This window comes from Xyrauchen texanus, chromosome 24 (genome assembly GCF_025860055.1).
Source record: "Xyrauchen texanus isolate HMW12.3.18 chromosome 24, RBS_HiC_50CHRs, whole genome shotgun sequence".
Classification (NCBI taxonomy): Eukaryota; Metazoa; Chordata; class Actinopteri; order Cypriniformes; family Catostomidae; genus Xyrauchen; species Xyrauchen texanus.
Window position 1 is genome coordinate 18,281,297 of NC_068299.1, and position 144,179 is coordinate 18,425,475.

The window sequence follows — 144,179 nt, forward strand, 5'->3', positions numbered from 1 at the left end:
GAAAAAGATCAGTAATAAAAAACTTGCCTACAAAAGAAAGAAATACACATCTAAGAGGATAAAGTTACAAGATAGAGTGTGCACTTTCTTCAATATAGATGATGTCAGTCGTTTGACTACAGGCAAACGTCAAACAATTACAAGAATGAAACAGAGGAAGCAGAAGCACCTCTTAAATTATCAGGTCAGAAATCTACACAATCTCTAGAGTCCAAGTACCCTCATTTCCTACTCCTTGTTCTTGCGTCCATTCTGGGTGGTAACTCCAACCAATGCAGACAGGGAGACATGCTTATGTAAAGTTCATGAGAACATGGAATTCCTTGTTGTGAAGCTACATCTTCTTAATATGGTTGGGACCACCAGCTTGGAGAGCATCGTGGAGTCAACATGCTGCAGCATTGACTCAAAAGAATGCATGTATGGAGAATGCAGTGACTGCAAAAGAAAGGAGTTTCAAGTAAACCCTAACTATGACCCTGAGGCCAGGGTTTCATACACACAGTGGACAGCTAAAATGGGAGAGAGGAGGAAGAAAACAAAAGATGACACAGCAGAGAAAGTGCCTGTTATGGCCACAGTCAATTGGTTTCCTTTAAGAGGCATCTTTTTTGTATGAGAAACCAGTTCAGGCACTGTCGTGAACTGAAGAATGAAATTAAATGTGTGTCTGATTCATGTGGATTTATCTGAAAATGATGCATGCAAATATGCATCAGAGATTCAGTCAGTACATTGTGCCTCCCCACAACAGCAGGCAACATTACACACAGGTGTATTTCACATGAGTGTGGCAGAGGACCACATGGGTTTCTGCTTAATTTCATACTCCAAGGAAAAAGGTCTTGCTGCTATATGGGCTCACCTCTCCCCAATCCTTGATCATCTCAAAACATTCCATCCCTCAGTATCAGTCATTCGCTTTTTTAGCGATGGCCCGTGTACTCAATATCGGCAAAAGGGGAATTTTTTCCTATTCAGCACTGAACTGCACCGGCGTGGCTTCATGGCTGGAACATTGAATTTGTTTTAGGCCAGTCATGGCAAGGGTGCTCCAGATGGAGTTAGTGGATTGCTCAAACGTACTGCTGATGGATTCGTGAATTGTGGGAGAGATATCCCTAATGCTCAGAAGTTGTTTCATGACTTATTGGATGCAGAGACATCAGTGAAGCTCTTCTACATTGAGGAAGACACAATCAACAATGCAATTAAGGAAATGCCAAAAGTACTTCCTGTTGTGTCCTTAACAATGCAGATGCATCACATAATAACGGTCTCACCTGGCCAGCTGATTTATCGTGATGTGAGCTGCTTCTGCTCCACAAAGCAAAAATTGGTGTGCCAGTGCCACCATACAAAAACCTTCAATTTTGCAGTTGAGCCTCTTGGAGCAAGTGAAGAGCAAGAGGTGGAAATCCATTGGGCGTGTCAAGATGTTGTTGGACATTGGTGCGTCCCGAAATATGATAATGACATATATCCTGGAACCATCCTCGAAATCAACGAAACGCGTGCAAATGTCAAGTGTATGCATAACATAGGAAGAAACCATTTCTTCTGGCCAACACGAGATGATGTGTTGTGGTATCCTCATGAGGATATTATAAGATTAATTCTATCCCCAACCAAGGTTGCATCACGACATGTTGAAATACAATAGGAAATATGGGCCAGTATTTCACCAGAATGAGCACATGAATTTTCAGTACAGGCATTCAGATCATACAAGATTCTATTTCTATGCCATTTTTGTGAAGACAGGGCTTTTTGATGTTTGAATGATAGTTATATTAGAATGTTTGCTCCTAATTATATTATTGCATTGATGGAATTATAATTTTTTTTGTTACCCTTACTATATTTGGCCATGGTTGTGCAGGGTGGTTCAGGGTCAGTCCCCATAGTCAATTATGTTACTTTTATCAATTCTGTTACTTAAAGGGTTAACTCTGTTTATGAACTATTTTCACAAAAAAATTATTCAATTGTTGTTTAAAATCTCATAAACTTTACTGATGTAATTTTGAGTCTTTATAATGTTTAAAAAAACATTTTTTTTTACTGGATATTGTATATAATACATTTTTAGATGAAAAATATTTGCTCCAAGTGGACGGTCTGTGAAGACATAGGTATTTTTTATTTTTTTTTCATTTTTAATGTATGCATAGATTAAATATTATCTCAGTTTCAAGTGTTGGAACGTAAGGACGGTTTGTCTAATGGAACAAGAAGGATTTTTCCTGTTATGTTTTATTGTTATTTCTACACATCGCCTAATTTGTCTGTAACAGAGTTGACAAACGATACTATAAATAAATCTGTTTTTTCGTTAAAAGTAAAAAAAGGAAGTAACTTGTGTTTGGCAAGCACTGAATTATTAAAATTGAATATGTTTTCAACAAGATACTGGAAATATTTTTTTTATGAACAGTTTTTTTCCTTACCTTTTTGAAATGCCTAATATACCCGCAATTATAGAATCACCCATATGTGTGTGTTTGTGTGTGTGTGTGTGTTATGATAGGACATATTTGCTTCCTTTTATGGTGTTTTAGCAGACATTATGTTTAGAGCAGCACAGTGGAATTAAATAGCTCTGGTTATGTGACTATTCGCACCACTTATCCGACGAAAAAAAAAGTCTGCACTGTCATTTATAATTGACAACTCTATGTAAAGTAAGTCAACAACTCCTTTTAGACCCCTTTCACGCGTTCGGTGGGATTAATTGGGCTAATGACAATGTAGATTACATGCAGGGTTCCAGCATCTTCTGCTGTTCTACAGTGGCTAGTGAACTATCCCTACACTACTGACAGTACATTGGAGACTGTGCAGCAGGGTTACCATTAGCTGGAAATGTTAGACAAATTAAACAATAATTTGCACTGCGCTGCCACAGAGGACTTTCTCGACAGTTTGCGAGTTCAAAAGCAGCCTGCATTTTCCCATCTTGCAGGCCATTTTAAAATTCTTCTTTAAGCACATCGGTTGATTAACAGGTGAGTAGATCCCGAAATTCATGCACAAACTCAATGGGAGAGTTAATTCATGATAACATGTAAACAAAAAAACATAAAAGTAAGGCTTGCACCCGTTTGGGGTGATTCAATCAGAAGTGGACAAGCGAGACACATCAGTAACCCAGATGTTCCCTGTCTGTCACTCACTCAACATTGTGTCGATGTAGTGACACTAGGGGTTCCTATAGGAAACGCAGAAGGCGCTGAACCGTATTACGAGGTATGGAAGAGCAGACATGGACAAGGTGCTGCGTGCCTCACAGCAATCACTCGACCACATTGTGACCTTCCAGTAGGTAAGTTTAGGTAAGGTGTCTCGGAAACTACATCCTACCCGAGGGAGGTTAACATGTGGAGAATACCTCACGTGGACTTAACAATGGGGAAGTTCACATATGGAATGATACCACTGGGAAGACCTTATCTATGAAGAGGGTACACAGTAACAGTGGCCAAAGCAGACTGAGGCTCTGATGAGGGGAAACACAGGATTGCATCACACGGATTTACCCAGAGGGGAATCACCACGTATGGAGCACTGAGCCCAAGTACTCGGGCTCACCTGAAAAGGGGCATACCACGAGTACTGGTCCTGGTGCCGTAACTGCTCCGCCGAGTTCATACCCGAACAGTGCTCAAGAATTAAAAAGGCATCCAGGGTTCACCGGATACGGGGAACTGTTGTGGACAATAGTCGCACATTATAACCTTTGAAAAAGTGGAAAGGCGCAATGCAAGCTGTACACCCAACCAGCCACCCGGCCTACCTGCTGTTAATGTGTAATACTCAGGTCAAAACCGGCTCTATGCGTAGGTTTTAAAACCTCGCGAAGGTATTGGGTGTAGCACAACCTGCAGCTCTCATATGTCTACTAGAGAGGCCCCCCTTGCCAGTAACCAGGAGGATGCAACACCTCTAGTGGAGTGCGCCCAGACACCCAAGGGGCACGGCAAGTCCTTTGAGAAAAATGACATCCACAATCCAATGGGCCAGCCTCTGATTGGAGACAGCTTTCCCTTTCTGCTGCCTTCCAAAACAGACAAAGAGCTGCTCCGAGCTTCTAAAGCTCTGTGTGAGCTTTAGAAGCCCTGCGCATGAACTGGACACAGCAACGACAAGGCCAGATCTTCCTCGGAAGGGAGTGCTTGCAGGTTTACAATCTGGACCCGAAAGGGAGTGGTGGGAACTTTGAACATGTTACCGGGCCATGGTCGTGTGAGAGTGGCCCGAATTCCAGGCATTCACTGGTGACAGAGTGCCTGCAGGTCTTGATGAAAGTGAGCGCCACCAGGAGGGCCGTCTTCAGAGACAAAGTGCTGAGCTCAGCCTGCTCCAGGGAATTGAAGGGGGCTCTCTGTAGGGTAGGTAGGACAACAGAGAGATCCCAAGAGTGAATCAGGTCCATTCAACCTCCTCGTGCCTTTGAGGAACCTGTTGATCAGGTCGCACTTTCGTGAGAGTCTCCCGTCCAGTGTTTCGTGGTATGCTGCTATGGCAGCCACGTACACTTTCAGGGTAGAGGGAGACAGCCGGCTCTCAAGGAAAGACAGCACAGACTGTATATTATTCATGTGCAGTTTATTTATTTTTTTTGCAGTTTGTCCAATACTGACAATTTTTGCCACAGTTTCACTGTCAATTTCTTGCATTCATATGGTCAATGTCAATTTCCTGAACACCAAAAGCCATGCATTTTGTAAACCCTATTTACTACAATGTTTTACAAATAAAACCTATTATTAGTATTATCAAACACATTGGCCTGCTGTTGCGCTGCACTTAGACAAAAGAACAGTTGGCACATCGTAAAGTTGAACGAGGTTTAAAATCTGTTTGCTGAATTTGTGAATGTGACAGAAAGCATAAACATAACTTCAGCCTAACTAGTCATTACAAATCATGTAAAACTACATTGAATCTTGTGTTTTTATGAAACGGGCTATAATTTATTATCCTGTGTACTGTATTTCCACATAAATTCATTTCCGCAGATTGTGCTCACGGAGATGGTGCTTAAGGTTTGAAGTGTTTCGCGCCTGAGCTGATCATTTTTGCAGAAAAACTTACAGACTGGGTAGCCATCAACATTAATGGTGCTTCGTGCTTCTTTTACATAGCCAAGTAATCCCAGACAGTGGAAACAAAGGTTCAGGCTGTCCCAGACATATCTGTATATGTTGCGCTCGTGCTGGACTTCTGATGTGCTCGTGATGCGCAGTGCTCACGAAACCTGCATGTACCTTTAAAATTGTGTGACAGTCAAATACAACATGAGGAATGTGCAATTTAAAGATTTATTTTATCTAGCCAAGTTTATATGATGATGTGTAAATGTCGCAGATTCTGTCTTAATTAAACTGATTAGGATTTTATTAAAGTTCTGAAAAAATCTGTCTTTATCTTCATGCAATAATGTCAATGTGAAGATTTCAACGGTATAATAACCATCCATTTTAAAACCGAGGTATGTAGTGATTCCTTGAAACAGTTATATCCCTACTGCCTACATGGCAGGAATATTGCGATGTTTATTTTTTTAATTAAGTAGATGCTGAGGCATTTTGACTCTCTAGTCGGTCCCCGCTTTACATTAGCTGCACAATGCACATCGTGTGTGTTCCGCACATCTGATCGGCCAGGTGTTTCGACCACACCATTTACACAATAACAGCGGGAGATGGGGATTAGAATCAGATGACAAGGTGAAATGTGTTTTATTGATAACAATTAATGTATTTATTATGTAAATACATATACATTCTATTTTCGGTGAAATAAGTCAGTAAGTAAATTGTTGTACTTGATCCCATTACATGTCAACCACAGACCTTTGCATGGGCCCCCCTGGGCCTTGGGCCATCTGTACCCTTTGACCCCCCTGATGGCGGGCCTGTTGGGGCTCTCAAGATCGAATCCCTAGCTTCACCACATCAACACAACGTTGAGTGAGTGACAGACAGGGAACTCCGAACAACATGAGTTGTGGAACATTAGATGTGATCTAGGACATTTTTTAAAGCTTTATACAGTGCATGTCATCAAAGAGATGGTAAGTCTATCCCTCACAGCCTCATTTTTATTCACTGAAAAATCAAAGATGACACTACTGTGAATAAGGTTTGAATGTTGAGTGTTTGAATATTGAGTCTTTCTATGTCAGATTTCCACTTCCAGTCTGTGAGGTTTAGAGCTGTACTGTGAAATCCGCTGTCCCTGCCTCCCCTCCACACCCTGCTGCTAGAACATTATTAGCTGTGTTACACGTGCAGCCACCATCATGCAGATATGGAAATGTGTCCAGCCAGTCTATCTGTGGAAATAAATAAAGAAGTGAGACTAGGGAAATTGCACTTCACCTCTGTGTATAGGAGATCTGCATGTGTGAAGCTGCTGGAATTGCTTTGTGGGGAGCCTCCCTGGGGGCTGTTGGCCTTCCTCTCCACGCTGTAGCGGGTAAAGGCTATAATTTACACTTTTAGGATTCCATTAATCTCGTTGTTCAACAGATCCTGACACATGGGACAGTGCTTCTTTGCAGATTAGCTTCTCAAGATGTGGACCTATTAACCTGAACACCTCTAGACTGAGACTGAAGATCAAGAACATTGTTTCCTAATAACAAAACAAAAAACAACAAAAACACAAACATGTTGTTGAGGTAAATTTAGTTTTTAAGTGTGCTTATGAATTATTCTGGTTGATGCAGATGAGTCCTTATGATGACTTTCAGTCTGGTTTATTTTTTATTATTTTGGCTTAAACTTTTCCTACGTACCATCACACATATGTGACAGTTTATATCTGGGTACTGCAGAGTAGCATCAAATATGTGTTTTTGCAACAGCCAGTTATGTTACAAGTTGTTAGATTCAAATAGTTTTTTGCCCCACACAGGCTACGCTGGTCAGGTGTCTGTAATTTATATTCGCTCAAACAGTTGAACATACAGTCTTTTAAACCACAGAATAAGTTTATTTTATATACATACATCCAACTCCACCAAAGTACCACAACATAAAGTTTACTGCTCTTATATGCACATTCAATACATCAAAAACAATCTTCCTCTGGTACGTGCTGCCACTTGTTTACATTAGTAGCTGTTGTCATTTGTTAAACAAACAGCTACAAAAATACATTCAAATTAATAAATAAATACTCTACACTTCAACCGGTAATTGTATTACCTTCCCTGAGATTAGTTTTCCACTTAGTTAAATTAGTCATGTTTTTTTTTTTTTTGGCCAAAACAGTCATAATTTAGTAATATATAATAATTTTCTACCCTGTCTCTGGCCCTCTGTCTGAAAGCCCTGTTTTAAGCTCCCTTTAAGACTTCAACGTAAATGCAAACTGTTATGATTGGCTAACATCATGTAGCCCTCTCCAATTCAGCCATATTCGAAACTCAGTAGGAAGAAATTGAACAAACTCCACAACATTATAAAATTTTATTTCAGGATTTACACATAACGTACACCCAATACATTGCATTTGATTACATTAAACACAGTGGCACATTAACTATAAAATAGTCATGACATTTGAACTATTCATGAATGAGACAACTTACGTTTTTTTTATGCGGTCCAATAGAGTTTTTAACTGCCCCCAGAATAAATAAATAAATAAATAAATATTGAATAGAAAATAAAGTATATATAGAATACACAATAAGACAATATATATTGTCACGAACGCCGGTGAAGATCCCTGGATTGGCCACCGGAGGTCGTCCTCTCCCAAGTATTGAACTACCACCTGGAACTCCATTTCCCATAACCCCCATACTGACTCTCATTACCTGTTCACCTGTTTCATATCCTGCCAGCTATTTAAGTCTCACACTCACTCTCTGTCATCGCAAAGTCTTGTTTTGTCCCGGCTACATTACTGAGCGTTTACCATTACCTGTATTGATTACCTGTTTGACTCTGCTTTGGATATTACTGTTTACGTCTCTTTGCTGCCTGCCTACTGTTGTGTTTGCCTGGATTACTGACATTGGTTTTTGCTGCCTGTCTCACTACGTTTCTGCTCTGCCTCTGATATTACTGTTTGCCTGGATTACTCGACCTACGCCTGTCTGTACTTGACTTTGCTGTATTTAATAAACCGCACATGGATCCCACTCAACTCTGTCCCTGTTACATATATATATATATATATATATATATATATATATATATATATATATCAGCAATATATACATTTCTATTATATATATCAACAATACACACACTACTAGTCAAAAGTTTTGAAACACTCATTCTTTATTATAATTTATTTTCACATTTTAGAATAACAGTAAAGTCATCAAAACTATTAATTATTTTGTGACTAAACAAAATCCAAAATAAATAGAAACTGTGTTATTTTTTAGCATCTTTAAAGTAGTCACCCTTTGCCTAGAATTTGCAGACATGTACTCGTGTCATTTTCTCAACCAACGTCTTTAGGTATCGCCCTGGGATGCTTTTTAAACAGTATTGAAGGAGTTCCCATCTATGTTGGGCACTTATCGGCTGTTCCCTTTACAAAAAGCTTCACTATGATACTGCGCTGCTAAGCGCTACGGGGAACAACCCTAATTGTCACCGAGCTGAAATAGTGTGTGTAACACCTCAATGAACATTGACCGGAATTTATAGCCTCGGCTGATGTAATCATTAGATGCACCTGTGGCCAGGCTATAAATGGATACGTCACCAGGTGTCATCAGAAACTCTTTTTTCAGAGCGATTCTGTTTGTGTGTGCTTTACAAACCCTGTCAAAACTTTCTTTCCTCTGTTAGGAGTTAGAATTGGTTAGACAGTGTGCAGTGAATATTTTCCTCTTTTCTCTTCTGTTTAGAAAATATTATATATATATATATTTAAAAAAAAAAGAAAAGGAAAAAAAAGAGGGAATGACTGAAAGCCGCAAACACTGCATACGTTTTTGCTGTTTGTTTGGGGGTAAGAGCACGCTGCTCTCGCATTGCAGCAGGGCGGGTGAGAGCACTGCGATTTGCTTTAACAGGCAAAGTGCTTCGTGCTCGCCTCGCTTGCTTCCGGGACTCAGCACTCACGGAAAAAAAAAAGATTGTTCGTGGGGCTCTTGTATGGATTTGGCTGAGACGGGTTGATCACTTTCTCTCACTCTCTCCCCAAACCCAGCTGGTCCTTCACAAGATCTCGAAGCGTGTTCCGACGCTTCTTCGGATCATGAGGAGGATCGCGATTCTCTTCCCGCCTCCGAGCTTTCCATCTGTGATAAAAAAATGTACGGAGGAATTGCTCGATGTTGTTACTCATGCGGTTGCCAGATTGGACTGGCCAAGAAGCCCTCTCTCCCCTCAAAGCCTTGTAGGACAACCTCCACTTTAGTGGGAAGGGCTTATCAAGCAGCAGGTCAGGCTGGTACTGCTCTGCACACTATGCTGTTTTACAGGCGTAACAGGCTGACCTCCTGGACGACCTGAGTGTGGGTTCTGCGCTTGAAGATTGACTGAAGAGAGGCTCAAAAGCAAAGTGTGGCGAGTCATGCTCCTCCTCCCAGGGATTAGGGACAGTCTCGCTGCCCTCGCCAGCCCCCGAAGCAAGACCTCAGGACTATAAATTCTAGTAAGAGAAAACCCTGACGGTCTTGCGCCTAGATTAGGGGGTAGCTCCCCTTGGGACGGGGCGCGTGCTTCACTTCACCCCTCCCGGTACCCCCTCGAAGCCCCTCCATTCCCGCCACCTCTTGGGGTTTCGGGTTGCAGAGGCTTCCATCAAAATTGGGTGTTTTCGCTGTTCCTGCATTTTATTCAGGACGCGAAAACACTCGACAACTCAACAGGAAGTGTTAAAATATAATACCCATCTCAGAGATCCTGGCAGCGTGGAAACTTCTGCCAGATATATACTTTTCTGTGGGTCTTATAAGGGCGTCAGGATTTAATTCACTCGCCGCTTTTCCGTGTTTAAACGGCGTGTTCTCACTACCGTAAACTGAATCTCCTGGTTAAAGGGGCCATGGTATGTGTTCCCCTTCCAGAGAGAGAGTTAGGTTATTACACTAAATACTTCCCGTTTCCCATGGAGGGTGAGGGGTGGCGTCTGGCTTAGATCTTAAAGCTTGAACAACCCGTGGGTGTTCAAGTCCAAGATGATGCCTGTCAAGACGGTCGTGTCTCAAGCCCTACAACTCGTTTGGCTGGTCACCATCGATCTTATGACGCACTTCTATACTTCATTTAGAAGTTCTGCCACAACATGGAAAGTTCCTGAGGTTTGCTTCTGGGGGCAAAGTCTTCCAGGGTCAGGTTCTTTCACTCAGCCTAGCCCTTTGTACCTGCACATTCACAATGCATGATGTAGCGCTGGCTCCTTGCGACTCCGGGGCATCTGCATTCTGAATTACGTAGATGACTGGCTGATCCTAGTGCAGTTCCAGGAACTGGCAGTTCAGCACAGGGACATCGTCTTAGCTCATCTGTTTCTCTGGGGTTGAGGCTCAACGCCAAGAAAAGCATCCTCTCTCCCACTCAGAACACTGTCTATCGGGGCATCATATGGAGTTCAATCACAATGCGGGCACAACTGTCTCCCGCTAGGATTGAGTCCATTCAGATCACCCTGAGAAAAGTCAGGCCAGGTCAAGGTTGCACTGTTATCAGTATCAACGATTTCCAGGTCTCAGGGCGACCGCGTCCACGGTGATCCCTCTGGACCTTCTGCTAATGAGACCGTTTTTGTTGTGGCCAAAAGCCAGAGGATTTCTTCCAAGGGCCTAAACCCCTAGACTAAAAAGGGTTATGCGCCTCAGGCTTCGTTCCCTTTCTATGTGGTTCAGACCCCGGTTTTCTGCCTTGGGTCCCACTCTAGGTGCGTCTTGTTGTCGCAGGCTGCTAACAACAGACGCCTCCCTGACGGGCGGGGTAGCGGCCTTAAGTGGTCGTCCAGCTTAAGGGGATAGGAGGGTCGTCAGCTCGGTTGTCATAGTCACTGTCTCGGGTTGATGGCTGTATTTCTGGCCCTGAAATACCTCCTCCTGAGGCTGCCATGTCTTGGTGCGGGTGGACAATACAGCGGTAGCCTCTTACATAAATCATCAAGGAGACCCACGTTCTTGTCAGCTGTATTTCTGACACGTCGGGTTCTCCTTAGGGCCCAGGGCAAGCTCCTGTCACTCAGGTCAGTTATATCCCTGGATGCCCGTATATGGGAGCAGATTTACGGTCAAGACAGAAAATACCAACGGGGGATTTAAGATCTCCACCCTAAGGTAGCAGTTGCCCAGAGTTCGCCAGCAAGGGTTTTTGAACTCTTACTGATAGCACCGCGCTGGCCGAACAGGGCTTGGTTCTCGGAGCTAATCACTTCCCTCGACGGCTCGCCTTGGGCGATTCCGAACAGGAAGGATCTATCTCAGGCACAGGGCAATATTTCATCCCTGCCCCAAATTGTGGAATCTTTAATGTTTGGCCCCTAAGGGTACCAACTGAGGGACACAGGGCTCTCTCCTGAGGTTATCGAGACCTTTTTAAATGCCGGGCTTTTTCCACTTGGAACAAGTTTGGGTGAGATCTTAGGGCGGAAGAGGACCTCTTCGCCTCTATGAATAGAGCAATATCTCCTCTACTTCTCCCTGAAATCACCCAGCCCCCTTGGGTCTGGACGTTAAGACACATACATGTCCCAGAATGTGTCTGTATGCGTTTCTTTCCCCGGTTTCTCTGCTCCCGGGAGTCTTGGCAATGTTCACCAGCAAGGGTCTTGCCTCCTATTAATGGTGCTGCGCTGGCTGAACAGGAAATTTTTCTCTGAGTTAATTCCTCTCCTCGACGGCTCGCCTTGGGCGATTCCGAACAGGGAGGACCTTCTCATCCTTGGCCCGAATTGTGAAACCTTTCATGTCTGGCCCCTAAGGGTACTAAATGAGGTTCACAGGGTTTTCTCTTGAGGTTATCGAGACCATTTCAAGTGCTAGGGCTCCCTCCACTTGGAACTGATCTGGGTAGATTTTACAGGGGAGAAGAGGACCTCTTCGCCTCTGTTGATAGCGCAATGTCTCCTCTACTTCTCCCCGAGTCGCCCAGCATCCCCCCCCCTTGGGAGGGGCTGATCGTAGTAACGCATTCATAGCACAAATGCACCTGCATGCGTTTCCTTCTACTAAAGTTCTTATTACAGAACCAGCTAACTGCCAGTTTGCTTCAGTTCTGGATTTTCTGTAGAAAGAACTGTCAGCGGGCACTTGCCTCGCCACTGCCAGGTTCTATGTGGCCACTGCGGTTTGCCACGGCTTGGTGGGCGGGGTGCCCTCAAAGAGGCATCCTCATTATTGCCCGGGCCTACGAGGCGCGCGATTAAGCTTCGCCAGTAGGTTTTAGGGAACACTCTAACAGAGGACTCTCCTCCTCTAAAACCTTGGCTAGAGGTCTCCCTCTGCAGCAAGTTTGTGATGCGGCAGGTTGTCCTCTCCGCACACATTCATTAGATTTTTATAGTTTGGATGTTCTGCCACTCCGGGCTCTTATGCCCTTGAGTTGACATCTCAGCCCATGCCTAAACAAGTTTGTGATGCGGCAGGTTGTCCTCTCCGCACTCATTCATTGGACTTTTCTAGTTTGGATGTTCTGCACTCCGGGCTCTTATGCCCTTGAGTTGACATCTCAGCTCATGCCTGAACAAGTTTGTGATGCGGCAGGCTGGTCCTCCCCGCTCACATTCATCAGTTTTTATGACAAGTTTGTGTTGCGATAGGGTTCTCTTCGCACACATTCATCGAACTTTATGGGTTAGATGCTTTGCTACTCTGGGCTCTTATGCCCTTGAGCCGACATCTCAGCCCATGCCTAAACAAGTTTGTGATGCGGCAGGCTGGTCCTCTCTGCACACATTCATCAAAATGTAACGGTTTAGATGTTTATGCTACTCCGGGCTCTTATGCCCTTGAGTCGACATCTCAAGCTCATGTCTGAGACCTCTCGTGTTTTTGTGAGTACACTGCACAACCGTAGGGGTCCGGACAGCCCCAAATGCGGCGGCGTACATACTGTACATACATACTTACATGCATACATACACACATTCATACATACACACACACACACAGACACACACATACATACATACACACATTCATACATACATACATACATACACATACACATACACAGTGCGAATATACAAATCTGTTTAAACAGTGCAAGGGAATGTAATGGCAGAAGAGGTTGGATAAATATAAAAAGACTAGACTGTAAATTGCACATAATTATTGCTCAATGGGGTAGTTTTTAAGCTTGAATAAGATAAAGTATTTTTTCGACATTAAAAAAAACGATATCTACATAAACATACAGTATACTCTACATATACATATACACACACATATCACCTTTCACATAAAAATACCATTCAGAGAAATGTTATTAAACATAATTTGAGCAATAACAATAAAGATATGTAAGGTTCACTTTTATATCATTACTTGGCCTGCAGTGAGCAAGTTTACCATGATGATTGTTAAAACAGGTGACATTTTTCTTCAGAGTTAAACTTAACACACCCATGGCCCCATCCACTACGTTCAGCGAATCATACTAATCAGTTAACCAAGCAGATGTTTAATTGCACCTATAGAATTAGTGAAGGTGCAGCTGCTAAAGCCAGCCTGTTAAAAGGGAAATAAAAACATCCTGTAATGACCTGCCACCGATGGAAATGGAACTGTTTACTCAGGGTGCACAGCTCCTCCATATGGCAAATGGCGGGAAGAAATGAACAGGTGAGGAAAGAGCGGGAGCCGGAGGTGAGGATAATGGACTTCAGTAGTCACTAGCCTCCACTGTGCTCTCTCTCTCTCTTGGAGATAGTTGTGTTCCCTGAAGCTGTCAACACTGAAAGCACAGTTGTTGGAATAAAGGGAAACACAAAACAATATCCATTTGATCTGCAGATGCAAAACATCTGGCTTGGAATTATTCATATCAGTGAATCTTAGACAAGAAACCTTGTGCTGCAGTTCAAGCATTTCCTTCTCCTTTCTGTCTTTTTTGTGTCTTCTTGTTACGTTTTTTTTTTTTATGTATTTGTTTTAGTCGAGCTATACCCACTAGAAAGTTGTCATCATTTACTCATCATCATGTTGATTCATACCCATGTGATTTGCGATATTCCTTGGAACACAAAATTATGTTTGGCTGAATGTTTGCCTCAGTCACCATTCACTTCCATTGCATCCTTTTCCCATGCAATAAAAGTGAACGGTGACTAGGTCTAACACTCTGCCTAAAATTTCACATTTAGTGTTCCACAGAAGAAATTAAGTCGTGTAGGTTTGAAACAATGTGAGTGAGAGTACATGATGACAGAATTTTCATTTTTGGGTAACTATCCCTTTAACAAACATTTTCTTAAATTTTTATATACACTTTTTCAGTGTTTCCAAAAATCCAAAGATATTTTATAAAATATAATAATATAGATAATATAAAAATATATTATTATTACTTATTTTTTTAACAGCTTTTAGTTTTATGTTGGTTTGATTGGTTGAGATATTTGATGAAAATAGACAAATAGATTATTGTTCCCCTGATGTTGTGTATTCCTGGGACGCCAAACGTACCTCTGAACCTGAGAAAAGGCCAATGTCAAGTTGGCAGACAGATTTGCATGCCCCGCCCCGGACATACGGGTATAAAGAGAAGCGGAGCAGCGAGTGTCAGTCATAATTTTTCTTCGGAGCCAAACGGTTGTGCAACAACAAAGCTGAGTTCACCACTGTTCCACTCACCTCTGTTGGCAAGAAGCACTGCTGTTGGATCTACGGCGCGTTTCCAGCTGACACTCTCTCTCTCTGCACGCCCACGCCCCTGGGCGCTTCGACATCGCTTTCATTGCCTGAAAGAGTGTTTCTCCTCCTAAAAAGAGTTTATTTCCTCTAAAAGAGTTTGAGTTCCCACTCATAAAAGAGCAATACACAGAAGGTGTTGAACGTCCTTTTCAAGACGTGTATTTCCGCCTCTGTGTAGTTCCTGGATGTGGTTGATTTCTCTCCACTTCTGACGGTCATAAAAGCTGCCTCGCGGGCCTGGACTGCGATCACATGCAGGCAGCGTTTTATGAATGGTTCATGTTCTCAGTGCGAGAACATAGCCATGGCAACATTGCGGTCGCGGCTTTCTTTTCTCACAAGAGAAAGCCACTTCAGACGCCCACCGCATCGTTCCTTTTCCCACGGGATTGAGGACGACCCGGCTGGCGATGAAGGTGATTTGGTGATGACAACGGGCTCGGTTTCATCGGGTAAATCTCCACAAACCACCACCCCCTGCAAGCTTGCTTGCTTCTGTCCGAGCTCGGGATTAGTGCGGCTCGCCTCGCTGCCAGCCGGCATTCTCCCTTGAGCCCCTGGAATTGGATGACGACATCGCCGCTGCATCAGAGAGCGTCACAGCGGCATCTGATGCTGATGACTCGTCTGGGCTGTCACCTTCGGGTCTGCTCGCCCAGTCTGAGGCTGATGCGCAGATGTCCGCTGTGCTTTTGCCTCCCCCCTCACGACTATTCGATCGGTTCCTCGGGTCAGGGCACGCTCATAGCCACCCCCCACCGGTTCCTTTCTTCCCGGAAGTGCATGACGAGCTGACGCGGTCGTGAATGGCTCCTATTACTGCCCTGAACCGACCCCTCCGCTCTCATTACCCTGGATGGCAGGGTGGCCCACGGGTACACGGAGGTCCCCCAGGTGGACTGAGCGGTTGCAATCCACTTGTGTTCCGAGAACGCCGCCACCTGGCGGGACCACTTGGTACTCTACTCCAGAGCCTGTAGAATGACGTTGTCACTGACCTCGAAAGTCTACAGCGCCACTGGACAGGCTGCCTCTGCCCTGCATGCCATGGCTCTCCTGCAATTTCACCAAGCCAAGGCACTCATAGATCTGCACCTGGGTAGGATCGCTCTCAGAGCCACAAAGGTCACAGCGCAGGCACTTGGGTGGGTGATGGCCACCCTTGTGGTCCAGGAGCATCACCTCTGGCTGAACATGGTCGAGATGCACGACGTTGATAAGGCACGCTTTCTCAACGCCCCCATCTCCCAGCTTGGCCTCTTCGGCGACACCGTCGACGATTTGCCCAGCAGTTCTCGGCGGTGAAGAAGCAGATGGCACATCTTGCCGTGGTGCCCCCAAACCAGCGCGCCCCGTACCCCGACTACTCGCCGAGGGTGTCCCCCTGCAGCTAAACAAAAGGTAGCTCCGCCTAAAACCGGGCCCAGCTCTCAGCCCCAGCGTCGAGTCGCAGGTGGCGTACGCCCCCCATCAACAGGGTGCTCTTTTGAATGATGGTTTATCACCCGTGGTGGTTGATACTAGTCTAAATGCTAGAGCTCCATCAACAAGGAAGCTTTATAAATTTAAGTGGCATATTTTTGCTTCTTCTTGTACAGCACAAGGTCAAGAGCCAATTCTCTGCCCTGTTGTTACAGGGTTGGAATTTTTGCAAGACCGTTTTGGGGCAACACTTAAAGTGTATGTTGCCGCTGAAGCGTCTGAGCACACGCTTATTAATGGAGTCTCTATCAGTAGACATTCTCTTGCCTCATGTTTTATGCGTGATGTACACAGCCTTAGACCTGTGCATCCTGCCCGCATTCCCTTATGGGATTTTTCATTTGTTTTAGAAGCGCTCTTGGGAGCTCCATTTGAGCTCTTGGCAACAGTTACTGATACATTTCTGACTCTTAAAATCACCCTGCTGGTGGCATTGGCATCGTTTATCAGGGTTGGTGATTTTCATGCTCTTTCGATCAAACCTTTATGTAACCACTGGTGGTGGTTGAGTCCCCTGTTCACTATGTAAAGCTCTTTGAGTGTAGTGTCAGAAAAGCGCTATATAAATGTAACGTTCATTTGTTCATTCATTCATTCAATCCTTTATGTATGCATTTTGCACCAGGGTATTCAAGGGTGGTGTTAAGAACTCTTCTGGGCTTTTTGACCAAGGTCATGTCTACATCCTTTCGGTTGCAGAATATACATATTCAGTCTTCCTCTCCCATTTGAGTCAGAGGAGCATGAAAGATTACATATGCTTTGCTCAGTTAGAGCACTGCGAGTTTATTTTGACAGCACTAGCCAGTGGCATAAGTCGGAGCATTTGTTTATGTGCCACAACAAGGGTGTTTCGGTGTCCAATGAGACTGTCCCATTGGCTTGTCGATGCAATTTCGCTGCTGTATGCTTACCACATGGGCATTGACAGTTGGTAGCATCTGTTCGCATGGCATGAATGTATATCGTTACCAATGTGATTTCGCAGCTCGAGTGATCTCTATAGGGAACGCCTCGGTTACGTTAAGCGAAACCCTGGTTCCCTGAGTGGGAACAAGACACTGTGTAAGCTTGCCATACTCTCTAGTGGCTGCATAGGCTTGCGTCTTACTGAAGAAAATATACCGTGATTGCGCAAATTAAGCTTCTTTATGGAGCTCGTGACATAGGTCCTTGGGGGCGTCGCTGAAGAACCATCAACCAATACATTAGCGTGATTGTATAAGGGCTTCAGACCACATGACACAGGACATGTCCACAATGTGATTACACAGCATCTCATTCCCTCTCAGGGAACCTTTTTTTATCATACACAAACCCCTGGTTGGGAATCACTACTTTGTAATATGCAATGCTGTAGCAAAATGTAAGAACTCATTTTTGTCTCTGTTCTTGTTACCTCTCTCTATTGTACACTTACAATATACATACGCTCCAATTTAAGTGACTCCCTCATATTTCTCCATTGAGGAATGTTTGCTGGAGCCTGACAGTGCTTACAGTCACTGTAGTTCATTTTACAAGAGGGAGGCAGAGGCAGACCATAGAAATATCTCATTAAATAAATTCAGGTTAGTTCTGAACACAGTGTGTGCAGGACATGCACACACTCCCACCTGCTTATGGGATGCTGTGTGTGTGTGTGTGTGCATCCACTTCAGATCAGACACAAGACCCCTTCAGGAAGGAAGATGCCACCTTGTGGTTGCAGAGATCCACAGAGCTCTCTCTCTCTCTCTCTCTCTCTCACACAGCACACACACACACACACACACACACACACACACACACACACACACACACACACACACACACAAACTCTTTTATTCCATGTCTGTCTTTTCTAAACAACCCTCTGTATATACTGAAATCACATGGTCACCAGCGAGATTGTGTTTTTAATAAGTGGATTACACTATGTTAAACACAATTTGGTTTCCTGAAACACATGCTCTGTATGTTTCAATAAAGCAATCAAAAGTGTTTAACAATTTTGTATTGCTCCGTGTGTAATTTAAGGCACGGTTATATGGCAGAAACTAAATTAAAACTTTTGCTTCTGCAATGATGTTGATGCAGTCCATCTGGCTTCTTGCTTGAGTTCTTGATTTTATTTGAAAAGTTAGGGGCTGTTCATACTGAACACCGCTGTTTGCAGTATTTTTCATTTCTTCTGCTGTTTAAACAAGCTCTATGCAAAGGACTTTGATCTCTGTGCCAAGTCTTACTGTTTTTTCAGCGTCTGGAGCAGGAATGCCACAGTTTAATTTTCCATATAAAGAAAAAACAACAACCTTCAAACAAACAAATAAATAAATAAACATATCCCGAGACACCTATGTTGTGTTCAGTTTGTTGGATTGTGTCAAGCCTTAGATGAAAAGATGCATTCAGTGTAAATGGTCCCTTATTTTATTTTTTTATTTTTTTCCTGTAGTTCAACTGGTAAAGTGTGGCCTTCCCAAGGTCATGGGTTTGATTCCCAGAAAACACACTTACTGATAGCATGTATCCCTCAAATGTACTGTAAGTCACTTTTTCTAAAAGCATCTGCCAAATGCATTATGTAAATATCAATAATTCACAAAACTAACTCACACTCCACCAATGCCAGTGCAATGTTTTACCATTGTGAATGTGTGTTTGTTTGGCTATTGGGAAGAATACAGGTATTACATAGGTTCATCCTCTCTTGGCAGCTTGAATACCAACTCTGCCGCATTCACCTTTGTTTAGGTTTCATCTTAGCATTCATGCTAATAGAATAAGCACACATTAGCATGGCTTTATGTAATATTGAGTGTTTCTTTGAAGTGACAGCTTGTTAGGTAGCTCTCATGTGACCCACATTGTGTATTTATTCATGAACTTAGTGGCTGAAAACAAAGCCATTATGAACTTTTTCTCATGTACATTATTCTTTATACAGTATACACACACACACATAAATTCATAAGAACGTTTGTCTTAAGATTTATATATGTTATTATATATGTTAAGTTATTTATATATGTTCCTTTAGTGTGTCAACAGGAAATATACATTTTAATCTCCCAAACATTAATTTGCAAATAGAATGGAATAAAAGAACAGGGAGCACTGCAACAGATGGCATAGCCCCACAAAGCCCTCCAATGAACATTGTGTCAGCCTGAGATTACATTAAGAGAGAGAAGCAACTGAGACAGCTTAAATAGATAGATGAACTGTAGTGAATTCTCCAAGAAGCTTGGAACATCCTATCTGCCAACAAACAAGAAAGATTGTGTCCTGGTGTAAGTAGGAGAATTGGTGCTGTTTTTGAAGGCAAAAGTGTTCACACCAAATATTGCTTTAGCTCTTATGTTTACTGGACTTTAAGGGACGTAAATTGATTAATGAAAACTATTTATGTCATTATTGTTTTAAGAAAATCTCACTTTAAATGCTTTTCACAAGTGTCACAATTGTGATAAACTTTCAAAGTGATTATTTATATTCAAGATTTATAGTATAGGGTATCAGTGTATAAATATTGTTTGCCATTTGTGGCAAAATTTGCAAATTGCAATAATCTGTTTATATCAAATATTAGATTTAGGTCAAAGATTCATATAAGCTTGAATAATAAATATGAAAACACGATTATATATATTAAATTATTTTATTATACTTTTATATAATATAAATTTAACCTCTGTTATAAAATACTGAAAATAAGTTTTAATACAAATAAGGTTGAACTTGTAACATTACTAGATGCTTAAGGTATCATATAAAAGCAATTAGCAATGTTTTCAGACAGCATTTATGAATCTTTGTTAATGTGTGTTTGAAATAAAATGTTTTTATATATTTTTTTATAGAGTAATTTATAATGCTTTAACTAATGTTAACATACACAAATTGTAATTTAAAAAAATGTACTTGTATATGTTGAAATTACAATAACCAAGATTAATAAGTGCTGAAATTATTGCTGATTGTTAGTTCATACTAACTGATGTAGTTAACTAATATTAATGAATACAACAGTATTTTAAAGTACAGCATGAAATCTAATAAAATTTATTTTAAAATATTAGGGTAACATTTATTTTACAGTGTCCATGTTACAGATAGTACATGTTACTTTTATAAACCACTGTTTTAATATTAAGAACAATATGCAATTAAATAATAATAATAATAATAATAATAATAATGATAATAATAATAATAATAATAATAATAAAGATAAGTAATGCACATCTAGTTCTTTGCATCCCTTGGTGCTACATTTTATTCACCTTATTTCTCCTTTTTTCTATTTCATTTTCTTTATACATCTGTACAAATGTTGAATAACAATAAAGAGATCTTTGATTACTCAGTAATTGCCTATTTAAACAAACATTAACAATATTTATTTTTATGGACATCATTTGAAAACATGGAAGTAGTTTGTTGATATCTCGGTTTCAGTTACATATGTGCTTTTATAAAGACTCAATTGTTCCATCATCCCTTTACAGACATAATGAAAAAGATAGGAGTTGGGTTAAAATGCCAAGCGATGTAATAAAAGTGATATATTAAAAAACATATGTCCTGTAATTTAAACCAATTAAACCCCTGCCACAATTGCCCTGACTGGAGCAATAAACATTTACCCATAAATATTAATTTTGTGTGGCCTGACTGACATTGTAAAAGCTTTATGTGTCTGCTTCTTCATCCCACTACCTTTCACTAGTTTTTCATCTTCCAAAGAAAGCAAGTGTGTAGTTACTACGTGCAATATAGCCTCATTTATACACACGGCTTTGCAAATAAAAATAGAAATTATTTAACTGACTTAAATACAACATATTTGCATATGGAAGTTGTCTGAACAATGTATTAAATTAGGCAACCTTTAGACAAAGAGGAGTGGCTTTCCTTTTTTGAAAAACAACAAGAAAGCTGAAACATCTACAACACACATATCTTTAGTTATCAAGTTATCCTATTTTAAAAGTTGCAGGTTGTGAGTTTGGGTTTCAGTAAACAGATGCATAATCTTTTTGATCATTTTGGTTGCTGTTGACTCTGATGTCTGGTTGCTATACCAGTTTGTCTTGAAAATTTAAGTTGTATGATTGTCTTAAATGTGTTTCTTAACCAGAGTTCATCGAATCTAACCAACCAAGTAACCTCTGATATTCAGAATGCAAAGTGATGATAAGGAGAGGGAGAGAGAAAGAAGGGGAGGGGCCAAACTGAAGCAGGTTTCCTGTAGTTGCTAACTTATACATCAAGAAAAAAGGAGACCTAATTAATTAAGAACAGTATTAGATGTAATAGGATATTACAATATAAATTGCTACATTCTGGAACCAATTTAATCCAATTACTGGAAACCCCTCATGAATCCAGTACCTCAAAAATCACTCTGTAATGGTCTCAGGGGATAGGGTTTTCAGACAGTTTAGGGGAAAAAAAGAGAAAGAAAAGATCTCATTCCCTTTAAAGCCAATGATAATTTGCTAATTGACATTTTGGGTCATCTTGACCTGAATTTCTCTGTCTGTGCACCGTTACTCTTGCTCAGTCAAGAATGTAAATTGTTTTTAGTGGACAATAGACAATATCAGGTGGTCATACTGTACCACGGTATACTATTTTCTGTTCTAACTTTTTTTTTTTCATCTTTCAGTTTGAGTCAAGACTTTTAATAATTTTAATTCCTTGCATTTAATTTTAAATCTGCAAGCTAAATTAAATTTTTTTGAACAACAATAAACATCAAACATGCATTATTGTGAAAGATCCACTTCATCATTTTTTGTTTGGTGCTCTAACAAAGTGTTCCACTTTAGTCTGTCTTATTGGTTTGATTGTCTGTCTTATAATGGTACCATATATGCTCACAATCATGTTTCATCTGTTTGAGGGATGGGAGAGTCATTCAACATGCACACATTGATCTAAATAACTGGAACATGTCTCTTAATCAGTGTGTATCTTTAAGTCAGTTGCACCAATAATTAAGGGCTAATTTTATTACATGATAATGTTTTGTTAATTACAACCATTTTGCAGTAGCCCTCCTAGTTACGGTTTGTATATGAAGTACATAAGGACATTAATAGCTATTGGTTTGTGAAGTTATGGAGTGCAGAATACAGTCATATCTTGTAGATGATGATGGTGAGGTCACGTGACAAAGTTTTGGGACTGGCTGTGAGAAGCAATAAAAGATTGGTAAGGAAACTGGTGCTCAAAATTCAACAGTTTTTCTGCCAATATCAAGGTCAAGTGGGAAAAATTCCTTTCAGCAATAAAACATAACAAAATTGACATTAAGACAAGTGCTTGTAGGTCAAGGACACATAGTCTTGTTGTGTCTTTGACCTGCTGAGGTAAAATTCTTAAAAGTATTATATTTATTTTTATTTTTAAGTATGAAATCTATATATATAAAAATGTATGAAGAGACGATGGTGAAGTGATGAACCCAAGTGCAGTTTATTTCCAAACGTGAACCCAAACTAAAACGTGAACAAAACATAACCATGAATGACTTGACTGTAGACATAAACAAAACATGACTTGACTTAAACTTGGCTTGACTTGGAACAAAACAACAAAGTTACATTCACAATACCTGAAACTAGACAATGACAAACAGAAGGGCTTAAATACAAGGACATGGGTAACAAGTAAACAAGACAACCAATCACAAGACTCAACTATAAACAAGATAACAAGACAAAACTATAAACAAGATAAGACTAAATTAACTATAACCAATGAAAAGACAAGACTAATAGCAAAGTAATCAAACCAATGAACCAATGAAAACAAGACACATGAACAGGGGAAACACATGACAAGATCACATGAGGGAACAGGAAATCACATGATAGTGACAGGAACTAAACTTGAAAATAATAGACATGAAAAAACATGAACCAACAGAATAAACATGACATTTCACTCATTCATTTCACATCTATGTGTCTTTGAATTGTAGTGTTTATGTACAGTATATGCATACATGTTTGAGTGTAGGAACTCTATATATTTTGAGACTATAAACTTTGTCAAACGCATATGGTTGATGTGAATGAATATTCTGTAAGGCAGGTATTCATGTGTATTCATGTTCATGTTAATTTATTTTACATTTTTTTATTGTTTATCTTTTGTGTATTACATTTTTTGCATGAACATTTAAGAGCCAGATGTTGGGAGGTGATCTGATGAGAATGCTCACTCTCCAGGGGTTGGTTACCATACCTGTTAACATCTCTTCATCTCTCTCAAAAGGTTCAAATGCCTTTGATGAAACATTCTACAACTTTGTTTGTGTCTGTTTGTATGCATACAATAATTTTGTAATACTCAGGCATGTATGTAATTGCTTTAAATAAACTAACTTGGCTGTGTTGACACACTGGGATACATTTAAATATTTGTTAGATCTGTCTTCATGAGACCTATAGGATGTTTCTTCATTTTGAAACAAGTCATTTACATTTTTGCCAGAAACAAAAGTGAATGCCTTTTTGATAGTTTAAGTCTAAAGCATAGACTGATATGCTGGCCATACTGAATGCATTATTAAATGACAAAGCTAAAAACACGAGCATAATTAAGGAGCAAGCCATGATACAAAAGCATTACTCTAAAACAGTTTTTGCTTTTTGTCCTATGTTGCCCCCATACACCAGCTGGGCTTAAAGGAATATTTCACCCAAAACTTAAATAAATATCATAATTAATAAAAAATGAAATTACCCTCACGTTGTTCCAAACCCACAAGATTTAATTTTGTTTGTGGAACTCAAAGGATATGTTTAGCAGAATGTTAGCCTGTCATCATAGACTTTGCAACTTCCCCATATAATTAAATTGAATGGTGATTCAGTTTATTTTATGCACATGCTGTGTAACAAAACTTATCGTCATACAATGACTAGGCTGAAATATTCAAATGTACATATCAAGGGGCAAGGGGGTTTGGCATAGCACCTGAAGGTTAAATAGTAAAAAAAATTATGTTGTTTCACATTGTTCAAACTAATCCAAATAAAGAATGTCATTGGGGGTGTCAGCGTGCTTTTTTGAAATTATGCTAAACAGGCAGATCTCCATCAGATTTATAAATTTTTGTTAGTTTAGCCTCTTGGTTTATCTCCCTCCCCCTGCCTTTAGCTACAGCACATATCTCAGATTAGACTAATATTTAGAGAACAGGAGAGTGAGATGTCAGATCAAGGGCCAAATCGCATTGCAGAACTGTTCATACAGCTGCAAAGTAATAATGATAAAGAGTTAATCACATATTTCCTCTTGCTGTCCTCATGGGTGGGGATTTGTCCTTGTACTTTATCCTGTGTCTCATGTACCCCCTGGCTGTTCTGTCAGGTTTAGGGACCGTGGGACAGTGGTTAAGAGGGGGAGACATGTTTACCCTGGAAACAAATGGCTTCTCACTGTGCACTCAACCTCTTTACAGCAGAAGTGTGTTATTTCTGTGCTACTACCATCGCCAATTGGAATTGCAAAAACAAGGATTGTTTTCAAACAGGATTTTCGCACACTTTACGCATCTTCAATTGTTCAGACAGACAGATATTCCTGCCCAAAACTAACAGCATTAGTTGAGTCAATGTTGTTATGGTGGGCTGGTCAGGATGCTCAATCAAACAGAGCAATGTTTTGATAGCACCACAGAGCCTTTAAATTTATTGGGGAGTGTGGCAGGGTGGACGGCGGGGCCGGGTGGTGATTCTACACACCGGATCCCTTATCAGGCTAATCAAGCCTCCAAGAGGGATAAAGGCTGACTGCGGAAGAGAGAGAGATCATTTACGGGCATGTCCGTCATGTGTGTGTTTTTGTCTTTTGTTTAAGTGTATCATTAAAATATTATTTATTTCATCATTAATATATATATATTTATTATTCAAGGCGGTTCTCGCCTCCTCCTTTCCATTGAACTGCGTTACAGGGAGATCAACCTACAAATGTTGTCTCTGCATATTAAATGGGGTTAGACCTCTTAGATCTTCTTATCATGAACAGTTGGCTTTTTCAAGATCAAGATGCAAAACTAAAGGTGATAGAGCTTTTGTAGTAAAGACCCCACTATCATGAAACAGCCTGCCATGGGATATTAGATCTGCTGAATATTTGTCTGTTTTTAAGTCACATTTAAAAACTAATTTGTATAGACTTGCTTTTACTAATGTACTTTGTGATTTTAGTTTACCTTGTTTTTTATTGTGTTTTTGTGCTAAATTACTAAAAAGTTGCTATAAAAATAAAATAATAATTTTTATTATAAAGTATTTGTTAGGGTTACCTCGTCTTGTTCTCACTGTTTTGTCCCTTGGTTGTCATTTTTGTCACTTTTGTAACTCTGTAGTTTTCACTTTTGTCCCTTGTTTAGCTCCACAGTCTCCCTGTTTGCGTTCGTGTTCAACGTTCATTGTTTTCACCTGCCCTCGGTAATTTGTCACTGGTTTCTGTTTATCCCCTTGTTATCTTGTTTGAGTTCTGTTTGTTCATTGGTTCCTGTCTTCCCATGTCCGTGTATTTATACCCTGTCTGTTTGTTCAGTCGGTGTCTATCGTTGAATGTTGTTAGCCTGTTGTGTGTTCCCTGCCCGTTTTCCTCAGTCTTGTGTTTATTTCCCCATTGAGGGTTTTTCTTTGTGTTTGTTGATGGTCTAAGTTAATAAAAGTAAGTTTTGCATTTAGATCCACTCTCCTCGTCTGCCTCAATTCGTAACAGAACGATAGACCCGCCAAATATGGATCTAGCAGCTTTCTTTATGGAACTGGCCCAGGTGGATCTGACCTACCGCGAGTACTTTTTTTCCACTGTTGCCATCCACACCGGCTTTGACAACACATCCCTGAAGACCATCTACCGGCTCGGGCTACCAAGACACTGGCAGAGGGAATTGCCGGACCCCGGAGACCTCATGTGGAAGGAGTATGTGAGTCTAGTCTTGAAAGAACTCGCTGCCGGGGAACCACCTCTCTCGATCCCGGTTTCCGCTTCTGGGCTTTCCGTGCCTGCCACGGCCAACGAGCCAGCCTTGCCAGCCTCGTCAGTCCCAGAGCCAGCGTTGCCAGCTTCGTCCGCCCGGAGGAGGAGGAGAAGAGGAAAAGCTTCTGCTCCCCAGTCTCCGCCTGCCGCGGCCAGCGAGCCAGAGCCCACGCCTGCCGCGGCCAGCGAGCCGTTAGCCCCCGATGTCAGTGAGCCAGCGCCAGTAGCCTCAGCCATCAGCGAGCCAGCGCCAGTAGCCTCCGACGTCAGCGAGCCAGCGCCTGACGCCTCCGACGTCAGCGAGCCAGCGCCTGTCGCCTCGACTGCCCCTGAGCCAGCGCCTGTAGCCTCGACCGTCCCTGAGCCAGCGCCTGTGGTCTTGTCTGTCCGAGCTCCAGTAGCCATGACCGTCCAAGAGCCAGCGCCAGTAGCCATGACCATCCAAGAGCCAGCACCCCTCGAGCCTCCCAGAGCTCCGCCTTCCGAGCTTCCCAGAGCTCCGCCCTCCGAGCTTCCCAGAGCTCCACCTCTCGAGCCCCTCGAGCCGCCCAGGGCTCCGCCCCTCAAGCCTCTCGAGCCTTCCACGGCCCTTCTCCCCGAGCCTCCTATGGCTCTGCTCCCCGAGACTCCAGAGCTTTCTAGGGCTCCAGCTCTTGAACATCCTCTGGCTCCACCTCTCGAGCATCCTCCGGCTCCACCTCCAGAGCCTCCTACGGCTCCGCCTCCCGAGCCTCCTATGGCTCTGCTCCCAGAGACTCCAGAGCTTTCTAGGGCTCCACCTCTCAAGCTTTCTAGGGCTCCGCCTCCCGAGCCTCCTCCGGTTCCGCCTCCCGAGCCTCCTACGGCTCCGCCTCCCGAGCACTCTAGGACTCCGCACCTCAAGTCTCTCGAGCCTCCCAGGGCTTCGGCCCTCAAGCCTCTCGAGCCTTCCTGGGCTCCGCTTCCCGAGCCTCCTACGGCTCCGCCTCCAGAGCCTTCCAGGCCTCCGCCTCCAGGGCCTCCTATGGCGCCACCTCCATCGGCCCCGCCACCAGAGCTTTCCAGGTCTCCGCCTCTAGGGCCTCCTACCAGGCTCCCTGACCCTGTTCCTGACCTGTGGCCTCCTCCCAGGCCTCCTGACCCGGCCCCTGTCCTGTGGCCTCCTCCCAGGGCCCCTGACCCTGTTCCTGACCTGTGGCCTCCTCCCAGGCCTCCTGACCCGACCCCTGTCCTGTGGCCTCCTCCCAGGCCTCCTGACCCGGCCCCTGTCCTGTGGCCTCCTCCCAGGCCTCCTGACCCAGTCCCTGTCCTGTGGCCTCCTCCCAGGCCTCCTGACCCTGTTCCCGTCCTGTGGCCTCCTCCCGGGCCTCCTGAACCTGCCCCTGTCCAGTGGCCTCCTCCCAGGGCCCCTGACCCTGTTCCTGACCTGTGGCCTCCTCCCAGACCTCCTGACCCAGTCCCTGTCCTGTGGCCTCCTCCCAGGCCTCCAGACCCAGTCCCTGTCCTGTGGCCTCCTCCCAGATCTCCTGACCCAGTCCCTGTCCTGTGGCCTCCTCCCAGGCCTCCGGACCCTGTTCCTGACCTGTGGCCTCTTCCCAGGCCCCCCGACCCTGTTTCCATTCTGTGGCCTCCCCCCAGGCCTCCTGACTCTGTTCCAGTCCTGTGGCCTCCTCCCAGGCCTCTGGACCCTGTTCCTGCCCCCCGACCCTGTTTCCATCTCGTGGCCTCCCCCCAGGCCTCCTGACTCTGTTCCAGTCCTGTGGCCTCTTCCCAGGCCCCCTGACCCAGTCCCTGTCCCGTGGCCTCCTCCCAGGTCCCCCAGACCTATCCTTGCCCTGTGGCCAGCTCCCAGACCTCCTGAACCTGTCCTTGCCCTGTGGCCAGCTCCCAGGCCTCCTGAACCGGTCCCTGCCCTGTGGCCAGCTCCCAGGCCTCCTGAACCGGTCCCTGCCCTGTGGCCAGCTCCCAGGCCTCCTGAACCTACCCTTGCCCTGTGGCCAGCTCCCAGACCTCCTGAACCTGTCCTTGCCCTTTGTGCCCCCCAGGACTTCCTGTGTGCCCCCCCCTGGACTTCCTACCTGCCCTCTGTGCCCCCTTGGACCTCCTGCCTGCCCTCTGTGCCCCCTTGGACTTCCTGCCTGCCCTTTGTGCCCCCCAGTCAATGGACATTTTTTTTATTTTTTTTTTTTATGTGATGTTACTGTTGATCATCTGGAATCCGATCCTTGAGGGGGGGCTCTGTTAGGGTTATCTCGTCTTGTTCTCACTGTTTTGTCCCGTGGTTGTCATTTTTGTCACTTTTGTAACTCCGTAGTTTTCACTTTTGTCCCTTGTTTAGCTCCACAGTCTCCCTGTTTGCGTTCGTGTTCACCGTTCATTGTTTTCACCTGCCCTCGGTAATTTGTCACTGGTTTCTGTTTATCCCCTTGTTATCTTGTTTGAGTTCTGTTTGTTCATTGGTTCCTGTCTTCCCATGTCCGTGTATTTATACCCTGTCTGTTTGTTCAGTCGGTGTCTATCGTTGAATGTTGTTAGCCTGGTGTGTGTTCCCTGCCCGTTTTCCTCAGTCTTGTGTTTATTTCCCCCATTGAGGGTTTTCCTTTGTGTTTGTTGATGGTCTAAGTTAATAAAAGTAAGTTTTGCATTTAGATCCGCTCTCCTCGTCTGCCTCCATTCGTAACAGTATTAAATAAAAAATTATTATTATTAAAATGAATTTATTAAAAAATAAATAAACATGTCAGCTACAAGTTTAGGGTGCGTTATAGTCATAAGTTTAGTTCTTCAGGTATATCAAAGGCGTAAAAAAAAACAAAAAAATGTTTTATGGAGCAGGTCAACTCATGGGTGCTGATATATTAAGATTATATAACCAGCCAAACTCTACTCCCTTTATCTCAGTAACTCTCTTGTTGTCGCAGAACAAATTAAATATGACTGACTGCAAATAGGCTATTTCTATATATATATTCTTTGGTAACCAGACATTTTTGCTTTTCATGATGCTGCATCCATAGTCAGTACAATTGCAAGCACTTTAAAAGTATGTTACAGTCAGATTAAGGCAATATTTTGTCTTATACAAACCTCATGGAAACACGTTTTTTTTTTTTTTTCAGGCTCGTCCTCAGCTAACGTATTTGCTTCAATATTTAATTATGCACAGATGGACAGATGAATACTGTAGCGCAACTATGCAAAAACCTGCTATAGCTTGATAAAAACTGTAACTGAATGCCTCAAGGGTGGAATGTATCCGAAGTGAGAGGACAATAAGGGGGAGGCTGACATTTAAAAAGAAGACTCATCTTTGTGACATTGACTAGTTCCTTGATCTTCATGTCAATTATGTCAATTCAAGTCAATTATGCCTATTGTTTGTGACACCTGTTCAGCTTTAATGATGAATCTCTTAATCGTAACACTGCTATATTTAATGGTAATACTCTGTTTCTATGGCAGTTATTTATAGAATGTGTCAGAATGGTAATAGATGTAAAGAGTTGTTAATGTGTTGCTAATTAAATCTGGAAACAGGCAAGTCTGCAAATTGATATAATTCAAACCACTGTTGCTGCAGAGCGGATGGGTGTTTCAGAGTCGCAATTTAAAAAGTGTAGCAGGGTTCAGTGATTAGGTGTTGGACTAATTTGCTACAAAATAAGTCATTGGGTTTTCAGTGTCTTGGGCCAGTGTGAGCAGCAACGGCTGATTGCATTAGTGCTATAGAGAGCAGGGCTCATAAATATATTTATTAAGCTTAATATTTCAGAAGCAGTGCCAACAGATGTTATCTCCACAGACAATGAGTCATTAATCTCCTTAGAAGTGCTGAGTTTGTGTAGAGAGCAGTGATAACACACTGACGGACTGAGAAAGAGACTGATATGCTCTGGTGGGGAGCACAGCAAGTCCTCAAATTTTCATGAATTTATTGAACCACAAACTCAGAGATAATCAAAGATAATAATTTCTCAGATGGGGAGGCTCTGTGTGGGTTTGTAGTCGGTAGAAGCAATCAATAGGAAACACTTAAGGAAATGTTTTTTGGGGAAAACAGAAACAAAAAAGAAAAACTGAAAGACCAAAAGCACAGATGGCTATAATTGTGCTGAGTAAATCAGCTGAACTAAATAATGCTCTCTTCAGTCACATGATTTCTAAAGGATTCATAATGTATGAGAGGTGTGTTGGGTTTATTCTAAATTGTCCTTTCCATTTTTATTGGTTGCTCTTCTGTCTTGCAGGACATGTCTTTTATCAGAACCTATATGTACATTTATTACTTATTCTTTGAGCTTATTGTTAGTTTGGTGCTTTTTAGCCAAATATCGTCAGAACTGTTCATATCTTCATATATTATAACACTGTAAACCCTAATAAGTTTGCAGAACTTTTTACTTTAAAAACAGAGATTGTCTAAATATATTGATATCAATACTCTATAGGTGCATCTATAGGTGCATTGTTTGTTGCAACATCCCTGTTGGGTCCAATATAGTTGGCACTGCATACATTTTTTATTTAATTCTCTCTGCAAAGCCGGCTTCGAACTGTGTTTGTGTTTGTGAAAGAATCATCGGTAAAATAAAGCGAGCAATCAAACACGTTCTTACTGACGATATCCAGTACTTCATTAAAAATAAACATACGCCACTCTTTCTTAATGTTGGGATCCTTGCAAAGCAAATGCAAGAAATCTAGTTTCCTACAACCTAGCACTGCACAATGTCTTGACATCTTTGTGGCCATCATGACCCCTCCTGTTGCTCCAAAAATAATCTCACCTCTCTACTCAAACCGCAAGACTGGTGGATGGGCATAATCAGTGTTGACAATAAAGTATGCATTGATCTGGTTTATGTAGAGGCTGGCCTGTGCTGATGTAATACCTCACTATGACATATTAGTGAGGAGGAAGTAGAGAACAAGTCATTTTGGCACCTTGGTTTCAAAAAGCATGTTTTGAAATGTACACTATGTTTTTATAGTACAATGAACTCTTATATGTCAATATATCATGTTAAGTTTGATTTTCCAATTATGAGCCCTTTAACCCTCTGGGGTCAATCATGCTGGATTTTTTAATCATTACTAGTGGGACTGTTTCCAGACTTTTCAGCCAGGAGTATTGAAATTAGAAATATGTCCTAATAGACAAGTTTTAGTTACTTTTAAATGCTGTTCGGCTAAAGCAGGCATTTAAATTGTATGCTGTATGAAATAAATATGATATGTAATATGATATAAAAATAATATGAACGTTTAGATTATATTTTAATTAGTGTTGCTGCCTCATTATCATCAACAAAGCTTGTGCTTGCAAATATGTGTTCAGGTTAAATTAATAAAAATGCATTTTAAATATGCCCATATTAGAAAATCAGCATATTATAATGATTTCTGAAGGATCATGTGACACTGAAGACTGCAGTAATGATGCTGAAAATTCATCTTTGATCACAAATTGAATTTGACAACATATTCAAATAGAAAACTGTTCTTTTAAATTGTAAAAATAGTTCACAATATCACTGTTTTTACTGTGTTTTGGATCAGATAAATGCAGCTGATTGTGAACAGTGAATTTTTGCAATGGCATCTGTTACTGAAGCCTATTGATTTTGAATAATGCTGCAACCACACCACTAGGTTTCACCGTAAGTCCAAGATGACATGAGCAAAAAGTTATTCAAAATGAGTTAAAACAGTGCTGTACCCCAATATTAACTTTAGGGAATAGTGATAGATTACAGCATAGATTTTACCATGTATTAACACTTTGGAGAGTGTTTTCCCTTTAATAGCACTGTCCCGTTTAGAGCACATGTAATTATGCATACATGTGTTAAATAAAAAGTTTAATATATTACGCACAAGTAAAACATTCATGAAGAAAATTTGCAGGAAGCAGCATGTGTGTGCACATGTGACTGCCAGCTAAACGCAACTAAAGTGAATTCAAGTAGTCCTGAATCACTTTTGTGATACGTCATGTCAAATTTCTTTTAAAGAAAAAGACTGTCGCTGCGACGATTAATAAAGGACAAACAGCCTGTTTTATTTTTTCGTTCACCTAGAATTACACACAAATAACTAGACTGAATGTTATTTTTGTTTGTAAACATGTCAGTGAATGTGCACACATGTGCGAGTCTGTTTCTGTGAGCCACATTGAGACACAGGACTGAGCGCCATCTTATTGCTTCATTGAGCTTCTGTGGGAGAAATCCACTTGATTCTTCCCAGCAGGTCCCTCAGGCTAGACTCCTATATAGAACAGATGTTCCCTACAAAAGGCCATGAATGTTTAATCATTTTGTGTTATTGATGGGTTTTGTTTGTTAGTTTGTGTGTGTGTTTGTGTTTGTGTGTGAGTGTAATGCGAGTGTCGGTTATATGAAGGAGATAAACCTCCTCTAAATCCAACCCAAGCAGGACAGACTTGTAGAGGAAAGACATTATTAGATATCATGTCTCTGCCAGCCCTCCATATCCTCAGTGCATTTCATCACAGCACATCTCAGAGTGGTGCGGACACACACTCATGATCCTTTGTTTTTACGCTGATGCATCTTTGTTATCATCTAAAAATTATACTGCATGGATGCTGTGACTTGGAAGTAATCCTGGATTCTGGAACAGCCATTCACAAGCCAATCATAAATTCATATCACAGCTTACAAAACTGAAAACAACATAAACAATAAATAAATAAATCTGATCACACACACACACACACACACACACACACACACACACACACACACACATGTTGTGTTTCCATGTTTTATGGGGACTTTCCATAGACATAATGGTTTTTATACTGTACAAACTTTATATTCTAACCCCTAAACCTAACCCTACCCCTAAACCTAACCTTCACAGAAAACTTTCTGCATTTTTACATTTTCAAAAAACATAATTTAGTATAATTTATAAGCTGTTTTCCTCATGGGGACCGACAAAATGTCCCCACAAGGTCAAAAATTTCGGGTTTTACTATCCTTATGGGGACATTTGGTCCCCACAAAGTGATAAATACATGCTCACACATACACACACACACACACACACATGTAGGTACACTGCATGCCCAAGTATTAGACAAGTGAGTATTCTGATCTTATCATTATTTCCATGCATATGTTCCAAATCCAAACCATATTATCTTGAGTGCTTACAGGTGGTATGTATTTGTGTAAGGACGGAGGGTGTGGTGAAAGTGACTAACACCTTATATCAAGGTGTGCATAATTATTAGGCAGCTTCATTACCTCAGGTAAAATGGGCCAAAAAAGAGATGTAACTGACACTGAAAAAAAACATATTGTAAAATGCCTTTCAGATTGATGCAGCACTCTTGAAATAACTAAACTATTGAGGCGTGACCACAGGACAATCAAATGTTTTGTTACAAATAGTCAACTGGGGCGCAAAAAAACACATGGAGAAGAAAAGGCGCAAATAAACTGCAAAAGCCTTGAGAAGAATTAAACGTGAACTACCACATTCCAACAATGCTACCATATTGCAGAACTGCAACCTACCTGGAGTGTCCAGACGTACAAGTTGCCAAGTGCTCAGAGACATGGCCAAGGTCAAAAGGCTGAAACATGACCACCACTGAATTAGATTCACAAGTAGAAGCATCAAAATTGGGCAAAGAAATTCCTGACGACAGATTTTTCAAAGGTTTTATGGACAGATGAAATGAGAGTGACTCTTAATGGACCAGATGGATGGGCCCGTGGCTGGATCACTAATGGACACAGGGCACCTCTTCAAGTCAGGTGCCAGCAAGGTGGAGGAGGGGTACTGGTATGGGCTGCATTAAGGATGAGGTAGTTGGACCTTTTCGAGTTGAAGATGAACTGAAACTCAATTTTATTAAAAAAAATATATATATTTTTGTCATTTAGTTGCCTAATAATTGTGCACACTTATATATCCCCCTGAGAAAGACATACATACATACATATATACATGCATACACTGCATGCCCAGTTATTAGACAAATTGTATTCCCCAGGATTGATTTTATTGTTGAACAAACACAATGCTCTCAGTCAATCCAAAATGTTATTGAACCTGAAACCTGAATGTTTAACAAAGAAAATGTGAGTTTTAAGTTATACAGACATCTGATTTACAAATTACATTAAATGTGAAACCCCATTCAAAACTCAATCAATTTCTATTTAAATTTGTATTTATGATATACACTCACCTAAAGGATTATTAGGAACACCTGTTCAATTTCTCATTAATGCAATTATCTAATCAACCAATCACATGGCAGTTGCTTCAGGGTGTGGTCCTGGTCAAGACAATCTCCTGAACTCCAAACTGAATGTCAGAATGGGAAAGAAATGTGATTTAAGCCATTTTGAGCGTGGCATGGTTGTTGGTGCCAGACGGGCCGGTCTGAGTATTTCACAATCTGCTCAGTTACTGGGATTTTACGCACAACCATTTATAGGGTTTACAAAGAATGGTGTGAAAAGGGAAAAACATCCAGTATGCGGCAGTCCTGTGGGCGAAAATGCCTTGTTGATGCTAGAGGTCAGAGGAGAATGGGCCGACTGATTCAAGCTGATAGACGAGCAACTTTGCCTGAAATAACCACTTGTTACAACCAAGGTATGCAGCAAAGCATTTGTGAAGCCACAACACGCACAACCTTGAGGTGGATGGGCTACAACAGCAGAAGACCCCACCGGGTACATTTACATTTACATTTACATTTACATTTACATTTATGCATTTGACAGACGCTTTTATCCAAAGCGACTTACAGTGCAATTATTACAGGGACAATCCCCCCGGAGCAACCTGGAGTTAAGTGCCTTACTCAAGGACACAATGGTGGTGGCCATGGGGTTAGAACCAGTGACCATCTGATTAACAGCTCTGTGCTTTAGCCACTACACCACCACCACTCCATGTACCACTCATCTCCACTACAAATAGGAAAAAGAGGCTACAATTTGCAAGAGCTCACCAAAGTTGGACAGTTGGAGACTGGAAAAATGTTGCCTGGTCTGATGAGTCTCGATTTCTGTTGAGACATTCAGATGGTAGAGTCAGAATTTGGCATAAACAGAATGAGAACATGGATCCATCATGCCTTGTTACCACTGTGCAGGCTGGTGGTGGTGGTGTAATGGTGTGCGGGATGTTTTCTTGGCACACTATAGGCCCCTTAGTGCCAATTGGGCATCGTTTAAATGCCACGGCCTACCTGAGCATTGTTTCTGACCATGTCCATCCCTTTATGGCCACCATGTACCCATCCTCTGATGGCTACTTCCAGCAGGATAATGCACCATGTCACAAAGCTCGAATCATTTCAAATTGGTTTCTTGAACATGACAATGAGTTCATTGTACTAAAATGGCCCCCACAGTCACCAGATCTCAACCCAATAGAGCATCTTTGGGATGTGGTGGAACGGGAGCTTCGTGCCCTGGATGTGCATCCCACAAATCTCCATCAACTGCAAGATGCTATCCTATCAATATGGGCCAACATTTCTAAAGAATGCTTTCAGCACCTTGTTGAATCAATGCCATGTAGAATTAAGGCAGTTCTGAAGGCGAAAGGGGTCAAACACAGTATTAATATGGTGTTCCTAATAATCCTTTAGGTGAGTGTATATATATATATATATATATATATATATATATATATATATATATATATATATATATATATATATATATATATTATTATTATTATTATTATTATTATTATTATTATAACTTTTTTCCCAATAGGAATTCACTGAATCATAGGAAATGGGCTTTAAATACCAGAAAGATAACATTAAGCAGCCAGACCCAAAAGCAAGTTTGCTAAAACAATGCTTAAATAGTTGAATATTGATGAACATTTTTTTGGCTAATTTCCTGCTCCGCCTCGATTGAAAGTCTACTGTAAAAGAACATACATTAACTTAGTATTTTTGTTTCATGTTGTCTTTCTCGTAGACCATGAAAACATCTACTGAAGCTACTTGATAATATTACAGCACCATATTGCAGATGCAAATGCAAAGATTGAAAAGACACTAGGGATATTATCAGGGATTCTTTAATTTAACCAATTTATTGTCATCCCAATTGTTTTATTAGATTAGATTTGGTGTGATTTACCTTAAACCATATTTTAAGGATGTGTTGGTTTAGTATCTCCATAATGTCACTCCTGCTTCCACAGACATGAGGAAACCACTCCTAAACAATTGTAGTGGATGTTCTGTTCTGCTAAAATGAGGCACTGTTGTACAATTATCAGTGCTGAAGAAACCACCATGGTAGACTTCAGTGCAGCTCTCTGCTCATCAGGAACTACAGACCTGCCTAGTTTCTAAACTGAATTTTTATTAAAATAAAAAGAAGGTACGTTAGTATTTGAACTGACGGCTGTAGCTGATAATTAGCCTGCATGGAGTCAGCTTTGATTGGCGTTGTAATTAAATTGTCAATGGGCTCAAAACCTATTATCTTTGCCTCATGCCCCATGAAATTTGTTGGAAAAACTTTGCTGCCAGTCATTTGAGCGGCCATCTTGGGCTTGCAAATGAGGTTTTAAAGGAGGGAGATTGTTACTACTGCGAGGCTCACTTTACTGTGTCCCTCCACCCAATTTCATTGGTATTGATTAATGATATTAACAGGTATCTGTTCCAGCATGCTGTGTTATTGGGCATTGCTTTGGACTGCTGCTGGTAACGGGAGAGAGATGAGAAGAGAGAGAACAAGGTAGAGGAATAATGAGAAAGGAAAAGAAAAAGGAGGGAGAGCATCAAACCGCAGGCGACATTTCATTTGCATTAATGCATATGGAGAGTGCAGAATATACATCTTGTAGCAGTGGGTGTCGTTCACTTATAGTGCTTATCAAAGCAATTGTGAGAGTGGGAATTGAGTTGTATCTTAATATGCAGTTTTGTTGAATACTCAAGCATGCACACGCAAACACACAAAGACAGAGACAAACAATGTCACGTTGCAGCATTTTTAACTTGACCCATGAAGCTTGAAAATGCAACAACACAGATTTGCATTTCTTTTTTTTTTTCATGTTTGTCAGTGGCTGTGAGATTAAAAGGTGTGACAGCATTCCCATGTGCCTCACACATACAGAAATGTGCCCTTAAACAATAGGCTGTGGTGATGATGCCTTCCTCAGGTGTGCGTGGGTGTGTGATTGGCTCCCTGCACTGCGTTTTCTCACTTCACATGCAGATGGCACTGATATATATATTCACACCCATAAGCCCTCATGCTCAACCACCCCAGCCCCCAGGACCGCAGCAGTATCCGTGCATGTACAGTACCACCATCACATGGGAGACGTGCGTGGAGAACGACGCCCCACTGTGAAAATGATTATTTTCTGTAAAGTGGAGAAGGAGCTCAGCGAATTGGAATGTGTTGGGAAAGCAGAGGGGATGGCAGATCCCCCTCCATAGACTATGCTGCATTTAATCACTGCCGTTAAACATGCACACATGCATTTTTATAGAACATGTTAATTACACACACTTCAGCAGGATTCAACACATTTTTTTTTTTTTTAAAAGTCAACAAAAAGTATATTTAATTGCCCTACCTGACAGTTTCACTGACCCCTCCTCAAATATGTCAAATAGATTTTTTTAGCAACATTTTTTATATGCAGCAGTCAGATTATATATGCCAAAAATTCAAAGAAGACTATATATTCACATATAGCATACTTTTATAAAACACATCACTGATTTGTTTATCATTTTAACCCATTCTAAGAGATTCTCACATTTTCAACAAATTCAGTTCAATATCAATTTAATTCAGCAGACATTAAAATAATCACAATGAGGTATCAGAGTTTGAAAAAATTATAAACTATATTTAGTAAGTCACTCGGGATAGGGAAGTTTGGGGCCCCCTGCTGGAGCAGCTGCCCCCGCGACCCGACTTCGGAAAAGCGGTTGAAGATGGATGGATGGATGGATTTAGTAAGTCACATTATTACAAATGTTTAAATTTACAAACCAATAAACACAAAACAGCAAAAGTACAAATCAACAAATATAATACAGAATAGTGACAAGTGCCTGATAGGGCAAGTGGCGCTCCATCAACTGGCTCAAAAATCTCTCATACTGGCTCCGGCCCATCCTTATTGTTGAGCCCTTCTTCAGTGCTTTGGATAAAAGAGGGCTTGCATGGACTGTTTAAATGTAATTCTAAACAGTGTACAGTATGTGAGTTAACTTGATAATGCAATGTAAGCCTATACAGTGCATCAATGGCCTCTACCTGCTTTCATTAAGTTCATGTGCTTTATGAAACAAACGACACAGGTATGAAGGCTGGAATATATTTTGATGGATAATTTCCTAGCTACACACAAATGAGTTGATCATAATTGAGCGTATTGGGTTGTGTATTTGCATGCAAACATGGACACACTGTGATATGCTAGATGAGATGACATTTTTAAAACTGAGCACAGTACAAGGCAGGCTGTAACCTCTTATGCGAGCACTGTTGATCAGCCCATTCCAACTGTCATCTTATTTGCATGCGATGGACGCATCATTATTCACTACATTTGATGTCCACAAAACACATGAGAACTGTTTCCTTGAGCAAAATATTAAGGGCCCACCATAGCAGACATCATTTGTGTAGTCAAATTGTAAAATGTAAATTGATATATATGAAAATGGCCCATTAACTTTTTCATTAATGGTTCAAATGTATTTTGTGTGTCATCTGTGCTAGAGAGAGAGAGAGAGAGAGAGAGAGAGAGAGAGAGAGAGAGAGAGAGAGAGAGAGAGAGAGATCATGTTCATTTGAGAGGCGAACTGAGTGGCTCCACACACACACACAAACACACTTTCACTCACATATATTAATTTATTAATTTCTCTGCTTGCTGTGAAATCATGTGTCTGTCATAATGGTGTTACTATTTATAAAATCAAGTCAGCAAAATGTTTGGTAACTCTTTCTTTAAAGCATTGTATTACTGAAAAAAGCAATCTTAATGCTTTATAAAGATGTTCATAATGCCTTTATAATACTCATCTTAATCTGTTATATCTAGGGTTGAGAAGCAATAAAAATTTAAAACCATTTTTAAAACATACTGGTCCTGATTTGTATTAATGACATTTGGTTCCATTAACGGTTCTTGAACGTCTGCATTTTTTTCCGGCACAGTACTAAAATACAGTGACAGTGTTTCTTGCACTAGTATATGCTTCCTCAAAAGAACTAAGGCCATATCCACACTAACCTGTTTCATTTTTAAACGTCCACTTTCAGTTTCCGAACATTGTAATTTTCCAAAGTGTGCAGTTATAAAGACATTTTTTAAGTCTTAATTTTCGTGGATGAAAACGTGTTTCCAGTGTGGACAAGAATTAGTGCTTTTGTAAACAAATACTTATTAATATAGATGTGACCTAAGAGAAGCATTAACTGAATTGTCAAAGGTTCAACAAAAAATTAAAATTCTCTCATCATTTACTCACCCTTATGCCATCCCAGATATGTATGACTTTCTTTCTTCTGTAGAACTCAAATTAGGAAGAATATTTATATTCTTTTTCTATGTTCACACAGTCAGTGTTTGGGATTGACAACTGTATTTACTTATAGGTGTGAGTCTTGAAATGTCATGTTCATACAACAGTGTACAGTTGCAGTTTGAACAACACCCCGACTCGTCACATACGGACTTCGGGTAGTTTCGTCACATATTGACGCGCCGGGTATACCTTTGGCGTCATTTTTCGACGCGCAGGGCAGTCCCATAGACTTCTATGTATCTCCGCGAACCGGAGCGTGTAGCGTTGAAATGTCACGTCTCGGGTAAGCTCACGCCGCGAACGGGTCGAGAGTCGAGACCGCAATAAATAAAAATCAAAAGGAATACGCTACAATGGCCCTCCAACTGGTTTTTTATGTTTCAAAACCGGACACGTCGTAAAATGACGCCAAAGGTACACCCGGCACGTCAATAGGCGACGCCAAGGGGTCCTGCCCTAGCGTCCGTATGTGACGAGTTGGGGTGTGAGAATGTGTTGGTTTGAATGCTGTCTGTATGAACAAACAACCGAAGTCACAATGGTATTCTAACAGCTGTAACCATAGTGACGGTGACTAAAAGATGGTGAGGTCCATAAAACCGGCATGCTATATCACAATTGCTGCAGTGTTATTAAATAAATTAGTCCAATTGAGGCGTGAGTTCATCCATCAGATCATAATTAACCAGCAGCAGATTTGTATGCATTTTAACCGCATGCAGAGAGCAGCTTTTGTGTCACGTGGCTCGTGCCCCTTCTTAGGATGACAAGCAGCTTGTTTCTCCATCTCTGTGAGTTAACAAATCCCCACACGAAACACTAGACACACGTGTCTACAGTGCAGCATGTCTCTCACTGTACATGACGTAACTAAAAACTAGTTGTCCCTTACGGTTCCATTCACAAAGCACAGGTTTGCCGAGAGTGGGGTTGGGAGACCTTAAAATTTGCGGGTGTCAGTTCAGTTATAGAATTTGGTTGTCACACCCGTAAATAACCGTCCTGTGTGTGAACGTAACTGTATAAAGCACTCAAAACAGGTTTGACAACCATATTCTTCTGTTGTGTGAACGTGGCGTGTAGGTTCTCACAATGCCAGTGAATGGGTGCCAAAATTTTGACACTCCAAAAAGCACATAAAGACATCACAAAAGTAATCCAAATGACTCCAGTGTTTTAATCAATTTCTTTAGAAGTGAGATGATAAGTGTGGGTGAGAAACAGATCTATTTTTATGACCTTTATTACTAGAAATTCTTCACCCTGCACAGTAAGGGGCAATATGCATGAAGAATGTGAATCACCAAAAACACAAGAAGAAGAATGTGAAAGATAAGTGGAGATTGATCGAGCATGGATGAGAATATATGGTAAAAAGGACTTAGATTTTGATCAATTTCTCACTCACATCTATCACATTGCTTCTGAAGACATTGATTTAACCACTGGAGTGATGTGGATTGCTTTTATGATGTCTTTATGTTATTTTTGGAGCTTAAAAATGTTCCCACCCATTCACTGGCATTATATGGACCAAAAGAGCGAAATTCTTCTAAAAAAAATCTTAATTTCATTTCAGCAGATGAAAGGAAGTCATACACATCTGGGATGGCATAAGGGTAAGTACATGATGAGAGAATTTTTGGGTGAACTATTCAGCAGCAGGAATTATTAAATAGAATTGAAATCGGAACCAGAATTCTAAAATTCCTTTATATTCCAATCCTTAGTTATCATTTCTATATAATTTTATAAATAGTTGTAACCATGCTTATAATACAATATAAGACTTACCATAAATGATTACACCTTTAGAGAGTTTATTGCATTATAATATGACATTTGGCGTTGATAAAATAAATCAGTTTAAATGTACAGTACTGTGCAAAAATGTTTCACAAAATAATTTGTTTTAATTGTATTTATATTTATATCTGATACTTTAGTGTATCAATAGGACATATAAATGTTTGATTCCCAAACATTACTTTTGCAAATAGAAAATATTAGAATAGAAGAACAGGGACCCCTGCAACTAAACATCGTGTCAGTCTGAGATTACATTAAGAAACAGAATAAATAGAACTGTGGTGAATTCTCCAAGAAGCTTTGAACATCCTATCCGCCAACAACCAAGAAAAACTGTGTCCAGGTGTACCAAGGAGAATAGGTGCTGTTTTAAAGGCAAAGGTGGTCACACCGAATATTGTGTAGCAACCATTAACCATCTTGTCACTCAGAGGTGTTTGTAGGGATATCTGACGCGTGGCTCCAAAACAAACGCACTTCAGTCCAGTACTACATTTACATTCTTTATTGGGTTTCAGCTCGGCTGCTCAAACAGATTGCCATCACCAGTTAGCATGTCCTCTCTTGTTCTTGACACGGTCAAAAATTGTTTGCTTCCCTCATTCATTACACCTGGTGTCTCTTACTCATTGGCTACCTTTATACCAAATGAAACCCATACTCCACCCAGTGTTCACCAGTGAAACTACAATAGACATTAAGTGAGCATAATGTCTCTTACATATTGATTTAGCTTTTGTTATGTTTAATGGACTTTGTATGACATTAAGTGATAAATGAAAACTATGTATGTCATTATTTTTGAAGATATCCTCACTATGCAACATTTTTCACACGTGCCTAAAACTTTTTCACAGAACTATGATTACTTATTTATCAGGTTAATTATATAAGAAAAAAGCATCCGATTGATTTTTAAGATTTTTCTTAATATTGTTTATAAATGAATTATAATGCATTAAGAATAACTTTAAAATGCAATATATATACATGCTTCACCGTTTTTCTCTCACAGTATGTAAATACATCACTGATTGTATGTCCTGTACGTGTCTCTGCACAGTAAATTTGGCCAACTTCAACACGCGTTTCATTGGAGGTTTGAAACTTATCTCACTTCAGAAAGCCACTCCTAAACTGTGAATAATTAGACAGGGAAGGCTTTGTTATGGTGAGACATGTTCTCTTTGTTGGTTTTCTGTTCTTTGCATTCACCTTTGCTGCTGATAAGACACATTGTGGGCTTCACTGCAAATCTACCTGCTGTAATTGACTCTACCATGTGACCTAGTGTGGTGTACTAACACATCTTTGCATAGCTTTAGTTCTCCCAAACCTCTTACAAGCTTGCAACACATTTAACAAAAAGAGATGTCACATAAAGACCTTAGGTTTCCCACACTCCTGAGGGGGGGAACAGGTGCTACATGACTAGCATGGGAGCAAGCCCGGCAGCCGTGGACTTCTCTCTCACTATGTCGCTCACATAGGACATGAAGTGGCTGGGGCTATCTTAAGGCTATGAAATGCGTTGGGGAAGGCGGTCTTTCCCGGTCCTATTCTTTCAGGGGGAAAAGACCCTGCGGATGCCACATCTTGCCCAGTCTAGGGGGAGGTAACATGTGTAAAATACACCACGAGGGTTGTGAAGCCGTACCTGGGAAATGGCATGGTTTTAGGTCCAGCCTAATGAGGGGGGACTCTACAAGCACAGCGACCGTGTCAGCGGGGCTGCCCAAGGGAAATATGGGTCTGCCGACAGGGGGATCGTACCTTGGGAAATACATCACGGGGAGTTTGCCTGAAAAGGGAACTAAGCTCATGGAGCCTGACACCAGTAAAGAGCACCTGTGACGAATTGCTCCACTGAATTCGCAGGCCAGAAGGCGAGGGAGGAGAACATCCAGGGAGCGACACTTAGTGGCTAACCTGGGATAGAAGGCGTACAGGATCAACTTGGTGAAGGGCGCTGTGTGCAAGCGGAACACCCGGTCGGTTGTGCTGCATTACTGAGTTCTACCAGCTCGGACCTGACAAAACACGGGACGAGACCGACTCATCCCTGAGATTGTAAAATCTGGCAAATATATTGGGTGTTGCCCAGCCCACTGCTCTGCTGATGTCTGCTAAGGAGGTCAATGGGCCAGTGCCCACGAGGATGCCACATTTCTCGTAGAGTGTGCTCGAACCCACAAGGGGGCTAAAGCTAAAGGAATAGCATCAACGACCCAGTGAGCTAACCTCTGTTTGGAGATGGCGTTTCCACCCTTTCCACCGTCCGCCAAAGCAGACAAAGAGCTGCTCAGAACATCTAAAGCTCTGCATGCGGTCCAAATAGGTACGCAAAGCACGTCCTGGACACAGCAACGAAAGGGCTGGGTCTGCCTCCTCCCGGGGCAGTGCTTGCATGTTCACGACCTAGTCCCTGAAGGGGGTCATAGGAACCTTGGGCACGTAGCCCGGTCGCGGCCTCAGGATAACGTGAGAATGTGCCGGACCGAACTCCAGGCAGGTGTTGCTGTAAAAAAACACTTGCAAGTCCCCAACCCTCTTGATGGAGACTAACGCGATCAGGAGGGACGTCTTCAGCGAGACGGCCTTGAGCTCAACTGAATCAAGCAGCTCGAAGGGGGGTCTCTGAAGGCCTGAGAGGACCATTGAGAGATCCCAGTCGTCAAGGTAGTTGAGTATGCGGATGCCCACTTCCCTTAGCGGGGCAAGAGCTGCCCCTGCAATCTTCATGAAGACGTGAGGGGACAGGAACAGGCCGAAGGAGAGGACCTGTTCTGATAAGCCTGGCCGTCGAATGCGAACTGTAAGAATGGAGGCAGAATGTCGAGGCAGAATGGAGTCATTTAAGTACGCGTCCTTCAGGTCTACCAACGCGAACCAATCTAGTTGTTGAACGCAGGTAAGAATCTGTTTCTGCATGAGCATTTTGAATGGGAGTCTGTGTAAGGCCCAGTTGAGAACTCGCAGGTCCAAGATTGGTCGCAACCTGCCACTTTTTTTGGGTATGATGAAGTAGGGGCTGTAGAAACCCTTCTCCATCTTGGCTGAAGGGACGGGCTATATCGCATCCTTGAAGAGAAGGGTTGTGAACTTGTAAGGTGCTGGCTTTATCACCGTGCACGGAAGTGGATCGAACACCGCTAAAACGAGGCGGGAGCCAGTCGAACTGAATTGAGTAGCCGAGTCGGATGGTCCTGGCTGGAGGCGAGGGAACGTCGTCCTGGGAGCCAACACTGTAGAGTTATGGGGCCGGAGTGCCATGAGAATGCCGCACACCGGCTGGATGACCCAGTGAGTGAGAAAATCGCTCTTTTATTGAGAATGTGGGTACCGCAGCCCAAAGGCAGTGTGACAAATGAAAGTAATGAAAACAAGTATTCTCCTCCTGGCCCTGCACCAGGAGATGGAGTGGTCTTGGTACCAGCTCCGGAGCGAACATCTGACTGCCTGGGTCACCCGTCTCAGGAGCGCTTTGGAGCTTTCTTGGTCCTGGAGACGGGGGGCATACGATGCCTGCGAGGTGCTCGACGCTGGGGCTGAGAGCGAGGTCGATGGCAGAGTGCAGTTCCTGCAGCACGTTGGGGTCGGGACTACCCAGTTGCAGATCATTAAGTGCCTTGGCTTGATGGGCCTGCAGGAGAGCCATGGCATGCAGGGCTGAGGCGGCCTGTCCGGTGGTGCTGTAGGCTTTGGAGGTCAATGATGACGTCATCCTACAGGCTCTGGAGGGGAGTACCAGGCGGTCCCGCCAGGTAGTGGCGTTCTCAGGACATAAGTTGATCGCAACTGCCCTATACACCTGGGGGACTTCTATGTACCCGTGGACCGCCCCACCATCCTGGGTAGTGACAGCGGACGAGTAGAGGGGTCGGTTACAGGCAGTAAAAGGTGCCCTCCACGACCACGTCAGCTCATCAAGCACTTCCTGGAAGAACTGTACCGGGGGAGGGGGGGCATGGCTTTGAGCACTGCCCGGAGCTGAGGTACCAGTCGTCAAGCCACAAAGGCTGTGGGGAGGACAGAGGGTTCCAGTCCAAGCCCATGCTCATGGCAGCCTGGGCAAGCATGTCTGCCATCTGCGCGTCCACCTCAGACTTTGTGGGCTGGCCCGAAGGCGGTAGCCCAGTTGAGTCTTCCACATCAGACGCCTGGATGCTCTCCGATGCAGCGGTGATGTCATCATCCAAGTCCAGGGGCTCAAGGGAGTATGCCAGCTGGCTGTGTGGCGAGCCGCACTAAGCCCGAGCTCGGACGGAAGCGAGCGAGCATATCAGGGGACGGGTGGTTCTTGGGGATTTTCCCGACAAACCGTGCCCCTGAAAAGGACATTCAACGCTGCTGTGTATTTCTCTTTTGTGAGTGGAAAACTCAAACTCTTTTAGGAGGAGAACACTCTTTTAACAGTGAAAAGCGCTGTCGAAGTGCCCAGGTGCGTAGACTGTACAGCGTGCAGAGAGAGAGAACGCCAGCTGGAAACGCGCTGTAGATCCAACAGAATTGCTTCTCGCTAACAGAGATGAGTGAAACAGTGGTGAAATTCAGCTTGATGTTGCACAACCGTTTGGCCCCACTTCCCTTTATTTCCCTTTTACTCGTATGTCCGGGGCGGGGCACGCAAATTCTGTCTCCCAACTTGACATTGGCCTTTTCTCATGTTCAGAGGTATGTTTGGTGTCCCAGGAAGACCCCTTGTGTCACTTCATTCAACACAACGTCAAGTGAGTGACAGAAGGGGAACTGTAATATCTATGATGTCTTAGAGTCATCATTGTGTAGTTTGATGAAGTACGATTGTGAATTGTGTTTAAAATAAGTAATTTAATTATAATTGTATTTATAAACCCCAGTGAGTAAGCTGAAGGCGACTTTGGCGAGGTACACACAACTCCATAAGATGTTGGTTAATGGAGATAAATAACCTTGAGAGAAACCAGACTCACTATGGTGGCCAGTTCCCCTCTGGCTAACATCATGAATATAATGCCAGTATTACTTGTACTAGTGCAAGTCATGGTTTAAAATTATTAAACTAAGTAAGTGTTAAGGGTCAGTGTTTAAACAAAGATTTTGTATTAACTGTAAGATTAATGAATAATGTCTTTGAAGTCCATCCTGGATTAACTGCAGAAGTTCACATAGATACAATTGCCCTTGTTAGTTGGCTGATGAAAGTTTTTGTTGGCAATTAATTGATAGTCTATGTATTCCATTTCAAGAGTTTAGTCCATCATTAGACTGACGTGATGCAGGCAGAAATCAGTTAGGTGATTTGCAGTTCATGCTGTCCAGTAATTTTGGTGAGGTCTATCCTAAGTCCAAGGTTCAGGCAATGGCATATGAAGTCCCATGACTTATTGTTGGAGTTGGCATCAGTTCATCCTCTGAAGTCCATCGTAATAGACTGAAGTGATGTTTGGCTGGCACCGGCTGCTAATAGTCATCCTCAAACAGCTACACATAGCAGTGGAGTCCAACACAAAGCAGGAATGGAGCTGGATCCAACTGGTTCTGGGGACCTCAGGATAGGAGTCATGAGGTTGAGACAGGGAAACAAATTAAATAATATTATCATAGATGCCATTCAATTTATTGCAGAGTTATAGAGTTTCTGGTTCCAGCAGACCTAAATATAGCTGCCTAATTGTGAGTTGAAGGATAAATTAGGTGTATGCCTGGCTAAATAGATGAGTCTTTAGTCAAGAATTTAAACTGAGTGAGTGTGTCTGCATCTCGAACAGTGTTAGGGAGACGTCCATAGTTTAGGAGCCAAATATGGAAAGGTTAACAAGCCAGATATTTGCGATCGTAATGAAAGTGATTGAATAAAGTGTGGTAGAAGGTCACTTAAGACCATTCATCAAAGCTTTTTACATAGATAACAAAATTTTTTAATTAATATGAAATTTAACAGGTAACCAATGTTACGATGATAAAATCGGGCTAATATAATCATATTTCTTGGTTCTCGTCAGCAATCTGACTGCTGCATTTTTAACCAATTGAAGTTTATTTATTGATCTTGCTGGACATCCTCCCAGTAATGCATTACAATAATCTAGACTTGACATCATGAACACATGAATTAGTTTGTCGGCATAAGCAACAGAGAGGATATGTTATAATTTAGCAATATTTCTGAGGTTGAAGAATGCTGTTCTACAAACATTGGTAATTTGATTTTCAAAGGACAGATTGGTATACAATATAACACCTATGTTCTTCGCTGTTGAAGATGATGAAACAGTACATCCATCAAGAGTCATATTATATTTTTGCTGCTTATTTTTAGTGGTTTTTGGTCAAACAATTAGTACCTAATTATTAGTTTTGACGGAATTGAGTAGAAGGAAATTTCTGGCCATACAATCTTAGATTTAATTGAGAATTGTGAAATCTCATCAGGTTTGAAGAAATATAAAGTTGGGTATTGTCGACATAACAGTGCAAACTTATTCCATGATTTCTGATAATATCTCCCAGGGGAAGCATATACAATGAGAAAAGCAGAGGCCCTATTCTACACACCCGGTCCCTTATCAGGCTAATCAAGCCTCCGAGAGGGATAAAGGCCGACTGCGGAGGATGGTGCGGGAGAGAGAGATAGTTTATGGACATGTACGTCATGTGTGTGTGTTTTTCTCTTGTTTAAGTTAATCATTAAAATATTATTTATGTCGTCAAGCCGGTTTTCACCTCCTCCTTTCCATTGAACTGCTTTACACCCTAAAAACTGATCCCTGTGGCACTCCATACTTTACTTTTTTTAGTACATTTTTTATTCATTACCACCTCGGGCATTATTTTTTAACAATTCAATGGTCCGTCGTCAGTTATTCCTTACATAAATGAAAGGAGAGATACTTCAATTTTATATAGAGACCCTTCAGTAATTTGGACTCAATTGATATTGTCTTTGAAAGTCTCTCGTCACCTGTTGTGTTAACCATAAGTAGGCTTGATGACACACTGAAGCGATACAGCATGTTGACAGTGATGGTAAGTTGCTTGCTAGAAATATAGAAGCTATTAGTTTAACTAAATTTCTCAGTAGTGAGTTAGTAGTTTGGCTAGGTTTCGAATCAAGTAGTAAAGCCTTTTTATTGACTGGGTAGTGGGGTAACATTTTACATCAAGCCACGTGTCCAGTATTTACTATCTGTTGTTTTAAATAAGAAATATAGATATCTGATTCACAAACTAATTGGACACAAGGAAACTCCTATCACTAATACCAAATCACATCAAGTACTGAAAAACAAATTCTTTGAATTACCTCAAAGCACCAAATAAATGCAATGCTATATGAATACTGTAATAATGGTTGCACTTTATTTTATAGTACGTATACTTTCAGTATACTCTCAGTGTTCTTACCCAAGAAAGTACAGAGTAATATTAGCTAACCAGGGTTGGACTGTAATGGAAGACATGTAACAATGTTACATATTCAATACAAAATAAAGTAACTGGATTCAGTTTAAAAATACTGTATTAAAAATACAGTTAATTTATAACATTCTGTTTAACAATCGTGGATTAAAATCAAAGAATCATGGATTGTGTTTTGGGGATACTATAAAAATGTACTGTGGTCACCAAAAGGTCTGATGGTAGGCTCTAAAGAATAGAAATGCATCAATACAGTCTGTAGCGTTATTTCAACAAATATAATATTTGTAATGATACATTGTTTCCTGCTATTGTTGCTGTGTAAATACATTTATGCAGAAATTGCATCTGTGTAAAGGGGGAGTAAGCATTTGGTGAGTCATGTACACATCAGAAACGTACAGAAATGTTCAGAAATAGCAGTTATTAAGGACAGTAAAATTTGCATGAATTGGTAAAATATTGTAGAAAGTAGTCTACTACTATTAAAGTAGTAATCACAGCAGTGCTGATTTAGGGTCATATAGCACAATTGCGAGTGTGATATTGCTTATATACAACAGTTCAACGAACAAGTACATTTTTAAAAATAAGGAAAACTGAGTAGTCATAAAAACGCATTTGTGCATGGAACTAATTTCTTACATGACAAATTGGAATCTACCGTTGCTGGTTCAAACAAAATAATGAGTCCAAGCCTCCGTTAGTATATCAAAAATGTCACTTCAGAAATAGTATCACAGCTTGTGCTGTTTCGAACAAGTTATTGGATAAACAAGATGGATGTGTGTGTTTGTGTGTGTGTGTGTGTGTGTGTGTGTGTGTGTGTGTGTGTGTGTGTGTGTGTGAGAGTGAGAGACAGAGAGAGAGAGAGACGGAGCATGTGCGATCACCTGTTGCCACACCCAAGCAGCGATGCTGTCAGCTTTCTGAAGGTCAGCATTCTCTGTGGAAAAATAGCATCCAAGCAGGGGTAATTTTCCCTATTTCGCAGTAGCCGGTGTGCAAGAGTCGATCATTATAGAAACCGCATGTCCTCCGCCATTTTAAACAGCACCCATTGTGTCATTAATCAGTCTGTTGTGTCTCTCAGCTGTGATGAGCCGTAATGCAGAAGTTGTTCATTTAAAGCCGTTTAAAGCTATTTCCTAGCTTTAGAACAAGAGATCACGAAGAGTTGCTGTATGTAAACTGCTGATGTGGATTAACTTCACGTCACCTGATATTACACACAAAAATTATCTTTTGCCAAAACCTTTAAAAATACAATATTCTTTTTATTCCACTACAATTACAATTTAAATCATTGGTCATTTTAATACAGTTTGTACAATACAAAATTTTGATTACTGAAGATATTACTTTGCATTTTATTCTATTTTTTTTCTTTTAATATTTAGTTCTTTCAGATGGAAAACATTTATACATATAAATGATGCAATCCAAAGTGCATTTGAACAGCGGTGGAACATTTTCTTATAATGTGTTACATTCAAACGAGCAGACAGAGAAGTAAGTTTGGAGCATAAGAAATAGAAATAATCCTTGTGTAAATAGTGTAAATATTTTTATCAAGAAAATTTACGTTGGATCATAATTTCTTTTTCTAGTAAGACCTTTGATATTAGGGCAAAAAGGGCAAAACTTATCTTAATAATAACTTTTGTATTGTTTTCCTCTAAAAATATCTAAAAATATTTAAAACAAGATACATTTTATTATCTTGTTTTAGAAAAAACACTGCATAAGATATTTTGGTTTTTCAGAGAATTTGTTTTTAACATTTATTTTGTCTTACTGTACTGGCAGAGTTTTTATAGTCAAAACAATGAAAAAAATCTACCAGTGCTGAAGAAATAATCCAATGTATTTAGAATATGTTACTGACCTTAAATAATCTAACGGAGTACGTTACAAATGACATTTTACAGCATGTATTCTGTAATCTGTATTGGAATGCATTTCAAAAGTAACTCTCCCAACCCTGACAGTCCTGTCTATTAGATTTACTGGAGAGGAGCTAGGCATTAGCAGGAGAACAAAAAGGGAAAACACTGCCAGAGAAAATGTACATGTTTCATGCATAATCTCTAATATAAGAAATGTATTAATAGGGAAATTATTATGCATCCAATTATTTTGAAATGGCTGGCAGATATGTTTTTATTTGGTGCTGTTCTGATAGCAGTGGCACAGCAGGGAGCTCGTGATTGATGAATAACTTAATCTCCTAATCCGAAAATGGGCAGCGATCAACACTATTGTTGCGGCGCGGCCAATAAAATGAGAGCAGCGGAGAAAGACAGATGAGAGCATGGAAAAGACAAGGAAATAACAAATAGATAAACAAATAAAGCAGACGGCTGTAAAACTTTTTAAAACTGCATAATTCTGTGACATTCATTAAAGCCAGAGAGTAAAATAAAACAATCTGAGATGAAATGGTGGAAACATTACCTTTAATGTGGCTATCATGTGGCGCATTTGATGAGCTTGCCACCCAGTTTTATATTGGCTGTTCAGTGTGACTCTGAAGGAAATCAACAGAGGATCTTTAATCAACCTTAATAAATAAATAAAAAAATAAAAAAATAAAAAAACTTTAAAGAACGAGACGAAATACCTGTCAGTGTGTGCAGTTTGTACTGTGTGCTGACAATTCTAATAATGATCAGTTATTATACTGTATGTGTAGTGTATGTGCACTTTATGCATATGTTCAACAATGCTTTTACAACAAAACTCTTTTTGTTATGTATTTAAAAAAAAAAATTATGCTGCTAACAGATGATGTTTGCAATATGTTCAGATTTTATTGTGGTTTATTGTATTACATGTACATGGACTTCATTGTATGTAATATTTCAAGTATGCCCACTGTCAGATGATTGCATGTCATTTGTATTAATTGTTGTCAGTGTGTGTTAGTATTGTCCTTTGGACTGAAATAGCATCTGTTTGACCCTGTTTGTGTGTAGCTCTACAAGCAGCCAGTGTCCAACCGTGCCCTGTGAGACTGAAGGATGGTGTCATCAGAAGGTCAAGGAGTCTCTCTCTCTCTTTCTCTTTCTCTCTCTCTCTCTTTCTCTTTCTCTCTATCTCACTCACACTCTCTCTCTCTCTCTCTGCATCTATGCTATTTACTGTCTACTCCTAATGTGTATTTATTCACAACATACATACAAACAAAAGACTTTTCAAAAAAGTTTCCCACACACTCCACCCATCTGCCATTAAACAGATTGTCCTGTCCAAAACTCACACTCCTGGTTGAGCCGTTGTTGCTATTTTGGGCTAGTTGGGATGCTCAAACAGGCAGAAGATAGTTTTGATAGCACCACAGAAATTTGAGGAGATCAACCTACAAATATCTTATTTATAACTGTCTCTGCACTTTAAGATATGATAAGAGAAGTGTTTTAACATACAACTCACACATTGTAGCTTTATGTCACAGCAAACCATTATTTAATATCTGATGGTACATACTGTATATTTAATTGTTTATGATGAAATGGCTTTAGCCTCTTGGTTTGTCTTTAGAGTTTCAATTTGCTTCATACGGTAAAACAGATTCAAAGTGTTGGAAGAGGAGTCTGCTAAATGTGGGTGTGTGAGCAGGTTTGGGTGATTTATGAGGAATTTGTTTAGGTTACAAAATGGTAATTACAAGGGTATTATGCTATAAATTTGGTTTATGAGGACATTTCTCCTCATCATAGGTCACAACTCGCCCGCCATCTCCTCCTTTGGAGACTCAGGTCGCTGCACACCATCCAAATCCTGGGCAACCTCAACACAGCAGCAGATGCGCTGTCGCGACAGGTCTCGCTCAGCGGAGAGTAGAGGCTCCACTCCCAGGTGGTCCAGCTGATTTGGGACCGGTTCGGCATGGCATAGGTAGACCTCTTTGCCTCCCAAGACAATTCCCACTGCCCGCTCTGGTACTCTCTATTGGAGGCCCCTCTGGGGACAGACTCACTGGCACACAGCTTGCCCCAGTGGCAGCACAGGTACGCATTTCCCCAGTGAGCCTTCTTGCACTGGTGCTGTGTAAGATCAGGGAAGACGGGAAACAAGTCACCTTAGTGGCTACTTACTGGCCTACAAATTGGTGTTCTTCGACCCGCAGAGATGCGCAGTTTGTTCAGTGCTTTCATTCCTGCAAGAGAGGTTGGAGTGGAGGCTGTCCCCCTCCACCTTTAAGGTGTATGTAGCCTCAATTTCGGCCAACCATGACGCAGTGGACGGTAAGTCCTTGGGTAAGCATGACCTGATTATCATGTTCCTTAGAGGCGCCCGAAGCCTGAATCCTCCTCGGCCAAGCCTGTTCCCCTTCTGGAATCTCTCAGTAGTCCTCATGGGCTCTGAAGTGTGGCATCCTCATGGGCACTGGCCAACGGCACCTCCCTAGCTGACATCTGCAGAGCAGCAGGCTGGGCAACACCCAATACCTTTACAAGATTCTATAATCTCAGGGTTGAGTCAGTCTCATCCCGTGTTTTATCAGGTCCGAGCAGGTAGAACTCGGAAAATTCAGAACAACTGACCGTCTGTACTGCTTGCACTCATATATATACTGAGGCAAACACCTGTGCTCTTATCCCAGGAGATCCCACTAACTCGGCTCCCTGGATGACTCCTCCCTTGCCCTCAGGCCTGCAAATTCAGCTGAGAAATTTGCGACAAGACCCACTACGAGCTTCAAGTGCTCTGTGCTGTGGTAGGGGTCCATAGGCCTAATTCCCTTTTCAGACAACTTCCTGTGATATATTTTTCATGGTACGGTCTCCCTGTTGGTGGACCAGCATCTCCCTTGGGCAGTCTCTCTGTCCCCGGTTGCCGTGTTTGTAGAGTTCCTCCCTTACTAGGTAGGACCTACCATCGCGCCACTTCCACGTGTGGCTTGACAACCAATATGACGTATTGGCCACATGTTACCTCCCCCCAGCCTGGGCAGGATATGGTCTCCGCAGAGTCTTTTCCCCATGAAAGAATAGGAATGAGAAAGATTGCCTTCCCTGATGCATATTATAGTGTTAAGATAGCCCCAACCACTTTATACTCTATGATGAGAAACATAGAGAGAGAAAAGGCCGCGGCTGGCCGGCTTGCTCCCATGATAATCATGTCGCTTGTTCCCCCCTCAGGGGTACTGGGAACCTAAGAACCATATATGACACTTTTCTGAGGCGTTGGGGAGGGTTACGTTTGGCTGATACAGTTGCTTCTAGCACGCAGTAGCTTGCTTGCACCTGTGTCAGCAGTTCACGTAACACGGTTTAGTGCATAGCGTTTTTAAATGGGACCCCTTGTGTCACTACAATCGACACAACGTCGAGTGAGTGACAGAAGGGGGGAACGTCATGGTTACTGTTGTAACTTGAGACGCCGTGTCCCCCTTGCCACGACACTAGACCTACCACTGTAAATGGCCTACCACTTACTCTCGGCTCCTCAGTGCAAAAACCTGACTGACAGACGCACGTCTGCTTCCATTTATACCCGTATATCTGGGGGTGGGACATGCAAATACTGTCTGTCAATTTCTCATTGGCCTTTTCTCAAATCCAGAGTTACACAAGGCTCTCAAGAAAGACCCCTTGTGTCACTACAATCGACACAATGTCTCGTTCCCTCCTTCAGGGAATGGGGTTTACAACAGTAACATGACGTTTTAGTGAGGGTTATGTTTATGGATAGGGTTAGGTTTAGGGGATAGAATCTATAGTTTATACAGTATAAAAATTATTATGTCTATGGAGAGTCCTAATAAGGATGATAGCTGCACCAACATGTGCGTGTGTGTGTGTGTTGGAAGGGTTCCGGCTTCTGTAAGTGTGCTGAGGGCCAGTGTGAGGGCTGAGTGACAGGCAGCAGACGGGCAGGTCAGGTAGCATTTGGTGTATGTCAGGTATGTTCCCTGTGTCTAAACAGAAGCATGTATAAGTGTGGCCCTGGCCCTCTTTGACAGTACAGACACCACACAGCTGCTGGCTTGATTGAGACATCTGTATGAAGCAGATGGAATTTGGGAAAGAACAGGGTTTTATGTCTATCACTGGCATTATAAAATGGGACAGCAATGCATTCACTTCGCTGAGGGTGGACAGGAGACCACAATCAAGATTGACTGCTGGACCTGGATTACGTCTTCAAGATGTGAGGACTGACTAGGAATGCTGACTGCTTCAAAACTCCCATTTGTTTGATCTCAAAGTTTGTCTCTCTCAAATAATTAGAACCAAAGTCTCACCAAACATAGTTCAGCATAGTGACACAGTCAATACATCTGAAACAAACAAACAAAATATATACGTGTGTGTGTGTGTGTGTGTGTGTGTGTGTGTGTGTGTGTGTGTGTGTGTGTGTGTGTGTGTTTGGCCAAGTGGAGACATTTTATGTAATTAAACTTGTCATAAATTGTACGTGGCCCCTTTAAGAGTTTTACAACAGCCGTATTCTAGCACTATCTTGTGTTAGAGACATAAGAGCAAATGTGGTGCAAGAGAGCTCTATTTATACTGTATAATATATATATATATATATATATAGTATATCCAACAGTTAGTTCCGGTCCTCCAATCTGATTGGACGAGAGATGTTCCATGAGCACTGATGGTCTGACACTATCAGCACTCCAACGCTTCACTGTGTGTGTATCACTCCACTTGTGTTCATGCCATTCTAAACTAAAGTGTAAGAGCAGTGTAGATCTGTTAAGAGCCATCTGTTTGTCTTTTCTTTTTTTTTTGGATATTACATATATTAGACAGCAGGTGGTGGCAAAGGATAATTTTTGTGTGTAATATGAGCCATTGAGGTGACGAAGTGTATCCGCGTCAGCCGTTTACATACAACAGCCCTTCTTGATCGCTTGTACTACTGCTATTATATGTATGAAGAATGTTATATATATATATATATATATATATATATATATATATATATATATATATATATATATAACATTCTGCAAAAACAGGGTGTGTATATTAGAAATATGACAGGGTGTGCATATTATATATATATATATATATATATATATATATATATAATATGCACACCCTGTCATATAGCTTGCAGTTTTTTATGAAATAACACAAAACATTGGTCAGAAGTGAAGAGACCTTCGTCTGGCATTTTCAGATATATATTGCCAATATATATGAAAACAACTAAGTAAATAAATAAATGCCTGATAAACATCTTTGATCACATTGTTGGTATTGTTATTTGACTGAAGAGTTCAACCCCAAAAATTCTAAAATGTATTTATTTATTTATGTTTTTTTTTTCCACACACTCCAATATCGTTCCAAACCCATATGATCTTCTATCTTCCGAGGAACACAAAAGATGATTTTTCCCACATTGTAAAGTTTATTAATGTAATGCAAGTGAAAAGTGACAAGCTTGAAAAAGGATAAAAAACACCTTAAAACCATAAAAGTAATCAATACTAAACATGCATTATATTCCAAGTCTTCTGAAGTTATAGTCACTTTTTGCAATGAAAACATGAACCAAATGCAATTTAGCCTAGTCGTTTTTCAGTTTCAAATCAAATCACATTAATAACGTATTTAAATCAAATATGACGGCTATAAGTTGATAATATCAAACCTCATTGATTCACATTTTTTACCTTTTTACTTTTAAAAGGTAAAGAGATTAATCACAATTATTTATTTTAATCTAATGACATGTTCATGTGTAATTCCTGGTTTGTAGTTTTGTGTAATAAAAACATAATAAAAATATTTCCAAAGACCAGGGGGTACAAGTGTACTCCTGGTTGGGAATCACTGATCTAATGGACAAAAATGGTTGGCATCCCAATAAGCAGACAATGCAGTCTGCGTAGGGCACCAACTCCCTAGGGTGGCAGCATCTTACCCTAGGAGGGCACCAGAAAGTCCACCGGCTGCCCTTACTCAAACGTTATATGTTATTCAAGGACCCAAAAGCAGTTGCGGAACACAGATGATCGCCTTACGCTCATATCACGCGAACACAACACCCCCCAACCTGGAACTCTGTGTAGGGCATCAATTTGGCCATCAGCGGCCCTGCGTCCATGTCTATGGTTCCAATATGTCCATTTATATGTGGGTTCATAATTTAAACACAATCCTGTTTTGGATGTGATTTGTCAAATTCTTACAAGTGAGAGCATCTCTCTCTTGCTCTCTCTCTCTCTCTCTCTCTCTCTCTCTCTGTCTCTCTCTCAGCACTATCCGCAAATAAATAAAAGATATGGTCTAGTATACCGCAGGTCTCAGATGTGTAAAAGCCACAATTCTCATATCAAATCTGGATTTGTGTCTCCCGCCAGGGAGTGCAAACACATCCAAAACATAAACAATCTTCTTTCATTCCCCTCCCTCTCTCTCATCCTATTCTCTTAGCCCAGTTAAGGCAAATTCTTTCCCTTGCTGCATTGACCAAGAAGGCCATGATTCCCTATTAACACATTAATGACCCTCAGGCAGAAATTACCTTTAAAATCTCTATTATTAGAACAAAAAAACAAAAAAACATGCAGAAATTTTGAAACATGCCTCTTTAATGTTAGCCATCAACTCCCTCTCTCCATGTCTTTATTTATATTCTTCCAACATGTGAACCAAGGAAGGTGAGCCACCTAAAGTCTGAAGGCTGAGCTTGCTTTTAGTTGCCATAGTATTGGTTTTATTAAGAGATCCAGTGGCTGCCTGGCTCTTCTTATATGATTCTCAAACTGAATAAAAATTTAAAAGGCCATTAAGCACCATTACCCCCTCCATTGCAGGTGTCACTTCCAGCGATGCAGAGTGAAGTAGCTTATTATTCTATTAGGTAGAGAAAGAGAGAGTGGAGAGAGAGAGAGAGAGAGAGAGGCCAATTGTAAGGCCAGTGCAAACTAATCTTGCTCTAGAATGGCCAAACGGTAAGACTCTAATTAGCCTGCCCTGCTCCTCTTTATCTAATGGAGCTCTGAGCGCTGAAAATGGTAAGCCTTTCAAAACAACCAAATGGCTTATACTAGTCTTACTTGGTTTAATGGGAGTTTGATCATTCTTGATGATGTTCAGGGCAAATGGACGTTTCAGCGTATGAGTCTAAACTTGAGAGTGACATCTATGCATGGCTAAAAGCAGCAGAAGTCCATAATTATTCAAAATGGATGCTTTTGTGAGCCATCTTATTCATATTGAAATTGCATATTGATCACTGGTACTGGGACACCAGTGTATCAGTCAGGTGACTGATCAGCTGATATTTTAGGGTTTTGAGATTATCTGCACCTGCCAATAATGATTGGATGCTTTGACAATTAACAGAGACTCAGTGCACATTTTCTGTATTAATTTAAAGTTGAATCTTATTTCATTGTGTGTGTGTGTGTGTGTGTCTGTCTAGTATGCTTTATCATTAAATTATTCAGGTATCAATTTAGAACCAGTCCTCTATTCTGATTAGACAAGCTGTGTTCCAAGAATGCTGATATTTAATTTCAAGTTCAGATCAAATGGCTTTTCCAATTTATTGTTTGTTAGACTGATAATCCAACAAGCACAAGGATGAAGTGATATTTTAAATAAATGTATCTAAAATGTACAATATTATGATAAGTCTGTGAAGCCAATATGACTCAAGTGTAAACTTTATGAATGAAAATGCTAGTAGTGTGATCTCAAGTTCAAATCAGATTGCAGCGTTGCAGTCTCTGTTTATTGTGCGTGGCTCAGAAATATGAGCTTGTCACAAGTGATATTAACTATAAAAATAACTATATGATGCTAGGGTTAATAATTGTAATTTGGACATACACTTTGTGATTATTTAACCGCAAAATGCTGCGATTAAATAAAATAAAATGTTAGTTTTGTGTGTGCTTCAATGTGAATGGATGATGCACTGTTCTGTTCACACGCGGGGCTCATGATAAGCTGTTTTGAGTGCTTTCAGAGCGGTTCACATGCATTGTGAAAGCACAGTGCAATTTAAGTAACCAGAGAAAATCGCTTGGTTACGTATGTAACCTCCGTTCCCCGAGGGAGGGAACGACACGTTGTGTCGGAGAAGCGACACTAGGGGTCTCTCTTGAGCGCCGATATTCACCTCTGATCTATGAAAAAAGGCCAATGAGAGTTGGCAGCCAGTATTTGCATGTCCCGCCCCCGGACATACGGGTATTTAAGCGGCGCAAATACGGGAGTTCATTCAGGATTTTTCTGAGGAGCCGGAAATGGTCCGGCCACAACAGTGGCTCGGTTCAGTGACATGGCGGAGGAAAGACACAACGTGTCGTTCCCTCCCTCGGGGAACGGAGGTTACATACGTAACCAAACGTTCCCCTTCTGTCGCTCTCTCCACATTGTGTCGGAGAAGCGACACTAGGGGACCCATTCCAATCTTGCCATGTGCTGAACCGTGTACGTGAACTGCCGATTCAGAGGCGGGCAGGGATTCATCCAGTGCCACGCATCGTCTGTACCCGGCTGCACGTACCCTTCCCCAATGCCCCATACGAACATCGGGATCCTTCTAGTTACCATGGGAGGGGAACAAGGCGATGTTTGCCAACATGGGAACGGGCCAGCCTGGCTGGGCCTCTTTTCTCTCTATGTTTCTCGCATAGAGCAATCACGGCCAGGGCCCTTACACGCATATAGGGAAGGGGTCTTACCCAGACCCTGCGGAGACCACACCTGCCCTTTTTCTTGGGGAGGAAAAGTGGTAGACACGTCACACGGCTGTCTTAGGGCTCGTGTGGAAAGTATGGTGTGGTGGTAGATCCCAGCCTCGAAGGGGGGAGTTGCTACAGCACGGCGACCGGGGCAGCTGTAACTGCCTAAGGGAGACACGGGGTCCGCTCGTAAGGGGACAGAACCGTGGAAATACACACAGGGGCGTCCGCACAGGAGGCCTTCTACTTTACCTGTGGAGCACCTATACCAGTACAGGGTAGCCATCAGGGTACCCGCAGTGGCTTGGGTCGGCGAGTTCCTCCGCTGAACCGCGGACCCGGAGGGCTGGGGAGGAATCGACCAGGGGCCCGACTCGGAGTGGGGCGCCCTGCGAAGAAGGCGCACTACTTTACCTTGACGTCAGGAAAAGGGCGCTGGGCATAGCGATCCACCGGCCGGTCGGTCTCACGTGTTACCGAGTTCTACGGGCTCGGACCTGAGAAAACACGAGACGCAACCGACTCAACGCGGAGGTTGTAAAACCTCGCGAAGGTGTTGGGTGTTGCCCAACCCGCGGCTCTACAGATGTCTGCTAGGGAGGTGCCCTTGGCCAGTGCCCACGAGGACGCAACACCCCTTGTTGAGTGAGCTCGGACCCGTACGGGGTGGGGGCACGGCCTGGGTGTGATAAGCCAGTGTGATGGCATCGACAACACCAGTGGGCGAGCCTCTGTTTGGAGACAGCATTCCCTTTCTGCCGTCCCCCAAAGCAGACAAAGAGCTGCTCTGTGTGCGGTCCAGGTAAATGCGCAGGGCGCGCACTGGACACAGCAACGAAAGGGCTGGGTCTGCCTCCTCCCGGGGCAGCGCTTGCAGGTTCACTACCTGATCTCGGAATGGTGTGGTAGGAACCTTGGGCACATAGCCCGGTCGCGGTCTTAGGATCACAGACGTATCTGCCAGACCGAACTCTAGGCAAGTGTCGCTGACAGAGAACGCTTGCAGGTCCCCGACCCTCTTAATGGAGGCGAGCGCGATCAGCAGGGCCGTCTTAAGAGAGAGAGGGCCCTGAGTCCAACTGATTCGAGCGGCTCGAAGGGAGGTCTCTGGAGTCCTGCCAAGACTACCGAGAGATCCCAGGAGGGAACTAGGCCTGGCCGGGAGGGATTCAACCTCCGGGCGCCTCTCAGGAACCTGAGGATCAGGTCGTGCTTACCCAAAGACTTGCCGTCTACAGGATCGTGGTGGGCGGCGATAGCGGCAACATACACCTTGAGGGTGGATGGGGACAGCCTCCTGTCCAGCCTCTCCTGTAGGAACAGAAGCACTGACCTAATCGCGCATCTCTGTGGGTCTTCGGCTCAGGAAGAACACCAATCTGCGAACAAGCGCCACTTTAGGGCGTAAAGGTGCCTGGTAGAGGGAGCTCTGGCTTGGTTGATGGTATTCACAATGGTCGCCGGTAAGCCGGCTAGCTCTTCCGCGTCCCGTCCAGGGACCAGACGTGGAGGTTCCAGAGGTCTGGGCGCGGGTGCCAGAGCGTGCCCCGTCCCTGAGAGAGGAAGTCCTTTCTCAGGGGAATTCGCCAGGGAGGAGCTGTCGCGAGGAGCCTGAGTTCCGAGAACCAAGTCCGAGTGGGCCTGTAGGGGCCACCAACGTGACTTGCTCCTCGTCCTCCCTGACCTTGCACAGCACCGGTGCAAGAAGGCTCACTGGGGAAATGCGTACTTGCGCAGCCCCGAGGGCCAGCTGTGTGCCAGCCGTCTGTCCCGAGGGGAGCCTCTGTTAGGGCGTACCAGAGCGGGCAGTGGGAGGTTTCCTGGGCGGCGAACAGGTCTACCTGGGCCTTGCCAAACCGTTCCCAAATCAGCTGGACCGACTGGGGGTGAAGCCTCCACTCCCCGCCGGGCAGGTGTTGTCGTGATAGCGCGTCCGCTACGACGTTGAGCTTGCCGGGGATGTGAGTGGCATGCAGCAACTTGAGTCCATAGGAGGAAACGGCTGGCGAGTTGTGACATGTGGCGGGAGCGTACGCCGCCTTGGCGATTTATGTACGCCACCACCGTGGTGCTGTCCGATCTCAAATCAGATTGCATGTTTGTCCCGAACTAACGGGAGGAACTTCCTGAGAGCAAGAAGGACGGTCAGCAACTCCAGGCAATTGATGTGCCAACGCAGCGGGGCCCCTTTCCAATGGCCCGCTGCTGCGTGCCCGCTGCACATGGCACCCCACCCAGACCGGGAGGCGTCGGTTGTGACCAGGACGCGTCGGGACACCTGCTGCAGGGGCACTCCTGGCCGTAAAAAGCAGAGGTCTGTCCAGGATCGGAGTGTTTTGAGGCAGGCGGGGGTGATCCTTACCCGATGCGTGCCGCGGTGCCATGCGTGTCTCGGGACTCGAGTCTGAAGCCAGTGCTGGAGTGGTCTCATATGCATCAACCCCAGCGGCGCGACCGCCGCGGAGGACGCCATATGCCCCAGGAGCCTCTGGAAAAGTTTTAGAGGCACCACTGTGCCTGGCTTGAAGGAAGCGAGGCAGTCCAGCACCGACTGAGCACGCTCGCTCATGAGACGTGCTGTCATTGAGACTGAGTCTAACTCCAACCCGAGAAAAGAGATGCTCTGAACCGGAGTGAGCTTGCTCTTTTCCCAGTTGACCTGAAGCCCCAAGCGGCTGAGGTGCCGGAGCACCTGGTCTCTGTGTGTGCATAGTAACTCTCGAGAGTGCGCTAGGATGAGCCAGTCGTCGAGGTAGTTGAGAATGCGGATGCCGGCTACTCGTAGCGGGGCAAGGGCCGTCTCTGCGACTTTCGTGAAGACGCGAGGGACAGAGACAGGCGAAGGGGAGGACTTTGTACTGAAACGCCTGGCCGTCGAACGCGAACCGTAGGAAGGGTCGGTGTCGTGGCAGAATTGAGACGTGGAAGTACGCGTCCTTCAGGTCCACCGCTGCAAACCAATCTAGATGCTGAACGCCAGCCAGAATATTTCTCTGCGTAAGCATTTTGAACGGGGGTTTTAACAAGGCCCGATTAAAAACTCGCAAGTCCAGGATTGGTCGTAAGCCGCCGCCTTTCTTGGGTACAATGAAGTAAGGGCTGTAGAAACCCTTCCTCATTTCGGTTGGAGGGACGGGCTCTACCGCGCCCTTGGCTACGAGGGTCGCGATTTCCGTGCGCAGGGAACTGGCATGCTCGGCATGTACTGCGGAAAAGCGGACGCCCCTGAAGGGGGGCGGGAGCCGGGCAAACTGAATTGCGTAACCGAGTCGAATGGTCGGTGCAGCCAGCGTGATGCGTTGGGAAGCGAAAGCCATGCTTCCCAGCTCTGCGCTAGGGGCACCAAAGGGACGAGTATTTTGGGCGTACCGGCGGGGCCTCGCAGCAGGGCAGAACAGGTAATGCAGCGTCGGGGGCTTCGTTGCGGCCTGAGGCTGAGGTGCTGAGAATAGACTCAAACCACTTACCTTGCTCCGCGCCCGGCAGGGGCGGGTTCTTGACTGAGGAGGAGGTCTGATGTTGGCGTCCTCTGGACTCGTCTGAACCGGCCGGCCGGGGGACAGTCGTGGGCAGGCGGAAGGCGGGATCGCCGCGTCCGGTGTACCGGGACTGTTGTGATCTGAAAGCACATTGCCGTGAAAGCGGCATTTGCGAGCCAGGTGACCCAGAGGCAAAGGAAATAGCTCTTTTATTGAGAATGTGGGTACCACAGCCCCGTGAGGCAAATGAAAAAACAAAGGATTCTCCTCCCGGCCCTCCACCGGGGGCGGAGCGGTCTTACCACCTCGGAGCTAACGTCTTCGGCTCTGGGTCGGCTGTCTCAGGAGCGGCTTGGGAGCCTTCCGGGTCCTGGAGGGGTTCAGTGAGACAGGGGCGTGCGCCTCCTGCGGAGTGCTCGACGCTGGGGCTGAGAGCTGGGCCAGGGTTGAGGCGGAGCAGGAGCTGGGTTCCTCGCAGGGGGCGCCCTCGGCGGGCAGATGGGGCAGGGCCCGTGGCGGCAGGTCTGCTGGCGGGGCATGATGTGCTTGAAATGGCCTCCGTCTGCTTCTTCACCGCGGAGAACTGTTGGGCGAAGTCCTCGGCGGTGTCACCGAAAAGGCCAATCTGGGAGACAGGTGCGTCCAGGAAGCGGTTTTTGTCAGCCTCACGCATCTCGACCAGGTTGAGCCAAAGATGGCGTTCCTGGACCACTAGGGTGGACATCGTCTGTCCGAGTGCCTGCGCTGTGGCCTTCGTCAGCTCTCAGGACGAGGTCGGTCGCTGGCGCAGTTCCTGCAGCACATCAGGATCAGGTCCACCCCGTGCATGTTTCTGAGAGCTTTGGCCTGGTGGACTTGCAGGAGGGCCATCGCATGCAGGGCGGAGGCAGCACGTCCAGCCGTAGTGTAGGCCTTGGCGTTAGCGAGGATGTTGTCCTACAGGGCTTGGACGGGAGTACAGGGTGACCCCGCCAGGAGGTAGGGCTACCGGGGCATAGATGGTGCGCAACTGCCCTATCAACCTGGGGAATCGCGTCGTACCCGTGGCGCTCTCCGCCGTCGAGGGTGGAGAGAGTGGAGCGGGTGGCACCTAGACGAGCGGAGGCGGGGCTCTTCACGTAGGCGTCAGCTCATCATGCACCTCCGGGAAGAAAGGGACCGGGGGATCGCGAGGCCGCGAACGGCGCTGCCCCCAGGAACCAATCATCCAACCGAGAAGGCTGTGGGGAGGATGGAGGGTTCCAGTCCAACCCCACGCTCAAGGCGGCCCGGGCAAGCATGTCGGACATCTGAGCGTCGGCCTCAGCCTGGGCCTACTGGCCCGAAGACGGCAGTCCAGGGAGTCCTCGGCATCAGACACCGCACTCTCCGATGCAGCGGCGAGCTCATCTGCTTCGGACTCGGGAGGATAGACAGCCGGGCCGTGAGGCGAGCCGCTATCGCCGCTGGCGTGGGCGGAGACCAGCGAGCGTGTCGAGGAACGGGAGGTTCGCGGGGGCTACCCGCGAAACTGCACCCGCTGCCGCCCCAAATCGCCCCCAGCGCCAACCGCACCGTCCTTAATCCTGTGGGAAGAAGGAGCAATGCGGGGTGCAGCTGGGGTGGCTTGCTTTCTGTTGAAAGCGAGCTGCGACCGCAACGTGGTCATGGTCATGTTCTCGCAGTGAGAACATGAACCATCCATAAACGCCGCCTCGGTGTGATCGCGGCCCAAACACACGAGACAGCGCCTGTGGCCGTCTGAAGCAGAGAGCACTCTACCGCATCCAGGAGCGACACGGGCGGAAAGGCATCTTGAAAAGACGGCGTCCTTAAAAGGGCGTTCAACGCCGCTGTGTTTGCTCTTTTAGAGAAAATTACTCTTTTAGTAAAAACTCTTTTAATACACAGTGTGTGTGTATGCGTGTCTCGCGCTGTCAAAGCGTTCAGGGGCAACAATGCACGCCGTGCACTGAGAAGGAGAAAGCCGCTGTTGTGCGCCGTCAAGATCCAACAGCATGCAGATCGTCAGAGGAAAACAGGAATGTTTAAGTGGCGTGTAACTCGCAGCAAACTGCAGACAGACCATCGGCTCCGAAGAAATTTTCTGAATGAACTCCCGTATTTGCGCCGCTTAAATACCCGTATGTCCGGGGGCGGGACATGCAAATACTGGCTGCCAACTCTCATTGGCCTTTTTTCATAGATCAGAGGTGAATATCGGCGCTCAAGAGAGACCCCTAGTGTCGCTTCTCCGACACAACGTGGAGAGAGCGACAGAAGGGGAAACATAATTATCAGGATATATACTAAATATCAATAGGCTGAAAAATATTGAGATGATACGTACTAAGCTAGAAAAATAATAATAATAATAATTAAAAAACTTTCATGGCTTAGTTTGTAGTTCCCTTTACAAAAAGCTTCATTAGGATGCTGCGCTTGCTAAAAGTGCTTTGGGAACAATCCTATATGTTTGTGACCAGCTGAAATATGTGTGTAACACGTCAATGAACATTGACCGGAATTTATAGCCTCGGTTTGTGTAATAATTGGATACACCTATGACCGGGCTATAAATGGACGTGCCACCAGAGTGTCGTCAGATCCTTTTCTTCAGAGCATTCTCTGTGTGTGTGTCTCACAAGCCTGTCAGAAACTTTCTTTCATCTGCTAGGATTTAAAATTTGTTAGGTGAACCTTTTCTCCTTTCCCTCTTTCTATATATATATATATATATATATATATATATATATAAAAGAAAAGAAAAAGGTGGAAAAATGTCGGAGAAGCAAAGAAACCGATGCGTGTTTCTCTGTCAACATTCTATGACTGTCAGGGTTGTTTGTTTGGGGGAAGAGCATGCTGCTCTCGCGTTGGGGCAGGGCGGGTGCCGCATTGCGACCTACTTTCGGTCAAAATGCTTTGCGCTCGCCTTGCTTACTTCTGAGAGCCGGCACCCACACTTCATTCGTGGGGCTCTTGTATGGATCTGGTTCAGGAGCGAGAGACGGGTTCGTCCCTTTCGCTCGCTCTCTCCCCAGAGCCGGCTGGTCCTTCCCGTCATCTTGAAGCGCGCTCCGGGGCCTCTTCAGTTCATGAGGGGGACCGTGATTCTCTTGAGTCTGCAGACTTTGAGTTACCCACATCCGAGCACTCCAAACACGACTCAAAATCTTCTGAGGAGTTACTCGATGTCGTTACTCATGCGGTAGCTAGACTAGAGTTAGACTGGCCACGCGAGCAAGAGACCCCCACAAACGCTCCAAATTTGAGGACAGATTTCTGTCTGGTGGCCAGGGGAAGGGAACGCCTCATCAGTCCCTTCCCTTCTTTAATGACCTCCACAACAAGCTTTCTCGTTCATGGAGGACGCCTTATACCTCTCGCCTTTACGTGGCCTCGACGTCGTTATATTCGACTATCGTGGGTGCTGAGGCGCGAGAGTATTCAATGATGCCGCCGGTCGAAGAGACAATTGCGGGTTATCTCTCGCCGGGTTCGGCATCATCACTCAATAAACCCGCTCTCCCCACTAAGCTATGCAGGACTTACTCCATGCTAGTGGGGAGGGCTTATCAAGCGGCAGGTCAGGCTGGTGCTGCGCTGCACACCATGGCCGTGTTACAGGTGTACCAGGCTGACCTACTGAAAGACCTGAGTGCGGGTGCAACGTTCGACGAAGAAGTCTTTTCTGAACTTCGTCGGGCCACAGATTTATCTCTCCATGCGACCAAGCAGACAGCCTGTGCTATTGGTCAGTCTATGTCCGCTTTAGTCAGCACAAAAGACATTTATGGCTTAACCTTTCGGGCATCAAGGGTAAGCAAAATAAACTTAATTTAAAGAGAAAACAAGTTTATTATGCTTACCCCATTGGCAGATTTTTTTTTTCTTGTTTTGAGTCTAAAGTTCACTAAATTTAGTCAGAGTTATCTTAAAACAAGACTTAATATCTTATCCCATTTTGCTTGACAAGTAAATAAATCATGTTTTAAGAAAGTTTAGATAATTTGACAGGAAAAGAAGACAAAAATACTTGTCTAGAAAATTACTGTTTTTTGCAGTGTATGGCTTTCACCTGAGGTTATCGAGACCATTCTAAGTGCTAGGGCTCCCTCTACCAGAAGAATCTACGCCAATATGTGGGGTGTCTTTGAAAGATGGTGTAGTTCACATGATGCAGATCCAGTTAACTGCCAGATTGTTTCAGTTCTGGACTTTCTGCAGGGAAAAACTGTCAGCAGGCCTATGCCCCGCTACTCTCAGGGTTTATGTGGCCGCCATTTCGGCTTGCCACGCCTTGGTGGATGGGGTGCCTTTGGGGAGGCATCCTCTACTCGCTCGCTTCATTCGTGGAGCGATGTGACTGAGACCTTCTGTTAGGACCAGGACTCCTTCTTGGGACTTAGCAATAGTCCTGGAGGGTCTGGTTGAGACCCCCTTTGAACCTCTAGAGTCAGCGTCTGACAGACTTCTGACTCTCAAGATGGTTTTTCTTTTGGCAATCACCTCTCTAAAGAGGAGTGGGGATCTACAGGCTCTGTCTGTTTGGCCAGCCTGTTTAGAATTTGCCCCAGGTATGGCTAAAGCTATTTTTCACCCTCTTGAAGCTTTCTGCTCCATGCCGTTTTTAACGCCGGAGCAGGAAAGACTTCTCAGACTTTGTCCAGTCCGTGCCCTTCAGACTTACGTCCACCGCTCTAGCCAGTGGCGTAAGTCAGGGCAATTATTCGTCTGCCATGGGGGCCGCAACAAGTGGGCAGCCGCCACTAAGCAGACTATGTCGCACTGGGTGAGGGATGCCATTTCCCTGGCTTACAAAGTGCACGGTCAAGTTTTGCCAGTAGGTGTCAGGGCTCACGCCACCAGAGGGGTCGCCTCCTCTAAAGCCGTGGCTAGAGGGTTCCCTCTGCAGCAAGTTTGTGAAGCGGCAGGCTGGTCCTCTCCACACACATTCACCAGATTTTATAGTTTAGATGTTCATGCTACTCCGGGCTCTTACGTCCTTGAGTTGTCATCTCAAGCTCATGTCTGAACAAGTTTGTGATGCGGCAGGCTGGTCCTCTCCACACACATTCATCAGTTTTTATGGTTTAGATGTTCTTGCTACTCCGGACTCTTATGTCCTTGATTCGACATCTCAAGATCATTTCTGAGACCTCTCGCGTTCTTGTGAGCACACTTCACATCCGTAGGGGTCTGGACAGCCCCAGTGCGGCGGCGTGGGTATTTCGTTCCCAAAACGCTTTTAGCAAGCGCAGCATCCTAGTGAATGTTTTTTTAAAGGGAACGTCTTGGGTTACATGAGTAACCCTTGTTCCCTGAAAAAAGCGGAACGAGATGCTGTGCTTCTTTGCCGCACTGGGATGCCCCAGGACTGCTCTTCAGAAAAAATATCTGATGACACGCTGGTGGCGCGTCCATTTATAGCCCGGTCACAGGTGCATCCAATGATTACACCAGTCGAGGCTATAAATTCCGGACAATGTTCATTGACGTGTTACACACATATTTCAGCTGGTTACAAACATGTAGGATTGTTCCCAAAGCGCTTTTAGCAAGCGCAGCACCTCGTTCTGCTTTTTTCAGGGAACAAGGGTTACACATGTTTTAGTGAAACTAAAATTGCCAAAATAACTGGTCATATAGTGTTTAAATGTGATTTTCTTGATTTTAACTTGTTTAAATTATTACCTACAGCCAAATCACAGCCATGCTGATAATCAGTACATCACAGAGTGACACTGTTTAATTATTACACACAACACAGCTCTCTGGAATACTCGATTCTGATTGGTCAGTCATGCTATCCAACAACTGAGATTTCTGAATGACTGCACACTAGTGGATAGTGAACCACTAACAGTGATCACATTCAGCATATGAATTGCCTGATCCCATGATCCACCTTTCATTGAATAAATAACTTTTTGAAGTCTAAAATGTAGTATCTATTTTTATGAAGTGCTCATCAGTGAGGCATGTGTTATCATTGTTGCAGGTGAGTAATGGCTTGGATCTGCAGAGTTAGCTGGATGTCACTTTCTTGTCTTGGCTTTAGCCTGGAAAAGTGCTGAGCATGGAAGGGGTGCAGCAGGGCTGTGCTGGAGGAGCTCTCTCTTGGGCAGATGGTGGGAAGACTGGGGGAGTAGCCACCCCGCTGCTTAGCCAACAGGGACACACACACAGACACATTCACATACGGCACACCCACACAGGAAACATGAGAACATCAATTTGTGATAGTCTTTAATTTAGACGGAGAAGTTATTTTGTCATTGGAAAAAAGCCTTATGAGTCTATTATTATCTTCTTCTGACTCATTACCTTTAAGAATTCAGCAGAGACCACCGGCTGTACTCTTACAATAGTGACTGAGCCACTCTTTGCTTCTCTTTCTACCTGTTCACAAGCTATTTATGAAGAGTTAATCTCAGACTGGCAATCTTAAAGTTTTCTTGTTTATCTTGGCAGCTTTTTATGGCATCAGTACAAAAGCATCAAACAACATTCTTGCCTACAGAGATCTGCTTAAAATCGTCCTTGACAAAAAATGATGAGGGATGTAGATCTCACCTGTCTTCATCCGTTAAACCGGTGGTTTCGTTAGGGACATCTTCGTATTGAGTATCTCTGTAGCTTAGCTCACACGTTTGACTCAGTTCCATGCAACCCAACATGCTGTTCGACACTAACTATCTGCTCCCATATGGCAAAACTGGGCTGAGGCTTTGTCAGCTTCCAGTTTTTTTTTTCAGCCTTAAAAACAGACAAACACAGTGAGAGGTTGGCTAATTACCACAGGCCTTCCTGTAATTACTCTTCCAGAGCTACAGACAGGTTGGGAACAGACAGATCTGCTGTCTCTCTTACATCCTTATCTTCTCCTCACCAGACAGCACACAAGTTCTACGTGGATTTGAGGTTTAGCTCATCCGAAAGTTTGAGAGTCAGGAGTTGTCAAACATGGTTATGGTGACGCTTCGGTCTACCCACTCTTGCGTGTGAGAGATTGGCCATGGTTTTCAAAACAGTAATTCAGTACAGAAGGATTTTACTTTTTAAAATGTCCAAGGTAATGTGACTTTCTCCTAAAGCTCCCTGCTCAAAAGACCAGTTAAGACCAGCAGCAATTTCCATGCTAATCCAAGATAGTTCATGCTGGATAATGCTGGTTGTGTAACCATGTTGGTCTTTTTAACTCTGTCAATACTTCAGCAATTGCCTTTAGGGTTCCTTTAAGAAGAAAGTAATGTAAGAATGTCCTGGAATTATATCCTTTGTAAAGGTTAAAGTATGTGATGTAATTTGAACAATGACTGTCACTGCTGTGTTGAAGAAGATATTTCAGTCATTAAGCTTCAGATGGCATAGCCATACATCGGCTAATAGTTATGAAGTATGCATGCCGTTATTTGTAAGTGTTTTGTTTAAAGTAGGTGAGTTTTGATAGCCTGATATTTATATGTATACCATAGCGAATACTGGTCCACTAAAATGCCATGGTTGTTCTACATAATTATAATGGACAGGTCCTTGTGAACTCATATATATTTGTGTAAGTCTGAAATGTTTCTCGCAATACATTTTTTTAAAAAGTTTGTAATACAGCAACAAATACAGTTCCAGTGTCTTGAATTGTGCATATTTTCCCTTCTTTTCTGTTTAGTCTGATGTGTTACAAGGATTTTCATCTGTAAACCTGAAGATTGACTTCAAGCAATTCACTGATTATTATTGGTGGACAATATGGTGAGAAAAAGAAGGATGGGGGCCTTCTTCCATATATTTTTCCACCAGCAGCGGGCACTACTAATACCTCGTTATGCCGTTCGGGCTGTCCAAAAGTCCATCTGTGTTCCAGTCCTTCATAAACAACGTATTCAGAGACATGTTAAACCAGTGCGTAATTGTATATATTGATGATACCTTGATTTATTCAGACACCCTGGAGGAACACGTCAAGCAGGTCCGGGCAGTTTTGAAGCACCTCATGGAACACCAACTGTATGCCAAAGCGTAGGAATGTGAATTCTACATTTACATTTTACATTTACATTTATGCATTTGGCAGACGCTTTTATCCAAAGCGACTTACAGTGCACTTTTTACAGGGACAATACCCCTGGAGCAATCTGGAGTTAAGTGCCTTGCTCAAGGACACAATGGTGGTGGCTGTGGGGATCAAACCAGTGACCTTCTGATTACCAGTTATGTGCTTTAGCCCACTGCACCACTCTACCAAGCTTCAAATTCTTTTATCACCAATCTTACAGTCTCTCAAGGTAACACCACCATATTAACTGTCATTAATAGTTTATCTAAGGCATGTCGACTAATACCCCTCTCTAAGCTACCATCAGCCTTCAAAACCACAGAACACCTCTTCCATTTTGTGTCTGCTCCTATGGTCTTCTTGAAGACATTGTCTCTGACCAGGGCCCTTAGTTTACATCAAAGGTTTGGACAGCTTTCTTTTGATTACTTAATGTCCATATAAGTCTCACTTCAGGTTACCACCCCCAGTCTAATGGCCAGATGGAACGTCTAAATCAAGAACTCACCAAATTCCTTTTCATGTATTGTCAACAGAATCAATCCGACCTGAGCATCTTTCTTCCCTAGGCAGAATATGCACAAACTCAATCTTCAAACCCTCCACAAAATACCGTGAATGACTGGTTTCGACGAAGTGAGGCTGTTTGGGACCAAGCACATGTCCATCTGCAGCGTGCCATAAACGGGAAAAGAGCAAGCAGACCGCCATTATCATCCAGGTCCCAACTACACTCCAGGACAGTGGGTGTGGCTTTCAACTCGGGAGGGGGGGGGGCTCTGTCACGAATGCCGGTGAAGATTCCTCAATCGGCCACCGGAGGACTCACTCGCCTGAGTATTACCATTGCACTAAATTTCCCAAGTGCCCACATACCTGAACTGATTACTGCACACCTTTTCCATATCACTCAGACTATTTAATCCCGGTGTGTGTGTTCACTCTTTGCAAAGTCTTGTTTGCCCCTGCTACATTTCTGAGCATTATTATTTCCCGTGTTGTTCTTCCCGTGTTTGACTTGGGTTTCCTCTGTACGAATCTTTGCTGCCTGCCTACCCGTGTTGTTCTTCCCGTGTTTGACTTGGGTTTCCTCTGTACGAATCTTTGCTGCCTGCCTACCATTGTGTTTGCTTGGACTATTTCTATTGCTGTTTGCCTGTTTTACCTCGTTTACTGCCCTGCCTCTGATGCTGCTGGATGCCCTGGTTATTCGACCCATGCTTGTCTGTACTCTGAACTTCCTTTGTTTAATAAACCGCACATGTATCCCATTTGGCCTGAGTCTGTGTTACAGTGCCAACACACATGCTGTTTCAGTAAAGCTAATGACAAAATGCAGTTAATGTTGACCGCTTGTGTGTGTGTGTGTGTGTGTGCATGCTTTTGTGTATGTACAGGATGTGTTTTTTCTGTTTGTGATCCCATGGCCTTCACTTTCTAACTTGATTAAAGCTAGACATATCTAGTCTTGTGCCAGTCACAGGTTACATTCCTTAGATGAACATAATACTGCATTCACTCAAAACGGACAGTATGCTTTCTTTCTCATTGTCTTTAATCCCAAACCTCTCTCTGAAAGCTAGCTGGAAATGCTATTGGCCATGGATAGTCTGAGCTTTTGAGCAAGTTTCATAGGATGTATTACTCTCTGTATTTCAGAGAGGTTTTCTGGGGATTATTGTGGTCTAAATTAAGTTGCCCTTTCATTAACCTTGGTTGCTGTATTCTAGCTGTAATGCAATACATATGAGTAATATGGCCCACACAAACACAGCTGAGCCACTGTATTACTGTGTGATATTGCTTTGGGTTCCCTCTCACCATTTCACTAATTAAGCTCCGAGCTTAGCTCCAGGTCTCTATCGTCATTTTAAATTTATTTTGATTGATTTGTGTCAGCCTTAACTATGCTCTCTGCTAGATCAATAAATAAAGATCAATACTGTAATGTTTTCATCAGAACCATTATTAAAAAATAGATTTGGTATAAAGAGAGTTGAATCACTTACAGCACTGATGCTTGCAATGCATGCCAACTTAGAATTTAATTGATCTGCATCAAAGCATTTGAGATGAGATGAGGCAATGCATGTTTGCAGCACAGAAAGAGAGAGAATGGGGGTGGTTTGGGAAATGTTTACTCCAGTATTAAGAGAAAAATATCACAGTACAGCAGGGGCACAGTTATGATGCTGACTACTGGCAATCACATCATGTCCATTAACCAGTAGTATACTGATGCCTATATTTATGGAACTCACATTATAATTACTGTCTAGCCAATAGCATTCATTTGGTCATTTGTAATATGATGATAAATACTGTAAAATGTTAAAACATTAAACATAGCAAAGCCTCTTCAGGAAAGTTGGACTTTGCCAATGAGATAATGGATCTAGAGTCGTGCGTGCATAATATAATTCCATCAGCTGGTGAGTATAACAAAAATAATTCCAGGCCGAGAGATCTAAGCTTGGCCTTTAAATAAGCATAGTTAAAGTACGTAACAAGTCAGCAGACCATCAATGTTATACTGCTCAGTTTGAGCAATGGGATGTTATTTCACTATAGATCTCCTCTTCTGTGAACCACCCCTAAAGAGCCCTGTTTCTTGCCCAAGAGGGAAAGCTGGGTGACAGATTGGACCCAATTCTCCCTTTATAGCCAGCTGGGTGTCAGGCAGATGGGGGCAGCTGGGGCTCCGGGCCAGCCAGGGCCCACAGGGATCTCGGGGTTAGCACAACAGAGGCCCTAGTCCTGTGCCTTCTTTTAATAGCCCCTGTTTGACCCCACCTCACCACACACACAGCTTCCATCGCAGGAATATGATTAATGGCCTAGTTTCGCTGTGGCTGGCTTACCGTATGTCATCCATACACATATGCTCACACATCCACTGCACAGTTGTGGTGCCTATTATGTCTTTATTTGAATGTGCCTGTGGAACAATTAAGCCTTCTCTGGGATGGCTGTGCAACCTAGTGCACCTTCTAAAGCAGAGGGCAATCTGTATGATTTCATCAGAGCATTTTAACTTGGAAAAGAATAGCATGGAAAGTTGATTGCATTTGGGGTCTGTGTGTACCTGTGGTTCTCTTACGAGAGGTTCTCTCGTATTGCGTAAGCTAGCTTACGCTACGGGAAAGATTAATCTTTTCTGAGATATTGAAGCCAGAAAATTATCCTTAATTTTGTATCATTTGTCAACGCACTGCAGACCTTGAGCGGGCTAGCTAGCGAGCTCATTGGTTGCTCTGCGGCAACTGCTGCAGCCTATAGACGAACTTGGGCGAACTCGGTCCAATGAGAGCTGTCCGCGCGCTTACTGCATCAAAGCCCGCCAAAATGGGCGTGGCTAGAGTGCATATAAGCGTAGTTCGTAGGCTGGAACCCTGATTTTCATCTCTTCAGCGAAGCTCTTCGCATCTCTGAACTGGAAGCCGCGTCGCTCGAGGGGCATCTAGCAAGCTTGGACAGCGCTCGAAGAAGCCGGCCGTCTCCGCCACCTTCAGCCATCCTGCGAGCTATGCCATCCGGCAACGTATCCTTTTTTTAGAGCAAGCTAGTTCTTAACGAACTTCACAAAAGAGTAACGAGCGTCTTTTTTAAGATGCCTCGCACCACTTGCGCTTCATGCCGTGCCCCTCTCAGCGCCGGAGACCGCCACATAATCTGCGCTCTCTGCCTGGGACTGGGGCATGCAGAGCTCGCCCTCGCTGAAGGCGGATGCGACCTCTGCGAGGAGCTTCCGATGTCGACCCTGCGGGCTCTACTCGAAGCGCTCAGAACCGAAGCCGCCGCGCCTTCCGTTCCGCCGCGACAGGAAAAGCGCCGCTCCCAAAGGCTGCCAGAACCGGTGATAGAAGCGACTGCCTCGCCGGAGCCTCTCCCTTGAGCATCGCTCTCACCCTCCCCGCCCCGGGACGCCGCAGTTGCCGCCCAGCGGCCGCACTGCTGCCATCTCGGAGGACGAGGCGGAGGATAAGGGCTGTTCCATCATGGCTTCGGACAGCGAGGAGTGGTCAGGCTCCCACGCCTCCTCCTCGGCCCAGGAATCCAGCAGGACCCGCGCCGAGTCAAAGGGGAACTAACACGCCTCCTCACACAGGCCGTCGACCGCCTCGGGCTCGAGTGGTCACCGCCCCCTGAGCAGGCTCCCAACAGACTCGACGGCTGCTTTCTTCAGAGCCGTCGCCGCACAACACCCGCGGCCTGGGCCGCTCCCTTCCTGCCGGAACTCCACACTCAAGGTGTGGAGGCTCACTCCACTAGCGGCATGGCCTCATCGTGGGCATGGTCCAGCAGGATTTCCATTCTCGACATATGTGTGGCAGCGGGCTGGGCTTCCCCCTCTACCTTTGTCAGATTTTACATTCTGGAAGTGCCCGCCCTGCAGGAAAAACTACTAGCGGTTTAATACGCTACAGCTACCCTGGTGAGCTGCACTGATGGGACTCATTCCACACAGACTGGCACCGCCGCTCTGTCGTTCCCTTCCCACTATGTGCTTATGTATTACACACACACTGGCCCGCACTCTTGCCGGCCAAATATTATTTCCCCACTCACAAGGGCTGCCCCGGGTCCCCCCAACCCCGGGGCTCATGCAGTGGATGCTTGGCGCGCACGGCGTTGACAATGGGTTCCCGTGAGCGTAAGCTAGCTTACGCAATACTGAGAGAACCTCTCGTGAAGAGAACGAATCGGTTACCTAACGTAACCTCGGTTCTCTCTAGATGAGGGAACGAGTATTGCGTAGCCGGCCGTGTTCGCGCCACGCAGCTGACTTTCGCTTCATTCAATGAAAACCAGGGTTCCAGCCTACGAACTACGCTTATATGCACTCTAGCCACGGCCATTTTGGCGGACTTTGATGCAGTAGCGCGGGACGCCTCTCATTGGACGCGAGTTCGCCTAAGTTCGTCTATAGGCTGCAGCAGTTGCCGCAGAGCAACCAATGAGCTCGCTAGCTAGCCCGCTCAAGGTCTGCAGTTGCTGCACTGCGTTGACAAATGATACAAAATTAAGGATAATTTTTTGGCTTCAATATCTCAGAAAAGATGAATCTTTCCCGTAGCGTAAGCTAGCTTACGCAATACTCATTCCCTCATCTAGAGAGAACCGAGGTTACATTAGGTAACCGATTCGTTTTGGATGGTGGGAGTTTAATTTTTGATCCAATTTGATCCTATAGAGTATGCATCCAAGTTTACTGGTCGATAAGCAAATAATGTCTGTCTGTGTGTGCGTGCTGGAGGTGGCTCATAGGTCCAATTACCAGAATGAACTTAGTTAAACCCAATAACCTCATCAAAGCTGGACAACCCTGAGTCTGGCCCGCCAAAAGATTAACATGCTATTAAAGTTCATTGGTTCATCAGGAGAGAACATACAGTGCTTATGTCCGAACTGTCACCAGCATGTTATACTGAGAAAATAATAAAAAATAAAAAAACACTTTACAGCAGAGCTCCATGTTATGCCAGTATTTGTCTGCAAGAAGCACATTATGAGGGTTTTGGGTGGTGGGTGAAATTCAGGAATTCCATTTTGGGTTTTGTTCTTTATTTCTCTGTTTTGTCTATATCAAATTGTTGCAGGGCGGAGGGCGGGGCTGGGTCGAGAGTTCTCGCCACTATCGTCCCCCCGTCAGATGGCCACGGCTGCTCCGTTGGGGTGGACGGTAGTGGCGAGAACTCTCGACCCGGCTCCGCCCTCCGCCCTGCCACACAAATCAAATCAAAATCAAATCAATTTATTGTCACACTACCATATACACAAGTACAACAGTGGGTGAAAGTCTTGTGTGCAGTTCTGAGCAACATAGCAGTCATGACAGTGACGAGACATATACCAATTACAATACACTACATACAATTTACATATCAAATGTACACATACTTACACAACACAATAATAATATACAATGTACAGTAAACAGTACACACAATATAGAATACACATCCAATCAAAATAAAAAGTATATAAAAATATATATACAGTAGTTGTATTGTGGAGAATATAATTATGACAGTCCAGTGTGAGATATAAAATTAATAAAGTGCAGTGCTGATAACTGATCGTGAGAGATCAAGTGTTCAAAAGTCTCATTGCTTGGGGGAAGAAGCTGACATTTAGTCGGCTGGTGCCGGTCCTGATGCTTCGATACCGCTTCCCTGATAGTAGCATTGAGAGCAGCCCATGACTCGGGTGGCTGGAGTCTCTGATGATCCTCCGAGCTTTTTTCACACACCGCCTGTTATAGATGTCCTGGAGGGAGGGAAGCTCACCTCCGATGATGTGTCTGGCGTTCGCACCACCCTTTGCAGGGCTTTGCGGTTGTGGGCGGTGCTATTGCCGTACCAGGCGGTGATGCAGCCAGTCAGGATGCTCTCTACAGTACTGGTGTAGAACCATGTGAGGATGTGGTCATTCATTCCAAACTTCCTCAGCCGTCTCAGGAAGAAGAGGAGCTGGATAGCCTTTTCACAACGGCCTCAGTGTGGACGGACCATGTGAGTTCCTCAGTAATGTGGACACTGAGGAACTTGAGGCTTCTGACTCTCTCCACCAGTACTCCATTAATGGTGATGGGGCTGTGTTCTCTGTCTTTCTTCCTGAAGTCCACTACAAGCTCCTTGGTTTTACTGACATTGAGGGAGAGATTGTGCTCCTGATCAGACCTACCTCCGTCGTATCGTCAGCAAACGTAATGATGGCATTGGAGCTATGTGTTGCCACACAGTCATGTGTGTATACTGAATACAGGAGTGGGCTGAGAACACAGCCCTGCGGGGCTCCAGTGTTGAGGGTCAGTGATGAGGAGATGTAGCTGCCCATTCTATCCACCTGACGTCTGCCTGACAGGAAGTCCAAGATCCATCTGCACAGCGAGCTGTTTAAGCCCAGAGCCCGAAGTTTATTTAAGCGGCGCAAATACGGGACTTCATTCAGAAAATTTCTTTGGAGCCGATGGTCGTGCATGCAGTCTGCTGTGAGTTACACACCCAGTTCCTGTTTAATCCTCTGACGCTCTGCATGCTGTTGGATCTGACGGCGCATAACAGCGGCTTTCTCATTCGTGCACGGCTGTGCATTCTTGCCCCTGGGCGCTTCGACAGCGCAGACAACTCGAAAGAGTTATTCTAAAAGAGTGAATTTCGCTCTAAAAGAGCAAAACATAGCGGCGTTGAACGTCCTTCTCAGGACGCGTCTTTTTAAAGACGATTTTCCGCCTCTGTGTAGTTTCTGGATGCGTTGATTCTCCCCACCTCTGACGGCCATAAAAACTGCCTTGCATTCCTGGGTTGCGATCACACGCAGGCAGCGTTTTTATGAATGGTCTATGTTTTCAGTACGAGAACATAGCCATGACAGCATTGCGGTCATAGGCTTTTTCTTGTAGTGAGAAAAAGCCGCTTCAGCCGCCCCCCCCTCCGCACCTCGCCTCCTTCCTACAGGATTGAGGCAGGCGCCGCAGGCGATGAAAACGATCTGGGGACAGTGACGGGCTCCATTTCGCCGGGTGAACCCCCTCGAAACCCCCCGCCTCCCCGGCACGCTTGCGTGTTTCCGTCCGAGCTCGGGAAGAGCATTCTCTCCAATGGGTTATGTTTTCAGTGTGAAAACATAACCGCGGCAGCGTTGCGATCTCTGCTTTCTCTTGTAGTGAGAGAGAGCCATTTAAGCCGCCCCCCGCGCCTCGCCTCCTTCCTACGGGATTGGGGCAGGCGCCGCGGGCGATGGAGAACGATCTGTGGAGAATAACGGGACACTTTCGCCGGGTAAATCCCCTTGAAAACCTCTCGCCTCCCCGGCACGCTTGCCTGCTTCCCCCGAGCTCGGGATTAGTGTGGTCCGCTTAACAGCCTACCATCCGGTCCCTCGAGCTCCTCGGCATTGGATGATGAAATCACCGCTGCATCGGAGAGCGTAACAGCGGTGTCGGCTGCGGATAACTCGCCTGGGCCGCCACCTTCGGGTCTCCGCCCAGTCTGAGCCTGACGCAAGAAGGTCCGCTATGCTTCTCCGGGCTTAATTGGTTCCGCGGGCATGTGCGCCACTCACAGCCGGCCCCCCCTGATTCCTTCCCGGATGTGCATGACAAGCTGAGCAAGCCCTGCTTCCTCACTCCTCCGCTCTCGCTACCCTCGGTGGTAGAACGGTCCCAGACCGCTCCCCCCTGCACGCCATGGCCCCCTCCTGCAAGTCCACCGGGCCAGGGCACTTCAAAATCTGCACTTGGGTGGTCCTGTTCTTGATGTACTGCAGAAACTGCACTCAAACAGGCGATGGCCACTCCGTGGTCCAGAAACGCAACGATGGACAGGCAGTACGGGAGGCAGACAAAGCATGCTTTCTCAAACGCCCCCGTCTCCCAGATCCGTCCATTCGGCGACACCACTTGACGACTTCGCCCAGCAGTCCTCAGTGGTGAAGACACAGACGAAGGCTATTTTCAAGCAAAAAAAAAAGCATCCTGCCCTGCCGCAAACCTGCCGCCAGGGGCCATGCCCTGTCTGCTCGCCGAGGGCGTCCTCCTGCGGCTTTCAAGAAAGAAGGAAAGTGGTGCTCTGCCTCAACTAACAAGTGAGTGGGCCCAGCTCTCAGCCCCAGCGTTGAGCTCCCCGCAGAATTTGGACGCCCATCGCCTCACGGACCCCCTTGAGGACCCAGAAGGCTCCCAGGCGCTCCTGAGATGACAGACCCAGAGGCCGAGACGTTAGCTCCGGAGCTGGTAAGACCACTCTGCTCCCCGGTGGAGGGCCGGGAGGAGAATTTTTTGTTAAATTCTTTACACTCTATAGAGCTATTTCCTTGTTATCTCTGGGGTCACCTGGCCCGCAAATGCCGTTCTCACGGCACTCTGCTTTCAGGCCTCAACAGTCCCGGCTTCCCGGACGCGGTATCCCCGCCCTCAGCCCTACGACTGTTCCCCGGCCGGCCGGTTCAAACGAGTTCAGAGGACGCCAGCATCAGACCTCCTCAGTCACGAACCCGCCCCTGCTGAGTGCGCGGAGCAAGGTAAGTGCTTTGAGTTTATTCTTTGCACCAGAGCCTCGGGACGCCACGTTGCCTCGTGACACCACGTTACCTGTTCTGCACCGCTGCGAAGCCCCGCCGGGTATGTCCAAAAAACTCGTCCCCTTGGTGCCCCTAGCACGGAGCTTAGAGGCGTGGCCTTCACTGCCCAACCCGTCACGCTGGCTGCACCGGACCATTCGACTCGGTTACGCAATTCAGTTTGCCAGGTCTCCGCCCCCCTCGTGGGCGTACATTTTTCCGCAGTACACGGCCAACATGCCCATTCCCTGCATGAATAAATCGCCTCCCTTCTATTAAAGGAAGCGATAGAGCCTGTCCCTCCAACTGAAACGAAGAAGGGTTTCTACAGCCCTTACTTTGTTGTACCCAAGAAAGGCGGCGGCTTACGACCGATCTTGGACCTGCGAGTTTTCAATCGGACCTTGTCCAAACTCCCGTTCAAAATGCTCACCCAGAAACAAATTCTATCTGGCGTCCGGCATCTAGATTGGTTCGCAGCGGTAGACCTGAAAGACGTGTACTTCCACGTCTCAATTTACCCACGACATCGACCCTTCCTACGGTTCGCGTTCGACGGCCAGGCATATCAGTACAAAGTCCTCCCCTTCGGCCTGTCTCTGTCCCCTCGCGTCTTCATGAAAGTCGCAGAGGCAGCTCTTGCCCTGCTCCGAGAAGCCGGCATACGCATACTCAATTACCTCGATGACTGGCTCATATTGGCCCACTCCCGAGAGTTACTATGTGCACACAGAGACCAGGTGCTCAGCCACCTCAGCCCTTTGGGGCTTCAGGTCAACTGGGAAAAGAGCAAGCTCTCCCCGGTCCAGAGCATCTCTTTTCTCGGTCTGGAGTTAGACTCAGTCTCAATGACAGCACGTCTCTCCAATGAGCATGCTCAGTCAGTGCTGAAATGCCTCACTTCCTTCAAGCAAGGCGCCGTGGTCCCGCTAAAACGTTTCCAACAGCTCCTGGGGCATATGGCATCCTCTGCGGCAGCCGCGCCGCTGGGGTTGATGCATATGAGACCACTTCAGCTCAGGCTCCGGACTCGAGTCCCGAGACGAGCATGGTGCCACGGCACGCACAACGTAAAAGTTACTTCTGCCTGCCGCCAAACCTTCAAACCCTGGACAGACCTCTGCTTTTTACGGGCAGAAGTACCCTTGCAGCAGGTGTCCCGACGCGTTCTGGTCACAACCGACGCCTCCAAATTGGGTTGAGGCGCCGTGTGCAACGGGCGCGCAGCCGCAGGCCGGTGGAACCGAGGCCCGCTGCACTGGCACATCAACTGCCTAGAGCTGCTGGCTGTTTTTCTGGCCCTGCAGAAGTTTCTCCCGCTAATTCGGAACAAACACATCCTAGTCAGGACAGACAGCACCACAGTCGTAGCCTACATAAACCGCCAAGGCGGAGTACGCTCCCTCCACATTTCACAGCTAGCCCGTCGTCTCCTCCTTTGTAGTCAGCAGCGACTCAAGTCACTGCGCGCCACTCACAACCCCGGCAAACTCAATGTGATAGCGGACGCGATGTCAAGACAAAGCTTGCCTGGCGGAGAGTGGAGGCTCCACCCCCAGTCGGTCCAGCTGATTTGGGACCGGTTTGGCAAGGCTCAGGTAGACCTGTTTGCCTCCCAAGAAACCTCCCACTGCCCGCTCTGGTATGCCCGGACAGAGGCTCCCCTCGGGGCAGACGCGTTGGCACACAGCTGGCCTGCGGGGCTGCGCAAGTACGCATTTCCCCCAGTGAGCCTTCTTGCACAGGTGCTATGCAAGTTCAGGGAGGACGAGGAGCAAGTCATTCTGGTAGCCCCCTACTGGCCCACCCGGACTTGGTTTTCGGACCTCACGCTCCTCACGACAGCCCCTCCCTGGCGAATTCCCCTGAGGAAGGACCTTCTTTCTCAGGGACGGGGCACGCTCTGGCACCTGCACCCAGACCTCTGGAACCCCCACGTCTGGCCCCTGGACGGGATGCGGAAGATCTAGCCAGCCTACCATCGACCGTCATAGATACAATCAATCAAGCCAGAGCCCCCTCTACCAGGCATCTCTAAGCCCTAAAGTGGCATCTGATCGCGGACTGGTTTTCTTCCCGAGCCGAAGACCCGCAGAAGTGCGCAGTTAGGTCAGTGCTCGTGTTTCTATGGGAGAGGTTGGAGAGGAGGCTGTCCCCCTCCACCCTCAAGGTGTATTTGAGGCCCACCATGACACGGTAGACAGGAAGTCTCTTGGTAAGCACGACTTAATCGTCAGGTTCCTAAAAGGTGCCCAGAGGATGACTCCCTCCCAGCCTAACCTGTTCCCCTCCTGGGATCACTCGGTCGTCTTTACGGGACTCCAGAGACCCCCCCTTCGAGCCGCTTGACTCAGTTGGACTCAGGGCCCTCTCTCTCAAGACCGCCCTGCTGATCGCGCTCGCTTCCATCAAGAGGGTCCGGGACCTGCATGCGTTCTCTGTTAGCGACGCTTGCCTGGAGTTCGGTCCGGCAGACACTTTCGTGATCCTAAGACCGCGACCGGGATACGTGCCCAAGGTTCCTACCACACCCTTCAGGGATCAGGTGGTGAACCTGCAAGTGCTGCCCCGGGAGGGGGCAGACCCAGCCCTTTCACTGCTGTGTCCAGTACGCGCTTTGCGTATTTATCTGGACCGCACACAGCACCAGATGCTCTGAGCAGCTCTTCGACTGCTTTGGAGGACAGCAGAAAGGGAACGCTGTCTCCAAGCAGAGACTCGCCCAATGGGTTGTCGACGCCATTTCCCTGGCTTATCACACCCAGGCCGTGCCCCCCCTTGCGGGTCCGAGCTCACTCCACCAGGAGTGTTGCGTCCTCATGGGCACTGGCTAGGGGCACTGCCCTAGCAGACATTTGTAGAGCAGCGGGCTGGGCAACACATAACCATTTGCAAGATTCTACAATCTCCGAGTTGAGTCTGTATCGTCCCGTGTCTTCTCAGGTACCAAGCCCGTAGAACTCGGTAGCACGCTGACGATCTGACCAGGTGAACCGCTTGCACCTAGCACCCTTCCCCCTAACCAGGGGAAACAGTGCGCCTTCATTCCCAGGAGATCCCATGTTTGGGACGCTGGTTGATTCCTCCCTAGCCCTCGTGGGTTGCAGTTCGCGGAGGAACTTGCCGACACAAGCCACTGCGGGTACCACAAGCTACCCTGTACTGGTATAGGTGCTCCACTGGTAAGGCCTCCTTCGGACTCCCCCTGTGTGTAACACCAAGGTTCTGTCCCCTCTGAACGAGCGGACTCCCGTGTTTCCCTTAGGCAGTCACGGCTGCCTCGGTTGCCGTGCTGTAGGTTCCCCCCTTTATGAGGCTGGATCCACCACCGCACCAACTTTTCCACATAGGCCCTAAGTCAGGCCTCTGATGGTTTTGCCACTTAAACTTGCCTCCCCTCTCGGGTAGGCGTGGCCTCCGCAGGGTCTTCTCCACCCTGAATAAGGGCTAAGACCCCCTTCCCTCAATGCATGTAAGGGCCCCGGCCTTAGTTGCTCTATGCGAGAAACATAGAGAGAAAAGAGGCCCGGCCAGGCTTGGCCCGTTCCCAGGTTGGCGGCCAGCACCTTGTTCCCCCCTCCAGGGTAACGATAAGGTTCCCCGATGGAGGGAACGAGACGTTGTGTCTCCCCTGCCACATCGCTGAGCCGAGCCACTGTTGAGGCCGAACCATTTCCGGCTCCTCAGAAAAATCCTGAATAAACTCCCTTTTTGCGCCGCTTAAATACCCGTATGTCCGGGGTCGGGACATGCAAATACTGGGTGCCAACTCTCATTGGCCTTTTTTCATAGTTCAGAGGTGAATATCGCCGCTCAAGAGAGACCCCTAGTGTCGCTTCTCTGACACAATGTCTCATTCCCTCCATCGGGGAACGGAGGTTACATACGTAACCTAGATGTTTCACATCAAGCTTGGAGGGCACTATGGTATTGAATGCTGAGCTGTATCATTACAAATGATTCATTAACAGTATACTAAATATGTTAATAGTTTTAACTTGAACTTGTCTCTATTATTAGATTTGTATTTTATTGCAAACCATTATATTAAACAAAGTTAAATATCAAGTGTATTTTTTTTAGTGCATGAGATGCTGCATTAGGCTTTTTTTCAGAAACATAAAATTCCTTTAAAGTCCTAAGATGGCATATAATAAGCTGCTTTTAAGACAAAATGTAGTAGAATGTACTACACATTCCTGTTAATTGCTCTTAACCTGAGATATTGAGTAAGCTAATTCATACATTTTGATGGAACTTTTTTTGGCTGAACATAAAATTACCATGAAATCATAACTTAATAATTCAAGTAGATGGAACCAAACTAGCTGATAAAATTTAGTACAGTGAATGATAGGAAACAAGTTACTCTATCAAGGATAATTGGATAACAAGGATAATTTATTTACTTTGGGACCATTTGCCTTGTATTTTGGATCTACATGCACAAAGTCACGGTTTATCAGTGTCCAGAGGAAGTCTGCACTGTCAGTCTGTCCACTTGAGTTCTGATTGTTAGGTGCTACTTAGGTGCCTTTTTACCACTGCTGTCTGCAGTTCAGAGCTGTTCTGTCCTTCCCTATGGTGGTGTGATCTACCCCCGATTTAAACCCCAATCATGCTGAAGAGGTTAAACTAGTGTGAATGTTCAGACAGACAACTGGTCGGCTTTAGTGCATTTTGTTGTAATTGTGTCCCAGTTGTCTTGTCAGAAATAAATTCAAGTTAGAAACTGGCTAGCACAGGGAGGCCAAGTATTCTACAGCCTAAATATTTTATCTGTACTGCATGTCTGGAGCTTTTAAAGATGTGTGCTGGCCTGTTTTCCCCATTTCTCTGACGCACAGATGCTATTGGCTCAGCCTTTTTGCCCAGGTCAGGGCCAGGTTAAAATAAATTATGATCAATTATTAAGGGTATTGTATATCTGGCAGAGGCTGAAGGGACTGATATGGACAAAATAAGGCCTCTGCGAGGTCCAGTTAAATTATTATTATTATTTTCATTCTTGTATTCTCAGCCTAGATTAAACAGGAAAAAAGTTATAATATTTAATTTGATAAGGAATATAAAAAATGTGGCCCCACATTTATGTGCTGTGGACTCTCCCAAATTCAGACACTACTTGTTGCACTGAAAAAGATCTCAGTGGTTTGTTTTGTCAATGCACACCATGCATATGTAACCGAGCAATGGCAAACGGTCACATTTAATTCCAAACTATGCCACCGGGGACTATTGCCACGGAATTAATTTCAACCCTTTGCAGCAACACAAGTTCAAAAGCCAGTAATGAGAACAGAGACCTTTTGAGTACAAAATGTATTTTATGGATGCCCATCAATAACAAATAAATGGCATTAAACAATCTGACTTTAATTTAATGTTAAAATCTCAATTTAGAGAATCTAGGCCATATGCAAAGCACAAAAAGAGTCACAACCCACCCCTTACTTAACAAAGTAATTAATACAGGGCAAACCAAGCCTGTGGGAAGGGAAGATAGTAAAGGGTCACTGGACCACATCAAAAACTCCCCTTTACACATAGGCGGAAATCGCGGGGTGTCAGGACCCCCCCATCTGAGGGTTGTCCCCCCCCTAAAATATCATTAAAATATGTGTATTTTAAATAATATAATGATATATTCTTAAAATAATTGTTTAAGAAATAAAATAATACAAATGCAAACGGGGCAACAACAAGAAAATCCTTCAAAAATTGCTCTTGAGAATTGTTATGTTTATTGTCCCCCCCCCCGACATTTTTATAAAATTTTCGCCCCTGCCTTTACATGATCACAAAATAAACCTCAGCGGTTGGCATCACTTTAACTCAGGTTAAGACACTCACTTAACCTGATTACAAAGACATATTCCAATACAAAACCAACCAAATGAAATAGAATAGAAAATGAAAAACTAAACAAAATATACAATAAGCAAAACAGCAGGGCCTAGACATCAAATGTCCATATGTGCTGTACTCCTCACAGAAACATCTGTCAAATAAAGATCAAAAATCATCAATTCAACATACAGACTCGTTTAACACTTACAATCTTTGACAACCCGACTAGGTATAATATTTAAAATACGAGATATCAACATACATACAATTTAGCAGACTCTCGTCACTTTGCACATTGACATCAACACATCACGGGCGTCGCAAGTATTAAAAATAACCAATCCTATAAATAAAAAATAATTACATCGCATAGCTTTACCGCCCTTACAAACATACAAACACGCATACACACACATACCTCTGCCGTAATCCAAAGGAGAAAATTTAAACAACTCAGTGTGCTACTTAGCTATTAGACTGAACACAGCATTTTCACTTAACAGCTCATGTACACTCTTGCACCAAATAATTACATCCCTACCATTAACACAAAATAAACATGAAATAAAATAAAGCAGAAAAGCATAATTCTTACAAACTAATAACTTCTCAAACAATCACACTCATACTCACACTCAATCACACTTCAGGTCACAACACTGGAAGGAAAGTCAAGAAGTTTCACATACTACCCGACCTTAGGCTTTTTATAGGGTAAAACAAATACATTCAACCCGCACTATATTTCACAAGGTTACACATACAGTACATTATTAAGAACTGCAAAATTTGTCTGAATAGCAGTCCTGGGGCATCCCAGTGCGGCAATGAAGCGCAGCATCTCGTTCCGCTTTATCAGGGAACAGGGGTTGCAGTCAAGTAACCAGAGACATTCCCTGTCAAAAAGCTACACTTTGATGCTACGCTGATTTAGCGCTTTGGGAACGAGAATACCTACGCCGCCACACTGTGGATGTCCGGACCCCTTACGGTTGTGTAGTTGTGCTCACAAGAGCGCGAGAGGTCTCAGACATGAGCTTGTGATGTTGACTCAAGGACATAAGAGCCCGGAGTGGCATGAACATCCAAACTATAAAATCTTATGAATGTGTGTGGAGAGGACCAGACTGCCGCATCAGAAACATGCTGCAGAGGGACACCTCTAGCCAAGGCATTAGAGGAGGCGACCCCTCTGGTAGAGTGAGCCCTGATCACTACTGGCAAAGCTTGGCACACAACGCACACAACGCCCTGACTGAGCGATTCAAGCCTCGAAGATCTAAGATCGGATGCAAGCCCCCACCCTTCTTGGAAACCAAGAAGTATCTACTGTAATAACCTGACTCTTTCTCTGGAAGGGGAACATGAGATTTTGCCATTCTTTCCACAGTAGAAATGCTTACTCCGGGTTCATGGTATTGGAAACCACACTGTTGAAACGCGGAGGATGGCGAACGAATTGAATTCTGTAGCCTTTTTCTACTGTTCTTAGGACCCACATAGAAATACCTGGCAGAAGTTTTCCACACTGCCAGGTTCTCTGAGATGGGGATTCATTTTGACACTTCCTGTTGAGGGGATGTCGAGTGTTTCGTGTCCTGGACTAAGGCAGGAAGCAACGGTACACCCAACATTTCGCTGGAAGCCTCTAACTCCCGAAACACTAGAGGTGGCGGGAATGGAGATGTTTCGTGGGGGTATTGGGTGTAAGTGGATGATACACGAGCCCCGTCCCGAGAGGGCTACCCCCACAACGCTGGGCGCAGGTCCGTCAGGGTTTTTTCTTCTTATAAATTACTGCCCTGAGGTCTTGCTTTGGTGGCTGCTGAGAGCGACGAGCCGGTCCCCAGTCTCTACAAGGGTGAGCACGACTCGCCACGCTTCGTTTCTGAGCCTCCCTTCTAGAAGGACCGGGGCGGGGCTGGGTGGCCGACGGCCCCTCCCCCTGAGTACGGCGAGGAAGGAATTGCCCAAAGGCTTCCTCGTGACTTTTCGCTTCCTGGAACCTGGTGATAACTACATTCATAGCGTCACCAAATAAGCCAGAAGGCGAAAACCGGGGCATCGAGTAAGAAAACTTTGTCCTTGTCGCTGATGCATGACAGGTTGAACCATAAGTGTCTCTCCATGCTGACTAAAACCGACATAGACCGGCCAATGGGGCGGGCCGTCTGCTTGGGCGCACGGAGAGACAGATCCATGGCTCGATGAAGCTCAGAGAAAGCCTCTTCGACCGTGGTGCAGGCACTCAGGTCCTTCAACAGATAAGCCTGGTACGCCTGTAACACTGCCATAGTGTGGAGGGCAGCACCAGCCTGACCTGCTACCGTATCAGCCTTCCCCACAAGCGTGGAGGTGGTCCTGCATGGCTTTGTGGGGAGAGTGGGTCTCTTTAGTGATGATGCCGAGCCAGGTGAGAGATAACCCGCAAGCGTCTCTTCTACCGGCGGCATCACTGAATACCCCCGTGCCTTGGCACCCACGATAGTTGAATATGTCTACGTCGAGGGCACGAAGAAACAGGAAGTATAAGGTTTCCTCCATGAACGAGAGAGCTCGTCATCAAAGAAAGGAAGGGACTGATATAACGTTCCCTTCCCTTCCCTTTTTTTTTTTTTTTTTTGGCCAACAGACAGAAATATGTCTTCTAGTTTGGAGTGTTTGGGGGTCTCTTGTTCCTGTGTTCGTAACCACCTTGAGTAATTCCTCAGCCACTATATTATTGTGCGTGGAATGTTCACATGGAATGCTGGCTCTTGGAAGTAAGCGAGTCAAGTGTGAAGCATTTTGACTGTAAACAGATCGCAATGCTTGCACCCGACCTGCCCCAAAGCAACAGCAGCATGCTCTTCCAAAAAACACACAAAACAAATCTGGTGTGTGTCCGTTTCAGCCATAGAGCGTAAACATGGGAACACACACCGCTTGCTTTGTTTATCAGTCATTTTTTTTTTTTTAAAGAAAAGAGAAAGAGAATGGTTTCTGCGCACTGCCTAACAATTCTAACTCCTAACAGAGGAAAGCAGAAAGTTCTGACAGTCAAGAATCACAACACACACAGAATGATCTGAAGACAAAAGATCTGATGATCCACCTGTGACGCATCTATTTATAGCCCTGCCACAGGCGCATCCAATGATGTCACCAACAGAGGCTATAAATTCTGGTCAATTTAATTTATGTGTTGCACACATATTCACAGCTGGTCACACTGAAAGTTGTTCACAAAGCGCTAAATCAGCGCAGCATCAAAGTGTAGCTTTTTGACAGGGATCAATTGTGCATCACTCCTCACACTGTTCTCAACTCTTTACTCTCCACTCATCCACCTGTAATTACTCTCAATAAATAAATAACATTGACTGGCATTGCTACTTCACTCTACTCAGTGGCAGATGCAAACTAAAACACACTTTTCAATCCCATACCTCTGCGGAGTTGACCGTAGCACCATAAAAGTGAAAATGCTCAAGGTGATTTGTTTTCATCCCTGTAAAATTACAAATTTAATTTCCTCCAGTCCTAAAACAGAATGGCATCTGGGATAATTAGTTTTTGACGGTAGCTAAATGAAAGATGTTCACAGCCAAGCACAAACCACACCATCAGGGGTGAGTCTGGTAACCAGGGGATGACGTGCAGCTCGGCCACCACCACCTTTGTGTACTTAACTCACAGAGACAAGTGGAGGTGCTGTGGCCAATCAATGCACCGGTCTTAAGTGTGATCAGAGCTGATGAGAGTCGAGGATGTTTCGCTGCTTTGGTAACGACTGCAGGGGTCGTGGTCGATTTAGTGCCCGTTAGATTGAGAGTCGAGGCGCATGAGGTTACACTCCGATGAGCAATCTGCTTTACCAAAAGGCCTTTTTCTCAATCAATAAAGCTTTCATCAAGTGAGCCTGGCGCTGTCCTGTCCCACTGTATCAGTTCTCCAACTGGGCAGATTCCACATGTAGTACAGGCTAATGCCCGCTCAGCTGGAGTCAGTATAGTCACCAGATCCCTTGACCTGAAAGAGTTTAGCCCCAAGAAACACTTACACACATGAAGATCTGAGGTCATCAGTGGATTTACAGGGACATTCATCATTTTCTCGGCTAGATTGGAACTGTTGTGTCATCACAAAATGTATAGATAAATAATCTTGATGTCAAATAAGAAGCAGCCACACGTGATGGATACTGCAGACAAGCAGATGTTTCGGGATGGATATCTGTCGCTTCGGTTTGCTTAGTCTGTTAAACAATATATTAATTCAATAATGCTGTTATTGTTAAAGTAAGTTATAAAAATAGGGCTGTAAATCGATGACCTAATTAATTGCACAATTTTCTGTTATTAATCATGATTATCAATCGAGATTAAATTATAGTACAGTACATGATCAATTACAAAAAAAAAAAAAATTAATACATGTATTTTCTTTATACTTTGCCTCAAAGAACTTGGAAGAAATGTGTAAGTTATTTATTTGAATTATTTAAATATGTACATGTTACAATATTCAGTTTGTTTTATGCAAATATATTTAATTAGAAACTTTTTACAGGTTATAATATTTGATAAGAGTATATATACACATTCCATAAAATCTGTAATTACAATTTTGGAAAACATTTTAGGTGTTTTCCAGTAGACTTTTTTTAGGATAGGATCAAATGGGCATATTTATTTCATATTAGGGCTGGGAAATTTAATGTGTTAATTTCTGCTAAATAAATGTTTTGTTTAATGCGTAAAAAAACAACAACAACAAAAAAAAATGTGGATTATCACAGTCCATTTTTTTGTTCTCCCTGAAACTTCTTGTGATAGGAGAAAAGTGTCTTGAGTTGTTCCTGGCAGAACAGGATAAGGGCTTCTGCAGCTTGCCAGGAAAAAACCCATCACCTTTTTACAATGGCCAAAACTTGTTTTTCTCTATTAATTAAATACAATTATGATGATTTTATTTTTAAGTTTGTTGAAATGTACAATAATTTTATCGTGATTAATTGTGATTAATCACAGACAATTGTGTGATTTAAAAAAAATAGTTAATTTTTTTTTATTTACAGCCCTAATCCCTATCAAACTTTATTGGCGAGAGAAACTTAAGTGTACATTGCTAATGCATTATTAGACACTATACATACAGATTTAAAAAAATATTTAATGCTGAAGTTTAATTTGATATAGTTAAGAATCTCAAAACTATTATTTCCTTGTTTAGTTTCTTTCACTTTTAACAATGGTTCAGATGAAAGTGATTGAGCGTTGTTAGTGATGCGAGGAGATACGGCAGATTACCCGTATCGCTCGCACGCCTGGTTCATCACTTGTCGTCATTCTCAATACAGTAAATCTGCTCCCTTGTTTAATATGCCCATGACAAATCCTCTGCATTATGAATAAGTGTTCACTGTTCCATAAAATCAGTTTCTATTTATATATGCCAATTTTAAACATAGACAGTGGGGAAAAACATTAACATTTTGCCCAATGTACAAAGATATCTAGCTTTTCTCCTGGCAGGCAGCAGATGCCCTAACCATATATATATATATATATATATATATATATATATATATATATATATATATATATATATATATATATTTATAAAGTAACTATGTACAGGTTTGGGGAGTAACAAAATACATGTAACGGGATTACTTTATTCCACTACAGTTACAATTTAAATAATTGGTATTCAGAATACAGTTACTTTGAAAAAGTATTATTAATACTGAAGAGATTACTTTGCATTTTATTGTAATTTGTTTCAATTAATATTTAGTCCATTCAGATGGAAAACATTTACATATAAATTATGCGATCCAATGTGCATTTGAACAGCAGTGAAACACTGTCTTATGATGTGTTACAATCATACGAGCAGACAGAGAAGTAAGTTTGAAATAAGTTTGGAGCAGAAGAAATAGAAATAAACCTTTTGTAAAAAATCTACCTGTGCCGAAGAAGTAATCCAAAGTATTTAGAATACATTATTAATCTTGAGTAATCTAACAAAATAATAAGCATGTATTCTGTAATCTGTAGTGGAATACATTTCAAAAGTAAACCTCCTAACCCTATATATATATATATATATATATATAGTCAAATGTATGCAGGTTTTGAACAACAGATTAAATTAGTTTAAACTTGATTCAATATTTGTTGGAAATGTAACACGGTCATTGAATACACATCCACTTACCCCAAAATATGGCACTTAAATGTTAAAAAAGAATGAATGAGAAAATACCCTGCAAGTGAGCAAGATGTCTTCACTAATTAAATACACAGTTCACAATGTGTATTCTGTATGTAAAGTAATTATTTACTGTAATCTAATTCTTTCTTAGTCAAAAGTAGTGTGACACATTATATAATAATCATAATGTTTCCTCGGACAACAGTATTGCAATACATATTTTTTTTTACTTCAGCATTTGTCCTGATCCATCGATAGTGATGAATAGCTCCCTTTCAGCTTTATACACAGCACATTTTGGTAATTTTTAGCACAAACTGAATTAAGTGCTTTTCTAAAACTTCTCCTATCCGGGTGCCTGAAGAACCTGGAAGTGTTGGCGTGAGTGTTTGTAAACAGTAATTTCATCTATGTAAACCGTTATAAAAGAAACATTTGTTGTATAATTGCAGTTTCCAGGAATCCGCCTTTACCAACATCTCTGGTACCTTAGGAGAGCCCATGGCAGGGAGTCCATGAAATGAGATGGGGGGTGTAGCGAGGGTGCATGAGTGACTTTACAGCTTGTTAATGAAGTGGTGGCAGGGAGCAGCTCTGGAGGAGGATGGCTGCACGGGGATTACCGTCTTAGTCCTCTAGCACAAGGAGAACAGTGAATTCATCTCCAATCTCACCCTTTCAATGAGTCCCCAGAGCTTGCTTAATTAACCTAATAAAAATACTAATAGAACCATTTCCAAAGGTAAATTTAATTTACTTGTCAGCGTTGTACATCAATAGGGATAATGACGGTTGGGCACTTGTGTCTTGGTAAGAATCCATGCTGGCCCCTAATAAATATCATCTCATTTACATCAGCTCTGTCACCTGCCACAGTTAAATTATGATTAAAAGAGGGGCTGAGAGCAGAATTAACATGACCATAGATTAAGACAATATTTGTATAGGAAGACAATGGGATTTGTTTTTCCCTTCTCTCTCTGCCATTCTTGCTCCCCTCCCCTTACCTCAGCCATGAGCAGTGTGAACTAATGCATCATAAATCGGACTTCATTAAAAGCGATAACCACCCCTCTTTACTCCAAATGGGGTTTAAACAAACACAGTTCATATGTTACGATCATAAAAACTTACTGGTGGGAAATTTTGTGACAATGTAATACCAGTGTACGACCAAGAGCTATTAAGCCCATCTCATTACTGAAATCCCAATGACTTTGTAATGACCTGCAATCATTTGTAGGTGAATAACTATTCAAAGGCCTGGCAAATGGGAGAATGCTTTTAAAGTCAAATTAAAACACAAGGAAGTTAGCCTCTTTCCTGCATAATATGTACGTATCTATAGACACATAACAGGCTCCCCATCCTTTTTTCACTACCAAAGTTATTTCATCTCCAAAGGACTGCAGAGGCAGAGAGATAAAGAGAGGGACTGGAAAGAGACAGGCAGCAAACGAGGTGGCTCGTCTTGAGAGTAGAATTCTCTTGTGTCAGGGATTATGGTTTGAACATTGCAACTCAGTCATTGGCGTGATTAGGGCCTCTATTGGCAGCCCTTTGCATTTTATGTGTGTGATATGTGGGCATTTGTGCAAGTATAACCAATTTAGGATATGTGCAGACAAAACTGTAGTCCTCAATGTGAGTAGACCCTCACTGGCACATTGTTTTGTTGCCGCCATGCATGAAGGGGACCAATCAAGTCAAGTAATTTTTATTTGTGTAGCGCTTATCACAACACACACCATTTCAAAATAACTTTACAGGAAATCATGCATTAACAAAAAATGAAACTGTTATATTTATAAAGAGTGATCATTGTGTAGTTTCATTAAATATGATTGTAAATTGTGTATAGAAATTAAATAATAAAATAATAATTGTATTTAGAAACCCTGTGAGCCAGCTGAAGGCGACTATGGCAAGGAGCACAAAACTCCATAAGATGATGATTAATTGAGAAAAATAACCTTAGGAAAACTCACTGTGGGGGCCAGTTCCCCTCTTGCAAAACAACAAAAATATAATGCCAATATTATTTATTTACATTTCTGTGAGGTTCGCTGGGGTCCATCCTAAGTCCAAGGTTGAGGCTGTGGAATATGAATTATCCCATGTCTTACAGTTGGAGTTGCCATCAGTTCATCCTATTAAGTAAAAAGACTGAAGTGATGTCTAGCTGGCACCGGCTGTAGTTTGTCTTCAAATTTCAGTGACACGTAGCAGTGGAGTCTGACACAAAGTAGGAAAGGAGCTGGATCTGGCTGGCTCTGGAAACATCAGGATATGAATCCCAAGGTTGAGACATGGAAACAAAAAAAGTAATATTAGTGTAGATGCCATTCAATATTATGCAGAGTTAAAGATCATGATGGATGTTTCTGGTTCCTGCAGACCTAACTAAAGCAGCCTAATTGTGAGTTGAATGATAAATTAGGTGTATGACTGGCTATATTGATGGGTCTCTAGTTTAGACTTAAACTGAGTGAGTGTGTCTGCATCCTGAACAGGGTTAGAGAGACTATTCCGTAGTTTAGGAGCCAAATATGAAAAGGACCTCCTTTTGTGGATTTTGATATTTTTGGAATTATTAACAAGACATCATTTTGTGATCGTAATGAACGTGATGGAATATAGTGTGTCAGAAGGTCACTTAACTACTGTGGAACTAGACCATTCAAAGCTCTCATGCAGCTAGCCTCCCCTGGTTGGAATTTCACTGATGTCCACTAGTTGCTGGACCTTGTAAAGACAGTGTAAATTCTTGATAATGACCAGTGGGGGAGCAGACATAACGCTGTCAGCATGGGCCTACTTGGACCTTTGCTTGTTACAATCTTGAGACATCTGTTGGCTTATTCATTAAATAATGAATAATTGTGTGTCTGATTGGTCCAGAGGCTACATCTCTGTAGAAATGTACATAGTTTGGAGGATACTACCTTTTCAGTTCACATAAGAAAGAATAGTTCTATCTGAACGATAGCATGGTGCCGTTCAGGTAGAAAATCAGAGGCATTCATTTCCCTAACTTGCTTTGTGAACAGATAATTACTAAAGCAAAAACTCAAGTGAAGAGGCTTTTCTAAATTGTGGATGACTTTTAACTTTCTCAAGAGAGACAGCATGGTTTCTTGGAGGAGTAATTTATATTCAGTGTTCAACGGAAACAAAAAACTGAGAGGAAATTTTGATCAATAGTTCTATTGTAAACAAGACATTTTTTTGCATATTTTCTTATCACTGAAAATGGACACCACCACATTTATGTTTTACACTAGGGGTTACTTGTTTTGATTTAATGACCTTATACCATGTACTTAATTGTACTTTAAAATAAATAAATAAAGCCATTTCAGAGATTTCAAGAACCCACTCTTGTTTAATAATTTGCCACAGAGAGGTGAAGGCCTGTCTCATATGGAATCACTTTAATTTAAAAGGAGAATAATCTTATCACCCATATTGTTAAAAAAACTGAAAAACTTAACACAGTTAGCTGCATTACTGTCTTCTGACTACTTTCTTTTCTCTCTCTCTCTCCCTCTCTCTCTTTACCATAATATATCTATTTTCTTCTCTATCTTTCTTTCTATGTAAATAAATATATGATTGTTCCCCCCATTAGTGTCAGTTAAACCAAGCAACGGAAGGTCACGCTACTACTCAACTCTTAAATAAAGTATGAGGGTGGACTGCTGAGTGCTACCTTTCTGTGGCCATACAGAGCACACTAGTTTGTGATGTGAGGTGAGTGATGAGTGGTACAGAAAGCCAGTATTTTGGGTCAAAGTTATTTAAGTCTCTTATTTAATTATTTTATTTATGTCAGTTCTGCCTTATTTCCCAGTCTAATCAAAATTTCTCTTTAAGAACTTGATATGCTCCTGTATCTGAACGGAAAAGATAGAAAAGTGAGAAGAGAAAGGAAAGAGAATGTTCTGTGTTTTGGTGTCACTGGGGGCTACGTGCCTTTTATATGTCCCAGTAGAGAAAAGAGGGAGAAAAGAAGAGAGAAAGGGAAAGTAAAGTAGTCGAGAACGAGGGAGAGAGATAGATGGATTCTCAGGAGGGGTTATCTAAGGCTTTGTCCGCCTTCATCACCTTAAGCCACATTCCTCCTATTGGTTTTGATTCACTTTCACAAGATAAAGTATCTTCCCTACTACACAGAGTTTGTTTGTCTGTATTTCTGTCCTTTAAAATCAGTTCTCGAGGGACATATTTGTGTTTATTTGTGTGTATATTTGTGTACTGCCTATGTTTAGGTTGTATGTGTATGAATGTTTACACATACAACCTACCTCTTTACAGACTGCTCTTATACTAGCATCCTAGCAACTGAACTTAGTGCTGGATAACATTTTGAAACTGACCAAAACCATTAGATGGTAGCTGTAGATGTAGAAATGTATGTACAAGTTTTATCACTGTAGCTTGGTATCATAACATAATTTATACTCTATATTATGTGATACTATAGTTATATGCTGCCCCCCCTCCCCCCACACCAATAATAATAATAATAATAAAGATAGTAATACTACTAACAATAATAACAATCATAACATTTGCATTTGTTTGATAGGGATCTTATTATGTATGTTTATCATGTAAATGTAATGATAATTCTTATTAGCCATTTTATAAGCTCTGTTTGTTTGATATTATACCTTTATCAGGGGATTTTTTCCCTCTCTGTCTCTCTCTCTGGCATTGCCACATATATATAGCACTGACCTGGCACTCAATATGCAGACCCCATGCAGTGAATTCCATCTAACCTGAAAAAAAGGAGGAAATTGTTATGCAAATGAAAATGCACTCACTATTCTAGAAAGGCGGTAATGCTTGTGTGTATGTGTGATTTGTGTTTGTCTGTTTATATGTTAGTAATCCAGTGAGTAAAATATATGCAGAGAGAGAGCATACCAGTACATCACTGAATTTTAGAAAACATTGTCATTCACCAAGCATATACTCTATACCATAAATAAGCATTTCCTAGCATGATCAGTTTTAAAACAACAATCGCATTTGTATTCTTTGTATAAGATATAGATTCCGCATTTTTAAAGTGACAGCATATAATAGAGCAGATTTCCTAGAAGATAAAGGACTTTTTCCATATTTTCATAGGAGGCTTTGAGCTTTAATGTTTAAAGTCAACGTGAAATCAAAATGACCCTTTTTTACTTTCTTAACACTGTGGCTGTTCATCAGTGCAATATTAATAAAAAAATAAATTAAAATAAGGTTGCCTCAATAACCGTGAATTAAAAAAAAAAAAAAGATGGGCGGTGTGTGGGGGTTATAGGCTATATAGGCAGTGTTATAGGCTATTGTTGTAGGTAATGCAGCCTTTCTTAAATCTTGTGACTAGTTAATACAACAATAATATCCAATAGCAGCTCTATTAATAGTGGTTTCATTGGAAAACATCAAGATGCCCTGAAGGATGAACTTGACCTCCAGCTTCAAAGTCACCACCTAGTGGGTGCTGGCTGTGTTTCTGGAGGGGAATAAACCACCACAATCGACTGCAAACTTGCATTCAGGTCTGGGTCCATTCTGGTATGGAAGGCTCAATTTCCACTACCCAATCAGTTCTCAATTGATGAAGTCTAATCCCATCCACATTTTTTCTCCCTTATTGAATGCCACAATTCACTTAGAACTATGTTGCATCAGGAAAATAAAATGGGTTGTAAATGTTTTTTCATGTTGACTTTAAGAATGTCAGCACAAACTCCTCCCTCAGTGATTCAGTGAAGCAGGATGGAGGTTTTCTCTCGGGTGGTTGAAGTGATTGTTCCAACTGTTTCAGAGAATGTAGTTCTCAGTGTTACTGCCTAATAAAAAAAGCCTCCATGCTGTGTGATTAAATAACATGGATGGTGGTAAAAAGAAAATACATAATGATGGTTACATGCAGGTCAGTTACAATTTAATTGTCATTGCACTTCATATGCGAATTTATCAATTTGCTGCTGCTTAGCTGAGCAGAAAACAATGCTTTAGCACATAGAGGGAGTCCTGCTGACTGACTGTCAATTTACCCAGTCGCATCCTCTTTTTTTTCCTCCACTCCTCTCCTCATTTTAGCTCACAAAATCCACAAAGTTACAGTCTTTGCAAAAAAATGTGTTACAACAGTAATCTAAACTAAAACCACTGGTCACTTGGTTGTCACACTGCATTGTTCCCACAACTTGCAAGAAACACATTGCCACAATAACTCTGTATAAATAATATGTGTGGCCTAGATAGATCTGAATTACATAAATTATTTAGCGTAGACATTCGTAGCTACTATGATTGGAGCATTTGGTATAACAATACTTCGTTTGTCTCTGGTTCTGCTGACAGATTTCTTTATTTATTTCTGTTGACATATATTGTTTTTGTGGCTTTAAATTGCATCAGGTTGCATCAGGGTTAGCCATACTAAGAGCATGATCATTCCTTTTTGTGTCTGTCCAAATCCTTTTATAACTGGGACTCTCAGTGGCTAAATCCACCACAGCTCGGCAGAAGATAATATACTGGCTGGGTCTGCACACTCCAAACGATCTCCCCACTGAGCTTGCTTTAAGTCCATAAGTCTTAGTCAAATGTCACAACATGACTGATGCATTTTTAAAAGGGAGCTATTCAAGACAATCAAAGTGCGGGCCTAGTGGTACCTTGTTAGGGCTCTCTTTGTCTGTCCGGTTCCTCAGAAGTCTGTTCGGACTGCTTTTGTTTGTCTTTTTCAGCTCAACGGCCATGACGATCCACATATGGTCATTTATCAAAGATCTGTACTTCACAAGAAACTGTTTTTGTGAAGCTGTCAACTCAGATATGGCCAACGATAGCTCCATACACTTTATTGTACAAACTTGTCAAAATTCCCATAAGACTTGCAATCACAGCCAGCCATGTACCCCCTCCACATAACCCTTCCATCTCTAGTCCAATGATTTGTGTTCATATGAAAAACACAAACTATCCCAATAAAGTTTTGGCAAGGATGGGCTGGTTTAATTGGCAGGCAATTGACGTGCCAATAGACTGTCATCCTGGGGGTCAAGAGTAATTTATTGAGATGCTAACTGCCTTTTTTTGTGCCGCCATTCCTTATTGAAATTCCCATCCAGACTGTATTACACGACAAGATGATGACTTAATCCCCTGTTAATTAGAATAACATTTCCAGCAGCTGAGGCTTAGCTGTTAATGCAATTCTGAGGGCTGCTCAGGAGAGGATGGCTGGCTGGAACTGCGGCCGCAGAGTGGGAAGCTTGGCCTGGACTCAAAGATCCAGGCAGCGGGGGCAACTCTCCACACCTCCAGCAGATAAGTAGTGGGAAGCTGTTAAATCTGGTGCTGATGACTCTCTCGTCGGCTAATAAGCTCATGTTTATTGGCAAGCTCTGTCCATCAGTGGGCTATTTTCAGCAGCAAATGGAAATATGTATTAGTGACATGGTATCCTCATATGGTACTGCAAGATTTTTAACAAGCTAATGTTCCATTTCACAGAAATTGATTACAGATGCTTTTTGAGAAGAATAGAGAGATAACAACGGTTGAACCTCCACCTCTCACAAAAAAAATCACATTAAATAAATAAATAAACAAATAAATAAACCTTTATAATGTACAGTGATGACTATAGCATATTTTTGTTTGTTGATTAGTTGGTTTCTATGGGAGTAAAGACAATAAAATCGTAATACTTTACGATTTTGCATCTGCTACTAAGTTATCATGAGACTACATTTTTTTATGCAAAATATATTATCAGTATTACAGTTTGAGTGAAAACCTCATTGGATATGTCAATTTCTTCTATTTATTTGTTTAGTATGTCCCCTTTTATGTTTTAATGACAGCATGACACATGAGCTGGCTTGGACTTGATGAGCCACTTTATCCAAGCATGATAATGGTCCAAAGAGCATCATCTGTGCTTCAAAGGAAGCAAGGAAAGACCAATTAACATGTCACACATTTGCTTAGACAACAAGATAGAAATCAGATTGATCACAGTGATCTCAAGACTTTTCTTGAGCTAAAACCGGCCTGTGATTACCAAAATTCAAAGCACTATGGGAAGGGAGGTAAGCAGTAGGCAGGAGGTTTATGGTGCTGTAATTGCTAGTTAGTGTGATATTTGTAAGACAAATAGAGCTATATGTGCGCTTCCTCATCTCTCTCTCCTCTCTAGTCTTTAAAGCCACCAAAGGGCCTCATTATAGCCCACCGAAGTCCAGGCCTCACTGCACCCACACATACACAGAAGGCAGGAAGTTTTGTGTGACAGTGTTGTGGCCTGGACTGATAGATGAAACAGTAAATGTGGTATTCATTGAGAGAGGACCCTGATGGTCAGGGAATGAACAGCTCTTCATTACAACACAACCGATGGACATTTTACTCTCAATCTATGCAGTACGGGAATGTATATGCAGTGTCCAAAACTGACTTTTCACTACTCCTGCAAATGGTAAGTGATTTGAGAAAAGTTATTAGCCATAAATGTTTATTTCTGACCATGAAACTGTATTTTGCATTATTTTTGCATATTATTTTGTAACATCTTGCTTTTTAGTAACAAACAGTACAGTACAGATCATTATGTCACTTGCAGCATTATGTACAAGCTTGGTAATACTAGGCCTCTCTCAAAAACATGACAAAGGTGTGATCATGATAATATTCCTTATTGGTTTGTTTTGTTGGCTTAGTGTGAGGAATATTCAATTTACAGAATATGTTTACACAAGAACTACTAGAGGGAACAAAGAAGAAAATAAAAAAATAAAAAATGTCACTGAGGTAAGAGTGGTTAAAAGTCACACAAGTCACAAAAGAGGTTTTCTTTAGTAGAACATTTGAATCACTTTAACAAGAGTCATGCTATCAATTTAATGCTTACAATTTGACTATGTATGCAGTATGTTGAAGTCGCTAATTTACCAGCCCTTGCTGGCACTGGCACTGAACAACAACCTGGTTTTTGGAATTTTGTGAGTGTTCATTTTGGACCCTGTGCCTCTGGAATTCATGCCTCTGCTGTTTATGCTCATAATAATTTGTAAAAGATGGTGAAATAATGTGATATTGTAGGACTTGGTATGACTTTTATTAACATTGATGCCAACCAATTAACAAGAAAGATTTCAAATTGATACCATAGGCAACAAACTTTAGCTAGTCTCCTATCCAACACTTCATTTTTCTGAAAGGAAACATCTGTGAACAAAGTTTATTACTCATTCCATACTTATTTAAACAATACAAATGTCAATAACCTGTTATACTACTTGCTTCCCTCGTCTCGTTCCAAACCCTATTGATTGTTTTTTTTTTTTGTGGTACACAAAAGTTATTTTCCTGGTAAAATCATGGATAGGTTTAGGGTTTGGGTAATGGGTTAAGAAGCATGTGTGTATAACCATGCCTTATGAATGTCAGAAAGGGTAGATTGTACTTCCTCCACTCTTTAGATTGTTTTCTATTACGGTTTAATGCATATGTAGCTGGTGGGTTGCAAAGAAACAACACAGATACAAAAATATATTTCGGAGATTTATAAACAGCTGTCGATGGGGTCGCATATATATATATATACGACCATCTATGTGTATATATATATATATATATATATATATATATATATATATATATATATACACACATAGATGTATTAAATAAAGAAAGTTTAAATAAATGAAATATGGTACAGTGAAATCAAATCAAATACGAAAATGAAATGCAAGAAATTCAATAAGGTAGAGGCTAATGTCAAATGAAATTACAAACAGGGAATCAGCGCACCGATATGCTTCAGCATACATCACCCCAATACGTGTTTTTATCATTCACAGCATTTTATGCATTTGACACATGCAATCACTCAAAGCATCCCATGCATTTTCAACCAGCCTTTAAGCACATGTATAACAGTACACAACTAAATTCTAATTACACATGTTCACCCAATTGGAAATCACTCCAGGCTATAAATCATTAAATAAGATATGTAAAAAAAATAAACTTACATTCTCAGTCCTCTCATGTGCACAAAACGTGGTCAAACTCCACACATGCAATCCATATACATCAGTCAAAAACAACCCACAACAAACAATCAATTTCAACATACAGCTTTTCTGAACACATATTTAAAGAAATTTACAAGCATTTTGTGTATCATTTTATATTTATCTAAATAATTCTCAAATGATGAACAAAACCAGGAGCTCCCTTGTACAACGGATGTTCCCACTTCTCCAACAAGCGCAGTGTTGCCAACTATTTTCAATGGAAAGTAGCTAAAGCCTGCTCGAAAAGTAGATAAATGTCGCCAGATGACGTCATGCGTCATTAGCATATTAATGACGTCATCGCGTCGTATTTGCATTCTGCCTAATTTGTCGGTACTGTAAGCCTACTTCAGTTTATAATAAAGGTTATCTCCCCTAAACCGTGCTCATACTGTTTTTATATAAGTATATAGCCGAATGTCCAGTAAAACGGTTCTCAATTACATATTTTCTGTTAGACAACGGAACGGAACGGAACTTAGCTAACGTTACATGTTTATGAGTTTGAAGAAGGTTTATTGTTGTGTTTGGATAAGTAAAATGTATAGAGTCTGTAAATATACGATCTGAAGTCGGAGAGTTCAGAAACCGAACCGGAATGAACTAAAACTCTGATTAGTAGTGAATATAAGCGCATGCCAAGAAAAAACGGTCAAATTAAATGTTTTGAATTAAAACAAAGGAGAAGGCAGCTGCTATGTGATCACTGATTGGTTCCTGCTAACACAGCGTGCACATGCGCAGCTCATTCATGTCTATGTCCGCTGGCGTGCAGTCAACGGAATGTGCTGCTCCTCTCAGCCACTCACTGAACAGAGCAGACGCAGCGGGGAAGTAAGACCTCACGCTTGCAGTACTGGCGATATTTGGAATTTGGAAAGATGCTAAGGTTTGTCCAAAAAGTCGCTAGTCGCTTTTTTGAAAAAATGTCGCTAAAGGGGTCTGAAAAGTCGCTAAAAATAGCGACAAAGTCGCTAAGTTGGCAACAATGAACAAGCGTGCATGCACAACATGAGAGAGTGCCGGAAATCAGGTGTCACAAAACTACGGTTCTTAAAGGGACCATGTCCAATTTATGACTAGAGTTACATGTCATGAAATTTCTCCACTTGGTTACACATATAAGAAAACTAGATGTGTAGAAAACCATTGTTTCTGCTGCTTGATAAATAGTCAGTATTATTTTCTTTAAAAGGAACTGCCACAGCTGCAAGGAGGTATAGATAGCCATATAGAACTCACTCTCTTTCTTCCCGCTTTGAGCTGGCTGCTGCTTATTCGCATGTGAGTGCTTGTGTGTGTGTTCCCTTTAAAAGAACTTGAGTGGGTTGCAGGGTAGATTACCTCTGAAAATCACGGCTTGTTCTCTCGCTTTCGGCCACCAAGTGTGAACAAAGAGCTTGGAAATAGAAGAGAATTAGACAGAAACAAAGCATCTGAAACTATTGAAATAAATAAACACACGCCTCTTTTCTATAGTGTTATTAATTGCGACACTAACAGAGAATTGTTGGACTATGGCTTCTTTAAAAACATTAAATAGTCTGAGAGAGAAGTAAATAAGTTGACGTTTTTCTCTCTTTTTTTCATTTAAAACAGCATAAGTGCTTAGTCTCTTCATGTCATACCAGCATTCAGCTCTCAGATTCATATTCCTGGATGCACAAACAGTGAGTAATTATCCCAGCCTCACTCTCTCTCTCTGTCCCTGCCACACAAGAGGAAAAAAACTCCTCTCTTCATTACATAAGGACCTGATCCAACTTGAAAGATGCAGCCATTATTCTTGACTGCCTAGACTGGCCCATCTCTTCCCTGTCACTGGCTTATTGTGTGGCCTCCTGTGGTTGCATTGTAAACCTCCACTGTCACTCTAGGTCTCAGAAAGAGGGCTTCATCGACTACTCATTATGTCTGCATGCTGTTAGATGAAATTCTGAAAAAAAAAAAAGAAATAGATTTATGCAAAAATAAGAATGCTACAGAAAATTCACACAGAATTACATATTAAGAAGAGAGTGATTTATTTATGTGTTTAAAGTCCACAGTTATGTGATACCCTTTCAAAATGATATTTTTGCTATATGAACATTCAAAGATAAATCATAATTCCCAATCATATTAAATAATAATCATTGGTTTTCTTGGTTGCTGTATGAATCCTACATAGGAAAATTATTAAATATGGCACACTGATAGAGGTGGTCATGAATAGACCACACACAACTTTTGGGGTCTCTAGGACACACTCCATAGTGCCACCTTTTCTTTTGCAAATCTTTTGATCTATTTGGCCTAGAAACCAAATTGTTTTTGCATCTGATTACTCTCCATCTGATGATTCAAGAGGCCCATTACATTGGCCACCATCTTGGCGTATGTCACTTACAGTTGAAACACAGACATGGTCATACAAACTTTTTTAAAGGTTACGGCATCACAAATTTAACAAGATCGATAACAAAATGTATTTTAGGCTGTATCTTGGCAACCCCTTTGTCCTATCGAAACAAAACTGTGTAAGCTTCATGAAGAATGTGGTCTGAGGGCACATGCAGAATATTGTGGCAGCACCACCTATGGGTCAAGAAGTTTTTTGCCTGTAACTTTTGATCCCATCCTAAAATCATTATGTTGATGTATATGGTTTCTGTGAGTCATGACAATTTCAACAATACTTAATTTTTCCATTTCAATCATTCTGTCTCTCCACCATATTTAAATTAATTACGAAAATGTAAGAAAATTGGTATGCATAATCAACATCATGTCCTGATGATACATGAACAGTTTGGAGACAGTGCCACCTATAGTTAAATGTATTACCTACAGTTGTGTGCTGACTCTAACCTCAGGACATCTCTTTACCACTAAATGAACATGTCAACTGAGTGGCTCAGTGTGTTAACACACTGATATAATAGCTTAGAATGCTAATTACATAACATGTTAACTTTAGGGTTTCTGTCCTATAAGGCTATTTGATCACAATGCTATCTGTAGGCAACGTTAGCTTAGCATGCTAATTGGTGGTGGTGGCATAGTGGTAAGTACCAGTCGGCCAGTTCAGTCTTCACAATCACCACCATTGTTTCCCTGAGCATGGCACTTAACTCCAGGTTGCTCTTGGGGGATTGTAGCTGTAATAAGTGCATTGTAATTTGGTCAAAGGATTCTAATTTTTTTTTCTAGCTAAGAGTGGCTTTTAATTTTATACTTCTGTTGACTGCTGAGTATTCATGTTGTGCTTACTACTACATAAACTGTACTACATTGCATAATTCCTGCTTGAATTCAAAATCAAATATAAAAAAATATTAGTGATTGTTTTGTACTTGTGCCTTGGAATGTGTCTTTTGCAATGTTTGAATGTGTAAGCTGATTGGCCTAATGGTTAATGCATTGGGTTTTGGTTTGAAAGGTTGTGAGTTCAAATCCTGCTGCTGATGGTTTTAAATATTTGACTTTTTGTCCTCTGAGTCTTGATGTTGTGCTTTTTACTATGTATGCTGTACTACATAATAAATGTCCTGCTTCAATTCAAAATTGCTTTGCTTTCACAAGACTTTCTAAGCTGTTTTTTCATACTCTTAGCTTGGAAATATTCTTTGGCATTGGTGAGATGTACAATCTGTGTAGCTCAGAGTTTAGAGCGGTAATGGGTTAAGAAGCATGTGTGTATAACCATGCCTTATGAATGTCAGAAAGGGTAGATTGTACTTCCTCCACTCTTTAGATTGTTTTCTATTACGGTTTAATGCATATGTAGCTGGTGGGTTGCAAAGAAACAACACAGATACAAAAATATATTTCGGAGATTTATAAACAGCTGTCGATGGGGTCGCATATATATATATATCGACTATCTATGTGTATATATATATATATATATATATATATATACACACATAGATGTATTAAATAAAGAAAGTTTAAATAAATGAAATATGGTACAGTGAAATCAAATCAAATACGAAAATGAAATGCAAGAAATTCAATAATAAACCTCCACTGTCACTCTAGGTCTCAGAAAGAGGGCTTCATCGACTACTCATTATGTCTGCATGCTGTTAGATGAAATTCTGAAAAAAAAAAAGAAATAGATTTATGCAAAAATAAGAATGCTACAGAAAATTCACACAGAATTACATATTAAGAAGAGAGTGATTTATTTATGTGTTTAAAGTCCACAGTTATGTGATACCCTTTCAAAATGATATTTTTGCTATATGAACATTCAAAGATAAATCATAATTCCCAATCATATTAAATAATAATCATTGGTTTTCTTGGTTGCTGTATGAATCCTACATAGGAAAATTATTAAATATGGCACACTGATAGAGGTGGTCATGAATAGACCACACACAACTTTTGGGGTCTCTAGGACACACTCCATAGTGCCACCTTTTCTTTTGCAAATCTTTTGATCTATTTGGCCTAGAAACCAAATTGTTTTTGCATCTGATTACTCTCCATCTGATGATTCAAGAGGCCCATTACATTGGCCACCATCTTGGCGTATGTCACTTACAGTTGAAACACAGACATGGTCATACAAACTTTTTTTAAAGGTTACGGCATCACAAATTTAACAAGATCGATAACAAAATGTATTTTAGGCTGTATCTTGGCAACCCCTTTGTCCTATCGAAACAAAACTGTGTAAGCTTCATGAAGAATGTGGTCTGAGGGCACATGCAGAATATTGTGGCAGCACCACCTATGGGTCAAGAAGTTTTTTTGCCTGTAACTTTTGATCCCATCCTAAAATCATTATGTTGATGTATATGGTTTCTGTGAGTCATGACAATTTCAACAATACTTAATTTTTCCATTTCAATCATTCTGTCTCTCCACCATATTTAAATTAATTACGAAAATGTAAGAAAATTGGTATGCATAATCAACATCATGTCCTGATGATACATGAACAGTTTGGAGACAGTGCCACCTATAGTTAAATGTATTACCTACAGTTGTGTGCTGACTCTAACCTCAGGACATCTCTTTACCACTAAATGAACATGTCAACTGAGTGGCTCAGTGTGTTAACACACTGATATAATAGCTTAGAATGCTAATTACATAACATGTTAACTTTAGGGTTTCTGTCCTATAAGGCTATTTGATCACAATGCTATCTGTAGGCAACGTTAGCTTAGCATGCTAATTGGTGGTGGTGGCATAGTGGTAAGTACCAGTCGGCCAGTTCAGTCTTCACAATCACCACCATTGTTTCCCTGAGCATGGCACTTAACTCCAGGTTGCTCTTGGGGGATTGTAGCTGTAATAAGTGCATTGTAATTTGGTCAAAGGATTCTAATTTTTTTTCTAGCTAAGAGTGGCTTTTAATTTTATACTTCTGTTGACTGCTGAGTATTCATGTTGTGCTTACTACTACATAAACTGTACTACATTGCATAATTCCTGCTTGAATTCAAAATCAAATATAAAAAAATATTAGTGATTGTTTTGTACTTGTGCCTTGGAATGTGTCTTTTGCAATGTTTGAATGTGTAAGCTGATTGGCCTAATGGTTAATGCATTGGGTTTTGGTTTGAAAGGTTGTGAGTTCAAATCCTGCTGCTGATGGTTTTAAATATTTGACTTTTTGTCCTCTGAGTCTTGATGTTGTGCTTTTTACTATGTATGCTGTACTACATAATAAATGTCCTGCTTCAATTCAAAATTGCTTTGCTTTCACAAGACTTTCTAAGCTGTTTTTTCATACTCTTAGCTTGGAAATATTCTTTGGCATTGGTGAGATGTACAATCTGTGTAGCTCAGAGTTTAGAGCACTGGACTATGGTTTCAAAGGGTATAAATTCAAGTCTGATAAATAACACTTTTAAAAGTTTTGCTTCTGTTGACCTTTGAGTGTTTATGTTTTGCTTACTCTAATGCAGGGTTGCGATATTCCTTCAAATTGTTGTAGAAATGTTGATACTCATTGATCAGTAATAGTCATTGCAAGGGAATGCCCCTGTGTCTGAGGAATGCAGAGGGGGAGGATCTGCTTCTGTGGGAGACCTTGGGAAAAGAGGTATAAAAAACAAGTCAGCCCTCCCCTTCAGCATCTCACTCCTGGCACAGAGTAATTCCTGTGTAATGACTGGGTCCTTCTTGCAAGAATAAATTCTTTTAAAAGACTGTTTGATTCAGAGTGTATCTTACGCAGTGATAATGGTTGGTTAATAATTTTTTGCCACAACAAATTCAAACCACTTTGATGTATCAAAAACATCTCTTTTTTAATGCAAATACAACACTGACTCTGGCTATTGCGGTTGTGTTAATTCCCAGCCAGGTATGTCCCACTGGTGACTGTCTGTGTTGTGCCTGTGTAGTACAGTGGACTGTCAATTGGTTGTTGAACAGAAGGTCACAGCTTCAAAACAATCTTTGGGTGACTTCAAATTAATTTTTTTCCCCTTATGTCATTTGATCTGTATGTGTTCTTTGGGTTGTGCTTAGATTTGTGCAGAGGCTGCCATGTGGGTGCTTGGCTATATTTATTATTATTATTATTACATTTCTAGAATTTTAATATCATCACATAGTTATCCTTTTAATGTATCTAAACTATTGCTAAATTTTCTCTAACATGTTTTTCAACCAGACTGCTGTATAGCCCACATTACTTTCCATGTCATTTTCTTCCCGCTTCGGGACAGCAAGTGTGCGTTGCAGTTCATTTGAAACGATTGTCACTGGAATTGGTTTAGCAAGGCAGTGAAATAGTGGCCCCAGTCATTATGTCTCTGCCTGTTTAGTATGTTGGTAATTAGGGACAGAGAGAGATGCAAAGAGAGAGAGAGAGAGAGAGAGAGGAGAGGCTGCTACTCTGGTTCACAAGGGTGAAATAGACTTTATTAAGAGTCAGAGACAGATCACAACTGCTAAATGACCCGCCAAGGTCAGCATCAAGGGCAGGCTATGTAATTAGTATGCTTTTCGATGGGAGGAGGCTACAGCGCCATTGTTCTGCCACAATCAAATAAGCCCCACACCTGTGGACCCTGTATCACGACCTCAGGGCCTGGACGGCTTACTTCTGACAGAATAACAATGAGACAGAAGAATATGAACTGTGAATATGAACTGACCAGCTAACTGGCTCATTTTAGCTGTGTTTGATATCTTTTTTTTTCTCTCTCTGAACCACGATATGATGTTTCCGAGAGAGTATCTCTGGACACTCTATCCGCCTCTTCTGTGTCATAAACTATCACACATCCAGACATAATCAACTCAGCGAATGGTAGAGAGATGAACCCAAGGCTCCCGTAGTGCACTGCAACCCCGATGGCAGATACCCATCTTCACTCAGCCACGTCGTCCGCTCACACACACTCTTAACACACAGACACACACACACAGACACACATTAATTTCCCACATTAAAACACTCTGTTCTCTCCCTCCAGCATCCTACCCATTAATTCTCTCCCTTTCAGCCACTTGCGTTTGTCTGATTTAACAAGATAAGATTTGAGAGCTGATGTTGGCTGTTCTTATTTTACCTAAGGTCCACAACGGGAGCTGCACCCCAGCTTCTGAGCAAGGCATAAATCGGCTATTTAAGTTAACAGGAGAAAAAAGGACAATTAGATATGCAGCATAACAATTTTACAGCCCCAACCTCAGACATTTAAATTGTGGAGATTAATGTATCATACATTATAAAATGTATGTTGAAATCAACTCTAATATAATGAGCAGGCTTGCATAACAAGAGTAATACTTTCTAAGAAGTTCTCCTAAGGCCAGCCTGACCTCATGAATTGATTCAGATATCTGTGCTTCTGTCGAGCCAGCATTACTAGAAAGCTCCTGAGGAAAAATAGTATCCCATTGTACAGTTCTGTTTCAGATCACTGCTGATACAGCGCTGGTGACCACAGATACAAGAGAACGCACTATGAGTGAACCGGAAAGGAAAAAGTGTATTGAAAAGTGCATAATTGAGATAAAGTGAATGTACATAGTTTAACTCACTACAGGGTGTTTTTGCTATTTTTAATGTCCTGTCCATTAGAGTCAATTAGAACTGAGACAGAATGGAAAGAAATGTTATTCCTTTGTACTTCATATGTCCTTCAACAGGTCCAAGTGGGACAATTTGCAATAAATGGGGGGGTGGCGGATGATCTAGGACATGTTCATGTTGATTATCAGGTTAGAGAGGGCACAAATGCACAATACACAATTGGACGTGATTTTAAATGACATGAGATATTTACGTGAAACCTCTTTGCTGTTTATGTTAAAGTTCCTCATTATAAGTGTTTATTCATCATGCTTACCATAGCATACCTTCACTGACATGCTCCCTGGGGTGCTGTTTTTTTTGTTTCTGTCATTCTTTCTCTCTTTCTCCTTCTTTCTCTCACCCTCCTTTTCTTCCATGTCTTTGTGAAGACTGATTGGCAAGCCACTGGTTTTGATTAACTCGACTCTCTTTGAAATCAGACAGTGGGCACATATCTGGGGGCATCACTCAGAATACAGTACATAGGTTAAAAAGCTGACAGAGAGGATCAAGTTTCTAGCTTAATAAAATAAATTCAATGACTGGTTATAAAATGAGTCATAATGCTGGCTTCAAAGTGATTTGCTATTATGCCATTTATGGCTAATTCAATCCTTTATACTTGTGTTTCCATTGTTGGTCTTTGATTTTTGCAGATGGGCATATAAATGATTCATAACTGTCTTCTTTCATTATTTCAACATAGTCAAAGCACAGAACAGGAAATGGCTTTTTTTCTAAGAATAAGCTGTTGTTTTGCCCATCCTGCCTGTAGTACAGTAATTACCTTTACACAAGCAACAAAGCATCACATTATTATCACACACATCACTATATCCAATAATATTGGTGTAATCACTTTATAACTACTTATACACCAGTTTTGACAACATTTATACTACTACTGTTATAGCCATTATTAAATATTATTTGGGTTGCTTTGACCTGTATTATTACATCATTACAACCACTGCTATATTATTAGTTGAATATTATTACAGCCACTTTAAGCTTTTATTATTTATTGATGCATAGTTTTAAGGTAATTGTGTTCTGTGTAGTACAAGGACATGAAACAGACAGAGAGCAATAATTACAATTCATAATGTGTAATGCAAGACATTGTGGTCGAAAGCAGTATTGTAATTGTATTGTAATGGGCTCTATTTTCATGAGCGTGCAAAGTGATATGCGCAATTTCTGTGCACAAGGTCTTATCCAATTTTGTGAGAGTGCCAATTGTGCAATTTTAATTCAAGCACACAGCGCAAGTGTGCGTGTGTGGGAGTGTTTGCGCTATTGTGGGTGTATGTGCGCAAACACTCCCACTCCCATGTATCATATGTTGAAGAATTGGCGCAGAGTGCAATTTGCTATTTTCCAAAGAAATAGGATGTTTGAAAAACATGTCTTAACTCAGCACAAAGTTTAAACTCAGTTCCTGCATTTGCATTTCGGAGATTGAACCAGTAGGTGGTAATAAAGTTAATGTCCAAACTCTAACCAAACCAAAATTATGTCCCTGATAGTCAGAGTTGTAGCCGTCTTATATGAAAAATAAATAAAATAAAGAATTATGAGATTTGTGTTATGTATTTATTTATTTATTTAATTTCAATTGTTATTTTTATGTTTACATTTATAATTGTATTTATGGTCATTGGATGAAGTAGGAGAGAGTAAAATGTTTAGAATTGGTAGGCTACAACTTGTTTCAACTGAAGTGTAATTTCAATTTAGAAATGTGTTTGGTTGAATTTTTTTGTGTTTCAATAAATGTATTACATTTTTCAAAATCAAAATCGACTGGTAGAAGTGAAGTGCATGCCGATAAAATCACTGTTAATTCTTGTCATGATTTGTGTTTCAGTAGATGAAAATTATTAATAGTATTTACAATCTCTGTAATTGAATGGAGCCTACATCCAAATTCTGATGAGTATCACATTGTCTGTGCATTTAAAAGGAGCGTGTCACTGTCATAGAAATGTGCCCGACATTTAAAGATGCAGTTTATGCATAAAAAAACATAATTTCAGTTCTTCTAATTCATAGCATTCAGTTCATTTGCACTAACAATTCCTTATGAATGTGCTGTCTTGGTTTATATCACTGGTGCTTGAGGGAATGGACTATATATTAAGATGCAGATGGTGGAATAATAACTGGAGAAAACCTCAGAATGAAATTGCTATTAATGATGCCCATTTATGTGTGAATATATTTAGCGCATGCTTGTACGACAATACCAAAATGTCATGGCCATGCCCACTGACTTTGCGCTTATGACTTATGGCACAGCACTGCACTTAACACTTGCTCTCTTAAAATAGGGCCAATAAAGAAAAGTGTAGTCATGCAATTATAATATTGCTTAATTAGGTGTGCTGATTCAGGGTATTGTAAAACAACATGGCAATTGTTAAATCAATTCTACCATTGTCACCCTGTCTACTATTACATCAACTCTTCCATTGTTGCGTTATCAATACTACATCTTTGCTAGCCCTTTTTAAGTGCCATAATACTTATGTCAGTGCTGCCACTGCTAAATACATTATTCTTATCATTACCAGATATACCCTTTATTACTATGTCATTACATAGTTTCAGCTACATTATAATATTGGTACCGCCACAGCTTCACCCATTATCACTATATCAATGTTATTATTGTTGACCATTTGTATTGCAACTGTTATTATAGTGTTATTACATATTACATCATATACATATCCATCGGTTCCTTTGATATGGGAACTATTACTTACAACTTCAAATTGGTCCTCTTACCAAACCATTCATATTTGTGAAATTTGTCAGGTTTGTAAGCATCGGGATTGTTATCCTGAATGAAGAGGATATTAGAGTTGATGTAACGTAACAATGGCACAGGGAATCTGCTTCATAATTTCCCCTGCCATTGGTCATATCTTCTGCATGGTGCCTTTGAGATGAGCAGATACAACTGCTTCATTTCTGTAGGTAACTGGAGGAGGGGCCTGCTTCTTCTTTTCCCACCAAAGATGGGGGGACTGAATTCCCAACACCTTTGCCCCTTCTCTGGCACTGACAGTTACTACACACATTAACACACTCCTTTCCCTCATCTCCCCTCAAGCTTCTGTCTGTATCACACAAACAGTAGGAAACAGTTGATTTTCATTTGCTGTTGCCGGGCAATAAGATGTGATGTCTTAACACTTGTAAATGAACACTCCTCCTCCCTCTAATATGTCACTTCATTGTGCCATAGATTGTCTTTGTTATGTTGCAATATCACATTCTTAATAATAATAATAATCAACTGCCACTGTTGTTGTTTCTCGCTGAAATTAAATCCTGACACAGAGAGCAGGACTAATAAAAGATGTAGCTGATGGAAATATAAATAAATAAATTTGACATATCATGGGGCTGGGAATTTGCATTCATATGAGAGAGACAATTACACAAATAGTCAGGATGTATCAGGCAATCCACAGTTCTGTAATAGCTGTGCTGCGAGTCTATGTGTTTAAACAGACCATGTGAGTTACTATATGTGGCGACTAACATTGTGCAATACAATCAAGGCTGATCATACACACAAATGCAACAGTTAAACATTATTCCAAATATTGAAAACAGCTTTAGGATTATAATACATTTGTGAATGTGTTTTCCCCACTACTGGTACTTGGGACAAACACCGAAAGGTTTGAAACACTTACTCATTCTTTATTATATATTGTAGAGCAGAGGGGCCGGGCTGGAACGAGGGATAAAGGTGGCCGGTGATGACAGTTTGAGAGAGAGAAAATGATGGGCAGCTGCCTAGTATGTGTATGTGTTTGTGTGTGTCTTTTTATTTAATTAAATATAGTTTTTATTGTTAAGCCGGTTCTCGCCTCCTCCTTTCCCATTAACCCCCTTACACTGGTGCCAAAACCTGGGAAGGAGGAAGGATGCCTGTCGCAGAGTCCTTGACACTGCCGTCCACCCAGGGGAGTGCCGCTGCCATCCGCCGGGTAACGGAGTAGTCCTACTGCCTGGATACGTGGAACGGAGTGTAAGGGAGGTCCTTTAGCCCTAGTCAGCAGTGGCAGTGTTGAGGACACTGCGACGGGCATCCCTCCTCCTTCCCGGGTTTTGGCACCAGTGTAAGGGGGTTAAAAGGAAAGGAGGAGGCGAGAACCGGCTTAACAATATAAATAATATTTAACCATTTCCAGAATTCAAATTTGGGAACAATTATTCCCATGGTTCCCGTCTCAATATCTTCACCGTCCAGTCACCGATTTTATTTCTGAAAACTGCAAGATTTTCATGACAATATAAGCTAAAGGCACATATGACTGGTTAAGGGGTTACTGGGCATGAATAATAAATGTATTGTCATCTGCATCACTCTCCATTTGCCTGAGTGGAGCCAGAGAGGACGTCACGGGAGATTACCTCCAGTGTTGGATTTACTGCTTCAAATTGAAAACTGAGGCGATATTTCAAGGTAAGACAAGTTATTTAACAAGTGTTGTCAATAATGTCTATTGAAAGTCAAAACTTTTTAGTTATGAAGCATTTATTTGTAGGAGTAACGCTAGTTTTTTTTCTGGACCAAATGATGGCATTCATCGGACAGGCAGTTTGCCTCTATTTTTAAGCACATTTCTGTGAAACTTGCTAACTAAACATTAGCTAGCAATACTACGTACATGTTTAACTAAATATCAATAACATTTTTTGCCAATTTTGTAATGTGAGGCAGAGAGGAGACGCTGTTCAGATTTATTTTTTATTTTTTTAACTGGCCTGCTAGTTAGATAAGTTATCTAGCTTGTTGATTTTCCCATGTAATAAAAAATTGTAGATATCATTCTATAATGTAGCAGATAGCCTTACCCATCCATCACACAGTAAAAAAACAAATACAGCTGCCAAGTTATGCTACTGAGAATTTGTGGGTAAAATGTGCTAAAGTGTCCTGAAAATAATGGCAATAATTGTCCTAAAAGTAGGTTTCATTTCCTATATCCAATATATATATATATATATATATATATATATATATATATATATATATATATTAGGGCTGTCGAGTTAACGTGTTAATAACGCATCGATTAATTATACAAAAATAATAAAATAATTAACGCATTTAATCACAATACCACCTGTATACTCCAGAGTGTAGTAAGTGAAATGTCAGCTGTGTGAGCAACACACAGTTTATACAGTGAAGAAACAACACAGATATGCGTTACTAAGGGTTCAAATGCGAACTAAGGGATCTCAATATGTGTTTAAAGATTGAGTATTAAACTATATTTAACTTGACACAGTGACCTAAACGTTTTATTTTTATGATGCAACGCACCGGAGACGCGACACAAGCATGTCTGACGCAGGTCGTATTGTAGGGTGACCACCTGTCCCCGCATTTTGCTTTGTCCCGCGTCCTGCAAGTCATAAGCAGTGTCCCCGCATTTTAATTTTGTATGTATAATTTAAAAAAGTAAAAGTAAAAAAGGCTGCACTGCGTATGTTCAGTGTTTTCTTATTAAAAAAGTTAATAAGAAAACACTGAACATACGCAGTGCAGCCTTTTTTTCTTGCCAGAGCGGGAAAACACTTGAAAATGGGTCTATCCGGAGCTCCCGAGAAGAAAAAGTGTCTTTGTTCGTTTAATAAAGAATTGGAGACAATATATACATGGTTAAAACCAGTTACAGGTGACCCTAAAAAAGGAGAGTGCAGGGTATGCCACCGAAGTTTCACAGACAGCTCTGCTGAAGCAGTTCAGTGCCCCAAACATGACAGCTCTGATATCTTTGGCTTTGAGCATTCCTGTCACCAACGCGTTCGTGGAGAGGGTGTTTTCACTGATGACCGCTGCGTGGACAGAGACAAGGAACTGAGCATTTGTGGACCTCATCAAAAGTGAACTCCTGGTGAAAGTGAACACCTACACCTGCCAGGAGTTCTACAGTCATAATGAATGAGAAGGCCCTGCTCGAAGCAGCCAGATCAGACAAAAAAATTTAATTCAAGATGCACTAAATCTGGTAAGATCGCATTTAATCGTTCTAGTCTAATAATGGAATTGGTGTGCTTATTTGGAAATGTGCTTCTTGGGGCTTGTCACTGACTTGGCCACCAAAGTAGTTGAATCGTTACTGCAGCCATTCAAAACCAGGGCCACATGGTTTGGTTTGACAACTTTTACACATCCCCAGATCTTATGGATAAGTTGTTAGAAATGGGACTTAATATCTGTGGGACATGCAGGGTGAATTGTAAACTGTTTTCTGCCGAATTTAAAGACATCAAAATATGAGAACGCAAGACAGCTCATGGGGGTATGAGGTCACTCCAATTTCCACAATGCGAATGGCTCAACCGAAATTACTAGGTTTGTAAAAAATGATGGCTACTGGACAAAAGAAGTAGCCATCCAGCCCACTGTCATCAGCGATTATAACAAAAATATGGGCGGTGTCGATAGGTCAGACCAAATGATAAAATCTTACGACGTCCTACAAAAAACTCAGAAGTGGTGGAAGACTATTTTTTTTCCACTTCATAGACATTGCCATTGTCAATAGTTGTCATATTGTTTAAGGAATGCAACACATTCATGCGGCACCAGGGGGTGAGTGTAGAACATTAAAATTAACCCAGATAGATTTCAGAGGAAACCTCATCAGCTGGGAGGTATTGATATTCACGCAAGTTTCCCTTTGCAAACACTAAAGCCTGTAGTCCCTCCTTCGTCATCACTCCACACAGCCCATGTCCCTACATTTGAAGAGTCCTCTAAGAGATATTGGCTATGCTATCGGAAAAGTAGGACTGAAAATAAAACTAAAGTAGCTTGTTGCACACCGGAATGTAATGGCAAAAGACTTTGCTTGGTTTCGCGATAGGAACTGTTTTCAGTTTTGGTACTCTGTTGAGTGTGACCAGTTTTGCGAAGAGGCCTAGGTTGGGCTGTGTTTACTGGTGTTGTTCTCCCCCTCCCCTCTTTTCTCCTTCTCTTCTCTCCACAGGTATTGCAGTTGTTGAGTATTTATGAATTCATATATATTCTATTCCTGCACTCTTTATTATACATTTATTTACTGTAGAAAGTTTGATTTTGTAGGTTTTGCTGTGTAATTCGTGTGTAATTCTAATGTTCAAATTAAATAAAGTGTGTGTTTTATTGAACACATAAAATTTACATTTCAATGTTTGTTTCCTTCAATTTCAGATGCAATCTCAATGTATTATTACAGGTGCTCAAAAGGAGTATTTGAGGAGTGGTCATGTGAAATGTATCTCAACCGTTTTCCCACTAATCACTAGAATGATCATAACTTCTAAACAATAGATTTTATTTCTAATCTGTCTGCTATTCTACATTGCCCAGAAAATTATGTATAAATTATGTATTTCATAAACTCTAAGTTTTCCTCTAGCTTGTAATTAAAATGGTTGAAAATGCAGTTGTCTGATGAAGTATGGTGGCCGAAGAAGATTTTTGTAAAAATTGCTGTGTGAAATCTTATTGATAAAGCCTTAAATAATCATACATATATTTATATCATTTGAAAGCCCCAGTTCTTCTCTTCAAAATGGTATATAGAGTTCAGGTGTGTGATGTTATATATATATATATATATATATATATATATATATATATATATATATATATATATATATATATAAATACACTCACCTATAGGATTATTAGGAACACCATACTAGTACTGTGTTTGACCCCCTTTCGCCTTCAGAACTGCCTTAATTCTACGTGGCATTGATTCAACAATGTGCTGAAAGCATTCTTTAGAAATGTTGGCCCATATTGATGGGATAGCATCTTGCAGTTGATGGAGATTTGTGGGATGCACATCCAGGGCACAAAGCTCCCGTTCCACCACATCCCAAAGATGCTCTATTGGGTTGAGATCTGGTGACTGTGGGGGCCATTTTAGTACAGTGAACTCATTGTCATGTTCAAGAAACCAATTTGAAATGATTCAAGCTTTGTGACATGGTGCATTATCTTGCTGGAAGTAGCCATCAGAGGATGGGTACATGGTGGCCATAAAGGGATGGACATGGCCAGAAACAATGCTCAGGTACGCCGTGGCATTTAAACGACGCCCAATTGGCACTAAGGGGCCTAAAGTGTGCCAAGAAAACATCCCCCACACCATTACACCACCACCAGCCTGCACAGTGGTAACAAGGCATGATGGATCCATGTTCTCATTCTGTTTACACCAAATTCTGACTCTACCATCTGAATGTCTCAACAGAAATCGAGACTCATCAGACCAGGCAACATTTTTTCAGTCTTCAACTGTCCAATTTTGGTGAGCTCTTGCAAATTGTAGCCTCTTTTTCCTATTTGTAGTGGAGATGAGTGGTACCCGGTGGGGTCTTCTGCTGTTGTAGCCCATCCGCCTCAAGGTTGTGCGTGTTGTGGCTTCACAAATGCTTTGCTGCATACCTCGGTTGTAACGAGTGGTTATTTCAGGCAAAGTTGCTCTTCTATCAGCTTGAATCAGTCAGCCCATTCTCCTCTGACCTCTTGCATCAACAAGGCATTTTCGCCCACAGGACTGCCGCATACTGGATGTTTTTCCCTTTTCACATCATTCTTTGTAAACCCTAGAAATGGTTGTGCGTGAAAATCCCAGTAACTGAGCAGATTGTGAAATACTCAGACCGGCCCGTCTGGCACCAACAACCATGCCACGCTCAAAATTGCTTAAATCACCTTTCTTTCCCATTCTGACATTCAGTTTGGAGTTCAGGAGATTGTCTTGACCAGGACCACACCCCTAAATGCATTGAAGCAACTGCCATGTGATTGGTTGATTAAATAATTGCATTAATGAGAAATTGAACAGGTGTTCCTAATAATCCTTTAGGTGAGTGTATATACCCTGTATATATATGTAGCAGGCATAGCTGCCTAGTTTAATTTTAGTAACAACCTGAGTACTAACTGAATGGTAATCACCTAATTAGATCCAGGTGCGCTATAGGTGCGTGAGTGTGTATAAGGAAGGTTTCTGTGTTGTTGGGAAGCGTGTAGGCTGCTGCAAACTTTGACACCGTCTTTCCGAGCTGTTTCCGTATGGGGATCCTTGAGCTGAGCCGCACATCATTTGGGTACGTTACCATAGGTAGAGAAATATTTAATTTGGGTGGAGCTGTTGGCTGTATGCATTCTGTTTGTTTTAGTATGCATCCCGGGCGGTGTTTATCCATTGTGGCTTGATGCTGGGAGGGCTGATTTGCTAATAATCAGGTGGGTACACTGTTGACTTAATGGGGGAATATCCGTGAAAAGATATTGTTTATATCGTGTTCCTCCTCTGTTTTAGTGAAGAGGCCAAGAGCTGGTAATGTCGGCATGATTACAGTGAGCCGATTGGGACCGTGACCTGGCTTCCCCTTCCTTTTTTTGATCTTTGTCTTTGTTGTCTGGAGCACCTCTGTTGCGCGTTGCCGTGACGTTCCGTCTTGCCTCGCCTCATTTGCGCCTGCTTGACTAGCCCACATTAAGTGAACTTGACACCGGGAGATTGTGAGACTCGAGTATTACTCCGTGTGGCCGTTGGCCACCTCCGCACTGTTTCAACTGAAAGGCCGTTTGTGGGGTTCGTATGGTACAGTTAGATCATTGTGTGAATGAACTCATAAGATGATGCGAGTTGGTTGAGTGCGTTCGTTTATTGTGTGTGTGTGTTCTCGTGAGAAATAAGTATTGATGTTTGTGTGATCTTATGGAGTGAGTCGTTTGTGTGTGTACATTGTTCATGGATCAGGTGTAATGTGATTTTGTATCTGTTGTTTTGGTGTTTTTGTATTTTGTTGATTAACTTTGTATTTTTTTCCCTTGTTTATTGATTTGATTTATGATAATTGTATTGTATTTTTATTGATTTATGATAATTTGATTGTATTTTTCTTGTTTATTGATTTGTGACAATTTGACGTTGATTTTGTTGGACTGGCTAAGAGGGAGTGCTGACCACTCTAGGCCCAAGTTAATGGTACCCTTGTTCACTGAGTGATTTGACTCTTTTGAATTTTCTGTCACTTAAATGCACGTGTGTTTGTGGTGAAGTGAGTACATTAGTGTACGTTTGAAGTGCTTGTAGTGAAGTGGAATTGGGTAGGTTTGTTATTTCTCCTTGCCATCTGATGTTATCTTTGATTGTCTGATTGATTTTGTTTATGTTCCTTTAGTTTTGATTTCGAAGCCATATTAACCCTTTGTGTACTGAATTGTGTGTGTGTGTGTGGAGTTTTGATTTTAGTCATAATAAAGTATTGTCATTTTATATATTCACGTCTCTGCTCTATCTTGTGGGAACGAACCTGTGTCCTTATTGGACCATTAGTTCCCTGGGTGAAATTCCCAGGGTGGCGTAGTTGGTGCTGTAATTATAGTTGAGTCCAGAACAACGAAACCCACCCCTTTGGTGCTACATTCTGGCGCAGTCGGCAGGATTTCCCACATTGATTTTTTGGGCTGTTTTTTTCTATATAATGTGTGGGGTGAATGTTGTGATTTATTTAAAAAAAAAAATCTTCACTTCTATTATTTTTGTGCACTGAACGTCCTATCTTTTTTTGTTGGTAAGTCTCACTAATTTCTTAAGGATGGATGAGGAATTACGTGAACTGCGAGATCTAGTGTTACAGTTGCGGGCTGAGAATGAGAAGTTGAGGCAGGATCGGCCATCGCAGATGCAGTGGAACCCAGACCTGGTCCGTCTAATGTGTCGTCAGCATTGGCTATTGACTCTCTGCCGGCAAATTCTGATGTTCCGGCTGCAGAGAGGTTTGTGTTTATACCACGAGATCGTAAGTGTCCCAAATTTAATGGTAGAGCGGGAATGGGTATAAACGATTCGGTTGACGAGGCGGAGGCCTGTATGAGGGTTCGTCATATGTCTATTGCCGATCTCGCATTCTTTTTATTTGATCATTTGGAAGGGGAAGCTCGGGAAGAAATTCGATATCGCCCAGCGATAGAGCGGGAAGACCCGGCGAAAATAATTCTTGCGTTGCGCGAATTGTACGTTTGCTCCCAGTCCTATGTGGCTTTGCAAGAAGCATTTTTCTCTAGGAGACAGCATGAGGGAGAAACCCTATTGGAGTTTTCTTTGGCACTCATGGGTCTGCTAGAGAGGGTTAAACAGTGGTCGCCCAGTGGTCTGCCAAATGCTGACTCTTTATTGCGGGATCAATTCGTTGAACATGTACGTGAGAGTAGCCTCCGTCGAGAATTAAAGCAGCTCGTTCGTCGTCAGCCAAATTCCACCCTGCTGGAAGTGCGAAGTGAAGCTATACGATGGGAACAAGAAGGGACCCCGGGGGGCGCTAGAGGCCGTAGCCATTCAGTTCCGTTGGTTCAAAGCTTCCAGTATGGAGTGGGGGGAGGTGCACATACGGGAGTTGGTGGAGTACTTCCACGTTCTGAGTTGAGCGAATTAAGAGAGATGTTTAAGGCACAGCAGAAACAGCTTGAACAGCTCACCCAAAGCGTCACAAGGTTGCAAGGACCTTCACCTCATGTTCCATCTGCTCGTAGTGGCCCGATTATATGTAGGCGGTGCCATAGGCCGGGACACATTGTCAGAGAATGTGTTGGGGAGCAAGTAGCCCCCCATTCTAGGGACCTACCCCATCATGCTGATTTGCCAACGGATGGTAGGCAACTTCGCTTTGGTCAACAGTCGGAAAACTAGTCCCCGCCGGGTCGCGGAGCCACGAGCTGGTTGGGGAGAATTGCGGCTCAGAGATTATCTTTCACATTCTCTACCAAAATTGGTGTCTTTGTGTCCCCACTTAGATGTCCATATAGGTGGGGTGGTTGTGTCTTGTTTAATAGACACTGGGTCAATGGTGTCTACGATTACAAAGACCTGTTTTCGTAGACATTTTGAACCGTGGGGGAAAGACCGTTTGAAGTCCTGCCTGTGGCTGCTATTGCGTGCTGCAAATGGGCTTTCGATTCCATATATAGGTTATTTGGAATTGGATGTTGAATTATGTGGGCACGCAGTCTCTAATTGTGGCATTTTGGTTGTTAAGGATCCCCCAGGAGGCATTGGTGTCCAAGCCCCTGGCGTATTAGGGATGAATGTCTTGGGGCGGTGCTACCAGAAGTTGTTCGGGCAGCACGGTACAGCACTTTTTAACTTCCCTTCTGTGGCTGGAGCCCCTTCCTTTATAAGGCAGGCCCTGCAACAGTGCCATCAAGTAAACACTCATCCTCCTCCTGGTTGTTCAGGGTGGGTTAGGGTGCGGGGTCCTCGGACGCAGCGAGTGATAGGCGGTACTATTACGTTGATAGCGGCGACTTGTTCAGAACAATTTGCGGATGGAGTAGTGCTCCTTGAACCCCCTGAGTCCGGATTACCGGAAAATCTGTTGGTCTCGCCTGCATTGGTTCGCGTTGTTAAAGACACAGTCTATGTACCAATAGTTAACGTGGGTACTTTAGATGTTATGCTTTTCCCGCGCAGGGTTTTGGGCACATTAAGTAGCGTACATGTGGTTAGTTTACCTGCAGGTGTTACAGAAGTTCGGTCTAACACAATTACTGCAGGTTTGCCAGTTGCTCGCCCTTTAGAGTGAGCACAAACAGATGCGGTTGAGTTGGGTTCATTACCTGACGAGGAACAGAGCAAGGTTAGGGTTTTGCTGCAGCGGTATCAGTCCATTTTTGCCGTCAATGAAAGTGACTTGGGGTGTACGAATCTCATCTCTCACGATATTCCGTTAGTAGATGAAACCCCTGTGAGGCAGCGACACCGACATATTCCCCTCCGAGTATGAGACCGTCCGGGCACATATAAACCAGTTGCTGGAGTCCCAGGTCATTAGGGAGAGTTGCAGCCCATATGCGTCCCCTATTGTCTTGGTGAAAAAGAAGGACGGTAGTCTACGCTTATGCGTAGACTACCATCAATTGAATGCTAAAACCAGGAGAGATGCTTTTCCACTGCCCCGCATAGAGGAGTCGCTGGATGCACTGTCAGGAGCCCGCTGGTTCTCCACTTTAGATCTGGCTAGTGGTTACAATCAGGTTCCCGTCAGTGAGGGAGACATGCCAAAGACCGCTTTTTGCACCCCGTTTGGACTATTTGAGTGGAATCGGATGCCATTCGGGCTCTGCAATGCTCCCTCCACATTCCAGCGACTAATGGAGCGGATCTTTGGAGACCAACAATATCAATCTCTTCTGTTGTATTTGGACGACATTGTAGTATTTTCGTCTTATGTTAGCCAGCACCTGGAGCGGTTGGAAGTAGTGTTCAGGTGGTTGGAGAGGGAGAATTTGAAGGTGAAGCTGGAGAAGTGTGCCTTTTTCCAGCCTGAGGTAAAGTACTTAGGCCACGTTATTTCAAGTGAGGGAGTCTACTGATCCTTGAAAAATTGAGGCGGTGATACAGTGGCCTCGGCCCTCTACCGTTAAAGACTTGCGTTCATTTCTCGGCTTCGCCAGCTACTACCGCCGTTTTGTGGATGGGTTCGCAAAGTTGGCGGCCCCTTTACATCGGCTGGTAGGAGAGCTGACTGGAAGCAAGCGTAGGCCAAGGCAGCAAGAGGAGGCATTCTCTAGTGCCTGGAGTAGAGAGTGTCAAGACCACTTTGAGGAGTTAAAGAGTAGGCTTACAACGGCCCCTGTTCTGGCATACGCTGATTTTGCCAAACCGTTTGTCCTTGAGATGGATGCAAGCCATGGAGTGCTCGGGGCAGTCCTCTCGCAGGAACGGGATGGTAAGGTGCAACCAGTTGCTTACGCCAGCCGTAGTCTTAGACCTAATGAGCGGAACTTGTCCAACTACAGCTCCATGAAGCTGGAGTTTTTAGCACTTAAGTGGGCTATGACCGAACGCCGAGAATATCTGTTGGGGAATAGGTGTATAGTGTACACTGATAATAATCCCCTTAGCCACTTGGCCACTGCCAAGCTGGGTGCTATGGAACAGTGGTGGGCGGCTCAATTAGCTGCTTTTGACTTTGACCTCAAGTATAGGTCAGGTAAGAGTAATACCAATGCAGATGCCTTGTCTAGGTTGCATTCTCCAGTGGCAGTAGGGGGCTTAGGCTCTGGTACCACGATACCGTCTGTATTGAGGAGAGCAATGGGGATTGACCTTGTAGCTGCGGCCACCCAGTGTACCATGTCTATGTTCCCTGGCCATTCGCCTGTGGAGCTGGTGTCTTTACAGGCTGCTGACCCAGTGATTAGTGAAGTCCTGGGATTTTGGAAATATAGGAGGTATCCTGGTCCAGAGGAACGACGGAAGCTGTCGAGACATGGTTTGGTCCTGCTACGGCAGTGGAAACATCTGGTAGAGCGAGATGGGGTCTTGTACAGAAGGGTGATGCGTCCCGATGGTGAGGAGGCACTGCAGTTGGTTTTGCCGACCATCTTAAAGACTGATGTGCTGACCCAACTCCATCAAAACCATGGCCATCAAAGTGTGGAACGCACCCTTGAACTTGTCCGGCAACGATGTTACTGGCCGGGTGAAACCGCTGAGGTGGCCAATTGGTGCCAGCGGTGTGAACGCTGCCAAGTGGCGAAAGATACACGGCCACTTGCCCGGGGACCCATGGGCCATTTGTTGGCTTCCTGCCCTAACGAGATCATCGCTATTGATTTTACAATTTTAGAACCATCTAGTTCAGGAGTGGAGAACGTGCTGGTAATAACTGACATCTTTAGTAAGTACACAGTCGCTGTCCCAACTCGGGATCAGCGGGCAGAGACGGTGGCACGACTGCTAGTGACTGAATGGTTTTGTAAATTTGGTGTCCCAGCGCGTCTTCATTCGGACCAGGGTCGTAATTTTGAGTCAGGTTTAATTCGCCAGTTATGTGCCCTTTATGGGATTGTTAAGTCACGAACTACTCCCTACCATCCAGCTGGAAATGGGCAATGCGATTGGTTTAACCGTACGCTCCACAATCTTTTGCAGACCCTTCCAAGCTCGAGAAAGCGGGACTGGGTAGCATGCCTTCCTCAAGTGGTGTTTTGTTATAACACCACTCTTCACCAGACTACAGGAGAGTCACCACATTTTTTAATGTTTGGCCAGGAAGCACGATTACCTGTGGATTTCTTACTGGGTAGCGTTCCGGAGCGCATAGATGGTGAGATACATGAGTGGGTGTTAGAGCACCAAACTCGACTACAGGTAGCTTTTGAGGGAGCTCGAGAACGGTTGCGAGTTGCAGCAAAGAAGCGTAAAGAGCAGTATGATCTATTAGTTCGGGATGCCCCGCTCACTGTAGGGCAGTTGGTGTATCTTCGCAATTATGGGGTCCGGGGGCATCATAAGATCAGTGACCTTTGGAGCCCTGTGGTATTTCAGGTCTTGCGAGCACCTGAGGAAGGCGGTGTAGTGTACTCCATTGCTCCTGCTGATGACTTGACCCAAGTAAGAACGGTACATCGTTCCTTGATTAAGGGTCGATTGGGGTCAGAGGCCCCGGATGAATTTGAGCACAGAGCAGATCCAGAGGGGAATCCCCCTCCTCTGGAGGAAAGTTCCCTTCATCTGGAGGAGGAAGACGTGGATCTGGTGAGGGTTGTTAGAGTAGGCGTAGGGGGTCCCAAGTTTACAGGTCAAGGTCGTTCCCAGGACCACTTGGGAAATATTGTTCCACCTCTGAGGACAGGTGTGGTGCAAGCAGAAACCCCTGTGTGTGTTGAGAGAGAGGTGAGGCCTGGACCAGTCGATTTACCTTGTGAGGTTGTAAACACGGTTAGAAAGACCAGTCGAGTTACGGCGGGCCAACATTCTAACATGAATCACCTCCCTAGGCCAGCGATTGGGCCAAGTGGGGCAGTTAATGCGGTCACGGCAGTCTTTAGGCCATGGATCTGAGTTGTCATGCGATCACCGGGACGGCGATCCAGTTCGGGGGGGTAGATTGTAGCAGGCATAGCTGCCTAGTTTAATTTTAGTAACAACCTGAGTACTAACTGAATGGTAATCACCTAATTAGATCCAGGTGCACTATAGGTGCGTGAGTGTGTATAAGGAAGGTTTCTGTGTTGTTGGGAAGCGTGTAGGCTGCTGCAAACTTTGACACCGTCTTTCCGAGCTGTTTCCGTATGGGGATCCTTGAGCTGAGCCGCACATCATTTGGGTACGTTACCATAGGTAGAGAAATATTTAATTTGGGTGGAGCTGTTGGCTGTATGCATTCTGTTTGTTTTAGTATGCATCCCGGGCGGTGTTTATCCATCGTGGCTTGACGCTGGGAGGGCTGATTTGCTAATAATCAGGTGGGTACACTGTTGACTTAATGGGGGAATATCCGCAAAAAGATATTGTTTATATCGTGTTCCTCCTCTGTTTTAGTGAAGAGGCCAAGAGCTGGTAATGTCGGCATGATTACAGTGAGCCGATTGGGACCGTGACCTGGCTTGCCCTTTCTTTTTTTGATCTTTGTCTTCATTGTCTGGAGCACCTCTGTTGCGCATTGCCGCGACGTTCCGTCTTGCCTCGCCTCATTTGCGCCTGCTCGACTAGCCCACATTAAGTGAACTTGACGCCGGGAGATTGTGAGACTCGAGTATTACTCCGTGTGGCCGTTGGCCACCTCCGCACTGTTTCAACTGAAAGGCCGTTTGTGGGGTTCGTATGGTACAGTTAGATCGTTGTGTGAATGAACTCATAAGATGATGCGAGTTGGTTGAGTGCGTTCGTTTATTGTGTGTGTGTGTTCTCGTGAGAAATAAGTATTGATGTTTGTGTGATCTTATGGAGTGAGTCTTGTGGGAACGAACCTGTGTCCTTATTGGACCATTAGTTCCCTGGGTGAAATTCCCAGGGTGGCGTAGTTGGTGCTGTAATTATAGTTGAGTCCAGAACAACAAAACCCACCCCTTTGGTGCTACATTCATATATTATAATTTTTTTCCTTGGCACATCATATTGGTACAGTTTGTTGCACACTGGAGGGAAAACAGTTTAGAACTTTGTGTTTATGTATGCTGGCTGATACAGAACTGGTCTTGGACTTTACACTGAAGCCTATCAGTGTGGATGCATTACACAAAAGCACAAGTCTTTGGTTATCATAGCCAGAGTACATTTATCATATTAGTAAGCCTATTTATCATATCAAATGTCCAATAATAGGGGGTTAATTAAATACAGTGAGCTGTATTTGTATTTGCCTCAATATTATTTGCAATAACATATATTCTTATATAGCATAAACACCTCAAGTTTTTCTTTTTTTGCCGTCACTTCTCTCCCCGCTGAACTGAGGACAAATGGGTCCCAATGCTTCTCACTTGTGACCACAAGCAGAGAAATCTCATCTGCCTGTGCTCTTCTCTCTGGGCGACAGCTACATCAGGTCTTAGTTCAGCTCAAGGACTTAGGAGTGTGGGAGAGCTGTTCTCTGCCTGTCCCGTGTTGAGAAGTGGTGTGGGGAGAGTTTCCTGTTCCACTGGGAGTGCTGGTTGGTGGCTCTGCCTTGTGCTCTGGCCATGCGAGAAGCAGCGATGCAGAGCTCTTTGAACCTCTCAAACTGAAGCCCACTGCAATGCATAAACAATTTCCTAAGGCCAGCATAGACAGTTTCTTGTCTAATCAGAGGTGATAACATTCAGATGAGTTATGCGTAGCCTAAACTTTGATTAAACGGTAACTTGTCTGTTCCACAATGTAACCACCCATTTAGAGCAGCCTGATCTCATTATTATACGTAATTATTTGTGCATATTATTTAAACATAAATTGTTGTAGGTTTCGTTAGACACTGAAACATACAATATTAACATATTGACAGCATATAAACATCTCTAAAGTTTTTCATTTGTTCATTTTTTTTATATTTTACATTTAAAATGCTGTCAGTATTCCAGTATTGCACATTTCACTGTATATGCAAACTTACAATATGGAACCACACTTTGCATAATAATAGCAATGAACGCTCTTGAGATCAGATTGCTTGGACAGGAACCACAATCTGACAGACATATACAATGATCAATCACAGTTTTTTTTGTTTTAACATTCAATTTAGCAGTGGGTGTATCTGAATTATTTCACATAACAATAATATATAGACTGGCAATTAAGAAAAAAATCACTTAAACATTGGAGTGGCAGTCTTCACAAATGGTTATACACAGAAAAAGTGGAAAATAAGTAGAGAAAGTACACAAAGAAAATAAGTAGAGGCATTTCAAATACATAATACACATACATAATAAACCTGAATATACAGTATAGTCATGTTCTTGGACATCTAATTTAATATCTACTAAGATCCTTGGAAATTTGAATATCTTACAAAGATTTATATTCACTCACATGCATGTTCTTTATTAAAATCTAATCAGTTAATCAGATTAGAGTTTACCAGATCAAAAATCTGCTTTCCAGTTTTGTGTGCAAAATACAGTACATTACACTGTCAGTGATTAGACAGTGAGCAGTCAATGGGCTATGAGACTAGTGAAACTTGCACGTAAGTCTTGGTTTTAGGGTTTATTTTGAGTGCAGATGACGCATGCACAAGCTTACACCCACACATGCACACTCATTGATGGAAGTACTGTATTTTTCATTATCAGACACCATATCCTGCTGTGCCTCGCTCTGGTTTCTGTGTGTAGTTTAGGCCTGCATTATCTTGAGAGTAGATTTGCTCATAGTTGCTGATGGCTTCTTTTTTAACAATGGTCCATCAGGCTGCTATCATCAAAGGTCCTGGTTTTAGGTTTAATGGCTGCATCTTGGGAGCACATTAGTCTGTTTGTGCATGACCTGGTTGTGTGGCTTTGATGTGCCTTTGTTCTCTGACCCATTTGAGTCTTGATTGGGCATGTGGTGTGTCTGTGAAATGAGGGTGGCAAAAAAATCCATAGATCTGGCTATCTTAGTAGCCTGCTTTCAGCAGAAAGCAGGGTCCCGGTGAAAGGACATTTACTGAAACATCTGGAATGTCAGGAAAGATGAATTTTACACAGTGTGCTTGGAGATGGATCGTACTTAAAGTACTTGGATCGTATGTTGTGTAGATTTATTATAATTATCGTAGTGTACTCTGTAATAAACAGTATTTTCATGCATCTTTTTGTGTATACTCACAGATTGAATACGTTTGAGAATGAGCCACCATGTCATGATGTTTTCTCCACCTTGAAGTGAATATTATAGTTGTTAATTAAAGCCTACTCTAAATAGCACACATCTCAAAATTATTCCATTTACATCAACTGTCTGTAATTAATTCAAAATCTCTTTGAAAGTTCAGGTCTCAATAGTCAACATAAAATGTCCTCACAATTTTGTGATATACAGTTCACTGGTTGTTTTTCATTGCATTGTTCACCCCAAATTGAGTAGATTTTTATAATATTAAAAGGGTAGACAATCTGTAACGTAAGTAGGAGAGGCAGACGAGGAGTGGGGATCTAAACGCGGGTTCTTTATTGAGCAAAAGAGAAAACAAGACAGACAGGAACAAAGGAAACATCTACTTCAGACATCCACAAACAACGATCGACTAGGAATGGAGGAACAGCAGGGTTTAAATACACAGACATGATAATGACAAAATGACATGCAGGTGAGAACAATAACAAAGTGTATATATATACAATATATATATTGTTTTACAAAATTGTTTATATTATATTTGTTAAAAATACACAATACACAATACGTTTTATGTATATTCACAAATGTAATACTTTTGAGAATGAGCCACCATTTCATAAAATTTACTGCGCCTTGAAGTGTAAATTATAGTTGTTAATTAAAGGCCGCTCTAAATAGCACAAAGCTCAAAATTATTTCACTAATATTAACTGTATGGAATTAAATCAAATTCTCTTTGAAAGCTCACATAGACTCAATAGTCAATATTAAATTTCCTCACAATTTTGTGACTTACAATACACTGATTACTTTTCATTGCCTCGTTCACCCCAAGTTAAGTAGAATTGTATCTTATTAAAGGTGTAGACAGTCACTGAGTCAAAATTCCTTTTTTCCTGTAGACAAGTTGTGTTCAAAGAGACATATAAAAATGTATTTGCCATAGTACCTTGATTTCAGTGCATACTACGGAGGACAAATTGACCTATTTCAAGCATGGATCTGACATGTTTGGAAGCAGATAATATGCATCAAGGAGTGAAAGCCCAAAGTAATTAAAGCTAGCCCAGACATAATTATGTCAAACGCTGCAGTTGTCCTAAGCCCTCTCTAGTTGAAAGAGATTCCTCTGGGTGAGCTGAGAGAATGCAGAAAAGTCAGGAAAAAAGGTTTTGAAATGGTTTGCCACATTACTGAAGTATCCTTTGCTGACCTGCCAATTTGCATGAAGAAGACTACTGCTCTGAAAAATATTCCAGCCATATGTAAAAAAAAAAATTAAAATATATATTATTATTTATTTATTTTGAGAAGTTCATTAAATACATTTTAAACTCAGATTCTATCAAGCCTAGTTGTTCTCTCTAATCTACAATTTGTTTGGTTGACAAACTGAATTAACTTTCATTAAAACCTGCAATTTCTGAAGTCAATAACTAAAATCAACCAAAATGTCATAGCCATTAAGTAAATATATAAACCTATAAAAATGGAAACTGATAATGAATTGTTTGTTGTATTCTTTTACACAGGTGTACTTCTAACAGTCTGATTTCCATATTAAAAAAGGGATGACGATGGGTCAACCTCATTTGAGTCTGAGATACATTTAATCATGTACACTTGTGTGTAACCACAGGTTTATTGTGGCACACACAAACAAATTAATGAAGCAACTGTATAACAAGCTATTTTAAAACCACTCCTTGCACCTAGCATTTTATTACCTCATTTGGCATGTCAAAATCTGTGGGAACAGAGAACACAATCAAGCATTACCTGTATGTATGATGCTGTTGAATAAGCCATCAATCAAATACACTAAAGAGGCCGTGTGATTTTTCAGTTACCAGGGGATCAGATTCAATCGGGGAGAAGGTTGCGATGGTTATTTACTGGGCAAATGAATAGATAGCTCTTATCACATGCAAGCCTCTATAAAACAGCTAAATTAATAATCATCTATGAGGTAGAGTGAGGGTCCATTTTTTAACAAGCTGAATTTGAACCCTCTAACACTAGCAGGATGGAAGAAATGAAGGGATGATGGAGGTGGAGAGCATACTGAGATGTGTGCTATTGGCTTTGTATAAGAATTATTGAGTGCTGAATATTCTGGTCTCCTCTCCTTGGTTTTGCTTCTCTGTGTTCTTTAAAAGATTAATTGAAAATAATACATTCAGATTTAATAGGTTTGTATTCAGAAAAAATAGTTATACATCTGCCCACCATTAACAATGATAAATCATTAGCAATGATGATTTGCACTCTACTCAAGGGTGACATGTAACTTTAATGTACATTTATTTTCTCACATCCTAGCTTAATATGCAGAGACTCATTTTACGCAAGCCATTTGTAAGTTGATTCCACTAAAAATGTTATAAATTGTGGCTATGTGGCATAAAAAACATTGTTCTTTTGTTCTAGAGTCAAAACTAGCCTGGCATAGCAACATTGGCTCAACCAATTGTGTGATTTGGGGTGGGACCAACTTTTTGTCAGACAAGTAGCAGATGTGAGGAGTTTTCGGACATGATTAGTATTTATTTTATTATAATTATTTGTGTGTGTATGTTTTTCCATTTAGTGGCACAGGAATGAAATGCAAACGTACAGCGGTTTCTTCTTCATGTTTGTCGCACTGCACCTGAGCGAAAGTGTGAGTCTCTTTGAACATGCTCTGAGGCCTAGCTCAGTGGCCATATTCTGATGTTCAAAGCATGCAAAAGAGTTACCGTGAGCATCTTGATCCATCGCTATTAAAAAAATGCTGTCTAGAGAATTTGTGTCTGTAGGTAAGGAATAAATTTGCCCCTTGTCCTTATTGTCTTTTTCTGTGTCATCCTGGGAGAATGCACATGAATAAGGCAATGGGGGAGCGGCCTCTGTCTTTCTCTCTCTCCCCTCCCCATTCGAAGCACACTGCTCATGGCAGAGGGGATCATACAGGGACCGATAAACCTGGCCGCAGTGCGAGGGGGCTGGAATAAGATAATATTCCCCAGCGGAGTGATGGCGGACCAACACGCAGCATTCTTTTCCGGTGCCATTATTCTTTCAGGATTCTATCAGGAGATGGGAGGAATTTTAACAAGTTTTTTTAGCTTTTGCCCTTTCGTGGACCACACGGGCATGAGGCGTGCACTGCAATCTCTGCTACATTTTTCGGTGGCGGTAAGGATGTCGCACTTTTCAGTCATCTGTTGGATCTACACATGATGGTTTTGCAGTCCAACCAACCGCCCATTCAGTGAGTGAATTTGGAATGTATAAATGCATAAATGTTTCTCTCCTATCTGCCTTTCGATCAATATCGGAATTAGTCCACCATTGTACACACTTCGAATATCCGACAATCAGAATATGGTTCAGTTTCCCCCATAGATTGCTGGGGAGCGAAAAAAATAAAATAATCTGCTTTCCGAATTTAGCTTCTGGCTGGGTCTCGAGAAATGGATAACAGAATTTGATGTTCATTAAGGCATGAGTGTACGCAAAGGCAAACAGTAAACATAAGCACCATATGTTGTCCCCCCATAAGAATGCAGGGGCCATTGTGTGAGCCTCAATTCCCCTCACGTTTGCATTCTTCTCTGTTTCTATGTTAGGGAAGATGGTTTTTGTGGTGTCCCCTGCTGTAAATATATTCAGAGTGGCCAGCCCTTATAATTGCCTGGTTTAATTTGGCCTCTGTCTCCATTACCAAAGGTTCTGAGACATTCATAACATCTTTTGATATACACAAAATACACAGTGAGCATGAGCACCACACGTTGTATCCCATACAGAATGCTGGGGCCGTTGTGTGAGCCTGATTGTTTTCTCAATCCCCCTCATGATTGCATTCTTCCCGTTTTTATGCTAGGGAAGGTGATTTATTTGGCGTCATCTGCTCTAAATACATTCAGAGTAGCCGGCCTTTATAATTGCCTGATCTAATTCAGCATCTGTCTCCATGCCCAAAGGATTTGAGACATGCATAACAGAATTTAATGTGCATACATTTTTACCCATTCAAAATACCAGGGAAATGTTTATTCTATCAGTGTCCCTGCTACAATGGCATCCCAAGGCATTCATTTTTCATCCCTGAATACAAAAAAGGCAAAACATTATCAAATCCTCCTCATCCAGCCTCGGTATTAAGGAGCGAATATTCCCCTCTGCTGTGCCACTGATTCAGGGGCAGCCACCCAAAAAAAGGTCAAGCGTGCCATCTAGTGGTTACAAGTCACACTGCAGACAAAGGTCATGCATTAATCCCTCTGTCTGCCCATCTGTCAGTTTGGCAGAAGCGGAAGGTAATTTCAAACGGGGTACTTAGAACGATAAAGCATGGTGGCTTACATCCCATTCTGTGTTTGTGATGTTGAATACCAAGCTAATGAAATGTCAATTCAGAATGATAACCAAAAGTAAATAATGTTACAAGTGCAGACAAAGGACTGGTTTGTGACAATAGATTTGAAGGACGCTTATATCCATATTCACATTATGCCGAAGCGCAGGTGCTTTCCCAGATTCGCTTTTGGGGGGGGGGGGACTTATTAATTTTCCATCCTTCCATTCGGACTTGCAAAAATGCATGGATGCAAATTTGACACCCTTGTGGCTTAAGGGAATCCGCATTTTTTATTATTTTGATGATTGGTTGGTGCTAGCCCACTCAGAGACTCTGGCTGCCCAACATCAAAAGGTCATGCTTAACCATCTGAGCAACCTAGGCAAGAGTGTCCTGTTTCCAAGGCAACAGACTTTGTTTCTAGGGGTGGATCTAGATTTGTGGACGATGCAGGCGCGACTGTCTCCAGATTCCATTCTGTCATTTCACAAGTGTCTAGCGGTGTTCAAAGTGAGAAAAGTTCTACCTGCGAGAACATTTCACAGGATTTTGGGGATCACGACAGCTGCTTCAGCTGTAATTCCCCTGGGCATGTAGCATGTGAAAACTTTTCAGTGCTGGATGATCTACACAAAGGGACTTCAACCACTGACGCATGTATTCCGCCCCTTCAAAGTGACACGTCGATGCTGCCAAACACTGGACTCGCCTTCTGATGTCGGGCGTTCCGTTGGGACAGGTGTATCACCGCAAAGTTATAACAACAGATGCCTCCTCCACGGGTTGGTGTGCTATGTACGAGGGGGGTCCAGCCTATGGGGTTTGGACATGCCAGTGAAAATTTTGGCACATAAACTGTCTGGAGATGTTCACGGTGATGCTGGCATTGCAATTTTTCCTCCCGGAGATTCATGGCAGCCATGTCCTTATCTGGTCGGACAACAGTACAATGACGTCCTATACCAATCGCCAGAGAGGAGTGCGCTCTCATGCCATGCTGAGGCTGGTATGGCACATTCTTCTGTGGGCACGTGAAAATGTGCTGTCTCTACAAGCAAGGATGAAGAAGATACGGCGGATTGGAAGAGGATTTATTCGCTTCGAGCGAGACATCACACTGTCCCCTCTGCTTTTTCCCCCTTGCCCCTGGCACCGCTTGGCATCAATATGTTTGCATATCAGTGGCTGACAACGCGTCTTTACGCATTTCTACAGACCAGTCTGCTGCACGCAGTTTCACAGACAGTTCGGGATGATCAGGTTCGGCTTCTGTTAGTGGCGCCATATTGGCCAGTATGGCCCCTTAAAGGGGTCATGACATGAGAAACCAAATTTGCCTTGATCTTTTGGTATATAAGAGGTCTTTGTATCATTAAAACGTCCTGCAAGTTTAATATTTTAAGACGTCCTCCCCATTCTAAACGAATCATTTATTTAATCAAGCTCAAAATACAGCTCGTTCTGGATTCATGGTTAGAAGTGACGTGTCGGTTAGAAGTGACGTAACAGCGTTTGCATATGACCGCCTCCAGCACAAGATAACTACGATTTAAGCGCCAAGACAACTACGCTCATTTCAGTATCGCCGTCGCCTCACAAGTGTTCAGTCGATGGACAGCGAGCTCTGACAGAGACTACTTGTGCACAGGAAAATTACGATGCCACACAGATGTGCTGTTCCTGGCTGTGGTCAAACAAAACCTCTGAATAAGCTGCCGAAAGATCCAGACGTCAGGGAAAAATGGATGCAGTTTATTTTTTGCGGACGTTCCAGTCACGGCAGTGTTAACTTAAGCGTTTGTTCTGTACATTTTATGGATGACTGTTTTGAGAACAAATCTCAATATGATGCTGGCTTTGCCAGAAAACTGTTGCTCAAAGATAAGTCCGTGCCGACTATTCTGGGAACAACGATGACGCAAACTGTAAGTAATCTATTTTAAACTTTAAACTACTTTTTAAAGCGCAATTTCATTCATTATGAATAATCACAGTGTTTTTACTTAGTTTACTTTCATATTGTTCTGGCTGGGGGCGTCAATAATTGATACATAGGCACTGACGTTAGCCAATCATAACAGTGGGCGTTAACACTGAAGTCTTAAATGGAAAACGCCCCAAAACAGACTGTTTGAATCAGAGGATGAGAAACAGGGTGGGAAAAGGTCATAAATCACTAGATTTTAAAAGTTTTTCTTAAAAAAAAATATATTAATACTATAATTGCACCTAAGGGAACATAATAATACAATAAAAAAAAACATGTCATGACCCCTTTAACAGGGCGCTCTTTTGAATGATGGCTTATCCCCTGTGGTGGTTGATACAAATCTGATTGCTAGAGCTTCATCAGCCAGGAAGCTTTATATGTTCAAGCGGCATATTTTTTGCTTCTTAGTACACAGCATGAGATGAAGATCCAGTTCACTGTCCTTTCGGTACAATGCAGGACTTTTTGCAAGAGCGTTTTGGGGCTGAGGCTACACCAATGCTTAAAGAATATGTTGCTGCTATAGCGGCTGAGCAAGCACTTATTAATAGAGTCTGGTGTTTTATGTGTGGCCTATGAAGGCCTGTTTGAGCCCCTGGCAACAGTTTCTGATAAGTTTCTGACTCTCAGAATGGCCCGAGTAGTGGCATTGGCATCTTTTAAGAGGGTTGGTTATTTGCATGCCCTGTCGGTCAGTCCCTTATATATGGATTTTGCGCCAGGTTATTCAAGGGTGGTGTGAAGCCCTCGCTTGGGCTATTTGCCCAAGGTCATGTCTACAACCTTTTGCTCTCAGACTATTATATTTCAGGCTTTCTGTCCTCCCCTATTTTAGTCGGAGGAGCATGAAAGGTATGCTTTGCCCAGATAGAGCACTGTGAATTTATGTTGACCGTACTAGCCGGTGGTATATGTTGGAGCAGTTGTTTGTGTGCTTTGGTGGCCGCAACAGAAGTGTTTTGGTGTCCAATCAAAGACTGTCTCATTGGCTTGTTGATAAAATTTTGAGTGCTTATGAAGCATGCGGTTTACCTTCGCCTTCGAGCCCATTCTACGAGGAGCATTGCATCCTCATGGGCTTTGGCTAGAGGTGCATCATTGGAAGACCACATCATTGTGGTCCTCTCTGTATACATTTGTGAGATTTTATAATCTGGATGAGAATTTGACTCCTGCTTCCCAGATTCTCTCTTTTGGAACAGGAGTAAACTCATACTTTCCTTATTCAGACTGTAGTGAAAATCACAATGGCACAAATTGAAATGAACTGGGCCCAGGCCCAGACTGGCCATCGGGAGCACCGGGACAATTCCCGCTGGCCTGGCAACTAAGTTGGCCTGCTGCCAGCCAGCGTTTTTTTTTTATTTATTTTTTTTTTATTATTATTATTTTATATTACTACCTTTACCAGTGATCATTTTTGAATTCGTCATTCAATAAAATTATTATTAATATTAATAACAATTAAAAAAAAAAAATCATGAATCTGTTAGTCTTGACTGGCAAGGCTACGATTCGACTTTACGCCTCAGACAAACGGTTAAACAGAAAATGCGAGCAGCACCCGTCTAACGTTACATTCGTGGAGAAATCAAAACAAATGAGTGCACACAGAAAACTCACAGAAGAAATGTACGGAGGTAAAAATTGTAATTGTTGTTTTTTTTTTATTTATAACATATGATTTAGTTTAAAATAACACAACTAAGGGAGCTGTTTTGCTGAGTATTATCACGATTGAAAATGTTACATTGAATTTATTGTTCAATAAACAAGTAGCGTAGTTAATATTTATTATTAAGTTTCTTACATTTTAGACACAAACCATATTAACTGTTTTTGTTCTATTTCACCGGCTAAAATAGTTCCAAAGGAAAGCTACAGCAGCGCGGTGATTTGAACGAATCTTTTGTATGAATGACTCACTAATTAAGACGGTCACTTGCCGCCACCTATTGGCGGTTTAGTTTAAAAAGTATTGCATTTTTTTTATATTCAAACATTTATTTAAAACATCAATCTCATAACATTATTTATTGCAGTTGTAATTGCAGTGCACAGGACGTTATGTGCAGACCCATTTGATATTAGGACTGCTTTACTTCTAGGTTGGTTGTTTATGTTTTTATGTTAAGGTCATACTGTGAAATAAATGTAATTTGGGGGGGACAAGGTTGTCCATGATTCTAAATTTAATTTGGGTGCATAGGATGGCCTGGATAGGTGTAAGATTTCCCTGCCTGAAATTGTGTCCCAGTCCGGCCCTGACTGGGCCTCACACAAGACACCAAATTATGTGGTGATTTTTGATCACACATTACTTAAGGTGTGTATGTTTGTGTGTTTATTTAAATCAGACGGCCCCTCTCTCAATCCTCGAGGCACCAGCTAAGGAGTTTAATCTTAACAGTAAAATAATGATCCAAATGGACCATTCAATAAATTTGAAATATGTAAATTGGAGGGAGCTGGTCATCTGATTAGTTTGAAGGATTTAGCCTAACCCTTTAGAGCTCTTCTGTATCATCAACATAAGGAATACACGGGTGTAATAACATTATATTTATTTATAAATAGATAAACAAGAATAACTAACAAAACCTACAAAATGTGACTGACATGCTAAAAGATAATATAAATAAATAGGTAAATAAAGTGCACAGGGTGAAAAGGTGTAAGTGGTTGAATTGGATGTAGCAATGGCAAAGTATGACTATTATCTAATGAAAGATAAATTGCTGTTTCTCTGTTAATTAATAAGGTGAAAATCTTATACCTAATTAAAAAAAATAATGCAAAGATTATTTGGGAACCATATGATACACAGGTTATGTAATCTAAAGAACATTAGAAAATCATAAACTGATTGTAATTATATTTACAATCAGTTTATTTGGTGATAGTGACGTCTTCCAATGGGGCTCTGAGCAATGTTACAGTGGGGAAGGAGCTGGATTCCATTTTAACAGCTTTAGACACGAAGGAACTGAGGAATGCTGATCTCCTGGAAGCACCAAGAGAGTTCTTTCTATCTGGAACATGCAGATCTACTGCCCTTATGTTGGTGCATGATTCATCATCTAAAACACGCAGATGCATGAAACTTGAAGAGAGGGTTTGCTTGCCAGAGCTAAACCTTGTCACTGTAGTTATCTCCCTGGTATAGGGATTCTGAACTTGGCGTTGCAATAGTCACTTGTAGTAAGACTTGGTACTTGGTCAATCTTCTTCTGTCTCTTGGATGGAGACTAAGAACATTGGATGATCTGTTATCCTGTCTCTCATGGAGTGAGGCTTAGAATGTTGGTTGGTTTGTATTCTGTTACGTCTCTTACCTCTCAGGCCAGAGATTCAGAATGTTCATTATTATTATGTTATTGCCTCTCTCGTAGAGTGAGACCAGAACAGAGAAGAGTAATTCCACCAAATGGGTGCCATTTCCACTTTGCAATTTTCAAATTTTTCATTAAGAACAAAAATAAAAAAAAAATAAAAAACTTACAACTTGAAAGATGTGTTAATCCTCCAAAAAAACAAATTTTTCCCACCTCAGGCACAAAATCCTTATTAATATTATCCTTTTTATTGAGGCAAGGGAGCCTTTCTTGTACCACTTTCTTGTTTTTTAAACGTTTTCCTAATAGTAAAATGTAAAATGTAACAGTACATTATTTATAGATAAAACAAGTTAGTGTGAAGGTGTGGTAAGTCAGGGACGCACACAAATCATAAAATATTAACAAAAATAAGGTTTATTTAGGATAAATATATCATATATATACAGGGACACACATTAAAATCCTGAAAATAATAAATGTTTGAAAAAAATATATAACTTATTTGGTGATATTTTAGATGCAAATGTCATGTTGATCAACACAGACATGTGAAGTTGGCTATGTACTAATGAAAAATGATTAAAAATAGTATATTACTATTTAAGAATAGTATTTTTTATCAAATATCATGTTAACAAGAACACTTGGCTTTGGAAACACACTTTGGGACATTTTTTGTGCCTTATGCATCTAATCAAACATTGCGGTCCCAAATGCACCCGTTTCATGACTCAGAAGTGTTATTATTCTGTTATTGCTCCCAAACATTTTTACAAAATTAATCAATAAAAATAATGAAACTAGAATGTACTAGAATAATTTGTGCAGCCATGACGGTGTTCAAATCGCGGTTGCATCGTAGTTCATTAATTTAAGTCACCCACACTATGTCTCTCACAGTTTATCAAAACATAATTTCAAAATAAAAATTCAGAAATATGTTATTAATTTTGGGCTATAAAGTCTTTTAAGGTATAATGTATCAACACATGTAGGCATCTGATGTCTCCTGTGGTCCACACAATGTTGTCAACTTAAACTGGTCCTTGAATTAATTAACTATAACGTTTTAAATAGTCGGGGTAAAAAATTATTTTATTGCTAAAGCAGACTGCAACTCTGAAAAACAGATAAACAGCCCCTATTTGCAGTTTTTCTATTTTAAAAGTATTGAGGAGTTGCTTAAAATATGTTCTTTTATAGTTTTTTTTCCACAGTGAAATGCAACGTGAAATATGAAGTTATTTTGGTCAGCGAAATGTTTCGTTTATAATTTAATTATAGATTGGGTGACCAGTTGTCCCAGTTTATTACACAGGACAGACCCAGTTTTTGGTAGGGTCACTAATTGTTTTCTTCTTAAAATAAATCTCCTCATTGTACTTCTCGCTATTGCATCTGGTATCATTTGCAGAGAAGAAAATAAATTTTGTTGCGTCACAAGTTAGTTTGTTGATACATTCATTCTAGACTTCAGCAAATCAGCTGAAATGTATCTGTATACCCTTATGTCCGGGGGAGGGGCATGCAAATATAACTCGCCAATTCCCATTGGCCTTTTATCAAAGATCAGAGGTGTCTCGGGCTCCCAAACACATTTACAGCTCAAATAATACACAAGTTTTAACAGAAGAATTAATGCAAGTACTTTTATAAAACTATAAACTTCATATATCTTTGTTTAAACCCTCCAAAAATTGTCCCCATTCAATTCCATTGTAAGTTCCTCACTGCGACCTCGATTATTGCTTTTTTAAAGAAAAGCAGACAAGTCAAAATTTATATGATAATCAATATTATGCCACAAATGCTGTTCATTGAACTTAACTTGTATTGAACTGGATTATTCCTTAAAATTTTGAGATGTGGGGATTGTATTTTGAATTTTAGGTTCCAGTGTTGTGAATTTTGAGTTAAAATGTGTACCTGACATGACAAGTCTACTCATAATTACACATGCAATATTAAATTATGTGGATAAAATAGGCTACATGGAATTTGTAAATTGAAAATGCAAAAATTTTGTTTTTGTTTTAGGCCTCTACGTTTTCACTCCCCTTTCAGAATGTATGCAAATATAAGAGACAAAATATTATATATTTTATATAGGAATGCCTTTCAAAAGCTACATTACACAAAATGTACTGTATCTTACACAAATCATACTGTTCAAAAGTTTACACCCCCTTGGTTATTGTGTTGGCTTTTTGAGCACCAACGAATGTTTGTACCTTTTGTAATAGTTGTGTATGTGTCCATAAATGACACATACACAACTAAGTGTCCTAAGTCCTAAGTGTCAAAAGCTGGATGCCTAGGTCATTTAGCCACTGTTGGGAAGAATGCAAATGTGAAGAAGATGCAGGGAAACCAAAGAATATACAGTATGTACAGTGGGCAGCTTCATAGCTCAGGACAAAGCAGGGACTCATGAACAATTATTACACAAACAGTCATTAATCATAAAGAAAACAACACACCATATTAATGGGTTTGCTCTCGTGCCAAGGGCTCTAAAGCTTGTGTGCAGTCTGTCTCATGAACACGCACTGGAGAAAAATGGTCAATCAAGAGTTTCAATTAATGATACAGCAGATTTTGGTTTGTTCCTCATCAAACCTTATTGTATTCCTTCAGAACAAGACATGAGTCGCATACAATAATATGTTAGAATTTTTTATCCTTTTGAAGCTTGAAGTAGTGGTCACCATAAACTGCCATCGTATGACATCACAGAGCACAATTCTTTTTTGCCACAATTTCTCCCTTTGTGTTAAAAAAAGAAAGAAAATCATATGGAGTTATAGCAATACAGGGATGAGTAAACTATTACTGAATTTTAATTTTTGGGTGAAATAATCCTTTTAGAACCAAGGGAAAGTCAACTTTTGAACCGGATAATTTCTTTAAATTCAGTTACCATTTTGTCTTGTGGAATATACAGTATGTGAATATCTGTTGTCAAATAGCTTCTTCAAGATAGTACTAAATACATTTTTATGATACATGTTATATATGTAAAACAATAACACACAGACTCATCAGTGTTTTAGATGCACAAGCAGTGCGTAGAACTGCCCCACGCAAATTAACAATCATGTCGGTGTTAAATGGCCTTGATGTTAGCAGTGGGCTTTACCAGTGTTTTCAGATGCAGCATTTGCAGGCAAGTCGTGAGATGTAACTTCTCAACGAATGTTAATTACCACTGTGTTGACTCATTTATTTTCAAAACCAGCTGGCAGATAGAGACAAAAATAAATCTTTTATATATTCTTTCTTTAGATTGGGATATTTTAGATAAAACTAAACTAAATTGAAAGCACAAATTGAATATGAAGTAGAAATAAAAATTTAAAAAATTACATTTCCAAATAATAATAACTCTGGTTCCCCATCTGTCGCTCACTTCGACATTGTGTCGAAGAAGCGACACTAGGGGTCTCTCTTGAGTGCCGAATATGCCTCTGATCTATAAAAAAAGGGCAATGAGAATTAGGCAGACAGTATTTGCATACCCCGCCCCCGGACATACGGGTATAAAAGCGGGGAAATACCCCCGCTGGCTCATTCAGAAATTTTCTTCGGAGCCGATGGACTTGTATGCAGTCAGCTGCGAGTTACACACCCGTTCCTGTTCCTCTGACGCTTGCCTGCTGTTGGATCTACGGCGCACTTCTGTCGCTTTCTCCTTCTCTGCACGGCAGTGCAGTTTGCCCCTGGGTACTTCAACAGCACAAAACTAAAAGAGATATTAGAAGAGTGATTTTCTCTTAAAGAGTATTTTCCTCTAAAAGAGCATACACAGCTGGCGTTGAACGTCCTTTTCAGGATGCGTCTTTATAAAGATGCCTTTCCGCCCCTGTGTAGTTCCTGGATGTGTTAGAGTGCTGGTTCCTTGGGACTCCGCACCGCTCACAGCCGCGCCCCCCCGGTCCTGTTTTTCCTGGAGGTGCATGATGAGCTGACGTCTGCATGGAGGGCACCCTTCTCCACACGTAACAAAGCCACTCGCTCATCCATTCTCGCTATCCCTGACGACGGAGTGGCCCACGGGTACACAGCGATTTCCCAGGTGGACAGGGCTTCATCCACCTGTGTCCCGAGAACCCTATCACCTGGCGGGGTCGCCCTGTACTCCCCTCCAAGGCCTGTAGGACAACGTCTTCATTGACTGCCATAGCCTACAGTGCCACTGGACACGCCGCTTCCACCCTGCATGCCATGGCCCTCCTGCAAGTCCACCAGTCCAAGGCACTGAAAGATCTGCTTGGGGGTAGCCCTAATCCTGATGTGCTGCAGGAACTGCGCTCAGCAACCGACCTTGCCCTCAGAGCCACGAAGTTCACAGCGCAGTCACTCGGGCAGGCGATGGCCACACTCGTGGTCCAGGAACGTCATCTGTGGCTGAATTGGTCGAGATGCATGAGACCGACAAAGTGCGCTTCCTTAATGCCCCTGTCTCCAAGTTCGGCCTCTTCGGCGACACCGTTGAGGACTTTTCCCAGCAGTTCTCCGAGGTGAAGAAACAGACGAAGGCCATCTCACATATCCTGCCCTGCCGCAAACCTGCCGCCATGTGCCATGTCCAGTCTGCTCGCCGAGGGCATCCTCCTGCAGCGAAGAAACGCCCTGCTCCGCCTCAACCCGGGCCCAACTCTCAGCCCACATGCCGAGCACCCCGCAGGAAGTCGACGCCCCCTTCTCACGGACCCCCTCGAGGACCTGCAAGGCTCCCAGGCGCTCCTGAGATGATCAACCCAGGGACCAAGACAATAGCTTCGGAGCGGGTAGGCAGACTG